We start from the raw sequence: 144179 nt of genomic DNA, 5'->3' as shown, positions 1-144179 counted from the left end.
GTAAAACATGATCATTTCCCAATTGATACAACCTTCCTGCAACCAATTGAAGATTCTTGGATTACTGAATAGCAATATGTTTCTGGTTGTATTGTCTTCTATCGAACTCTCCTCCATAGGTTAATAGGTTAACGACATTTTGAGACCACTTCGGTATCATTTCTATGTTGAACAATTACGCGTCTGGCATGTCGTCATCTACTCCTATAGGGTCTTCTCCATTCGTCAATCGCGAAAGATGATCAGCTCTAAGATGTGTTTTTCCTTTCTTTACTACTACCGTGAAGTCGAATTCCTTGCTCAGCTCTTGTATACCCTCTTGCAGTCTCGATGTTGGGTCTTTTATCCCAAATTTCTCCATGCATTTTCCTACAGTGGTCCACATATGTGGTCTTAGCCTCAAAAGCTCAGCTAGAGTGATAGTGCATGTCACTGGTGTTGACAAGATCTCTATCAATCCTTGCGAGTCCATGATTTTTTCTGATGAGATTCTTCATGAGGGAAGTGCTCTAATCTCGGATTTTGCTTCATACTCTCCTAAGTATGAAGGTAAGGTATTCAGTGAGTGAGGTTTGCTCTCCATTGTTCTAACAGAGCCCCCATCTCCCCAGTAAGATTGCAGATCCAAGTCCACTTGAGATCCTGCCTCAATTTCCACTATGGGAGGATTCCTGATGTCCTTTTCCCAATTTGTCTGATTAGCTTGGCAACTTAGCTCGTTTGCAAAGTTTGTCTCTCTCACTTGTTTCCAAAATTCACTGTAATCCTCATCTTTTCCGTAAGACCTCTGTATGACAGGATGAAAACTTTCTATCTCCTGATCGGTTGTGTTCAACACTATGCGGTCATCCTTGTGTGTATTTTCAGGCTTTTGTGCACTGGGAGTTTTTTCAGCTACCTGTGAAATGATAGTCTCTTGCTGAATTGGGTTTTTCGTTCCACAATTCATTGTTTCTTTTGGTGGTTCTAATAAGGCTTGTGCAGTCTCGATCATTCTTTGGCACATTTCAAGTCTCTGCTTTTCCAATTCCGCGTTTGGGTATGTCATCCACCTCTGTTCTTGTGTTTGGTTGTTCTTTAACCTAGCTTCGTAAGCTCTTATCAGTGCGTCCAATGGTTCGTGTACTTTGTCGACTAGCACTGATCCCCCTGAGCTTAAGCTCGTTGTTTCTTTGATACTCTTTTGTTTCGTTCTTTCCGGGCTCATCTCTCGTTTCCCATTTTGACTCTCAAGTTTTTCTAATCTATCTTTAGTTTGCTTTAGTTCCTCAGCTAGAATAGCGTCTTCACGTTCTTTTCTCAACTTCATGCGTGCTTTTCTAGCTTTCCATGTGTTTCTCTGACTCCGCGGTCCTTGACTAACCATTTCAGTCGCTAACTTTCCATTCTCAGGTTCTCTAGTGGTTTTCTTAGCTTGAGCTCTAGTAACAACTTGCGTTGGTATCAGAGTTTCATTTTCAGACCCACTGCTGGTAGGAATAGTTTCTAGCATATTCAATGTCGTCTTTTGCACTTTGTTTGGATTCTTTGAACAATCCTCAATGAAGTGAGTAACCCCACACTCAGTGCAATAGGCGTTAATTCTAATGATTTCCGTATGTGGACAAACATTCATCAGATGGTCACCTCCACACTTGTAACAGGGTTCTAGTGCTGGTCTTGGTCCCATTTGATTCGTCCTTTGTGGATAGGATGGTCTTTGTCCTGTTAATCCTCCATGAGCTATGAACATCAATGTTCTTGCGTCCAAATTGTATCTCTCTTCATTAGAAGCACTTATAATTGTTGGTATTCCAACATTCCCAATCATGCCCCATGGTTATGGTTGTTTGGGTTCTTCTGGTGGGTAATACACAGTTGGAGACATGTGTGCACCAGATTCTTCATAATAGGCTTGAACAGGCACTAAGGTTTGTTCTTCCTGATTCTCTAAGGTTGGTGCATATCTAATGCCCACTGGTCTTGCTCCTGGTAAAGGTGGTTGTTGTCCCAATACCGGTTGCGGTCTTTCTATCCCCATAGGTCCTGGTACATTTCCCGTTGGGTATCGAGGTACTGGATGTACTTGAGGTGGTGCTAATTGAGCAGGAGGTGCATACTGACGCTCCCTTACATACCCTTTGTTGTAATAGCACTCCTCTGTTGGATGGTTTGTCCATTTTTGTTCAATAGCACACCATTTCAGTGTTTTTGGCAATGGTTTTTGGTATGGTGCCATCCTTTTTAGAGCATCTTCTATCATTTGGATGGCACCATCCTTTTTTGGTATGGTGCCATCCTTTTTAGAGCATCTTCTATCATTTGCTCTACATTTGGCATGGTTGTTGTTTGAACATTCTTTTTAGTGGTAGTCTCGCTCGCTACGGAGGAGGAGCAACTGGATGCAAAATCTGTATCCGCTGACACCTCTCCATAAACCGTACAGTTATCCACTAAGTACAATGCCTCTCTCGTTACTTGCTCAAAACTTGTACAAGCTTTCAAGTGCAAGTCCTTCTTGAGAGTGTCGTTTCTCAGTCCCTCAATAAAGAGAACAGATAGTTTGTCATCTTGTGGTCGTTCACGTACTGGACATCTCTCAATGTATTGTTTGAAGCGAAGTGAAGCTTCCTTCACTTTTTCGTGTTCTCTCTGTTTAAAAGCATATATTTGTGAGACCGTATTGTGCTTAATCCCTCGTTTTGAGAATTCCTCAGCAAACTCTCTTAGCAAATGGTCAATGTCATGGAATCCCCCTATGTTCAGTGGTTGAAACCATGTCAATGCCGTACCTTCTAGAGTAAGACCAAATCCCTCGTATTGTGTATGGAAATCTGTTATCTGCTCAGCTCTTAAGACTTGCTTAAAGAGTGACACATGTGCATACGGATCTCCTGAACCACCATACTTCTTCGGCATACACTTCGCTACTTGAGATGGTCTCATACGTCTATGGCCTGCTACCAATCTCATTGCTCCTGTGTCCCGGCTAAAGCTTTCTCTAGCATCATGGACTTCATGGGTTACCCTTGTCGGTTCCCCTGCCCTGAATCTACTACTAGGAGGTAAATGTGATGGTTCCGCTTCGAACCTTGGACCTGGAGTGGTATATGTGGGGATTGGAACTGCACTACCTCGATTCATATCCATTGACTCTCTGGAATGTAATGATCCCATTGGTCTGGGCTTCGAGCACTGAGGTTGACTGAAAGAGTCAGCAACGTGAGTTCTTTGTCCTCCTGTTTTCATTGGGTTTTGCACTCCATTTGTTGGTGCTGGTCTTTGTGAGCTAGAAGTAACATAATACTGATGTAGTGGTCCCCCAAAGTATGTATATCCTTCTAATTCTTTCTTGCCCATTGTTGAGTATTGTCTCCCATACATGTCGTAAGCGGCAATTTTCACTTCCGATCCCTCTGTGTAGGTAAAGACATAAAGTCTTTTTTGGTCTGTCAACTCTCCGGTGTAGGGTTCTTCACATCTATAATAGAGATCTTGCTCCCCATTATTATATTTGTAGAGCCCCACATAGATGTTATCAGTGTTGATCCTTGTAGTTTCATTCTCTCTTCTTAACCTCGCATCAGGGAAGTTCATTATTGGTGCTTTCTCCTCAAGTTCTTCATCTACTTTGGCTTTGGTGCCCATCAATCCCCACTTGTCCACAATGTTAGGGTTTAGGACTACCAAGTACATGGTGCCCTCTTCATCTAGATATCTATCTCCGCTATAGCTCACAGGCACTAAGTCCTTGAACTCACTAGGTCTCTCCTCTATCTTTACACAATAGCGGTCCATTCCATCTTTGTAGATCTTGGCACCTTGCTCATTGTCGTACTGGTATTTTATGAACAATAGCTTCATTGTGGCGGAAGGTTTTGATGATCCTGCTGCCATATTTTCTCTGTTGTTCAGGTTCAAGTGTTCCAAGTGTTCGGTGAAAATCTCGTAAGATCTCTTCGAAGAAGTATCAGAAACACTTCCTTCAAAGATCGGCTCTAATGGTTGCACCCAACTTTGGTTTACACTTCCCTCGGTTGATATGACACTTGCTTGTTCCCCTTGTTTTGGTTGGTTATTCTGGAGATTCCTGCCCGATCTCAAATTCATCAATTCCTCTAAAGGACTTTAACTTCTCCGTCTCGGCAATTTGTTTTCCCAAGTTTTTGTGGTCAGAATTGATCCAAACTGATTGATACTTGGTCAATTGTTTAATCTTGTCAGTTGGACAACTTCTGTTTCATCAAGTGAGAATTTTGTTGCAGTTATGCTGAAAAAGACATTATACGCGTATGATGTCTTTTTTCACAGATTTGGACTATTTTGGTTATGCTCACTCTCAGTAGCCCCCTTATGCTCTTTCCACTCACAAAATTCAGTTTGAACTCTGTTTGAGCAAGTTATGGCTAATTTAGGCTTTTCTTGGCAATTTTCCGCTTTTGACTTGTTTTGGGTCAATTATGATCCAAATGGGATGAAACTTGAAATATAACCTCTAGACAGCTATTACAATGGATCTGTGTTGGCAAAGTATCAAAATATGTCCAAAATTAGGTAAAAGACATAATACGCGTATGATGTCTTTTTCCTCAATTTGGGTCAAGACTTGATATTTATGCTTTCTACAGTGTTTGTAACAATCTTGTCAGGTCAGATATCAAAATTAGGCAGTGGATGTGCTAAAAGACATTATACGCGTATGATGTCTTTTGTCCCAGATTTTGACTATTTTTGGTTTTAAGCCTTCTCCAATGTTTATAATTGAGTTTCAAGTGTTTTTGTCAGGTTTGAATGTAAAAACAAGATCTGAATCCAAAATTTCCTATTCTTTGCGTTTCTTGGACTCCGACTTGTCTTTTTGGGTTTCTTTGAGTGTTAATGCTCTTGTTTTAAGTTGAAATTAGGGTATAACCCCCCTTTGGAACACTTTGGTAAAGTCAAATTTTTTGTTTTGGTCTCTGTTTGTTCATTTAGACATCATACGCGTATGATGTCTAAAGTTGCAGATTTCGAGTTTTTTGGCACAGAATCCTTCCTAAAGCTTTCTCTAGTGCTCAGCAACTCCCAGATACACAGAAAATTTCTCTGACTTTTGTTTATTGCAAGTTTCACTACTAACTCGACGGTTTAGTGATCTAACATGCAATCAACCATATCAAGCAAATACTCCAATGATTACTATCTCTAGATCAGGATCAAATGAAGTCCTACCTAAGCTATTCCTAATCATAAAATGGGTTTGGTAATTGTGATTTTAAAGAGATCCACTGCCACTCACGGACTAGCAAATTCTTCTTCTATCAACAACTACTCAACACCAACAAAACAACAAACAAATCTAAGCTAAACTAAAAATACTGTCAACATGGAAGACCCAGGAATACCCCACTTCCTAGTATCTCTCGAGATCTTCGGAGTCCACCACTCCTAGATCTTTTCTAACTAAAGTATACAATGTAGTTTATACGACTCACCTCGTAGGATTAGTCTAAGGTCACCTACTTAGGGCTCTCGTCCCCGGCAGCGGCGCCAAATGTTAAGGCGGTTACGCCGCTAGCGAAAGCTAAATAGCGAGAACTCAACCAACAACAGAATTTGTCAAACGAGGACGGAGCTTGACCCGCAGGCGCATGGAAACAACTAGGTGGGTGTCAAATCACCTACTCGACCTTCTAATGACAATCACTACTAAGGAAATCAAATCTAAGTTCTAAAATACGCAAGTGACTGAAATCCGTACTACGAACGAATGCTATACGAAACAGGATCTAGAATCATTGAATCGATCTCAAACTCCGGGGGAAGTCTATACACTAGGTAAGAACAACACCCTAAAGACTTGAACTGCAAAATCAACCTATAATCACTCCGTGCGGTACACGCGTATGAAGACAGGCCGAAAAATACAGGTGACCGAAACTTGACCCTGATGGTACTAATGCGTAGCTCTACTCGTTGTGGTTCTATAGATATGCTGCACATTCCATTTCGACACACGAGTTGGAAGAAAACTCACACCGAAGCTCGTAGGAACTTACCACACATAGAAGCCGATAGCGCGTACTCTTGGTATCTGTGCGTAGCTCTCGCCGTTGCTAACACAATGGCGGTGTCGCTTCTCCAATGGCGGCTCCGTAGCTCGCGTAGCAAGTAGATAAGACTCTCTCTCTCTCTCTCTCTCAGACACAGTCACGGCTCTCCAAAAACTCTCTTTGATTAAATAAAACTCTATCCCCTTAGGTTACAAAAACTTTGGCTTATATACCTCAGCCTTGGAGGTGAGAACATCTCTAACTAATTACATCAGCAAGTGAAATTACTTCGGAATTACAAGCTGGAAACTCAATTGAGTCCCGTTACTTAATGAATGGCTCCAATCAAAATCAATGTCGGAAAGACATTTATTACAATCAATGGTTACAAAAATGATGAGTGTGAGCAAAAATGTGGGTGTGATCCTCTGCTGGCTCAACATGGGCTGATCTGTAGAGGAACTGTGGACTGATCTGTGAGCACTAGGAAGCTCCTAAGAGGTCTCCTACAAGCCTATGTATGGCTATCCACAAGCCTCCTCTATTTCTTTGCTCAGATCTATGACCTCTCCGCCATAGCCGACGAGTTCATCGCGAAGCCGTCCATCCACACCTGTCGCTCTGATACCAATTGAAGGGGATTGGGGAGCACCACAGACAGAGAGTGAGAGAGAGAAGGAGACACACGACACACAGATATGGGTGGGGAGACTCAAAGATTGAGCAGCCCCCTATACACTTATGCTATCTATAAGTTATACAAGTCAGTGGGCACCCAGACTCTGAGCGTCCGGGCAAGGCACATGTGCCTATACCCCAACATATACAATGCATGGGGGAAAAAACCTCCTAAAGAGGGAAAAAATTTCCCCGCGGTCCTAATGTGTTCACACACATCAGTACCACATGTATATGGTAACAATTCCCCCCTAGAGTGATGCGGTGAACGAGAGCTGGCACATGAGTAAAGGGAAGTGCCATACCCTGAGGACATGATTAGTCCACAAAGGGCGGAAAGCTTCTCACTTCTCACGAGACAATGCCTTTGTGAAAAGATCTGCAATGTTGTCCTGTGTTGGCACATAAGCCAAGATGATCTCTCCTGCTCTGAGCCTCTTCCTAACATAGTGGTAATGCACCTCAATGTGCTTTGTGCAAGCATGAAAAACTGGGTTCCTCGCAATTGCCAATGCGCTACTGTTAGTGTAGATAGTGTTGGCAGTGTCTTGTCCAACACCCAAATCAGCCATAAGGCGTCTAAGCCATACACACTCAACCGTAGCTGTGAAGACTACCCTATACTCAGCCTCACAAATCGAAGTGGCCATAATAGGTTGCTTCTTGCTCAACCATGATATACATGAATTGCCAAGCATGAAACAAAAGCCACTTGTGGACACTTGCGTGTCAAAACAACCAGCCCAATTTGAGTCCGAAAAAGCATGTAAGTTTGGTGGCAATGATCCCCCCTTGGGATAAAACAAGCCAAGATGTAAAGTGCCACTACGGTAGCAAAAAACCCTCTTGACAACCTGCCAATGCTTAGACCGTGGGCTATGCATGAATTTGCTGACCTGTGAGACTGCAAACTGAATATCCGGCCTCGTGTTGCATACATAAATGAGGTAGCCAACAACAGTTTGATAAAGAGTGACATCAGTAGGATCGCTAGCATCATGTAGACTCAACTTCAAACATGTTTCCATGGGAGTGGCAATAGGTTTGCAATCCTCAAGTCCAAACTTACATAGTAATGTCTCTATGTAACTTTTCTGAAACAAGGCAATACCACCATCACACTGCTTAAACTGTATGCCCAAATAATGATGCAACAACCCCAAATCTTTCATCTTGAAAGTAGCATTCAAATCAGCCTTAAATTCAGCAAGATGTCTCTCATTTAGTCCAGTGATCAGCAACTCATTTACATAAAGAACCACAATGAGAAGTACATCACCCTCATGCTTTACATACGATGTGTTTTCTGTTGGACTGTTACGAAAGCCTTGTTTGACCAAATGAGTGTCAGCTTTGTCATACCAAGCACGAGGAGATTGCTTCAACCCATACAAAGCCTTGTTACATTTTCACACTTTGTCCTCTTTTCCTTTCTTGACAAAACCGCGAGGCTGCGTTACATAAACTTCCTCAAATATGTCACCATTCAAGAAAGCAGTAACAATGTCTGATTGATGTACATCCCAACCAAAATGAGCTGCCAATGCACATAGAAAACGCACAGTAGTCATACGACAAGTGGGAGCAAAAGTCTCTTCATAATCTATGCCTTTTTGCTGTGCATAACCCTTTGCAACAAGTTGAGCCTTATGGCTGATCGATCTCACCATCCGGCTTGTGTTTCAACTTGTAAACCCACTTCGTACCAATGGCCTTTTTGCCAGGAGGCGAATCACATAAAGTCCATGTATCATTTTCTATAAGTGCATCATATTGTGATTGCATGGCAGCCATCCAATTTTCTGAATTCTGTGCTTCATCAAAAGACAGAGGTTCCTCAACGTCATGTAAGCTAGACACAGCCAAAGCATAACAATCTGATGCATAAGATGCATGGTGAGAGCTTGAACGAGTACAACTAGACAAAGGTGCATCCAATTTACTGTCACGCAAAGTGTGCACCAACCATTTTGGTATACCTCTAGCCTGCGCATTTTCAGCCTTTTCCTCATCAAGTACATCATGTACATCTGCATTAGTAATAGGCTGATCTGTAACATTTTCAAAATCCCCCATAGGATGTACATTTGCCTCATTGGAACTTACATTCGTATTTCCACCACCGAAAAGAGGCAACAAGGTGTCATAAATGTCCTGTGAGCTTACATTACTGTCTCTAGTACATGACAGCAAGGGCTGAACAGAATCTTCCACAAACACTACATCCCGTGAAACCAGAATACATTTTGTTTGCGAATGATACAACCTGTAACCTTTGCTTTCAGCACTATAACCAACAAAAATACATTTGACAGCCTTATCACCCAATTTTTTGCGCTGTGTTTGTGGCACCAAAGCATATGCCAAACATGCAAAAACACGCATGTACTTAATAGAAGGCTTTCTATCATGCCATGCTCCATATGGAGTAATAGACTAAAAAGCTTTTGTAGGACACTTGTTAAGTACATAAGTGGCACACATGATGGCCTCAAGCTAAAAAGAATGCAGCAAAGCTTGACTTTTGACCATACATCGTTCCATTTTCGTAAGTGACCTGTTTTTCCTCTTAGCAACACCATTTTGCTGAGGTGTATCAAGCACTGTACATTGGTGTTTTATCCCATGACTAGCCAGAAATACATTAAATTCATGAGACATATACTCCCCCCCTCGATCGGAATGGAGGGTGCCCATAGTATATTTCAAGACATTTTCAGCCATACCTAGGAATTGTTTGAAGCACATAAAAACTTCGGACTTCGCTTTAAGCGAAAATACCCATGCTTTCCTGGAGTAATCATCAATTAAAATCACGAAGTAAAGGTAATTGCCCAAGGACGGGAGTTTGCATGGGCCCACAAACATCACTATGCACAAGATGCAACCTGCATGTGTCCCTAACTGAACCATCCTTTGGAAACTATGAATGCTGCATCTTACCCAAAATACAGCCTTCACAAACATATTTGATAGGTGCTTCAAGAGGCGGCAAAGAAGCACCCATATTAGATTTCTGAAATGCAGCAAACTGGCAAATTCAAATGTCCAAAACATGCATGCCATAGTTTTGCATCTGAAACAGCCCTTGAATCTGCAACTGATTTGCAAAATTTTGTCCACACTTGTCATACAAAGTGAGATTATAAAGCCCATGACACAAAAGGCCAGATGCAACAATTTCATCACCAAAAATGAGATCATGAACTGTACATCTATCATCCACAAACTTGACTACAAGTCCAAGTTTAGTAAGTGGAAATACAGACAAGAGATTTTTCTTGATCCCAGGTACATAAAGTGCATCAACAAGTGTGAAAGAATTGCCATTTGCAACACTAAGCGCAACCTTTCCAACTCCATGAACCGGATAAGAGGCATTGTTGGCACAAGTGACTGAATTCCCATGAGGGACAGACTCTAGAGAGGTGAACAATTCACGATGTGAGGTAATGTGCTTTGTAGCACCACCGTCAAAATACCACAGATGTGAATCTGCAGCAACTGACATGCATGTAGTATGGACAACAGCATTGTAAGTACACTCTGCACTAAAAGCCCATTTTGCATCAACATCAGCATCATAGTCTTCTTTTACAGAAGACTCAACAATGGCTGCATTTGTAGTAAAACCAACATTTGCAGTGCAACCACCCTCTTTCTTCTTAGCCTCTTTGGCCTTCAACTTAGGACATTGCTTGATCAAGTGATCATTAGCTTTATAATAATGGAAACGCATCTTCTTTTTGCCCTTATCACCAAAATTTCCAAATGAATTGCTGCCAGCAGAAGCATTAGGAATAGAAGTTTTGCCACTCGCAGCAGAACCATAAGAAGTGGCTGCATTACTGTTACATGCCTTTCTTTGAGAAGCAATAAAAGCCTGTTTAACTGCATGCTGCCTAGTCCTGTTTTTTCTGGAAAGTGACTCTTGCAACAACAATGTGCATAATGCATCAAACTTGACAGCTTCAGGATTTCCTTGGGTCATAAGTCTCCAAGTACTAGCAAAAGTCTAGTAAGAATCTGGTAAGGCATCAAGAACAATCTGCACAAGGGAACTGTCTAAAATGACTTCACCTGCAGAAATAAGTTGCTCATTGATATCCTTGACACTAGCAAGGAAAGTGTCCATATCATCTTCCTCATGCATAATCTTTGATTCCAGCTCTTTACGCAGCAAAGCAATTTTAGCCTCATTGCGGCTTTCATAAAGACCTGCTAGAATATCCCAAGCCTATTTTGTAGATTTTGATAAACGAATGTGAGGAGTAATGGTGCGCTTCATAGACAATGCAATCAACACATGAGCCTGGACATCCTTTACATCCCAACAAGCTTGTTCTGCCAAAGGCAAAACAACTCTAATAGCAGCAATCCTTGCAGCAAGACCGGCAACATCCTCAACATCGCCTACATCCTCAGAACCAGGACGTACATCAATGCCCTGCACAATATTCTAGACGCCCTTTGACACAAGAAAATGTTGCATCATATAAGCCCACATAGGGTAATTGTCCCCATCCAACCTGTCCTCAGCAGCAAATATCTTGAACACATCTATGTTGTTGTCAGCCATGGTAAATGTTGCACATGATGTGAAAACTGCCCGAAAAGAGGAGAAACAAAGCGGGAACAACACGTACTATATAGCACAAACTGTAGAAGACTGTAAGGCACCTATTATGCAGAAAACGACACTGACAAAAATTTTGTACAAAATGACGAAATTGCTTGTGCAAACTGTCTGTAGTGGAAACAGAGGTCGAAATAAGCCCGAATTAGAAATCTGAGCAGACTGAGCTCTATGAGCGCCCCCAAAATATTTGTTGACCTGTGAACGCTCGCTACACCTCACTGAAATCAAACAAAGTGAGCAAGCGTGTGCTGGAGCAGCTGGCGACTAAGCCCAGGAGGACGCAACCTCTTCTGATACCAATTGTTGGAATTAGGGTAGCAGAGAAATGCACACAACTTGGAGAAGAAAAAAGAAGCTCAAGGCACACAACAAAGAGTGTATAACTTAGCGTGCAATGGAAAAGATAGATAGCCCTAGAGTGACAGGCGTATATACAATGCACGGGGGAAAAAACCTCCTAAGGAGGGAAACAATGCCCCGGCGGTTCTAGTGTGTTCACACTACCACATGTATATGTGGTAGTGATGTGTTCACACACATCACTACCACATGTATATGGTAACAAGCCTTACCCCTTTATGAGCTCAGAAAGAAAGGAACTAAATACATCTAGATTGAAGAATATGAGAAAAGCTTTCAATGCTTGAAAGATGCAATTAATAGGAAGCCAGTTCTTCTCCAGCCCAACTGGGATATAAATGTTAACGCTTCAGGAATGGCGATGACGGCTATACTACCTCAATCTGATGGGAAGATAGACTACCCAGTCTACTTTGCCAACCGTAGATTCATTTCAGCCGAACAAAGATATTCAACAACAGAAAGAGAGGCATCGGGAATGGTGTTGAGTGCAGCTAAGTTCATACATTTCTTACTGGGAAAATTACTTCACTTTTATGTTGATCATCAGGCTTTATTGTTTTTGATTAATAAAGTGATCATACAAGGAAGATTGATCATGTGGATGGAATTCAAATTCAAAATTTTCCACAAACCAGGAAAGTCACATTGTGGAGCCTACTTTCTTACAAGAAGCAATGAAGGTTACTCTGAAACATTCTCGAGAGATGAGCCAATAGACACTGAACTATTTCAAAGCACTACTGAGGAAGAACCAAACCCAAAATGGCAAGAAGTATATGATTTCCTTCAGTTAGGCAAATTCCCAGAAGACTGGCCTCAGAACAAGAAAAAGGCACTGATCATCTGAAGTATGAAGTTCACCATTATTGTAGGAGCACTTTACAAATTGGGAATTGATGGAGTACTTGAACATTGTGTACCTTTAAAAGGACAAATGCAAATCATCAACAATGAAGCACATAATGGTGAACAAAAGTTGGCTTTTATTAGCCAAAGGTTTTGGGTCAAAAATGTACAATCTAGAAGCATTCAACCCCACTTTGTCTGGCTCATAATCACATAATTGTTTACATTTTAATTTTAGAAGCAATAAATTACAAAGATTTAAGGCTAGAAACATCCATATTTCTCAAAAAAGATAATAGAATCGATGTTAGCAATGTGACTAACATGTAAATTAGATGATGAAGTAAATTGTTGGCAAAACCAAGAGCAATAAGGTCTAATACTGACTCATTCTTTTCCACCAAATTGGTATGCTGAGCTTGAGTGTTGCAAATGTGTTTAGGCTTGAGAGATCTTGTAATGGTTAATTATGGTGCCGTCTTTATTTTTTTACTAATAGTGTGATTAGATTGGAATTTTGGGAACATGTGTAATTGTTGGGCGAGCAACTTTGTGTCGAGCCTTTTTTGGAATCCGATAAGCATATTCTAGAAAGATTCCCCCCCCTCTCTCTCTCAACCCTTGATATTTGAGGATCCAATCGTTTTTTCTCTCTCCTCATCCTCTATGTGTGTGTGTGTGTGTGTGAAATTTTCCCTTAGCATTGCACACCCAAATCATTGCATATAAATTTTTTTCAAACATCATGATCTACGTTGAGAAATAACTTTAGCAACCAACCAGACAATATACATACAACCAAATCATTTTCAAACAAGCCAATTTAAAGGGTTTGCAATCCAAAATAATTTAACTCAACTTTGCACTTCAATAGATGAACAACATGGAAAGACTACTGAAACAACTCATATAAACTCAGATTGAAAGGCTTCAAAATAAGTACATGTGAAATAATCAATACATCATAGGTGAGGTGGCAATAAAAGAATGATTTGTGTGGATATGCTCTCGAAGGAAACAAGGGTTATGCCAACAATGGCCGTTCGGAAGCTGCATCTACGAATGAGGAAGCTCCAACAAATGGGATAGGGACAACCCCAAAAGCAATAGGAGGTGCACTGACTGGAGGAGGAATTGCTCTATATGGGTGAGAATACGAACCAAATGTGGGGAGGACTGTGGAGAATATGGGGGGAACCGCATCAAGTCCAAGGGGACTCTTAGGGGCTGCACCAAATGTAGAGAACCCTGTAGGGTCTATTCCAAATCTGGGGGGAGGGCAGTTTCAGTTGCAATATATGTGGTGACACTTGCGTCCAATCTTGGGAGACACTTAGGTTCTGCACCGAATGTAGTGGGGGTTGCTCCATATGCGGCCACACTAGGACCGGGGCTAAGAAAGAGCTAGGTGGAGCTAATGTCGCACCACTGTGACTACTATGAGATGTACGCAAAGGTGGCTCCAATGGACAAAATATACTCTCCCTCATGTTGTGACTACTTAGACCCTTGTGTGTTAGAAACCCTTCCAAACATCAATGTCATGCCTAGCTCTACGGGGAGGCGTTGAGCTGGTGCAAGCCATGCACTAAAAACTATCGAGGCCATCTCATAGCTGATGCAATGTCTGTGTAGTGCTAAACACTATGAGACCAATGTCCCCACTCTGGCAAAATAATGCAACACAGCATCTCCCATGTTGGTAAAGGTACCTAGTAGCCACCTACAAACCCACACAAGTCTTAAGCATTTTTGTATAGAGTCAAAAATGAAATAGGTTTTAAGTACCTGGCAAACGGTGAACTTCTCTCAACGCCTCTACAAAATGGCCTCTCACTACGATTAAGCATCCACGGTGAGGGATCTGCACATGGTAGCTTCTCACAGGATGTCATCATCTACAGAGAAGCCATGTACATTTGCTACAATCTTTCCATCTACCCAATCATACCTAGGAATCCAACTCCCAACACCTATGGGGAGCACAAATATGGCCAACAATAAAGTACCAACCTACAAAGAACAATAATAGCTAACAACTAAACATTTTGTAACGTAGAACCGATAGATGCACCTCAACACAATTATTTAGGTGAACGTACCCCTGTACATAGTCCTTGACAGTTGTGAAGCCAGACTCTAGGATCCGTGTGTGTAGTATCCTCAGCAAGCAATAACCAGATCCGTCCGCTATTGAAGTAACAATGGACAGATGCTCCGCACAACATGCTGCCACAATCATGCCATTTGTCAAAAGGAACTCAATCGCAATATAAAATATTGCTTCCACAAGCTCGCTATCCCACCGGTTCCATAGAGGAACTCCACCTATGCTACCCTTATGTGGCCTAGTGTGTGTGGGAAAGGCCATTATATATACCAAATGCACGCCACACAAGCTACTCCCTAGGACAAATTGTTATGTCTTTGATAGAGAGCCCAAGAATCTACGTATGAATAGAGGGACTTGCACACACTCTTGCTTATCACTAGAGCTATGAGCATGACCATGACCATGACCATGACTTAATACGCATAATCACATGACTTACCTATCGTTGCATAGCACATCAAAAATAGCTTTTGCCAACTTCTTGAGACTAGCATGCACTGCAAGGTAGTGTGGTGCTACGTGCATTTTTGTAAGGTCAACATAAGATCAATTTCATTTTGCATGCAAGATAAAGAGAAGACTATGACAACAAGAGTTTTAGCATATCTGGAGCATTTTTCACAACCACTCTAGCCATATCCGAGGCTCTTGCGGATGTCTATCTTGTGATGGTGAAGATGGAGGTGACTCTTGGTGGGCCTCCCGTGGTTGAGGGGTGAAGGAGCGCGATGGTGATGTCCATTCCATCGGAGCACTATGGCTGATCTTTGCAATATTCTCCTCCTCTCCATGATCACTCTCCACATCAATCACTACTCTCTTCTTGCTCTTCCCTCGCCCATCTATCAAGGGTGCTTTCTTGTCTGTTGTGGAGAGTTTCTTGGTGTCCTTCTTTGAAGCCCATGACAACTTGCTTGTGTTGGAAGAGAGCGCATCCTCTGGCTCAATGGCCTTCTTCCATGAACCTCTTTGCTCCGCTTTTGAAAAAGGAAACAAATTTAGCATACCCATTACCCATGGCATGACGAAGCCCAAAAATATATAGTACAATACTTGCATAAAGCTCTTCCTCCTTGGATGGGTACTCCTTGTTAGGGTGATCCAACCACCAAGGACACTTTTCCCAAGCTACCATTGGTCACATATCATTATTCACACATCTGGATATAACCCTATCTCCTCTCTCTCAGACCTGCACCATGTATCACTAGGGTGCTCGGGAGTGGGATAGACTAGAGCGTCTCTCCACCATGTGCAATACGATAAACAATGTGAGATGCTAATTCACCTATGAGAAAGATGTTGCATGGCATAAAAGTCCAACTTGTAAAACATGTGTAAAGAGATGAGCACTAAAGTACAACCTATAAAACACACGTAGTGCTGTGCAAGCAAAGTGGGGCTGCTCTTTGGACTCGTGTGTGGACTTGATCTGTGCATTCCACTTCATGAAAGCTTCGTGGCGAAAGTGCTTTCTTCGCGGTAAGTCTTCAATGTATGTGCGAGTGTGCAACCATGCGTTTTTAAAGATTTTAAGGGTTTCTAATCAACAAGCAAAGAAAACTGAGCGAAACTATTTTTTGAGCAAATATGAACAACACCATTGGCAAAATTGATGCGAGTGCAAACTATATTGAAGAAAATAATCATGTCGTGCTAAATTCAATCAAGCTACTTGGGTACTTAACAAGGCTTGAAACAATTCCATCTTTTTTAGTGTAGCCTTGCACAAACTCATGGGAAACGGAGTCTAAACTAAGAAAGTGAAAGAACACGAAGTAGATCGATGTGTTTGCAAGGCACATATGTGGCATGTTTGTTGTCCTGCCTCTAGAAATCCTCATAGGTGTAAGGAGGGAATTTGGCAAGGGTGATAGCCCTAGGTTGCGACATCATCCCAACACGTACATTAAGGAATTTGGTCACGATCATGACCCAGAACTTAGAAGTTTGCAGCAGTGAGAGGAATGTGGGCACTGTGTGGAGTGAGTTGGGTATGTTAATTGATACTTGAGGATGCTAACCACTTACGCATATGTTGCCCAACGTATTTGCAATCAGCCCCTTGTCGCCTTTGCAATCTTTCTGATCAAATACATTCATTCAAATATTGTACCTGCAAAGTTTGACACATCAACAAGGGTCTTGCAATTCTATTTGAGCAGTTGTTCTCAGCGCCATTTTCTTCTTGGTGTGTTGAATTCTTGCAAATTTTTTGACATTCACACTGCTCCAATTAAGAGGATTGCAACCCCTTGTGGAACCTAACAAAACCAATCCACACTGACGTGGACTGGTTCTGACAAATTTGGCACTCTATCCAAAGCAGGTTTAAGCAACTCATCAACACACTATACAAAGCACGTTATTTGTTTTTTAAAATAAAATCGGCTCTAGCAAGTTATATGAAGCTAGATAATCACCACATATGGCTTTGGTCCAAACTAACAAGCAATGTTGCAAAAAAAACTTTGTTTCTATTTTATAAAATTGGCTTCGTGGTTAAACTAGGTTATGTTTTGCACAAGAGGAGTTTCACATTAGTTTTCAACCCATGTTGAGAACTAAAATAAACCCCCACCAAATCCAATTGAGGCTTTGTGCGCAATTGACCCCGCAATTTGACCAACTAACGCAAGTGAGGAGACTGCCACGTGCCCACCACCGATGCCCCGCCAACTTGAAGATGCAAGTCAAAATTAGCATGCAGGTGAGAATATATTGCATCGAGCGTAGGTAGCACTAGAAATGGCCAGAACGTGCTCTTCTTCGAGCTGACTCCCTATGCAGTAGTCAATGTTGTTGATGTCCACAATTGTCGGGTATTTGTTCTAGAATATTTTATTGGTGTAGTTCAGCAAACTTTGCCCATTTGGGAAAAGTTATACCAATTATGCATGGTTAACCCTTGTCTGCACATGCAAACCCCTTCCCAGGTTGTAAAATGGGGGTCAATCCCCTCCCGTGCAAAATGCCTCTTACATGGAAAAAAACCCTGGGCATGTTGGAGAAGCCGGATAGCTGGTTGAAACAGGTCCACAATGCAACGGACCCATTTCGGTAGTTGCTCAGCTTTTCCAACATGCTTGGGGGCTTTTTCTTCCATAAAAATGTTATTCAGTTTACTGCATTCATCAAATATTAATACATTCATATAAATGTGCTCATGTTATTGGCCGATTGAAAGTGTATTTGTCATACACGTAAAACTTAAAATATTGAAACAATGGGGGCATTTAATTATGTAGTCCAACAACTTGTCGTGATTCCCAAAAATAGAGAAGGGTTTTCTTGACTCACGATCCTCTTTGTAGTGTGATCAAGTAAGTTTAGGGTCCATTACCAAATATTTTGACAATTTTGATAATTATGATGATGGGAATGAGATTATAGACATTGGGTTGGGTTCACTGGCTTAAGAACCACAAATAGCTAGGAGAGAATCTACTTTGGAGTTTGTGCCTTTTCACATAGCACCCGAGGTGGCTCCATGCATGGATGAGGGGATGATAGCCACTTACATGTGGAAAGAGGTGGGACATCCTAAAGACCAAGGGTCTTCAACTACTTTGAGTGTCCGACTGTGGAGAAGAGAGTTGGGCCACTCTTGAGAAATGGAATTTGATTGCACTTCATAATGTTACAATAGAAAACAAAATCCTATGGGTGTCTTTAATGGAGGCCAACAAGATCACACATGCTTCCTATGGATTGGTGCAAGGTGATCACAAGTTCCATGGGTGGGTGTCTCAAAGACCGTTTGATTTCGCATGCATCCATACATTCCACCAAGCAAAGCAAACAGATGCCTTGTGGATGGTATTTCTAGAAGGGAATCAATTGCTCTGCTATGAATTGTCAGATCAACCTCCTGACAAAGTTCTTTATGGTATCTATTCTAGGGTAATGTTTTTGCCCTCATACTATATGTAGACATTTGAATAATATTTCTACACGGGTTTCTTCACTTTTAGATCACGAATCTTTGGCCACGTGGTAAAAAATCTTCGTGCCAGATTGTGTGCTACATTGCCATGGAGCTCAACACTCTCATTGACTTGCAATTTTTAAAAGCAAACAAGAAACTATGCATAAAGTACTACGAAGCTCTTGAAGCCTCGAAGAAGTAGCGACATGTCAAAAACAGGAAACACTATCCAATCCCATAAAGCTATGTCGCGGACAACCCAATCGAGGAGGAAAAAATTTAGCAAAACAACAAGAGAAGTAGTAATCTAACCTTGTCCTTGTCAAGATCAAAAACTTTAAATGTGCCCTTCTCAACCCAACCTCTTCCTCGTAGAGGGCTCCTAGCACCTAGCTTTAGGAACCCCTTGACTCTTGGCACTATTCATTATGTTGGCCTAGGGACCATGTCCCTAAGCGATTAGTACCCTTGTCCTAACATTACACCTCCCTTGAAGAAGATTTTCGTCCTCAAAAATAAAAGTGAGAACCTTATTTTGAAGAGCACTAATATTTTCCCAAATGGAGCCTTCTTTGGGTCTATCTTTCCACTTAACTAAGACTTGCTTATGAAACTTATTTCTTATTTGTAAATTGTGATAATCCAAAATCTTCTCTAATTCATGAGGTTTAAGTGGGAGGCTCAATTATGTCAGCCAAGACATTTGAATAAAAGACATTACCTTCTTGTCCAACTGGTTTCATAAATAGCTTGCTTTTGACTATCACTCAGACAACACATTATCTTCTTGTCCTAAATGGTTTTGTAAACGGCTAACATACAACATAAGATGGTGCTCATTGATGCTTCTTTAATCGATCATGCACAACTTGATTTTTACTACCGCTCAGACAAAGTGGGGATATCTAAATGATGGCTGATTTTCAAGAAAAGCCAAAGACAAGGGGCACTGAGCTTCAAAAGTACTTCACTTAAAGTTTTCCTCAAAGAGAAGGGGCACTGAGCTTCCCAAGTACTTCATTAAAGTTTGCACACTAGGCTCATGTTTGTTCTTCCTTGAGTTTTTGTCCTTGATGAAAAAGGGAGAATCAAAGATATGCAAAAAGAGCTTAAGCATGAGGCTAAGTTGAAAGAAGAGGAACGATACTGATAGCCGACATGAAACTTTAAGTCTTAAAGGACATGATGATGGAGATCGTAATAGACATCATCACAATGATGGAGATCAGGCTAGACATGATCAACATGAAAAAGTTTTGAAAGATGAAGAGAAGATGATATAGAGGATGAATATCAAAAGGATAATAGCAAGATGGATGCAATGATCGATGGACTCAAAAGAACATAATGATTGCACGAGTAGACACATTGGATGTGTTGATGACGACAACGACTATAGACACAAAGTCTTGACCAGGAGGGATGATAAGGCATCAACCGCAAAAACTTGAGATGTTTAATGTTTACCAAGGAAGGCTTTCATGTGACATGGACCTTATATCTCCTTTGTGTGTGTGTGTTTCTTTATCACCCAAAACCGTGCTCTCTCATCTTCTCTCTCTCACTCCGTGTTTCTATCCTGGTTGCCACGATGTTTGGTGCGTTTGCTGGCCCGCACTGGATTGTGCATTGGTGGATGGGAAGAACACACACACACACACACACACACACACACACACACAGAGAGAGAGAGAGAGAGAGAGAGAGAGAGAGAGAGAGAGAGAGAGAGAGAGAGAGAGAGAGAGAGATTATGCCTCCACAAGGGAAAGATAGGAGGCTCACTTATCCTTATGAAGTCTCAATCTTGTTATCCTGGTTGCCTTGATGCATAGTGCATTTGCAAGCTAGCACCGAATATTGCATTGGTAGATGGGAAGAAGAGAGTAAGAGATCGGAAATATTAAATGAGAGAGAGAGGTTAGGGAGGAGGTGCCAAGGTGCATGAAGGAGGAACATAGGAAGAGACATGGAATGAAAGATGAAGAGAGCAAGAAAAGAAGCCTCCATAAGGGTGAGTGAGAGAGAGAGAGAGAGAGAGAGAGAGAGAGAGAGAGAGAGAGAGAGAGACTTATTTGGAATCTGCTCACTCAATTCCAAAAAAGACTCGTCAAAAAGTGCTCGCCTAAAAATATTCTCCTATGGGAACTGAGGAGAAGGCACCAAAAATATCTCATTTATATTTGTGCAGCATTTTAAATATTTTTGTGAATTAGCCAATATGGTTTCATTGTATATATCTAATGAGAAGGGTCATGCAATAATTGATAGCCACCACTCATTCACTAAAGTGTAAAGAAGAGTTTCAAGTACTTGGCACCTAAGATAGGTTTCATAATAAAATTCAATAAACTCCACACGAGGTGCCGTGAAGTTTGGGGGACTATAATTTTTTATGCCATTCTTCTGCAAGATTCTTCTCTCTCAACTCTTACGTTAAGCTATGTGTGCTGAAATTATGTTTACATCTTCTCCTCTTACATGCTTTCACTATCAAGTCTATTCTCTGTGTGTGTGTGTGGGTGTGTGTATGTTGTCCTTGTGTAATTGCATGTACTTGGGTTTTGGGAGAGAGAGAGTGAGAGGTTGATGGTTATGTATGTGAAGAAAAATTGAATAGTTTAAGCATCCATTCTCCTAGTCTCCCAACAAATCCATAAAATGTTAGGTATTCATAAAATGACTAACACTTTCCATGGTTGTAAATCTGTCCACTAGAGGAGTCTTCTACGCCCACTCAAACCTAATTAGATTGCTAACCTTAAGTGGATTGACTCAAGAATACCAAACACTTATTGCTATCCTTGAGTAGAGATAGGGGGGGGGGGGTCATAAAGAAGAAATTATGACACAAAAACGATGATACTATCCCCAACATGAGTCGTGAAATCTTTAAATTTAATTCAAATGAAAAAAATTATTAATGCATTTAATCCCAATAAAATCTAACATATACGAAAGTATATCTACTTGTGCAAGGGAGCCTTTGACTATTTAATTAACAACCAGCTCACTTGCCCAACTTGCTCCCCTAGGGACAAAATCTCATTGTGTTGGGAGCAAGCCAATACACCACCCATCCCAACTTGGTAATAGAGGTCACTTTGCCTCCCTTAATGAGACCAAGCCTTGAAAGGTTTCCACATACCCATCAATGGTAGGAATCAACATTGATTGACGAGTTTAGGCATTAACCTCTTTGAACATCACCTCGGGTACAATTGGCATCAACTAATGGCATTAATCATGTGATGTTGGGAATGGAGAGAGAGAGAGAGAGAGAGAGAGAGAGAGAGAGATAACTTGACAAAAGACAAGGAGCAACATAATGCTATTGACTTTTGGAGCCATGAAAATGTACATAGATGGTGGCTTATATAGCCCCAATGATGTGCATATGACATCATTGCCTTGGTCTCATGTGTGACCCATGAAGTGAATTGAAGGCTAAATGCAAGGGAGGGTGCTCTTACCACATGTTTGAGGCATGTCTAAATTGTGACAAACATGATATATATAGTTCAAAGGAAAACCCGTAGGAATATTTTTGTTGAGATTTATTTGTGTAGTACAGTACAATGCAAAAAACTATTTTTTGAGCTTTTAATTATTCAAAATTATTAATTAGAGAAAGTAGTTTCCAATTTAAATTGCTGCATTGTGCTTGGCTATTTGGTGATTTTTCTCAATCCCTTTGAGATACTTGAGAAGGCTAGACTCCCCTATGGGTGAAAGAGGTTGTTGGAGATCTTCGATGTTGAGGCCATATAGTTCCATGTTCTCTGCAAGAAGAGGGCCTAGGTAGGTAGCGATAGACTAATTGCATTGCCATGACTTGAGATGCCAAGGTACATTGATCATCGTTCCGTGTTCGTCTTTTCTCCTCCAAAGCTTCATCCCTTTGCAAGTTGGCTCATGTCGAGGTTGTAATTTTCAACCATGGTGATCTCAATAACTCCTTTGTTTGTGCGTTGAATGGGCCATTGACCTTACTGAAGAGTCAGTGTCATAGATTGGATTGAAGTGTTTGACTCCTGGACTTCTTGTCTTGCTCAAATTTTTGAGCATGCAACCTTATGCAACAAAAAACAAGAGTAGCAAGCACAATCCACTATGGGACTGCAAGAAAGAGAGAAATTTGTCCTAGCAAAGATACTTCTTTTTTAGAAAAAATTCCTTGAACCAACGGAAAAAGGAGACTCTTGCTCACTTCATACTCTCATTTGAAGTTTTTGCAAAAAAGTAACTTTCATGTTGGCTTTAAGCTTATAGGCATATATGTTTTTAGCACAAAGATCAAGTACATAGAGAGACTCAATCTCTTCAGATGGTTCCATCTCACTTTGGATCATGGAAGTCTTTGACAGTCTATTAGTTTATCACATATCTTGATTAAAAAAATTCACTTAATGGCACAAAGTGTTACCATATACATGTGGTAGTGATGTGTGTGAACACACTAGGACCGTCGGGGCATTTTTTCCCTTTTTAGGAGGTTTTTTCCCCGAGCATTGTATATACACCCATCACTCTAGGGCTATCTATCTTTCCATCGCACACTAAGTAACACACTCTCTATTGTGTGCCTTGAGCTTCCTTCGCCTTCTACAAGCTGTGTGCGTTTCTCTACAACCCTAATTCCAACAATTGATATCAGAGCAGGTTACGTCCTCCCGGGCTTAGTCGCCAGCTACTCCAGCACATGCTGCTCACTTTCTCTGACTCGGGCTCATTTCGGCCTCCGGTTCCACTACAAGCAAGTCTGCATAGGCAATTTCGTCATTTTGTGCAGAATTTCTATCAGCGCCGTTTTTTGCATAACAGGTGCTTTACAGTCTTCTACGGTTTGTGCTATATAACACATGTTGTTCCCACTCCATTTCTCCTATTTTCGGGCAGTTTTCACATTAGGTGCAGCATTTACCATGGCTGACAACAACATAGATGTCTTCAAGATGTTTGCTGCTGAGGACAGGTTGGATGGGGACAATTACCCTATGTGAGCTTACATGATGCAACATGTTCTTGTGTCAAAGGGCGTCTGGAATATTGTGCAGGGCATTGATGTATGTCCTGGTTCTGAGGATGCAGGCGATGTTGAGGATGTTGTAGGTCTTCCTGCAAGGATTGCTGCTATTAGAGTTGTTTTGCCCACGGTAGAACAAGCTTGTTGGGATGTAAAGGATGCGCAGGCTCATGCATTGATTGTGTTGTCTGTGAAGCGCACCATTATTCCTCACATCCGTTCAACAAAACCTGCAAAACAGGCTTGGGATATTCTAGCAGTTCTTTATGCGAGCCGCAATGAGGCTAAAATTGCTTTGCTATGTAAAGAGATGGAGTCGAAGATTATGCATGAGGAAGATGATATGGACACTTTTCTTGCTAGTGTCAAGGATATCAATGAGCAACTTATTTCTGCAGGTGGTCATTTCAAACAGTTCCCTTGTGCAGACTGTTCTTGATGCCTTACCAGATTCTTACCAGACTTTTGCTAGTACTTGGAGACTTATGACCCAAGGAAATCCAGAAGTTGTCAAGTTTGATGCATTATGCACATTGATGTTGCAAGAGTCACTTTCCAGAAAAAACAGGACTAGATAGCCTGCAATTGAATAGGCTTTTATTGCTTCTCAAAGAAAGGGTGGTAACAACAATGCAGCCACTTCTTATGGTTCTGCTACGAGTGGCAAAACTTATGTTCCTAATGCTTTTGCTAGCAGCAATTCTTCTGGAAATTCTGGTGATAAGGGCAAAAATAAAATGCATTGCCATTATTGTAAAGCTAATGATCATTTGATCAAGTCATGTCCTAAGTTGAAGGCCAAAGAGGCTAAGAAGAAAGAGGGTGGTTCCACTGCAAATGCTAGTTCCACTACAAATGCAGCCATTGTTGAGTCTTCTATGAAAGGAGACTGTGTTGTTGATGTTGATGCAAAATGGGCTTTTAGCGCAGAGTGCAATTACAATCCTACTGTCCATGATGCATGCTTGTCAACTGCTGTAGATTCACATGTGTGGTATTTCGATAGTGGTGGTACAAAGCACATTACCTCACATCGTGAATTGTTCACCTCTCTCGAGTCTGTCCCTCATGGGAATTCAGTCACTTGTGCCAACAATGCTCTTATCCAGTTTAGGGAGTTGGAAAGATTGTGCTTACTACTGCAAATGGCAGTTCCTTCACACTTGTTGATGCACTTTATGTACCTGGGATCAAGAAGAATCTTTTGTCTGTATCTGCACTTGCTAGACTTGGACTTGTAGTCAAATTTGTGGATGACAGATATATAGTTCATGATCTCAGTTTTGGTGATGAAATCGTTGCATCTGGGATTTTGTGCCCCGGGCTGTATAAGCTCACTTTGTATGACAAGTGTGGACAAAATTTAACAAATGCAGTTGCAGATTCAAGGGCTATTTCAGATGCAAAACTTTGGCATGCACGTTTTGGTCATCTGAATTTTGCCAGTTTGCCGCGTTTGCAAAAATCTGATATGGTTGCTTCTTTGCCGCCTCTTGAAGCACCTGTCAAACATGTTTGTGAAGGATGTATTTTGGGTAAGATGCAACATTCTAAGTTTCCAAAGGATGGTCTAGTTCGGGCCACATGCAGGTTGCAGCTTGTGCATAGTGATGTTTGTGGGCCCATGCAAATCTGTCCTTGGGCAATTACCTTTAGTTCGTGACTTTAATTGATGATTACTCCAGGCATGCATGGGTATTTCCGCTTAAAGCGAAGTTCGAAGTTTTTATGTGCTTCAAAAAATTTCTGGCTATGGCTGAAAATGTCTCGAAATGTACTATGGGCACCCTCCATTCCGATCGAGGAGCGGAGTATATGTCTCATGAATTCAATGCATTTCTGGCTAGTTGTGGGATAAAACACCAACGTACAGTGCCTTATACACCTCAGCAAAATGGTATTGCTGAGAGGAAAAACAGGTCACTTACAGAAATGGCACGATGTATGGTCAAAAGTCAATCTTTGCCGCATTCTTTTTGGCTTGAGGCCATCATGTGTGCCACTTATGTACTAAACAGGTGTCCTACGAAATCTTTGCAGTCTATTACTCCATATGAAGCATGGCATGATAGAAAGCCTTCTATTGAGCACATGCGTGTTTTTGGCTGTTTGGCATATGCTTTGGTGCCACAAACACAGCGCAAAAAATTGGATGATAAGGCTGTCAAATGTATTTTTGTTGGTTATAGTGCTGAAAGCAAAGGTTACAGGTTGTACCATCCGCAAACAAAATGTATTCTGGTTTCACGGGATGTAGTGTTTGTGGAAGATTCTGTTCAGCCCTTGCTGCCATGTACTAGAGACAGTAATGTAAGCTCACAGGACATTTATGACACCTTGTTGCCTCTTTTCGATGGTGGAAATATGAATGTAAGTTCCAATGAGGCAAATGTACAACCTATGGGGGTTTCTGAAAATGTTACAGATGCAGATGTACATGATGTACTTAATGAGGAAAGGGCTGAAAATGAGTAGGCTAGAGGTATGCCAAAATGGCTGGTGCACACTTTGTGTGACAGTATATTGGATGCACCTTTGTCTAGTCGTACTCGTTCAGACTCTCACCATGCATCAAATTGTTATGCTTTGGCTGTGTCTAGCTTACATGACGTTGAGGAACCTTTGTCTTTTGATGAAGCACATAATTCAGAAAATTGGATGGCTGCCATGCAATCACAATATGATGCACTTATAGAAAATGACACATGGACTTTATGTGATTTGCCTCCTGGCAAAAAGGCCATTGGTATGAAGTGGGTTTACAAGTTGAAACGCAAGCCGGATGGTGAGATCAATCGCCATAAGGCTCGACTTGTTGCAAAGGGTTATGCACAACAAAAAGGCATAGATTATGAAGAGACTTTTGCTCCCACTTGTCATATGACTACAATGCGTTTTCTATGTGCATTGGCAACTCATTTTGGTTGGGATGTACATCAATCAGACATTGTTACTGCTTTCTTGAATGGTGAAATATTTGAGGAAGTTTATGTAACGCAGCCTCGTGGTTTTGTCAAGAAAGGACAAGAGGAGAAAGTGTGCAAAGGCTTTGTATGGGTTGAAGCAATCTCCTTGTGCTTGGTATGAGAAAGCTGACACTCATTTGGTTAAACAAGGCTTTCGTAACAGTCCAACAGAAAGCACATTGTATGTAAAGCGTGAGGGTGATACTTCTCATTGTGGTTCTTTATGTAGATGATTTGTTGATCACTCGACCAAATGAGAGACATCTTGCTAAATTTAAGGCTGATTGGGATGCTACTTTCAAGATGAAAGATTTGGGGTTGTTGCATCATTATTTGGGCATAGAGTTTAAGCAATGTGATGGTGGTAAAAAAAGTTACATAGAGACATTACTATGTAAGTTTGGACTTGAGGATTGCAAACCTATTTCCACTCCCATGGAAACAGGTTTGAAGTTGAGTCTACATGATGCTGGCGATCCTGCTGATGTCACTCTTTATCAAACTGCTTTTGGCTGCCTCATTTATGTATGCAACACGAGGCCGGATATTCAGTTTGCAGTCTCACAAGTCAGCAGATTCATGCATAGCCCACGGTCTAAGCATTGGCAGGCTGTCAAGAGGATTTTTTGCTACCTTAGTGGCACTTTACATCTTGGCTTCTTTTATCCCAAGGGGGGATCATTGCCGCCAGACTTACATGCTTTTTCGGACTTAGATTGGGTTGGTTGTTTTGACAGGCGAGTGTCCACAAGTGGCTTTTGTTTCATGCTTGGCAGTTCATGTATATCATGGTTGAGCAAGAAGCAACCTACTGTGGCCACTTCGAGTTGTGAGGCTGAGTACAGGGTAGTTTTCACAGCTACGGTTGAGTGTGTATGGCTCAGACGCCTTATGGATGATTTGGGTGTTGGACAGAACATTGCCAACACTATATACGTTGGCAGTTAGAGCGCATTGGCAGTTGCAAGGAACCTAGTTTTTCATGCTCGCACAAAGCACATTGAGGTGCATTACCACTATTCAGGGAGAGGCTTTCATCAGGAGAGATCAGCTTGTCTTATGTGCCAACACAGGACAACCTTGCAGATCTTTTCACAAAGGCATTGTCTCGCGAGAAGCTTGAAGCTTTCCGCAAAGCTTTGGGCTTACTCTTCTTTGTGGACTGATCATGTCCTCAGGGAATGGCACTTCCCTTTACTCATGTGCCAGGTCTCGTTCACCGCATCACTCCAGGGTGGATTTGTTACTATATACATGTGGTAGCGATGTGTGTGAAATACAAAAGGACCGCTGGGGCATTTTTTCCCTCTTTAGGAGGTTTTTTCCTCCGAGCATTGTATAGACGCCCATCACTCTAGGGCTATCTATCTTTCCATCGCACACTAAGTAACACACTCTCTATTGTGTGCCTTGAGCTTCCTTCATCTTCTCCAAGCTGTGTGCGTTTCTCTGCAACTCGAATTCCAACACAAAGTTAGTACATGGGTTTAAAGGTACCTTGTAATTTTCCCATCACTTTTTTCTTGCTAATTACAAGGGGTGACTCTGAGAGAGAGACATGAACTAGCCTGCACCTTGGGTGATGACACTTGTTCACAACTATGTGATAGACAATTTCATGGGACTTTGCAATATGCATATTTTGCAACACAAGCATATAGTGCTCAAAATAAATCATGATCATGAGACACTCGTGGTGAAAATGATGTAGAAAAATGAGCTCAAATACTTGAGGGATTGAGATGTACATAGTATGCTTTGAAAGAAGTGTAAATGTGCCACATGTGAACCTACCCTTACTAATAATAATAATCCAATTTCCAAAGTATATTATGTCCTCATAGATTAGTCTAGATGCTAGACGCATCTCATAAACTTCTAGGATTTTTCTACTCGTTTCTTCTACAATTTTTTTTTAGATAATTCTAGCCAAATCTATAGCTATGTCTATATAGAGGCACATATACACACATTGTATTTTAGTTAGCTATGACACAAAGGTTCTTAGCACCCACTTTGTAGCCATGCTTATGTTAATGTCATTGCACTTATTACCCTACATTGCCTACTCTCTATATCGACACATTATGTCTACCATGTTTCTCTTATTTTGGGCTTACTATGTGTGATAAGTCTCATCTTTCTTCTCTTATGCTTTCTGCTTTATTTTGTACGGGATGTCCATGACCCATACTAAAGAGATATAAACTTGAAAATTGATAGGAGTGGAAGAAGAAGAATTGATTACTTGTGGGAGAGAAGATGTGAGAGCTTCCTCGTAGTGCCTTCTTTGATTTTATAGCACTCTTCCACTTAAGCTCATCATCATGTAACATAGCCTCATCATAACAACAGGGCTCACCACGATTCATCAAAATAATGTAATATAAGCTTGGCACAAACATCTTATGTGGCCTAAAAACCTTCATTGACCTTCTCAATGCAACAGGATTTGCATGAGGAATCAGTTATCCCATTGGAATTTCAATGCCACTCCATGTACTACCATTAATTTTTGAATGATTATACTTGGAGCATCACTATGTATACATTCTTCACCCTGTGTTGCATGGACATGCTCTTGTATTTATTCCTGAATAGGCGGACTAACATCTTGAAACATAACCTTCTTCATCTCAACCTCTTCAGGAGGTTATGAATGTTTTTCTCATTGAATATCACATCACTACTATTAGATAATCTTATGAGAAACTGAATCTCATAAGTGATAACCCACCATCACTTTCTCCATAGCCAATGAAAAGATTGCAAGAGAAGAGTTGGTTGTTGTGTTGGGCATTGGTGGGGATATGTACAAAGTGATCTTCCATTATTGTACAACATGATGTCTCAAACAACATTTTCTTCAATAATTTTGGACATTTTGGTTGAAATGATGATATATAGTTTTCTTGAGAACATAACAAGAAGTTGAAGAATACTCTCCCGTATGTCATTCTACATTAGTCAATAGCTTGTAAGAGTTCTCAATTTTGGACTCTTGTTATGAGAAAAGGGATCTTCTTTTGTCAGGGGAGAGAGAGAGAGAGAGAGAGAGAGAGAGAGAGAGAGAGAGAGAGAGAGAGAGAGAGAGATTAGAAGATGAGCGTATCAAATAAAACTCTCTATTAAAATGAAGAGATACAAGGTATGTTTAAAGTCGTAAAGGCTACATGAAACAATTGATTTTAACTATACATCTGCCACAACCTTTGTATGTCAAGCGCATCAATGATTTATTACTGACCATTGTGCTCTATGTTGATGACATGCTTGCTCATTGGACACAATGAAGGACATATTGTTAATGTTAATGCTAATTTGATTGCCTCTTTTAAAATGTCAGGCTTGAAGATTTTGTATCATTATTTGGGCATATAGTTCAAGTAGGTTGATGGAGATATTGACAAAGACATTGAGACATTGATGTGTAGGTTCAGCCTCGAAGATTGTAACCCTTTTGGTGCTCCTATGGAGATATGTTTAAAACTTGGCTTTTTTTATATTGGAGACAATTTTGATTTCACTCTATATCAGTAGGTTGTTGGCTACTTGATTTTTGTATGCCTTATGAGGGTGGATGTTCAACATGGCCATGAGAAGATCCAAAATTGTGCCATTACTAGCCTTGATATTTCCATCAAGCTATATTCTAAAACCCTAGGGAAAAATTAAGTAATGGATTACATTTATGAACAATGGAATTTATAAATGATTACAAGAGCTGGAGTCTCTATGATTCAAGTTGAAGCTTCATTACTAGTAGTTCATCTTAGGTTACTATCGGGTGGTTACAATGCTTTGTTCTTGGACACATAGACATAAGGTTACAAATAAAAGCTACATTTCATTTACGAATAGACTTATGTGTTTGGGAGTAAGAGTGTGGCTATGGAGTCCTTGAGCATTCTAATGCCTGTGTGACCAACACTTTTTCACTGCAACACTTTTTTCTTTTCTAGTCTAAGTTTCCCCACTTCATCAATGGTCATGTATGCGTGTTTTAGCTTCCCCACATCACTAATGGTCATCTATGTGTATTTTTTTTTGACATGGAAGTGCTTAAGCTTGACATTTTCTTGCTATGCAAGATTTATCCTCAAGCATGTGTATGTGTGGAATAGTTGTGTATGAGGTTTTAACATAGGCTACTTTTTTCTTTGCATGCATGTGCTGGGGAAGAATATGTATCAAATGTCATAATACACATTTTTTGTGCGTGTGTGCGCACGTCTCATGTGTGTGCATGCGCGCTCATGTGTGCACATGTGTGTCCATAGGAGTGTTGTCAATCAACAATTTACTTCTTGTTTTGTTCAGTCCTCTCTCTCACCATTCATGCTTTGAATTTTCTCACCTTGTGTGAGATATGGGCACAATCCCACCGATATGCTCTTTGGATTCAAAATTTTTGTGTGGGTGTGTGTATGTAAATACATCCACTTGCAATGATGGCTAACACACCTTCTTGATCACAAATATTAGGCTAAAGTATGCTATGACCCACACAACCATACTTAGAAAAAAGAATAATCATTTGACAAAAAAAAAAACAGGCTTTCTTTCAAAAAAATCCTTTGCAACATGTTCCCACAAAAATTCAAAGAATGGGTAAAGGCACACAATGACATTGCTTCTCGTAATGATGCCAAATTGGTTGTCATGCTCGACAATCTAATAAACGTGGTTACATCCTGCAAAGTGGGGAAGAAAAAACATGGATTCAATACTAGATACAACACCACATGTCCTACAGAGAGAGGTTCACATTTTTTTTTGGAAATTGAGTGAAAAGCAATGAGACACATAATCACTTTTCGTAAAACAAGATTAAGTTGTGCATTACAAAATTAATAGTTGGTGAGTAAAGTATACATGACTGTCGTCAAAATCAAAAGCATGCATGATGCCTCAAAAATTGTCTCAAAGGAATAAGTGATACAACATTGATATACAGCAAAAGGTTAAAGGAATAAGCACATCGTCTTCTTTATTTTCATGACCTATGATTGGTATTGGATAAAATTTTGAATAGACAAAGCCAACTTCACGTATTCTATAAGATTGATGGGTGAGCAAAACTAACGAGTACCTCAATAATTATCATGAAAGAAACTTATAATATGTTGAAGTATGATCAATTAGTACCTTGTTAATTGACTTTTGTGATAAAGTAGTAATATATTGAATTGTGTTTCCACAACCTGAAGCACGCAACCACAAGCTCTTAATCATGGTCCTATTATTAAGCCTAATAGATTTATGCTTTTGACCTTTTCTGGCAACATATAACTTTAAACAAAGCTAAACGAATACCTCTACCATTAGCCCGAGTTACAAAAAGTAAGAAAGCACAATTAAAACTTAGAATTGGAACCTCCAATTCATATGCTAAAGACTATCAAAAGAATATTGATTTGAGTCAAACCAAGAAAACTCCATGTTTTTCTTTAACAAATAGTCAAAGCCAAAGCAATTTGTCAGAATGACCAAATTGTCCAAATAATTTAGAGAACAACACATTGTATTCTGCTCATTGATCTTATGCAATTTTAAATGCAGTCTATCTTTTTAGATCTTGAAACGTTCCTTTGAGAAATAGTGTGACTTAAATTTGCAACCTCATGTGTGCATAAGAACAAAATTTTCAAAGCCAAATGCGCTCTATGCTTATGACCACCCTGGTGCACATCAAAATAGAATCAAAACCCTTATAATGTTGATACTTGAAGAAGATACGATTCATTTTCAAAACTTACTATGGAAAAAGAAACACTTAGACCCTATGACATACCTATAACAAATTGTGCACAAATTTAATTAGAGATGCACCTTTATGAATAGAAGAAGAACTAGAAAATCTATCCAACATGAAGGATTAAGAATCTTTTTTTATTGACACCTTTGCCCAATGCTCAATAATCAGTGCACATATTGCAAGTGAGACTAAAAGAATGAGTACCTCAACGAAGGAGATCTTTACTTTGATTGCATATTTTTAGTTGCTCAAAGGTAATGTACAAGGAGGTGCATCATCCAGAATTAGATTGATCGGATTGTCTCTTGCTTTGAAAGTGAGTGCTAGAGGCATGCCTTCAACAAATTATTTTTTCTCATACTATCCATTTCATGTGAGGTCTCAATGCATGGAGCATCTATTTCACAACAATTTTTTTTCATATAATACCAATGAAAATGAGCAACTTAAATATTGGTTCCATCATTAAAGACAATCAAGTGGATTTCATGGAATGCATTTTTAATTCATGTTCAACAAGATAATTTTGTAATTTTGGTATGTAAGTACATTTTGAAATATAATGTTGTGTCACAACATCTATTTCATTAGTTTCTTTTTTTAGGGATAGGTACCAATCAAAGAGTGCATTGATGATGAAAGATCAATGTAAGTATTAATAATGTCATTAAAAACTCACATGGATGTCTTGAGAGTACCTTATATTCATATTTAATGATAATCATCTATAAGTTTAATTTGTAGGAAATACATCTTGAGAGAAAGCATGTGTTACCATTATCATGCAATCAACTAGACTTCTCATTTACAACGTCAATTGCAACTATGCTAATGAGGTCTAGTGTTTATTGCAAAAAATCAATTTTATCTTCAATTGCATTATTGTTTACTTACATCTCTCATCTTCAAAGACAAGCAATTGGGTTCTTTTAAGAGTCACATGCTCAACTTTGTTGCAATTGTAGCAAATACATCCTTTCATCTTTAAGTTGGTTACCATTCATAATGTTGTTATGGTTGTCAAAATTTTTGTATTACTAGTGACTAAGAATCACCATTGGTATATATCATATTAATCTTGAAATTGGCTCATCTCATCCCATTAGCACATTTTAATGTACCTTTCAATGGTAAGCACTACCTTTTGCATACATAGCTAGCTACAAAAGTGGTGTTCACACTAATGTTATGGTGCATCCATATGAAACAAATTTGCATAATTCATTTAATGAGTCGTGTATTCTCCTTCTTAGTTCTAGTGGTGCATCAATCTAGAAAATGCAGTTGCAAAACCACCAAGGAGCCAAATATGCATAAATTCAAGAGCTTACAAACTTAATGCACCTCACATCCATAACAGGCTAGCTTGAATTTTTAGATAGTGACATACAAGTTGAAGCAAACTTGATAATTACTTTAAAAACATATGATCTCAAGACTTTATTGACCCTCACAAAAAGCACCACTCTTATGCGATCGTAGCCCCATTTATATTTATCTCCCAATTCTCATGTTTTTTCCCTTAGATTTGTTTCTTGTGAAGATTTTGAGAGGTTTTCCACCTATCATGTAATACGAAGGGTGCAAGCCCAATATTTGTGCTTGTAAATGGTACAACTATCTTGTTGATTTTCAACATGCAGTGGCTTCAAAGACTTGAACTTATACATTTGAAATGACAACAGAGTAATTCTCTCTGGCTTCATTCTATCAGAGCCCAAAACAATCTGAAAGCAACGTGCAATTCACCTCAAATCATGTGAGCCAGGCCTTTGGAAAGATCTCCAATCAAATGGCACACAACAGAAATGACATACATATCAATTCTCTGACCATCAACCCAAAAAATCAACTTTGACACAACACCCTCTCAGAACACGGTGTGTGGCCTTGCTAGCTTGTCTATTACCACCCTCAGGACGACAAGAAACACAAATGCAATTAATCCTCATGTGAGCCAGGCCTTTGGAAAGATCTCCAATCAAATGGCACACAACAGAAATGACATACATATCAATTCTCTGACCATCAACCTAAAGAATCAACTTTGACGCAACACCGTCTCAGAACACGGCGTGTGGCCTCGCTACCCTCAGGACGACAAGAATACACAAATGCAATTAATCCATGATAATTGTTCTGCCAAGTACACATCTGATGAGGTGCCAAAAAATAAGACCTGTGCTTAAGTCAGTCCCAGAGGCAAAAAGAAGAACCACAAATTATTGCGGGCATCCAAATATGCCTGGAGTCAATCTTAGCAGGAAATACTTTTAAGGAGACTTCCAAACTAAGCTTAGCTTACATCAATGCTATACTATTCACATCCAAAACAAGCTTCACCTTTGTTATTTACAGCCATAAATGGTGTATTTACAGTCCAGACAGATTCTACGGTGAAATTTACCATACCCTCAGACTTGACAATATTCTGAAGGCATCACTTCCGTATTGCATATTGGACAATTCTGACAAAAAACAGCAAAAACGATTATAGTCAGCGCTTGTGAAGTGTGCAAGCATTAAACAAGAATTTGACAAAAAACCCTTATCAGTACAAGCTTGTCCACCTTTCGAATATGGAGCCAGCTTTCGATGCATTCTCTATGATACAAGTGCTTGCACGGCAAGGTCAAGAGAGAGACACCATCCTCAAAATTGTAGCAGCAAATGACACATCTGCTCCATCAACGGCATTTTTTTAAAGATTTCATAGCAATTGCAACTTGAATAAAAAGGATGGAAATGTTGCTGATTCTGAGGGCAAGTATATCAAGCAGATCCGAAGGCGACAATCTGGAAACTGTAAAAGCTGGATCCAAACAGTGGCTAGCCCCATGGCAAACTTGAAACTGAAAGCCAGGGTAAAACACCTCTCCTAAAGAGAGTAAAACGTGCCCTAGCAAGCTAAGTGGAGAGAGGATGACAACAGCCTCTGAAAGATAAGACACTTCCACCAAAAGCATACTCTGCTATTGTATCAGCTTAAGTATGCTCCTTGACAAAGAATATCAGTGCGTTCTTATATCTTTACAAAGTAGAAAAATATATATCTACAATGCAACTTACCCCTACTCTGACATCCATTACAAAGAGGAAAAATCTTGTAAGTTTAGAAGCATGGCATGAGCCATGACAACTGCTAGATGAACAAAAGAAATAGAAATATTGTATTAACGTCTGCAAAAGGTCATGTTGGCCAATGAGACAGACAGTATACATGTTGTCCATCTCCCTGTAGTATCATGCATGAACTTAAAAGAAAAACTGGTACATGACCGTGCTGAACAAAACTGGACGACGGGGCAAATACAACTCTGATCCACTCACCAAAACTGTGGATATATAGAGGCTCCCACAATGCATCCTAACCCTAGCATGCTACGGGTGTACAGAATGCTCTCTATTGCGTGGGTCTATTGTCGATTCACTGCCTTGCCATTGGCTTGCCGATTACAGGATTTGCCATTGGGAAAGTTTTGGCTCGCAACCCACTTTTCTCAGTTCTACTGCGGAGGATCCGATACGCATCATACGCCATGGACACAGCAAACAGAGACTATGAGCAAGAGTACGAGTATGTTGATGAAGAAGGTGAAGAGGAAGCCAACGAAGAAGCAGAAGAGGAAGCATGAGGAGGCAGCAGGGAAGGGTAGTCCTGTTGTGGAGCTCGACCTAGAGGTATACCCTGCCCTGGTTGCAGACCAGAGGTGACAGGCAGAGGTGTATCTCTACATGAATCGATTACTTGCTCTTTCCATGAGCCAACCTTATCGGCTGATGGGATTAGTTGTCAAGCAGTGGCATGGTAGAGTCACCCCTAAATCCAAGACACTGATGAAGGCCAAAGAAAAGCGCCGAAGACATCTACCAACAAGAAAAAAAGCCTGCTTTTTCCAACATGGCAAGGTGCTAGCGTTGATGCATTTGGTTCTCGTGGCGCCGAAAGGGGTACCTTGGGGAAACACCATAGAGATGCAGCCGACTTTGACAAGGACGACTTGGACGACACTGAAGAGGAAACTGAGGAAATCTTGTGGCTACAGAAGAGGAGAGCCATGCCTCGCAGATACAGAGGATATCCTGAGGACGAAGATGAAGATGAGGAAGACCACACATTTCCTCCGGCTTTTGGTACAGGTTTTGGGTGGGGCCTGAGCCACATTTTGCAGCCAACAAAGTATGATAACTTGGAGCCTACAAGGGCTAAAACGATTTCAAAGATGGTGGACAAAGAGTCAATTTGATGCTGATCCCAGAATACTTGGACAAGTTCAAGACTCTTCCTCAATTGTTAGAGCTTTAACTTGAGGCTTTGGATTGGTAGCAACCTCTCCAAAAGTGCAGATTGGTTCAGTTGTTGATTTTGGTGCAGTTGTTGCACAAGAGGGAAGCCATTCCACTCCCTTGTAAAAGAATAACACATATCGAGATTACAGTCAACTGATTATGTCTTTGACATTTTGGGGGGGGTACTAAGCTGACGGCACTTTGAACGGGGACTGCTAGATATATGTGCATATATTGTGGTTCGATAAAAAGTGGCTGGTTTGAACAAAAATGTTTACTCTTCCAAATTTGTACATTAGTTTTAGTATGTGAGGTAGAATGTTGGAAATATTTCATCTCTATTCACCGGTGAGGTGATGATGCTTAATCTAGTGCATGAAGACATCTGTTAGTTTTAGTATGTGAGGTAGAATGTCGGAAATATTTCATCTCTGTTCACCGGTGAGGTGGTGATGCTTAATCTAGTGCATAAAGACATCTGTGAGAGGCCATATATGACAAGATGTGATACCTAGATAGATTCAGTGTGATCATGGTTTGCATCCGAAGTCCGGTGAGGGCCAAGATGTGAATGTGATCGATAATTGTTGTCCAAAATCCGGTGTTGATTGGGATGTATGCTTGTGCATGCTTGATGATTGTATTGTCTTGTGTATGACACGTATGCATGAATTTAGTGTTTACTTCAATCTTGGTTTAATGCCTCTTTTGCAGGCATTGTTGGGCAAAGAAGAAACAAGAGCACCTCTATAGCAATGTCTCCCCAAGAGTGCTCAGCACATAAACTCAACACCAAGAACACACCAAAATAACCCACAACACCAGACACTAATGGTCCTCAAGGAATTTATTGGCAAACACCCACCCAAAAGACCATCATAGAAACTAAGAAGCATCTGTCCTGGCATAGAAATACGGCACCCGTTGACTAATGCACTTGAGAAAAAGAGCTTCCACCTTCACCAATTCCCTCTTTAAAACCACAATTCCAAAGTGTACATACCCCACATGTTGCTTGCGGGCTCCCATATCTTGTACACTGGAAAATAGGATACATCTTTCTGCAACGAAGTGATAAACATGACTAATTCACACAACTACATGAAAAATTGGTGTGAACAAAAGGCTTCCATGACATGACTACGCATATAGAAGGCTAGTCGAGGGCCCCACGACCCAATTGATAATAATCAGCCCCCCTACTTGCTTACAACTCAAATCTTACTCTTACATAGGAAGCACTATAAACTCCACAAATGGGCACATACAATGACCCACTAAAATCTTACTCTTACATAGGAAGCACTATAAACTGCACACATGGGCACATACAATGACCCACTCGCTGACACTACATAATCACCTTGCCTTATATGTACATACACCTTATAAACCAAGTTAAAAGTCCGTGTTACTCAATAGCATCTCCATATGTACAATAGGTATAAAAAGCGGGACCTTCAAAATGCTCACCATAGTGTAATCAAGAGCCATTACTCTTTTTTCATTGGGGTAGGGGGAGGGTGTCACAACTTGGTGACGTAGCATCACTGTGCTCGACTGGAAGAGGGAAAGCAGAGGAAGAGCTGATTGGAGTAGAGCCCTTATGTGTCACCAACGGGCACCACGTGCCAACAGAAAGAACGAAATTGGAACAGAATTTAGCACTTCAACAAAAAGAGAGAGAGAGAGAGAGAGAGAGAGAGAGAGAGAGAGAGAGAGAGAGAGGAGATTGAATTATTGTCCACGGAGGTCAGATATGACCTATGGGACCAAAAATAAAACACTACAAAGGGTTAGGGATTTTCAGATACATCTCAGTTAAGGATTGAGGGTTCATCAAGGTGTGGGAAAAAAGAGAATAGAATATGAAAACCTAAAGAGGGGTGGGTAAGGGGGAAGCCGGTTTGAGAGTCAGGAACTCCTGAATAATGGCTTTACCTCCTCGGTAAACTGCCCATTTTCTTGCCGCGTACGCATCTCGCATCTTTTCTAACTCTGCCTTCTTTTGTTTGAGTTGGACGGGTGTAAGGTCTTCTGCAAACCAAATTTTTGTGTCCTTGAGAAGCCTCGATTGCTCAAGGAGCTTGATTCGGTCCGCCTTGGTCTTGAGAGTAAGGATTGCATGATTGGTGCGATGCTCGTGGGTAAGAGAGGTAATTGCTGCTAGGTCCCATTGTATCATGTGGGTTGTTGCTTCATTGCGAGCAAGGGACTCGAGGAACTTGAGGTCCCCCTCCCCTTTCCAATGGCTTGGAAGCCCACCAATGCGAACATTGAGGGCAATATCCTCCTTTCTTTGTTGTTCGTGTAGCGTGGACGCCATACGAAGTTCAACTTTGTTAGAGATGACCTCTTGCACTTGATTCTTGACAGCTTTTGTGAGGGTGGTTTCTACTTCTGCTTTTGCTTTGTTGAGCTTGGCTTCCATCCGTTCTACCTCCTCCTTTCCATTCTTGTGGTCAGCCGAGCCTTGATGGCAACGATTCTTTGTTTCAGCTCGTCATTCTCCTTGCGGAGTCTTTCGACTTCATTTTGGAGGCGGGCAGTGCTGTCTATCTTCAGGGGTGTTGCCATGATCCCGACGAAGAAGAGTTTGTTGCCGGACGAAGCCCGAGTGGCCATACTTGTGTGGTGGGACTCGAGACTGTGTTAGAGCTCAAGGCTCACTTTGAGGCCATAATAAATTCGGGGCCATAGAGTCGAACTTCGGCTAGACGGTCGGGGGCTGGAGGGTAAGAGACAGAGAATCACATCAGGTCGGGGCTAGAGAGCATGAGGCAGAGTGTCGTGGGGTACGTAGGCGGGTTCAGGTCGCAAACAAGAGATGGCGGGCGAGCAGGTACCTTGCTGGACGTTGGGGCAAGGCTTATGTTTGGCGCCCCTCCCACAGGGCGGCCCCTCACCCAGGGGAGGCTGAGGGAAGCTTAGGTCAGAGGACGCTAGGGCAAAGAGAGAGAGAGAGAGAGAGAGAGAGAGAGAGAGAGAGAGAGAGAGAGAGAGAGAGAGAGAGAGAGAGAGAGTCTACATAGTAGACACGGAGTGGTGGAGTTCACTTTCAGACGCACTGGCCCCAAAACCCTGGCACCCATTTCGGTATTTCCTTTATATTGATCTGCACAAGGTACAATTGCCAGAGAGAGACTCTCTGCAACTCTGCAGATGCAAGAATGCCTAAAAACATTAGATACAAACAACTCGTACTGTTGCCAAAAGCAATTGTTAAGTTTAGCGCCCAAAAGCACCTTATGTCTCGCAACCAATCTCCATGTCAGCATCCCTAAAAACGCGTTGTAAATTCCAAGATTTCTATACGGCCTTCCATGTCATCATGTATGATAATGCCCCATCAACACTTTTGTGATATACCCCTTCCCTTTAAAGGAAGCGAATTCGTCGGCGATTATGTCTGCAGAATTCAATCCGATTCTCTAGTGGACAATGCCTTCATACATGCATGTCGATGACCATCATTACCAGACGGCACATATTCTAAGGCAGGTATTATACCATACATTAAATTTCTATCTAGTCACCTCATCCTCATCAAAACTCTTGAAATTCCGGTGTAGCAATATTAGCCATCACACCCTGATTGCACTTGTCTCTCCAGAGTGTCTCAATGCACTAAAACCACATCCTAGTTTATATTATCCAAATTGGAACTATTGTTGTACTAGATTCATATGCTTTACAAAATGCTATGTTGATACACATGCACATATGCATTCACGAAACATAAAGATACCCAGATTCAAATGCTCCCACACCACAATCTTTGTCGTTCAGAGGGTTCCATTTACAACCAAACGCTCCCGGAACCTAAGCTTGCGTTGTTTAGAGGTTCCAAGTACAATTAAAAGCCCCCCAAACCACGCCTACACCGTTCAGAGGCTTCCGTTTACAACTAAATGATCCCCAAACTGTAGTCCACACCGCTTAGAGGTTCATCAAACAACAGTGAACCCAATATTATGACTAGAATCAAACAAGTTCAATTGACACCAAAACAAGATCAGGACCTCCATCTCCCATGCTCCCAAATGCTTGTGAACCATCTTCCTCCATCCTACAACCTTTTGTCTACAAATGAGTATCCAAAAACATGATTTTGACACATGCTACAAAAACCCTAATTTTTTGCCGAAAACCCTACTTATTTAAAATTGTCAGAATCAAAATCGTTTGAGTCAATGCGCAGGGCTCGTTGAGAGGATCAACTTCAACTCTCTTGCAGATCCAAATTCTCAACCGTTGAAGAGATTTTTAGAGGCTTGTGCAATAGAGAAAAGCATCAAAAGCATGTTTTTAGAGCTTTTTGGGGCATAAATGAGCTCCCGTTTCTTCATCTCCTCTTTCTGTTATCATTTCTTCTTTGCCAACTCCATAGATTCCCTTTGTAGTTTCATATAGGACTAGTCTGCTTGTCGAAACATCAAACAATTGACACTCAGATACTACTGTAACTAACGTGCCAACTCAAAGAACAAAACTGGAACAAACTTTAGCACTTCAACACAACTTGAAATAGAAGAGAGAATCCACATAGTAGACACGGAGTAACGCAGTTACACTCTTAGACACACTGGACTTAAAACCCTAGCGTCCCTTTCGGTATTTCTTTTACATTGATTTGCACAAGGTACAACTGCTGGGGTGAGACTGTAAATCTGTAACTGCAAGAATGCTAGAGGCCTCCCCCAAGGCTCATATTTTAAGGCCCCAAGCCTACAAATATCACAAATAAAGGCTTGTGCTATTTCCAAAAGCACCTGCCAATCTGCTATGTGAGCATCCCTAAAAATGCGCAAATTTCAAGGATTTTCGTACGGCTTGCCATGTCATCATGTACGATAATATCATGTCAACATTTTTGTCACATCGTGCCTAGATCTGCAGACAACAATCCCAAAAACGTGGTGCAATTCACACGTCGTACAAATAGGTATAGACGTGGCAAATTTTACGGATTGATGATGGCACTTTTCTTATGCTAGTCTAGCTTTTGGGGCGCCAATTATAAAACACACTTGACTTTTAGTGCCTTTGAGAACTTCATAAAAATAACTTGTTAAGCTAGTTGCTTTATTGACTCGTGCCTTTGAATATGAGGCCAGGTGTACGAAGTGATGAGAAAGACCTGACCGGACCGCAAGAGAGGAGCAAATACTAGAGCCAAGAAGAACCGATCCAGTGCTGTGCTGGATTTGCCCGTGTCATGCGGTGTGATTTGCGACGAGAGGCCGCATGGTGTGTTGATGTGGTAATACAGACGTGGGTGATGTAGGAGAGGGACGTTGAAGAGCGTTTGATAAATTTTTGAAAGCATTAACTTTCAGTGCTTTTGGCATCAGTTTTGTTAGCAATTGACTAAGGTGCTTTTGAACAGAGATCATATCAACATATAGGCATTTGATACTGTAGGGGCGGCATTCAAGAGGCCGGCTAATGGCTGGAGTATACTTGAGTACTAACTTTTAGTGATCACAAAATTTGGTACCGATCGAAACAAACCTGACTGGTCTTGTTGTTTCTATGTGCTTTGTTTTGTTGACAGGAATAAACTTTAAAAAAAACAGGAATCAAAAGTTCCTGCATAAACTTTCTTTTCATATATTATAAACGAACACATTATTATTCAAGGAATTAGAAATCTGAAAATTGCAACATTTAATTTGCTAAATAACTATTCAAACAACTAGAATTTAGCATATCTAAACAGCCAATTGAAGCATTATGCAGTTAGAACCATAATTTGAACACAATTAAGCTTACCTGTTGCATTCACCCTCCCTAACTGTTTGGGCAAACATATGACATGGGAGAGCCGATATTACATCCTGGGGAAGTCCTCTATTTTGTGTCCCAATCCTCTCCCCCAAGGCCAACAGCTCCTATATACAATTAAAAACAATTAATGAGTTTGAATTGATGTAAATTCCTATTTATATACACAAACCTATTTAACGTCTCTAAGCGACCAAAGTGGCCCGTGAGAACAAAACAGTACATATAATAAAATGTCCCTCTCATGATTCATCTAAGGGGAATGGAAAAACAAGCCTAAAGCTAAAGGCCAGTAACCCCTATCTAAAAAGACATCAGCATAACTAGATGCATTGGCATCTTCCTCTTGTGGCCCTCAATAATAGCTAGGGTGTGGGCTGGTGGTACGGAACAAATGCCCTTAAGGTGAGGCACTAGGCCAGAATAGCTGCAAGCTCCTAGCCTCAGGGGTGAATCTATTAGGCTCTATGGATTTCAGCAGTACCTGATCATGGAAAACAGTCCCTAGGAGAGCCATGCAGTTGCCAATGCAATTATTAGTTCCCTCCTTGGGATCATGGCCGTGTATGATACGGATGCTAGAGCACGCTGCGTGTTTTGGCAACAGATTGTGGATGTATTTCCTATTGTAGATACTTGGATCATTGGGGGAGACTTCAACAATATAGAGTCTCATAATGACTTTCATGCTGTTACCTCTCTGCATCTTACTGACATCTCATCAATTGAGTATGATGCATGGGAAAAATTTCGTTTACTTACTATCTTTGCAGTAAATGCATGGCACATGCCTTGATTTACGAACTTCCGGGATTCCTTGCATTTTCCTTGGGGTTTCAGACGACCCAAGGGGGGTAGGCTGCTAGAGAGGCTAGAAAAACTCTACATTAAAGTTTGGGCAACAGTGCAGGGTGGAGATCTACTCTGCTTGGGACAGTGCTTACTGATCATGTGCCTATTTTATAGTGTATTACTCCACATGCTTGCTCTTTTGCAGCCAGTGCCTCTCAGGGTCTCATATTCCCGACAATATACTCTTCAATTCTTTATCGAGAGAGCACCTACGCTCTACTGGGAGTCCTCTTAGTGAGCCTACTGTCAGCCCAAGTGATCACATGGCTTCTTGCCTGGCACTACCCACTACAACCTATAGAGCAGCATCTGCCATCAGCTTCATGCCGAGATCTTTTGCAGCATCAAGAGCGAGGGTATCATACATCATTGGGCTTAGTCCACGCATGATAGAGAAGTTTCTAGATGATGCCTTCTTCATAGATATGAGAGAGAGAGAGAGAGAGAGAGAGAGAGAGAGAGAGAGAGATTTTATTATCGTCCTCAAAGGTCAAATATGACCTATGGGACCAAAGTTACATGTATAGTATGTGTGTGGCTAATGAGTGACTCTCGATGCTCCAAAATTGTGCTGATGAGAGTCGCAATGGAGAGCCCACATTGTGGTTGGAAGAGGAAAGTGTGTAGGTCTAAGTCATGGCTAAAAATGTGAGGGATGCAAGTTCGGATGTGACCAAAAGCTGAGCATTCTAGTAGTGTGTGGTACTCAGACTCTCGAACTTGCACTGAGCATAATGTGCACAATCGATTTGACTCTTATCCATTGCCCCAACACCCTGTCTCACATCGAAGGGAGTGGGAGCTAAGCCGAAAGGCCTGTGATAGTGTGTATCGTTGACAAGGGGACAGGCTCAAGCATGTAAGTGCGAATACGGTTTCCCCTTTCAACGAAGAACATGGTTTTGTAGTTGGGGGCAATATGGGTGGTGTAATGTATGAAGCGTGACCCTGGATTTCTCCCAAGCCATAATACGGCGTTGTAGAAAAGCTTTATTCACTTGCGAGTCAATTGAGGCATCATGTAGCAAGTGTAATGCATCCATCTCCCAAACCACTTCTTTATGTCTTGCATCCATCCCGTGCTCAAGATCTTGCTTTTATGCGTCTTTTGAACTTTTTTGCTTGCTTCCCATGCAATTGTAGGAAGTTGATGTGAGGGGTTTTGGCACATCTTTATCATGTACTCCACAACCCTTTCCATGCCCATAACCTCAATTGGAAGAGATCTCGACTTAAGAAGTAGGAGCATATATGGTGTTTGCGTCTTCACATGCAGAAAGTTTGTAAGAAAATGCTTTTGGACATTCTCAAACTCTTTCCAAGTAGACTTTGAGATGCTCCCACCCCACACTAACTCCATAAAGAAGAACCGGTGTCACCAATGTGTCACAAAGGTACTTCTTGAGAACCCAACACTTGATGTTCCCCGCATTACATGTGTTCTCAAATGCATAGTATGCTCTCTTTCCCACTTCCAAACGATGCATAACACATTCATGCCACTTGTGATTGGCCAAAATCTCAAGGCCAAGGTAGTTAAAGCTCTCAACAACTTAAAGTGTCTCATTGTTGTACACAATGCATGGCTTCTCCTTATGGTTGGTTTTCATAAGCATAACCTTTGTTTTGGATTCATTCACAATCAGCCCACTACACAAGCAAAAGTTCTCGAGGACAACCATAAGCTTTTGTGCATCCTCTATAGTGTGTGCTAGAAGCAATACATTATCCGCATACAACAAAAGCATGATTACCGCATTGCCAATGGTGACTTCTTCAATGCCTTCTTCTTGCATAAAGTCAAGTACCATTTGTTTCAATTGATCGATGCATAGACCAAAAAAAGTTGGTGACAATGGTGTTGGAATTAGGGTTGCAGAGAAATGCACACAGCTTGGAGAAGACGAAGGAAGCTCAAGGCACACAATAGAGAGTGTGTAACTTAGTGTGCAATGGAAAGATAGATAGCCCTAGAGTGATGGACGTATATACAATGCTCGGGGAAAAAACCTCCTAAAGAGGGAAAAAATGCCTCGGCGGTCCTAGTGTGTTCACACACATCACTACCACATGTATATGGTAACAAATCCCCCCTGGAGTGATGCGGTGAACGAGAGCTCGCACATGAGTAAAGGGAAGTGCCATGCCCTGAGGACATGATTAATCCACAAAGGGGAGTAAGCCCAAAGCTTTGCGGAAAGGTTCAAGCTTTTCACGAGACAATGCCTTTGTGAAAAGATCTGCAAGGTTGTCCTGTGTTGGCACATAAGCCAAGCTGATCTCTCCTGCTGAGAGCCTCTCCCTGACATAGTGGTAATGCACCTCAATGTGCTTTGTGCGAGCATGAAAAACTGGGTTCCTCGCAACTGCCAATGCGCTCTGACTGTCAGTGTAGATAGTGTTGGCAGTGTCTTGTCCAACACCCAAATCAGCCATAAGGCGTCTGAGCCATACACACTCAACCGTAGCTGTGAAGATTGCCCTGTACTCAGCCTCACAACTCGAAGTGGCCACAGTAGGTTGCTTCTTGCTCAACTATGATATACATGAACTGCCAAGCATGAAACAAAAACCACTTGTGGACAATCGTGTGTCAAAACAACCAGCCCAGTCCGAGTCCGAAAAAGCATGTAAGTCTGGTGGCAATGATCCCCCCTTGGGATAAAGCAAGCCAAGATGTAAAGTGCCACTAAGGTAGCGGAAAATCCTCTCGACAGCTTGCCAATGCTTAGACCCTGGGCTATGCATAAATCTGCTGACCTGTGAATATCCGGCCTTGTGTTGCATACATAAATGAGGCAGCCAACAGCAGTTTGGTAAAGAGTGACTTCAGCAGGATCGCTAGCATCATGTAGACTCAACTTCAAACCTGTTTCCATGGGAGTGGCAATAGGTTTGCAACCCTCAAGTCCAAACTTACATAGCAATGTCTCTATGTAACTTTTCTGACACAAGGCAATACCACCATCACATTGCTTAAACTATATACCCAAGTAATGATGCAACAACCCCAAATCTTTCATCTTGAAAGTAGCATTCAAATCAGCCTTATATTCAGCAATATGTCTCTCATTTGGTCCAGTGATCAACAAATCATCAACATAAAGAACCACAATGAGAAGTACATCACCCTCACGCTTTACATACAATGTGCTTTCTGTTGGACTGTTACGAAAGTCTCGTTTAACCAAATGAGTGTCAGCTTTCTCATACCAAGCATGAGGAGATTGCTTCAACCCATACAAAGCCTTCTTACATCTACACACTTTGTTCTCTTGTCCTTTTATGACAAAACCGCGAGGCTGTGTTACATAAACTTCTTCAAATATGTCACCATTCAAGAAAGCAGTAACAATGTCTGATTGATGTACATCCCAACCAAAATGAGCTGCCAATGCACATAGAAAACGCACAGTAGTCATACGACAAGTGAGAGCAAAAGTCTCTTCATAATCTATGCCTTTTTGCTGTGCATAACCCTTTGCAACAAGTCAAGCCTTATGGCGATCAATCTCACCATCCAGCTTGCGTTTCAACTTGTAAACCCACTTCATACCAATGGGCTTTTTGCCAGGAGGCAAATCACATAATGTCCATGTTTCATTTTCTATAAGTGCATCATATTCTGATTGCATGGCAGTCATCCAATTTTCTAAATTTTGTGCTTCATCAAAAGACAAAGGCTCCTGAACATCATGTAAACTAGACACAGCCAAAGCATAACAATCTGATGCATAAGATGCATGGCGAGAGCCTGAACGAGTACGACTAGACAAAGGTGCATCCAATTTACTCTCACGCAAAGTGTGCACCAACCATTTTGGCATACCTCTAGCCTGCTCATTTTCAGCTCTTTCCTCATCAAGTACATTATGTACATCTGCATCAATAATAGGCTGATCTAGAACATTTTCAGAAACCCCCATAGGCTGTACATTTGCCTCATTGGAACTTACATTCGTATTTCCACCACTGAAAAGAGGCAACAAAGTGTCATAAATGTCCAGTGAGCTTACATTACTGTCTCTAGTACATGACAGCAAGGGCTGAACAGAATCTTCCACAAACACTACATCCCGAGAACCCAGAATACGTTTTGTTTGCGGATGATACAACCTGTAACCTTTGCTTTCAGCAATATAACCAACAAAAATACATTTGACAACCTTATCATCCAATTGTCTGCGATGTGTTTGTGGCACCAAAGCATATGCCAAATAGCCAAAAACACGCATGTGCTCAATAGAAGGCTTTCTATCATGCCATGCTTCATATGGAGTAATAGACTGCAAAGCTTTTGTAGGACACCTGTTTAGTACATCAGTGGCATACATGATGGCCTCAAGCCAAAAAGAATGCGGCAAAGATTGACTTTTGACGATACATCGTGCCATTTCTGTAAGTGACCTGTTTTCCTCTCAACAACATCATTTTGCTGAGGTGTATAAGGCACTGTATATTGGTGTTTTATCTCACGACTAGCCAGAAATGCATTGAATTCATGAGACATATACTCCCCCCCTCGATCGGAACGGAGGGTGTCCATAGTACATTTTGAGACATTTTCAGCCATAGCCAGAAATTGTTTGAAGTATATAAAAACTTCGGACTTCGCTTTAAGCGGAAATACCCATGTATACCTGGAGTAATCATCAATGAAAGTCACGAAGTACAGGGAATTGCCCAAGGACGGAGTTTGCATGGGCCCACAAACATCACTATGCACAAGCTGCAACCTGCATGTGGCCCGAACTGAACCATCCTTTAGAAACTTAGAGCGCTACATCTTACCCAAAATACAGCCTTCACAAACATGTTTGACAGGTGCTTCAAGAGGCGGCAAAGAAGCAGCCATATTAGATTTCTGCAAACGCAGCAAACTCGCAAAATTCAGATGACCAAAACGTGCATGCCAAAGTTTTGCATTTGAAATAGCCCTTGAATCTGCAACAGCATTTGCAAAATTTTGTCCACACTTGTCATACAAAGTGAGCTTATACAGCCCACGGCACAAAAGGCCAGATGCAACAATTTCATCACCGAAACTGAGATCATGAACTGTACATCTGTCATCCACAAATTTGACTACAAGTCCAAGTCTAGCAAGTGTGAATACAGACAAGAGATTCTTCTTGATCCCAGGTACATAAAGTGCATCAACAAGTGTGAAGGAACTGCCATTTGCAGCAGTAAGCACAATCTTTCCAACTCCTTGAACCGTATAAGAGGCATTGTTGGCACAAGTGACTGAATTTCCATGAGGGACAGACTCGAGAGAGGTAAACAATTCACGATGTGAGGTAATGTGCTTTGTAGCACCACTGTCGAAATACCACATGTGAATCTGCAGCAACTGACAAGCATGCATCATGGACAGCAGGGTTGTAAGTGCACTCTGCGCTAAAAGCCCATTCTGCATCAACATCAGCATCACAGTCTCCTTTCACCGAAGACTCAAAAATGGCTGCATCACCCTCTTTCTTCTTAGCCTCTTTGGCCTTCAACTTGGGACACGACTTGATCAAGTGATCATTAGCTTTACAATAATGGCAACGCATCTTCTTTTTGCCCTTATCACCAGAATTGCCAGACGAAGTGCTGCCAGTAGAAGCATTAGGAACATAATTTTTGCCACTCGCAACAGAACCATAAGAAGTGGTTGCATTACTGTTACCGCCCTTTCTTTGAGAAGCAATAAAAGCTTGTTCAACTGCACGCTGCCTAGTCCTGTTTTTTCTAGAAAGTGACTCTTGCAACAGCAATGTGCATAATGCATCAAACTTGACAACTTCAGGATTTCCTTGGGTCATCAGTCTCCAAGTACTAGAAAAAGTCTAGTAGGAATCTCGTAAGGCATCAAGAACAGTCTGCACAAGGGAACTGTCTGAAATGACTTCACCTGCAGAAATAAGCTGCTCATTGATATCGTTGACACTAGCAAGGAAAGTGTCCATATCATCTTCCTCATGCATAATCTTAAACTCTAGCTCTTTATGCAACAAAGCAATTTTAGGCCCATTGCGACTTGCATAAAGACCAGCCAAAATATCCCAAAGCCTGTTTTGCAAATTTTGCTGAACGGATGTGAGGAACAATGGTGCGCTTCACAGACAACGCAATCAATGCATGAGCCTACGCATCCTTAACATCCCAAAACGAGCTTGTTCTGCCGTAGACAAAACAACTCTAACAGCAGCAATCCTTGCAGAAAGACCTGCAACATCCTCAACATCGCCTACATCCTCAGAACCAGGACGTACATCAATGCCCTACACAATGTTCTAGACGCCTTTTGACACAAGAACATGTTGCATCATATAGTCCACATAGGGTAGTTGTCTCCATCCAACCTGTCCAGAGCAACAAACATCTTGAACACATCTGTGTTGTTGTTGTTAGCCATGGTAAATGCTGCACTTGATGTGAAAACTATCCGAAAATAGGAGAAACGGAGCGGGAACAACACGTGCTATATAGCACAAACCGTAGAAGACTATAAGGCACCTGTTATGCAAAAAACGGCACTAATAGAAATTTTGCACAAAATGACGAAATAGCCTGTGCAGTACTGCCTGTAGTGGAAACGGAGGCCGAAATGAGCCTGAATCGAAAATCTGAGCAGACCAGGCTCTACGAGGTCTCCCGAAGTATTTGTTGACCTGCAAACGCTCGCCAAAGCTCACTGAAATCGGAGAAAGTGAGCACGCGTGTGCTGGAGCAGCTGGCGACTAAGCCCGGGAGGAGGCAACCTGCTCTGATACCAATTGTTGGAATTAGGATTGCAGAGAAATGCACACATCTTGGAGAAGACGAAGGAAGCTCAAGTTACACACTCTCTATTGTGTGCCTTGAGCTTCCTTCGTCTTCTCCAAGCTGTGTGCATTTCTCTGCAACCCTAATTTCAACAAATGGACATCCTTGTTTAACCCCAATAGTGCTTGCAAAAAATTCTGAAATTCCTCTTCCCATGCGTAATTAATACATCACCTTCTCATAGATTCGAGAAACCGCAAGCATAAACTCACTTGGCACTTAGAGTTCTTCCATCTTTCTCCACAAACTGTTACGTGGAATCATATCAAAGGCTTTCTTGAAGTCCACAAAACAACAATACAATCACTTGCCTTTCAACCGATTTTCCTTCATGAGAACACAAAGAGTGACAAGATGATCAATGGTGCTATGGAATCGACGAAAATCCGCTTGTCCTTTTGCACGCTTGTCATTCTCTTCAGCCCATCACTCAATTTCATCTCCATTATACACCCAAACAACTTTGCCATAAGAGACCCAATCATTATAGTCCGGTAGTTGTTTACATTCTTTACATCCCCTCCTTTATGCAAAGGCTCCAATTAGTACTCCAATCATAAGGCATACTATGTTGAAGTACAAGGTTGAACATATCACACATCCACTCGTCCATTTAATCATCTCTGACTTGATACCTTAAAGATCTCCCACTTTGCGAGTGGCCAACTTTTCAAGCCCACCGGATACATCCTCAATAGTAAAAAAAGAGGACATACATAGGAGTGAACCATAGAATGATATTTTTTTCAGCATTTGGTTGCTCATATAGTTGCCTACAATGTGTGTACATATCCACAAGACTCAAGTTACCAAAATTCTCAATCCGCTTGTCTCTCAAGTTTCTCCAAAATCTTCCACATGCACGTGCCTTTTCTTGGACTTTAAAAAATTGTTGCTTTACTTTCAATCTTCTTCTCTTCTTTTGAATCAATGCCTTGTATGTATACAAATGACTTTAATAGTTGTCTTTGTCCATAGTTGTACCAAGCTTTATCAAGGACTTTCGAGCATCTTGACATTCTTTATTAAACCACCTTTTGCGTGATCTATCTTTGTTGATACCATGGACATGCTTTATGGCCAAGCATTCTTCGGCACAAGAACAAAAAACTTTCTTGAAAGCTTCCCATTTAGTAGAAGCTTTCTCATCTATAACTTTTGCTCAATCATTTCAGTGTACATTGGTGCCCGTTTGAAATCCATACATAGTGATAACGTCTCTTCCCTTTGGCTAAGATTATCATGCTTAGTTGCTTCTCCACATGCAAGGTCAATACATAAGGTCCGATGATGTGATTCCGGGATCTATTGGCCAAACATAAAACTCTTTATGCGATACATGATGGCTTCGAAGAATAGCATATAGTCAATCACAAACTATCCCCATTATGTTTTCTACATGTAAATCCATTGGTTTCACTCCACAAAGATACACCATTGGCAATGAGCATACCCGTGCTACTACACATGTGTAAAAGTAACTTTTCATGGTGATCTTGCTCTCTCATCCATAGAAGTACAATCATACAAGTGAACTTCCTTTAACTCCCTCGAAATGTATGGCATATCAAATTGTTGAGTATCATGTTGCAATGTTTTTGTGCGAGCATTCATATCCCCAAAGACAATACCATCACCTTTGTCTTTGAAATAAGCAATGTCCTTTTCTAAATTAAAAAATGGATGATCTCTATCTATGCGAGCATAAAAGGGGAAATCATGATGAGGAATGTAGCAACAGACTACAAAAAAGGGTGCTCTTTTTGGTGTCATAATTTTCAGTCATACATAACGTTTGTACTTGTCATCTTTCACAATTGATACAAAATATTCCAATCCTTTCTTAACCATACATGCTACCTATCCTTGCCCTCTTCGTTGCTAAAGATTCTTTGACCACCTCAATGAATGTACATTGTAATCCTCCAAGCCGTTAATCCTGTGTATTATGCTCCCAAGTTTCAACAAGAAGTACAACATCGGCTTTGCTTGTTAGTTCATCAATGCCAGCCCCCACATTCCATAGGTATCCATTGCAATTCCAAAAGCATATTTTCAAGTGTAACTCGGCCTCATAGGTCACGCATTCCTATTTGCTTGACGGACTTGCCTTCTCCTTGGACACATTTTCTTCTTGAGAGATCTCCTTGTTTTTCTTATTCCTTTTCTCATATGCCTCGCGACGCATAATTTGTTGCTTAATAGTACGATCTTCACATACAAAACATTTTGTATCCCTCAAATAGATCCAACTATTATCAAGGATAATCTTTCGTTCGGTCTCATCCAGCATGGTGCATACAATTGGCCGTTCTCCAGAGCGAGGAGCTCCTTGCTTACCCACTCTATGTGCTCCATAGACCATAACTCCGAACATGCCAAAGCGGGTTTTGAAGAAATCTTCGATAACAATGGCAAGAGGAGGCGAGGCGTCTCTAACTTCTCTTCGGGAATTCCACGAATAACAATATTCTTGGAACGTTGCTCCTGTTCCTTCAACTCCTCCGCATCCACATTCTCAACATTCTTTGTTTGAGCCATAGCTTGCATGAGGGAGGAATTAGGAACCACATTGCTACCACATACATCAACCCAAGACTTGTTTGTGCATACATTTTTCATGTCGCATACATCCCAACTCATGAAGTCAAATTTCTGCTCTTTCAATACATGGTCATGCTCTACTTTGCTCATGCGCTCCTTCAAAGCATTCAAGTCCACAAGAGAGCGTTTACATTCCTTGACTTCCTCTTCAAGTTGCATCAAACGTGTTGTTTGCATCTCTAGTGTCCTCTTGAGATTCTCATTCTCAACCACAAGAACCCTTAGCGTGCCATTCTCGATTGCAAGTGCCTGTTAGTCTTCACCTTGTTTGAGAGAGAAAGAAAGAAAGCTTTATTTACGTCTACTAAAGGCCAAAGTTGGCCTATGAGACCAAATCATATACAAAAGTGGTGATCTGGGTGTCGGTAAAATGAGAGAAAAGAAAGAATAAACCGACTGTGTCTACTGTGAATGAGTATGAGAGTGGGTGGTAGCTCCGACTCCGCGGATAGTGGCTACCCTGTGTGTGCAGCATAGCAGTATAGGCACGTGTGTAGCTCTGTCACAGCAGAAAATGACTACACAGTATAATACAAGGCCACATGATGGCGGGCAATGTCTAGCTAAAAGCATACTATAGGGGGTGGGTGGAGAATGTCATACATAGGGGAGGGTGGTCGAAGAGCCTCCTGCAACCTGGTGGTCCAATGTGTAGATGCATACCTCATCTCCAGGTGGTGCTGATGTAGTGCCCGTATCCTCAATACCTTGTCGTGATGTGGTCGCCGTCTCAGATAGCCAGGGACTCGTGGTCTACGACGCGCTCTCTGGGTGTCGGCCTGCTGAAGCGTGAGCCCGCTCATGTGAGTCGGAGGTCTCTGGCTAGACACCTCTCGCTGGAAGAACTCTGTAATAGTCCGTTGTGTACTCGCACCTGCCTCTTGTCGTGGCTGTAGAATCTGCTCACGCAAGCTAAAAGTAGTGGTCAGGAAGCGGCCTAGCTGGATCTGGTCACTCCTCGCTATACATTGTTGGAGTGTATCCTCTATGCCAAACTGAACTCCGAGCTCCAAGTAAGCTCGGCATCTCACCATGAAGTGCTCCTCGCTCTCCACCTCTGTATGACAAATGGGACATATACGCTCATCTCGTGGTATGCCTCCGGCTCTGCCCCTCTCAATCTCCAACTGGTGCAAGGACACTCTAAGCTGCCCAATGGCCACCCGAAGGTGATGTGGCATATATCTCTGCATGTCTAGGGGGGTCTCAATGAACCCCTACTCTGATAGCTGTAGAAAATGCTCGCGGTAATCTAGCATTTTCGATGGTAGCTCATGTCTTGGGTCAACCCATGTCCTCTGAATGTAGGTGTGCCATATCTCCTGTCTAATGACCCTATTCCTCTCAGATTGTGTGAGGGAATAGGTGGGGGCCTGAGTGTCGTACAGTAGTGGCGCCAGTCTATCAATATCCAGTCCCTTAGAAGAAAACCAATCTAGTGTCTGAGCATACCATGAGGTCCGATCCCTTGCCAATGCCATGTCCTGTGATGCCGAGAAGGCTCAGTATGCAATACGATCTCTGTCCATGCTCTGAAGTCTGTGCAGCATGCATACAGTCTGAAAAAGTACCTCAACCAGCATAGGTGGTGCGGCAAGTTCGGCTCGAATGATGTCATGTGGTACTGAGGGCTTGCTGCGAATGAGTCTCTAGATCATGAGTATCTATGGTCACTCCACTAGAGTCCATATAGAAGCAGCTAGCCCTAGGCCCCATATCGCAGCCCATAAGTGCTGGTGTGACCAGTGTATCAAATAGCCACCCCTTTGTACGGGGCTCCTGAAAGTGTGCCTGATGGCACTGCCTCTCCATCAATGCCAGTGCTGAATACCCTCTAGTGAGTCTGTCTCTAGCTGCCTGTGCCATCGAGAATGCCCCTGATGCTGTTGTGAAGGTCACACCAAGGTAAACATATGACCCTGTAATCTCAATGCTCCCTTCTGCTGCTATAAATGCACTCTGCCTCATGACCTGTGCTGAAGTATGAAAGATAAGAACCTTGGTTTTACCAAGGTTCATTGAAAGCCCTCACTGTAAGCAAAAATCACCAAGCACTGAAAGATGTCGCTGTAGCCCCTCAGCAGACTCTGCTACTAGCACTATGTCATCCGCGTAGAGCAATACGTGTAATGTAGTCCCGCCTATCTCCACTCCATCTCCTCCTCTGTGCTGAATGAAGTCCACAATCTCATCAATATAGAGTCCAAATAGTGTAGGTGAAAGAGGGCACCCCTGTTTCACCCCAATGGTGCTAACAAGAGTGTCTGATATACCTCCTGGACATCTGACTCTGCCAGAAACATGCTCATACAATGCATATATCCCCCAAATCATCTCCTCACTTACACCCAGATCCATCAGTCGTCTGAATAACCTCTCTCTAGGTACTGTGTCAAAAGCTTTGCGGAAGTCCACAAAGCAGCAATACAATCTCCTCTTCTTCACTCGAGTCTGATCAATCAGACATCTAAGAGTGAAGATATGGTCTATGGTAGAGAAAGATCGCCGAAATCCTGCCTGGCCTGGAGCTCTAAGACCCTCCGTCTCGGCTAGAGTGCTCAATGCCTCCTCCAATACTGCTCCATATAACTTGGCCAGCATGGGCCCTATCATTATAGTGCGATATGTGCCCGGGTCCATAACATCCCCTGACTTGTGGATAGGCACAATGGTATGCTCTGTCCACGAGTCTGGGAATCCCTCTACTAGAGCCCTGTTGAAGAGGTGAGCAATAAGTGGTGCCAGGGTATCTCTCCCATAAATCAAATGCTCTGCCTGTAATCTAGACTGATCTCTGGCTTGTCCATGCTGGAGGTGTGAGATGGCTCTGCTCACCATATGTGATGTAAAGAATGATGCTGTAATCGGTCGTGGTCTCTGTGGTGTGGGTATAGGTGGCTGCCCTGGTATCTAGTAGAGGCGCTCTGCATAATCATGCCAAAGGTGGTGTCGGGCGCCCTCGCTCACGGATGCATCGCCAAGCCTCTCCACTATCTCTACTCATGAGCAAGTGATATAACTCCCAATACTGACGTTCTTCCCATTCTCGCTTTTTACGGCGGATAAGGGACTGCATGCGCCTCTGTGCCTGTCTCTGTGTGATCTTGCCACGAGCCTCTGCTGCGCGAAGACCTTTGCGAAGCTCCCGGCAATCATCATCATACCAGCCATTCTGTGGCATAGACCCCACTCGAGATGGGTGTGTGTGAGTGCTATGAGGAAAACTATGAAGAGCTGAATCATGGAGAATCTGTGTGAATTGTGTGGTAAGTGTGTCGAGTGGGGCATGAGGGTCAAGGGAGAGCAAGCATGAGTGGAGATGATCAATGTAGACATGTGAGAGCTCATGAGTAAAGTGGATCGTGGTGTGAGTGTGTGTAGAAGGTGGAGTGTCAAGTGAGACGGAGGATGAGAGTGCAAAGCTAAGAAAGGTGTGGTCAGCTCCCACTGGGCAGCGTCCAATACTGAATGACTGTAATAAGTGTGCAGCAGATAGAGGTCCCAAGACGTAATCCACAGTGCTCCCCCCTCCTCCATGTGGGAAGCAAGTCAGTCCGGTAGAATCTGGCCATCGATGCATCCCGTTATAAATAACGAGATGGTGTCTGCTGCCCAACTCTACAAGGTATCTACCATATCCTGTGGTATCCTGGCCTATGTCGTCTGAAGATCTGCCGATCCCCATCTCCTCCGGGTCAAGAGTCCTCATAATATCGGGTTGCTCCATGTCATATATCTCACACTATCTGGTCTGGGTGCGCCTATTGAAGTCCCCCATGAGGAAGACTTCTCCGAGTGTGGAGTAATGTAGGATATCCTCCGATAGAGACGCGTATGGGGAGTCACTATCTTTGACTTGTCCCGCACCCTCCTAACCCGCGTATCTAGATCCACGTGGAGGAAAATAGTAAATGGCTAGATAAATCCATCTCTGATGTGATATCGCCAGACGTACCCATAGATATCTGGCCTCCTCATCCCTGCTCATGATCTGAATGTGACTCTGTAGAGTATGTCTAAATAAAATAGCCACTCCCCCCGACCTTCTAGCTGTACTCTGGCGTGTAGTATGCCTGAAAGCTGACTCCCACTGGAATCCGGTAATACGAGGTAGCCCCCTCTCCGGGCTCTCACGAGTCTTTGTGATATATATGAAATCATGCCCCTCCATGACCTCCTCTAGCATGTCTGGCCACGTCCATAGAGAGCCATTGCAGTTCCATACTGCTCCTCTAATCAATATCTCTGGTGGTACTGATGTCTCATAGGCCACGTGGCCCTATTTAGTAGGGCGACCATCGATAAAGACCCTACCATCACGGTAGAAGGCCTTTCTGCCCTCCCTCCTGGCCTGTAGGATCTGGGGCATGCATGCTCTCCTATGCTCAATCTGCATCCTGGTCAAGTCCTCATCCATATATATGGTCTCACCGGGCCGCCCACGTAGTATGGCTCACTTTCGAAAGAAAGAAACTCTGTCCTCCTGAGACTGCATCTGTAAAATAAGAGCTCTAGATCTAGTTGCATCTTTCCCGGCCCTCCAGACCCGTGTGAATGGCATGGTCGTGTATCCCATGCTCTGACAAAACTCCTGCGCATTTGAATCGGGTGAAGCCCCTTCTGGGAGTCCAGTAATACGCACGTTTAGCCTGCGTGCATAACGTAGCTTCTTCTCTTCTAGTGTGTCCTGAACCCTTATCACATCTTCTTTCGCATTCTCTTCCCGCACTTCTTTCTTGATGTTTTTCTTTACTACCTCGATCCAATTCCCTTGCTTTGCATCTAATTCCTGTATCATGTCTTCCTTGAGCTCCGCTATGCACTCTTTTTTCAGTCCTTCTTTGAGTTCCTCTATTTGGGAGATTTCACCTTCTTCTCGTGCTACCCCTCTCATATGATGTATGTCCTCTTGCATGCGGTGAAATTCTCTAGTGAACTCCTGCTGAATTTCAGCGTGTGCTATCTTCCATGCATCCCTTTCTGCAGTGAGAACTTTAATCTGCTCCTCCGTTTGCTTCCTCTCCTCTTCCAATTGCTTAATTTTGTCCGACAACTTGCGCATCTCTGTGTTGAGTGCTTTGTCGGCCTCCTTGACCTGGGAGATGGCCCAAGCTATCATTTCCTCCACCTCCCTCTTATCAAGGGGTGCCATGATGGGAGGGTGGGGTGAAGGAGGGGCGCTTGTGCGGGTCACCAAGTGTTGAACCTCATACCAATGTGGGGGGGGGGGGGGGGGGGGGGGAGAAGGGGGGTTATGGGGCTGTACGGCAGAGAGCAATGTAGGCTGAGGGCAGGGTTGGCAGGCGTGGGTTCAGCAAAGTTGGTTAGGGTGTGCTACAGCAGAGGCCGGGATGGCCATGACTGTATGGCTACTGCAGGCTGAGGGAAGGGCTTGCGGGGGGGGGGGGTTTGTATTGGAGGGTGGCGTGGGTTCTGCAGGATGGCGCAGGAGAGAGGCTGGTGGGCAGCGAGAGGGTGGCGTGGGTTCTGCAGGTGGGCAGCGAGGGTGGCGCAGGAGAGAGAGAGAGAGAGAGAGAGAGAGAGAGAGAGAGAGAGAGAGAGAGAGAGAGAGAGAGAGAGAGAGAGAGAGAGAGAGATGAAAATGAAATGATATATTAACGTCTACAAAAGGCCAAAATGACCTATGAGACCAACAAGTTACAAATTGATGAATCTAATATAAAGTTTGTGTGCTGAAAGAAAGACTGACATCCTAAACAAAATGTTGTAGTGAAAGTGAATGTGGGGGAAAGACTAGAGACTCTCTAGTCAATACGAAGGTACAAAATAATGAGGGGTGCAAGAAACTTAAGCTACTAAGAAGGGGATAATCCTCCAGCTCAAAGTAAATCTAGCATCGGTCGATGTCGGATCTCCTCGATGTCCTCTATGGTCAAAAACCCGACTGGGCATCGTACGTAGCGTGCCAAAATAATCCGAATCCTCCTTTGTAATCTTCGTCTATGCTGGGGATGCCTTTCTCTGTAATCGTGGACGCCTCGATCTCCCTAGGTCCATTGCACGGTGAATCAGTGTGCTCTAGTGGAGGTGGGATCCGAACTCTACTATAGAACCTGTCTGTCTAGCTCTCTAGTGGTAATGGCTGGCTTGAAATAGTCCGTGACCTGCCGTTGAGTCTGTCTCTCTGATCGCCTCAACAAGCACTCTCTATGTCTCCTCAACTCAAGCAAGAACAGACCCAAGCATCTTTAATCCTGGTATCCCATAACTCTGGAAAGTGGTTTAAAACCCTCTCTGAATAAGCAATGGACTCGCCTACAAATCTCATAGTATATGAAGCAATGACAAATGTAATGCAGCTCTGTCTCTGGCTCCCTATGGCATACACGACATACCCTAGTCTCAATCGGAACTCCTCTATATATGCCAGTCTCAATCTCAAGTTTGTGTGAGGATGTGCGTATATGACCAATAGCACACAGCACCCCATATGATAAATGTGTATCCATATATCTGGGCCTGACTACAAAGCCATCTGCCGTGAGTTGAATAAAATGTTCCTCTGTGAAAAGCCATCTTTGTGCCCAACTCTTGAGTAGGCTCTATCCAAGTACTCTTGGTGTCCATTTGAATCAAGTCTTGATGGATAAGTCTAGTAATCTTTGTCCGTGTCACAGTGAGAGAGGGGGCCTCCAAAGAGTATTGGAAGGGAGGCACTCTGTCCATGCTAAAACCATGCATCTGGAACCAAGAAGTCATTTGTCCATACCAGCAGGCTGTGTCTCCCTGTAAGGCCAACTGCCGGAAAGACTCAAGAGCAAGCCGGACATATCTATTTCTGGGAAGGTCCCACAAGCTATGTATGAAAGAGAGTGATCTAGTAAGTACCTCAATCACCACCAGAGTGGCAACTAGCTTTGCTCTAATAATCTCTTGAGGTACTGAGGCCTTGGCTCTAATCATCCGGGAAATCATAGATACCAAGGGCCTCTTGAGTCTCCATCCCTTTCCATCCATTAGTGTTGCTAGCTCTGCCATGACAACCTCAGTGCTCTGCCATGACAACCAACCGAGGGGCCCCAAATTTGCACCCCACACATCATAGCTAAGGTCACCAAAGTATCAAAAAGCCAAAGTTTGGTTCGGGGTTCTTGAAATTGAACCTACGAACACATCCTCTCAAGTTTGCCCAAGGTTGCATAGGCTCTGGTCAATCTAGTCTCTGTTGCTTTTCTCAGCAAAAAAACTGGCCCACTGAAAACCACTCCCAGATAAGTATATGCATATGTATACCCCACAATCTCATGCCCATAAGTAAATTTGGAGCTGACCTCCCGACCCATTGCGTTGTGTTGTAAACACCATAACCTTGGTTTTACCAAGGTTGACAAACAATCCACTATCCTCCACAAACACATTTAAGGCATCCAAATGGCGCTGCAATCCCTCTAGGGAGTCGGACATCAGCATATAACAAAAGTGGGATCCATGTCCCTGCTAGCTATGCTCCTTTGTCCCCTAGTCTCGTAATGTAATTAGAGGCCCCATCTACATACATACCAAACAAAGTAGGAGACAACGGGCATCCCTGCTTCACTCCAATAGTGGAGTGAACCTGGGTAGAAATCCCCTTGGGAGTGCGTACCTACCCCAGAATTGATCAATATAAAGCCATAATCCCCCAAATGAGCTCTATGGGTACCCTCATGACCTGCAGTCACCGCATCAGTTTAGCTCTGGGTACTGTATCAAAAGCTTTGCGGAAGTCCACGAAGCAACAATATATCCGTTTCCCATGTGACCTGCCCTCCTCAATAATGGCTCGTAGAGTCAGGATGTGATCAAGAGTAGTGAAACCCCTCTTGAAACCTGCCTGTCCTGTTGCTCGTATACCCTGTCTCTCTACCCGTCTGTTAGCTGCTGCTCGAGAACGGATGCGTATAACTGTGCTAATGTGTGACCGATCATAATATGGTAGTTCCCAAGCTCCATAAGGTCTCCTGCCTTTGGGATAGGCAAGATAGTAGACAAACTCCAAGTCTCAGGCAGGGTTGAACATCATAGATAGAAGCTCTACAAGCATATCTCTGGTATGAATAAAATGCTCGGCCACTAATCTCTCATGATGATAAGCTCTCCCATGCTTCATCTTGTCAATGGCTTTCCTTACCATCTCCATTGTAAAGAAGACATGCATGTGGACATGGCTCTAGTGGATCCGGTAGAGGTGGCTGCCCCGACACTGTACATAGGGATGCTGCATATTGGCCCCACACCTCCGGAGAGAAGTAATAGCTAGAGCGGGAGAGGGTTCATGAAAAAGCCGCCAAAGCCTCGGCCGAATCCTGACTCAAAAATAACTGGTATAACTCCTATTCAAGGCTAGCTAGAAAGGCCCTCTTCTTTCGACGTACTAAGCACCAGAAGGCAATGCGCGACTGTCTATGAGTGATGACTCCAAGAGAAACCTCTCTTTGTAGTTAGGCTCTCAAATCTCTGCAAAGTCCTCAATATGGGAAAGAAAGCTCGGCGTGGCTATAATATAATCTACTGTGCTAGCTCCGTGACGATGTGGGAAGCAAGTAAACCCGACGGTTGCTGGGAATCTCTGTAAGCCATTAAGTATAGCTAACCCATGTGCGGCGCCCATATCTAGCAAGTATCTCCCATACTCCGTACATTTTGTATCCTGTGAGCGTCTGTTTAGCCCCATGTCTATGGTGTCCAGCTCTATCAACATCTCCTCCGAGGTATCATAGAAGACTCTGTGATGGTTGCCCGTCCGGACGTTGAAGTCCCCTAGGAGAATGATGTCCCCATCCCTAGAGAACTCCCATATGTCATCATCAAGCACAGAGAAAGGAGACTTCCATCTTTGCTTTCCACTCCTTCATCTCTTTTTCCATCTCTGTGAGCTGTTTGTGTGTCAGCATGAAAGTCGCCTTCAGCGTCCGCGGGGGTGTTTTGTTGTGTGGAGAAGCCATCATCTTTCGAGATGCTGGAGAGAGAGAGAGAGAGAGAGAGAGAGAGAGAGAGAGAGAGAGAGAGAGAGAGAGAGAGAGAGAGAGAGAGAGAGAGAGAGAGAGAGAGATACGCATCTTCCTATTTGAAAGGCAATGCCCAGACTTGGTGGTTGACCCTACTTTTGTGAAAGGAAGCACCCACCTCATGGATAAAGTCCAAACGAGTTTTCACCTCCGCATGGCTCACTGAGGATTACGAAGAGTATGTTATCATAGCATGGAACCATCTCCAGACGACTAAAGAAGATACCCTAAACGATTATTGCCAGAGGTTTTGGGATACTTTTCTACCAGCTGAATGACGCACTAGAAATATTTGTACTCGGATGTCTCTAGTGAGAAAAACCCTCTTACTTAAAATTCCAATAATTCATTTAGAATTATTTTTCCTGTCAGATAAAGCCAATTTAGCAACATTCCTTTCACTTATAAACAGTTGTCCTCAATTGTAGAGATCCAACCAAACTGCCCGGGGAGAAACCGAAAAAATTCCAGATCTAGCTCAATGGTGAGTTGAGCTAGTCTTTTCTCAAAAGAGAACTTAAAAATTAAATTAAACAAAAACTCAATAATTCAATACTTACCTTACCGGTTCATGTCCTTCCTCTGGTACCTCGAGGATATTCCTCACCAATCATCAAACTTACGAGCCACGTAAGAACGTGTTATTCGTGTCTTTCCAACAAATTGAAAGTTCCCTTATCCGAGAATCTGCTAACTCAATTCCATCTTTTTTTTTTCCGAGAGAATGATCCTTCTATTAGTTAATGAAACTACCCATAGGGCTACAACTTCCTCTACAAGAGAGGGCTACAACAATCATGATGGGGAGACTCTCCCAATGAAAAAACAAAATAAGTACAATGAGGCTAGATCAAGAGATGGGAGGAGGGAAAAGCCACACAAGTGGACGGTAGTGCCATCTGAGCACACCCTGGCCCATGGTGAAAAAAGGCCTAGGACGCCAAAGTCGAAGGAAAGCCTCTCTGCGCTCCTACATGCGGTTGGAACTGCCCTAGAATCTCTCGAACTGTCCTCTGAGAGTATGGACCAACTCTAGCCAAAGATCCCGAGCAGTCTCTATTGGTGGTACAGGGTGAGCCTCTAAGATGCGGAAGCAACGGGCCCGCCAGATGAACCAGAGTGTCAGGCCACTGATGAGCTCCCAACACTCCTCTCTCTCATTGCACCACTCCTATGGAGTAAGCTGTGTAGCAGGCTGGAGTGTAGGTCGACCCCCTCGCATCACTATCATCCTGTTGGAGGAAGATAGCTCAAACTGAAGTGCCGGGCCCGTGAGAGTGGACCAAGCAGCTGCCCCCCAAGTGTACAGCCGAGCAGTGGAAAGAGCTGGCATCAGCCGAAGGACACGAAGCCACACATGCTGTGCTAAAGGACAGTCCCAAAGACAGTGACGCTGACTCTCCACAAGATGGTCACAAGCTGCACATGCAGCCGAGAGACCACTATGTACAAGCCAACTCCCAACTGCTGTAGCTCTGTGTGCAACCAGCCACTCGAACAAAGTGACTCGTCTCGGCTGTCTGGAGTCCCACAACCTCTTCCAAAAAGCTGCCAAGAACTCGGTTGTGAGACCCTCCTCCTGCCAATGAGGTGTTGCAGCAGCAGGACGAGCCTCTCTCTGCGCTGCCAGTATGTGATGTCCCAGCCGAACAATGTACTGAAAGAAAGGAACACCTGGATGGTCTATAGAGTCCCTCCACAGCCACTCTCCAGGATCCCATTGTACTCGTGCCAGTGGACAACTCTCCCAAGCCCACAGTCTCCAATGGCCAGTCTCAACAGCTGCTGGGTCGGGATCTATGACACAAGTCCTCCCACATATGCCCACCACGCGAATCCTCTGAAAACAGCACTCTGCCACCTGCGGGGCCTCAACTGCAACTCGATGTAAGCGTCCCTCACCCTGTAGCTCGAAAAACAAGGAGGGTATAGTCTCCGAGCAAGCCAGAATTGAGATGAGAACCTCCAGTCGCATGAAAGCTCCCATCAATCTGGGCGCTGCTGACTCGAGAGGTGTGAGCCACTCAGTTGGTACTGCCTCTGAGATGTCCTGACACATGCTCTGCACCCCTCTCATGCACTGTAGCTAAATGCCCTGAAGCTCTTCTGACAAGCCTGAAAACTGTAACCAGTCACCTAGAGAGCGTGCTGGACCCTCTGTTATGGGACCCCAGGAAACATGAGGCCGACTACCAACCAAGTGGCCTCTCTGAGCGCTAACCATGGGGTTCCAAACAAGGGGCTGTCTCACGCGCTCCTCGATGCAAGTAGGCTGACGTTGCTCTAGGCCTCACTGCAGTTGCTCCCAGGAACGGAGCAGACTCAAAGCGAAGTGGTCCTCTAGTCTCCTGCTCAAGCCAACTCTACAAGTCTCTGTGAAAATCCATGGAGTAGAGGGTCGCCATGGACCTCCAGCCTGAGGCACCCTAGCACGAAGCCGCTGAAGCAAGAACTCCTTCCAAGGCTCCTCACATGGAAGAAGTCCTTTGAAGATAAACTTCCCAAGAAGGGCTCTGCTCTGCTGTGCTGTGTCTATGATCCCCAACCCTCCCCGAGAACAAGAAAGAACGATGACCTGCCATGCCACTTTGGCCCGAGCTATCTGAGTGTCACGCCCTGACCAAAGGAAGTTCCTGATCAGCCTCTCAACCTGGCTAATACAAGAACTCGAGAAGATCCAACAAGAAGTGATGTACCACATAGTAGCCAACAACACCTGGTTGGTCACTACAACTCTGCCTGCCAAAGAAAGTCGTGCGGAGCTCCAATGTAACAACTTCCTCCTGATAGACAGGAAGAGGGGAGCAATCTGCTGCTCGGGAGACAAGTCCACACCAACCTGACAGCCCAAGTACCGAACTGCAGTCCCTGGGGGAATCCACCCGAAACCCTCACTTGGCATCCAATCTGGTGAAGGAGCACTACCAATTGAGAAAGCCACAGTCTTTCTCCCGTTGATCAGTGTGCCAGATGCACAACAGAAAGTCTCAAGAGCCTGCTCACACCTGTGTAGGTTGGCCTCCTGGCCATTCAAGTACAAGGCTGAGTTGTTTGCAAACTCAGCGTCCAGTAGCTCATCTCCCCGAATAGGGAGCGCTAAGCCACGTAAATCAACCTACTGTGAAACCAAAAACCTGCTCATCGCCTCAGCATAGAACAAAAAGAGGAAAGGGGCAAGAGGGCAGCCCTGTTTGACCGACCGTGTGAGCATGAAGCGATCACCTCTACCTCCTGCTAAAAGCACCTAACTGTGTGCCTGTCTGTACAATGCTGACACCCCTCTGATCCAAGCATCTGAGAAGCCCATCCTGTGTAGAGTGCCCTCCAAAAAATTCCAGTCAACTCTATCGTAGGCCTCCTCAAAATCGAGAAGAAGAATCACCAAATCCTCACCACGGAGCTGCGCGAGGGCAGAAGCCTCCGAAAAAGTAAAGATGTTGTCAAGGATACTACGCTCCTTGACAAAACCTGTTTGGACTCTGAGTCCAATGTATAAGGCTCTCTAGAAGAAGCTCGAGCTGCTCAGATGCCGAGTGGGCTCATCGAAATCACCTTGGTCGTTATATCTGCAGACTCGAACTCGACCTGGTAGTACCCTCTCCCGAGGATCTGGACATCGGTGATCTTGCCCACATCGGAGAGAAGACGGGCCTGTAGTAAATCCCGAACCTTGCCCCGACTGGGCCGAGTGCCAATGATCTTACGGATAACCGAAGTGGCTTGCAAGCGCTCCACTTCAGCCATCAAGCTCGCTTGCTCTTCTGGCAAAAGAGCAAGTTGAAGGGTCGGCTCCGCGGTGTCGGGCGAGGGGGCTTCTGTGGAGTCCCTCTGAGGTGGAGCAGAGGCCGCCATTCTGTGTCTGCTATTGGAAGGATACGGTCGTTGGTGTCGAGGCGTATGCCAGCAAGCTGAAAAAACAGCCTACATGCAGGCAGAAGGCGAAAAAAGGGAACAGGGACCGGGGGGGAGTAGGAGGACTGAGGTCAAGGGGCGGGTAGGTGCAACGATGGCAAAAGGGGGTGCGAGGGCTGGCTATACTGCACGCAGGCAGGGCAGCGGGCAGCGCGCTGGTGTGCTGGACAGCGGCGGGCAGGATAGCGGGCAGGGAAGTGCGCAGCGCAAGGGAGGAGGGGGGAGGTGTGAGCGATTGCGAGAGGGGGGGAGGGGTTGCAGGTGCGTGCACAGGGGGGGCATGAGCAGCAGCAAGCGTCAAGGCAATTCCATCTTCTTTAGCTCGAGAAGAATAATCTTTCTAGAAATCAATCTAGATGTGTGTTCTTGCACGTAATCGTATACTATTAGTCCCGAGGGTATTAAACCTTGTATTCCTTCCGCAAAGGGAATGCCCAAATCATAGAGCATTCATCTCATGTGAGTATGGATTCCTTTGGTAAATAGAGTCTTCCATTTCACTAGAGGAAGTTCTTGTTCTTGGTCTTTTCTCAATGTAGGCTGATTGTTCCGATCCGAAGATCCCTTGTGCACGGCGGCACTCCTTTCCATCTTTTTCTCCTGCGGGTTTTTACCACTGGCAGTGTTTTCCTGACGCCTATTAGCGTCTCTTCCTTGCGGAAGCCATAAAAAATGTTTCACCTTGCAAGCATCAACGACAGCTTGCAAAATCTTAGGCATACAAAATTACAACCATAGGATTCTCTGAACGTATGTTCAAACTCGGTTCACAATAGAGCAAACCCGCTTTGATTCTCAGGGTTGCTTTCTCGTATGTGGTTAAGGTCTTTCTTTCCTTCTTGGAATGGTTGGTTGATCATTCACTCACTAGCATAAGAGTTTATGCTCATACTAGCAGTATGCCAAGGGTACTTGACCTGCTTATAAGGAAGCGTATACACAACCATAACCTGCTACTGTAGTGGTCAATCCACATAGCGTATTTGATGATCATCGACCATCAGAATACCTCTTCTCAATAGAGAAACTCCAAGCAACCGATGTTGGAATTAGGGTTGCAGAAAAACACACACAACTTGGAGCAGACAAAGGAAGCTCAAGGCACAAAACAAAGTGTATTACTTAGAGTGCAATGGAAAGATGAGTTAGCGCTAGAGTGATGGGCATATATACAATACACGGGGAAAAAACCTCCTAGTGAGAGAAAAAATGACCCGGCGGTCCTAAGTGTGTTTACACACATCACTACCACATGTATATGGTAACAAAAATTCCCTGGGAGTGATGCGGTGAACGAGAGCTGGCACAGAGAGTATAGGGAAGTGCCATGCCCTGAGGACATGATCAGTCTACAAAGGGGAATAAGCCCAAAGCTTTGCGAAAAGCTTCAAACATCTCACGAGATAATGCCTTTGTGAAAAGATCTGCACGGTTGTCCTGTGTTGGCATATAAGCCAAGCTGATCTCTCCTGCTGAGAGCCTCTACCTGACATAGTGGTAATGCACCTCGATGTGCTTTGTGCGAGCATGAAAAACTGGGTTCCTCGCAATTGCCAATGCGCTCTGACTGTCAATGTAGATAGTGTTGGCAGTGTCCTGTCCAACACCCAAATTAGCCATAAGACGTCTAAGCCATACACTCTTAACCATAGCTGTGAAGACTGCCCTGTTCTCAGCCTCACAATTGGAAGTGGCCATAGTAGGTTGCTTCTTGCTCAACCATGATATGCATGAGTTGCCAAGCATGAAACAAAAACCACTTGTGGACACTCGTGTGTCAAAACAACAAGCCGAATTTGAGCCCTTGGGATAAAACTAGCCAAGATGTTTAGTGCCACTCAAGTAGCAAAAAATCATCTTGACAGCCTGTCAATGCTTAGACCTTGGGCTATGCATGAATCTGCTGACCCGTAAGACTGCAAATTGAATATCCGACCTCGTGCTGCATACATAAATGAGGCAGCCAACATCAGTTTAGTAAAGAGTGACATCGGCAGGATCACCAGCATCATGAAGACTCAATTTCAAACCTGTTTCCATGGGAGTGGCAATAGGTTTGCAATCCTCAAGTCCAAACTTACATAGCAATGTCTCTATGTAACTTTTCTGACACAAGGCAATACCACCATCACACTGCTTAAACCGTATACCCAAGTAATGATGCAACAACCCCAATCTTTCATCTTGAAAGTAGCATTCAAATCAACCTTAAATTCAGCAATATGTCTCTCATTTGGTCCAGTGATCAGTAAATCATCCACATAGAGAACGACAAATGAGAAGTACATCACCCTCACGCTTTACATACATGTGCTTTCTGTTGGACTGTTACGAAAGCCTCGTTTGACCAAATGAGTGTCAGCCTTCTCATACCAAGCACGAGGAGATTGCTTCAACCCATACAAAGCTTTCTTACATTTGCACACTTTATATTCGTGTCCTTTAATCACAAAACCGCGAGGTTGCTGTTACATAAACTTCCTCAAATATGTCACCATTCAAGAAAGCAGTAACAATGTCTGACTGATGTACATCCCAACCAAAATGAGCTGCCAATGCACATAGAAAACGCACAATAGTCATACGACAAGTGGGAGCAAAAGTCTCTTCATAATCTGTCTTTTTGCTGTGCATAATCTTTTGCAACAAGTCGAGCCTTATAGCGATCAATCTCACCATCTGGCTTGCGTTTCAATTGTAAACCCACTTCTACCAATGGCCTTTTAGCCGGGAGGCAAATCACATAAAATCCATGTGTCATTTTCTATAAGTGCATCATATTCTAATTGCATGTAAGCTAGACAGAGCCAAAGCATAACAATCTGATGCATAAGATGCATGGCGAGAACCTGAACGAGTACGACTAGACAAAGGTGCATCCAATTACTGTCATGCAAAGTATGCACCACCATTTTGACATACCTCTAGCTTGCTCATTCTCAACCCTTTCCTCATCAAGTACATCATATACATCTGCAACAGAAACCCCCATAGGCTGTACATTTGCCTCATTGGAATTTACATTCGAACTTCCACCATTGAAAAGAGGCAACAAAGTGTCATAAATGTCTTGTGAGCTTACATTACTATCTCTGGTACATGACATCAAGGGCTAAACATAATCTTCTACAAACACAACATCCTGTGAGACCAAGATACGCTTTGTTTGCGGGTGATACAGCCTATAACCTTTGCTTTCAGCACTATAACCAACAAAAATACATTTAGCAGCCCTATCATCTAATTTTCTGCGCTGTGTTTGTTGCACCAAAGCATATGCCAAACAACCAAAAACACACATATGCTCAAATAGAAGGCTTTCTATCATGCCATGCTTCATATGGAGTCATAGACTGCAAAGCTTTCGTAGGACACCTGTTTAGTACATAAGTGGCACACACGATGGTCTCAAGTCAAAACGAATGCGGAAACGCTCGACTCTTGACCATACATCGTGCCATTTCCGTAAGTGACCAATTTTCCCTCTCAGCAACATCATTTTGCTGAGGCGTATAAGGCACTGTATATTTTATCCCATGACTAGCCAGAAATGCATTAAACTCATGTACATATACTCCCCCCCTCCATCGGAACGGAGGGTGCCCATAGTACATTTTGAGACATTTTCAGCCATAGCTAGAAATACTTCGAACTTTGCTTTAAGCAAATATATCCATGCATGCCTAGAGTAATCATCAATGAAAGCAACAAAGTAAAGGTAATTGCCCAAGGACGGAGTTTGCATCGGCCCACAAACATCACTATGCACAAGCTGCAACCTGCATGTGACCCTAACCGAACCATCCTTTGGAAACTTTGCACGCTGCATCTTACCCAAGATATAGCTTTCACAAACATGTTTGATAGGTGCTTCAAGAGGCGGCAAAGAAGCAACCATATTAAATTTCTGCAAACGCAGCAAACTGACAAAATTATAGATGCCCAAAACATGCATGCCAAAGTTTTACATCTGAATTAGCCTTAGAATCCACAACTGCATTTGCAAAATTCTGCCTGCACTTGTCATATAAGGTGAGCTTATACAGCCCACGACATAAAATGCCAGATGTAACAATTCATCACCGAAACTAAGATCATGTATTGTATATCTGTCATCCACAAATCCAAGTCTAGCAAGTGCAGATACAAACAAAAGATTCTTCTTGATCCTAGGTACATACAATGCATCAACAAGTGTAAAAGAACTTCCATTAGCAACAGTAAGCACAATCTTTTGACTCCCTTGACCGGATAAGAGGCATTGTTGGCACAAGTGATTGAATTTCCATACGGGACATCCTCGAGAGAGGTAAACAAGTCACGATGAGATGTAATGTGCTTTGTAGCACCACTATCAAAGTACCACACTTGAGCATCTGCAGCAACTAACAAACATGCATCATGGACAGAAGGATCTTAAGTGCAATCTGCAATAAAAGCCCATTCTGCATCAACATCAGCATCACAATTTCCTTTCACAGAAGACTCAATAATAGTTGCATTTGTAGTGAAACCTGCATTGGTAGTGGAACTAGCCTCTTTCTTCTTAGCCTCTTTTGCCTTCAACTTAGGACACTGCTTGATCAAATGATCATTAGCTTTACAATAATGGCAACACATCTTCTTTTTGCCCTTATCACTAGAATTCCCAGATGAATTATTGCCAGCAGAAGCATTAGGAACAGGTGATTTACCGCTCCCAGAAGGATCATGAGAAGTGGCTACATTGCTGTTACCACCTTTTCTTTGAGCAACAATAAAGGCCTGTTCAACTGCATGTTGTCTAGTCCTATTTTTTCTGGAAAGTGACTCTTGCAATAGCAATGTGCATAATGCATCAAACTTGACAACTTCAAGATTTCCTTGGGTCATAAGTCTCCAAGTACTAGCAAAAGTCTGGTAAGAATCTAGCAAGGCATCAAGAGCAGTCTACACAAGGAAACTGTCTGAAATGACTTCACCTGCAGAAATAAGTTGCTCATTGATATCCTTGACACCAGCAAGGAAAGTGTCCATATCATCTTCCTCATGCATAATCTTCGACTCCAGCTCTTTACGTAGCAATGCAATTTTTGCCTCATTGCAACTTGCATGAAGACCAGCTAGAATATCCAAGGCCTGTTTTGCAGATTTCGCTGAACGAATGTGAGGAGTACTAGTGCGCTTCACAGATAATGCAATCAATGCATGAGCCAATGCATCTTTTACATCCCAACGAGCTTGCTCAACCGTAGGTAAAAGAGCTCTGGTAGCAGCAACCCTGTCACCAAAACCTGCAACATCCTCAACATCGCCTACATCTGTAGAATTAGGACGTACATCAGTGCCCTGCACAATGTTCCAAACACCCTTTGACACAAGCTGTGTTACAACTTTTATGAACTCAGAAGATTTCCTTCCTTTCGTAAGATTCTCAAAGCGAGCACGCTCAACCAAATGATTCCTTGACTTGGTTCCAGAGCAAACCCGCTCATCAGATAAACTGGGATTTCAATCCTGGGATTCCTTGAGCACAGGCCATAGCCGGCTCTTGCTCCTTCCCTCATAAAGAGAGTGTTTATTCATTGCTGCAAAAGGCACTACCATGTCTTCCCTTATCGGGTAAGGGGTATTGGATACCAGATCAATTAGTGACTTACTAGATGGTTTAGCAAACCAGTTCATCATCGAAAGCAATGTTCCAACTTGACCCTTCTCTCATAAACACTCAAGAGTGATCGGTCCTGGTTAGACATATGCATATCTCGTGCATAAAAGCAATACGCAGCTTTCGAGTTCCTCAAAGATTTAACTTTGATCAAAGACCTGCCCTCTCACTTAAAGTTTGAGGTCTTTTGTTCAAAATCTCAGGAGTTAGTTTGAATTCTTGTACTCCAAAACTTTCTCCGGATAGCAACGTATCCTTCGAGGAGAGGTAACAAAAATTCGTTCAATGGTTCCCATCCCACTGTGGGGATTAGATTTCTATGTACACTGAAGTGCACACTTTCAACTTGTATTACTGACTCCTCCATCCGCTACAAAGTATCTTGCGGATGCGTTTACAACGTTCGGGTAAAAGTCCTTCATTGAATTTCTTCATCTTTTCTTCCTCAGAGAGGTTCAAGAATGGAGCCACCTTGGCAAGAGTGAACCGATACCTATTCACGTAATCTGTGACTCGCTCATGCTCTTTTTGGAAAAATCAATCCTAATCTTCTCTGATGCCTTCTTCAAAGCGTAGAGGACAAAAATTTGTCCAAAAATTCAGCCTTGTATTGAATCCAAGTCTTGTTGTAAGTTCTTTGCAGAGCTTTGGTATACCACCAAGTACTTGCAATCCCCTTGAGGTGTTTGGTCACATGCCTCACCTTCGACGCTTCTGAGAAATTTCCATTTGCAAAGGCAACGTCAAACTGTCGAGTGAAAGCGATAAATTTCGGAACATCTTCCCTTGCGTAAAAAAGTATCAAACTTGACTGGGGTGTTCTCAAGTCGAGAGACTTTCTTTATATCCTTCCCGAAATGACGGGAATTCTTAGCTATGGTTCTCGATTGATGTTCATGGATATTTTTTGGGTTCTAAAGGATCTTGAGCATTCCGCTCCTAGGATTCTCTAGGTTCTTGAGCATCATGCTCTTGTCGCCTTCTCAGAGAATCCCAAGTCTTGTCGACTTCTTGCAGAGAGAAAAATTTTCCCAACTCTGCGAGCTTTTCCTGCAAAACTTAGTGTTCCGCCTGCTTACTTCTCTCTTGGCTTGTCAGAGTCGTCCCGTATCTTCCCAGAGTCGTCCTCCTTCACAAAGAAAGAGAGGAGACCATGCTCTGATACCACTTGTCACAAATGGGAGCGCATAGCAATATAAAATATACTCGGATAAATAGAATTTATCACTTGATACCGACGTCGAGAATATAGAGAGAAATAGAGAGAGTGAGAAGATTGACACAATACTGGGGCCCACAAGATGGGCTAGTCCCTCCCCGTAATAGTATCTTTATTACTGAGGAGAAGTCTATACAAGCACTTGAACAAAACATATTACCATGCTCGTTCTAGAATCGAACTCGATGGTTCCTGGAAGCCTCAGCTTCCTATTTTTAGGGCAAAACCCTATTCCAAGGAACTTCCATTCCTTATTCCAAATCCTCGAGAATCAAGGTTCTCGCCTCTGGATTTCACCTTCCAGACTCAAGGCATGGTATCCCTGCAACTCTTTTCCGACCTTGTTTCGAGAGTCCTCTTCTTGCAAAACAACTCTGCTTTCCTAGACACGAAGTCCTTTCCTTGAAAATCTCAACTTCTGGATCACAACTCCAGAGACTACCTCTCTCTGATCCGTGGATCTACTCCCAAACTCAGGGTACGAAACCCTTGGGCTGATCTAGCTCTAATTCCTCATAGCGCTTCTCTCCTACAGAGGCTTAGGCCTTCCTCTGCTCCTACTCCCTCACGAAGAGGAAGTACACCTGCAATCAAATATTCAGAGACCATAACATGAAAAACGTTACCTCCAAAGTCTCGAAGCTTGAAATGCAGCTCGATTCTGGGAAGCAATTCCCCGGAAGAGATCTCTGCACGGAGAATCCTCTCTTTCAATCCTACACACAGAAGAGGTGTGCTCTCGGGTTCCTTCTTGTAAATCAGCCCCATCTACGACGTTTATGAGCTGAAAACAGACAAAAATAGCAGCTTGTCACGATGGAAACACTCTCCGTACGCACTTCTTCGCGATGGAACTTGCGTACTAGGTCTTGGGGACGCCTAGAACACTCGGGGCAGCCAAGGGCATCACCGGCGGCGGAATCTCCATGGCTAAGATCTGCAGCGGCTTCCCCTTCTTGTCTAGCACTGGCCTGTTTTTCTCCTGCGCTACAGCCCTTTGTCACCCTCTCTTGCGCTGGCTGTTTTTGGCCCAAGGGGGGGGCACCCAATATTCTAGTGCTTTATTTATGATGTGGCTGCCCACTTATTAAGTTGGCGGCCGGCCTCCTATAAAAAATGGTATGAACCTGTAAAAAAACTCAATAAAACCTTATAAGTTGAATACAATGCTTACACCGCATTTCCCAGGAGTCCTTGGATGCAACCACATGCACAAATGCAATGCAAACATAGGGAAAAGCATCTGTTTTCCCGAAAAGCAACCCGCTTTCTCAGAAAGCAACTGTATTTCCTCAAAGTTTCCTACGAACCCATCTTCATTCAAGTGCTGGCTCATCCTTGTGCACAATTCTAACATAGTACGGAATTTCCTCTCGACTAGGGAATATTCCCTTCCTGATGCCCCCGTCACCCACCCTGTGACGCATCAAGAATATCCATCGCCTAGTCCTTTCCAATTGAACTTGCGATACAGTCTCCTTCGCGATGCTCTATATCACCCATCCTATGACGCATCAAAGATGTCCGTTCCTGGATGGTCGAATTGTTGCTAAATTGGCTTTATCTGACAGGAAAATAATTCTACATGAATTATTGGATTTATAAGTGAGAGGGTTTTCTCCATTGGAACACCAAGAAAAATAATTCTAAATGAATTATTGGAATTTTAAGTGAGGGTTTTTCTCACTGGAGACATTGAGTACATAGTATTCCTAGTGCATCATTCAGAGTAATGACGGGAGCACTGTGAAAGGGAATATATGAGGCCACCAGGAACGGGTACTTCTGATGCGTCACATCGGATGGGTGACAGGAAGCATGGGGAAGAAGTATCCGACCATCCGGAAACGGACATCTCTGATGCATCATAGGATGGGTGACATAGAGCATCGTGAAGGAGATTGTACCGTAAGTTCGGGAGGAAAGGACTAGGTGATGGGTATTCCTAATGCGTCACAAGGTGGGTGACGGGTGCATCAGAAAGGAAATATCCATAGTCGAGAGGAAATTCCGAACTGTGTTAGAATTGTGCACAAAGAAAAGCAAGCACTTGAATGAAGATGGGTTCATAGGAAACTTTGAGGAAAAACAGATGCTTTCTGAGAAAGCGGGACTGCTTTTCGGGAAAGCAGATGCTTTCCCGCAGGAAGTCTATGTCTGCATTGCAACTGTGCATGTGATTGCATCCAGGGACGCCTGGGAAGTGCTGTGAAAGCATTGTTTTTAGCTTCTAAGGTTTTATGGAGTTTTTGGACAAATTTAGACCATTTTTAAAGGTGACCGGCCGCCCACTTAATAACTGGGCAGCCTATGATTAAATAAAGCAGTATAAACCAGCCAACGATTTTTCTCTCTTTTTCTAGCAAAACAGCCCAAAAAAAAACCCCCCGAAAAACGGCCGCGATCTCTACGCGAGTAGCCAATGCTCTTCTATCTTTGCAGTGACTAGGGAGCTATAAAAGCATCACACACCCTCTCCCAAAAAAAAGATCAGTTTTTGCAAAAAGAAGATGCTGCTGCAGATTTCATCCACAAAGAAGACGTTGCTGGTGATGCCCATGGCTGCCCCAAGTGTACCAGATGTCGCCAAGACCCAGTGCGCGAGTTCCCTCGCGAAGAAGTGCCTACGGAGCGTGTTTCCATCGCGACAAGTTGCTGTTTCTCTCTGTTTTCAGCCCATAAACGTCGTAGACGTAGACGGGGCTGATTTACGAGAAGGAACTCGAGAACACACCTCTTTTTGTGTGTAGGATTGGAAGAGAGGATTTTCTATATAGAAATCTCTTTTGGGGAATTGCTTTTTGAGAACCGAGTTGCGTTTCGGGCGTCGAGACTTCGAAGGTAACGATTTTCATGTTATGAACTCTGAGTATTTGTTTGCAGGTGTGCTTCCTCTTAGTGGGGGAGTAGGAGCAGAGGAAGGCATGAGCTTTTGCAAGAGAAAGCGCTCTGAGGAGCTAGAGCCAGATCAGCCCAAGGGTTTCGTACCCAAGTTTGGGAAGTAGATCCACGGATCGGAGAGAGGTAGTTTCTCAAGTTGTGATACGGAAGTTGGGATTCCCAAGTAAGGACTTCGTGTCTGGGAAAGCAGAGTTGTTCTGCGGGAAGAGGACTCTGGAAACAGAGTTGGAAAAGAGAGGTGCAGGGATGCCATGCCCTGAGTCTGGAAGGTGAGATCCAGAGGCAAGAACCTTGATTCTTGAGGATCTGGAATAAGGAACCGAAGTTCCTTGGAATAGGGTTTTGCCCTAGGAATCGGAAGCTGAGGCTTCCGGGAACCATCAAGTCTTATTCTAGAACGAACGTGGTAATATGTTCGGTTAAAGTGCTTGTATAGACTTCTCCTCAGTAATAAAGATACTATTACGGGGGAGGAGCAACCCACCTTTTGGTCCCGAGTATTGTGTCGATTTTCTCACTCTCTCTCTCTCTCTCTATCTATCTATCTGTTTCTCTCTATATCCTCTGGCTTCAGTAATAAGTGATAAATCCTATTTATCCGAATGTATTTTATATTGCTATGCGCTCCCGTTTGTGACAGTGGTATCAGAGCATGGTCTCCTCTCTTTCTCTGTAAAGGAGGACGACTCTGGGAAGATACGAGAAGAAGCCATGAGAAGCCAAGAGAGAAGTAGGCAGGCGGGACACTAAGTCCTGCAAGAAAAAGCTCGCAAAGTTGGGAAATTTTTTCTCTCTGCAAAAAGTCGACACAAGACGTGGGATTTTCTGAGAAGGCGACAAGAGCGTGATGCTCAAGAACCTAGAGAATCCGAGGAGCGGAATGGTCAAGATACTTTAGAACTCAGAAAATATCCAAGAACATCAATCCAAAACCATAGCCAAGAAAACCAGTCTTTTTGGGAAAGATATGAAGAAGGTCTTTAGACCTAGGAACTCTCCGGTCAAGTTTGATACTTTTGACGGAAGGAAAGATGTCCTGAAAGCTACCGCTTTCATTCGACATTTGAAGTTGCCTTTGCAAACGGCAATTTCTGAGAAGTGTCGAAGGTGAGGCATGTGACCAAATAGCTCAAGGGGGATTGCAAGTACTTGGTGGTATACCAAAGCTTTGCAAGAAACTTACAACAAGACTTGGATTCAATTCAAGGCTGAATCTTCCGACAAATTTTTTTCCTCTACGCTTTGAGGAAGGCATCCAAGAAGATTGGGATCGGTTTGCCTAATAGGAACACGAGCGAGTCAAAGCAAGTAGTGGTTTACTCTTGCCAAGGTAGCTCCACTCTTGATCCTCTATGAGGAAGGAAAGATGAAGAAATTCAACGAAGGACTTTTGCCCGAATTTGTAAACGCATCTACAAGATACTTTGCAGCAGATGGTGGAATCAACAATAAAAGCTGAAAGTGTACACCTTAGTGTACATAGAATCTAATCCCCGCAGTGGGAGGGGAACCATTGAGCACAGAAACAACGAATTTTTGTTACCTCTCCTCGAAGGATACGTTGCTATCCGAAGAAAGTTTGGAGTCAATCTAACTCCTGAGTTTTTGAAACGAAGACCCTCAAACTTTTAAGTGAGAGGGCAGGTCTTTGATCAAAGTTAAATCTTTGAGGAACTCATAAACTGCGTATTGCTTTTATGCACAAGATATGCATGTGTCTAACCAGGACAATCATTCTCGAGTATTTATGAGAGTAGGATCAATTTGAAACATTGTTATCTGAGATGACTTGGTTTGCTCAACTAGCCGGAAGGTCAACTATTGATATGGTATCTGGTAGTTCTCCAACAAATCACCTGGTATTGCGGGTAGGACGGCAGAAAGGAAGTGACCATTCCGAGATTTCAACCAAGAAAAGCTTTCACTAAGCTTGAGTACCTTATGAACCAACACCCCTACCCGGTAAGGGAAGACATGGTAGTGCTTTTCGCACAAGTGAATGAACACTCTCTTTACGAGGGAAGGAACAAGCGATTGCTACGGCCTGTGCTCAAGGAATCCAAGGATTGAAATCCTAGTTTATTTGATGATCGGGTTTTGCTCTAAGATCGAGCCAAGGGATCGTCAGGTTGAGCGTCTTCGCTCTAAGGATCTGACTAAGGGAAGGTAATTTCCCAGGTTCACTAAAACTCTCACACAGCTTAAAAATTATGTACACCTTTGGGTACATGGATAAGACACAAAGATGCAGACCTAGGCCAAGGTGGGTCATCATTAGTCGATTTTTTTTTTCTGTTGAACGGAATGAGATGAACCAACTTCCTTTTAAGGAACTGGACAGGAGTTTGTTTTACTCTCTTGAGCGCCTTTTTGCATGCAAGGATATTCTGACACGAGAATCTCTATTTGAGATGTGTACGGTAGAAGGAATTTAAGTTTCTCTACGGAGAGAGATTTTGTGATGGTCGTTGATCATTGAGTATGTTGTGTGCTTTTACCATTACAGTAGCAACTTTTGGTTGCGGTATATGTTTCTCCTTGAGCAGGTCAAGTAGCATTTACACGCTGCTCGAATAAATTCGAACTATTATGTTCGTAAGAATGTAATTCGCCAACCGTCAAAATGGTAAGAACTACATATGGGAGAACATCCCTGAGAATCAAAGAGGGTTCGCTCTATTGTGAACCGGGTTTGAACGTACATTCAAAAAATGCTATGGCTAGAATCCTATCTGCCTGAGATTTTGCAAGTCATCATTGATGATTGCAAGGAGAAAAAGATTGGAAAGTAGTGCCGTCGTGCACAAGGGCTCTTCGGATCAAAACAATTGGCCTACCCAAAGCAACGGGACTGAACAAGAACCTTCTTTAATGTGATCGCAGACTCTGTTTGTGAAAGAAAGACATCGAGATTAATGTTCTATGATTTGGGCATTCCCTATGCGGGAGGACAAAAGAGGTTTAATACCCTCAGCACAAGTAGCCTAGGATTATGCGCAAGGATAGATACCTAGATTGATTTCTAGGAGGAATATTCTTCTCGAGGTTGAGTAGGCGAAAGTGAGTTAACAGATTCTCGCATGAGGAAACTTCCGATCTGTTGGAAAGACGCGAATGACGAGTTCTTACATGGCTCGTAAGTTTGATGATTGATGAAGGATATCCTCGAGGTACTAGAGGAAAGACATAAACTGGTAAGGTACGTATTGAATTTTTGAATTTCTGTTTAATTTAATTTTAAAGTTCTCTTTTGAGAAAGGACCAACTCAACTCACCATTGAGCAAGATTTGGAATTTTTCCGACTTCTCCCCGGCAGTTCAGTTGGATCTCTACAGTTGAGGACAACTGTTTATAAGTGAGGGATGTTGCTAAATTGGCTTTATCTGATAGAAAAATAATTCTAAATGAATTATTGGATTTATAAGTGAGAGGGTTTTCTCGCTTGGAACACCAAGAAAAATAATTCTAAATGAACTATTGGAATTTTAAGTGAGAGGGTTTTTTCTCACTGGAGACATCCGAGTACAGAGTATTCCTAGTGCGTCATTCAGAGTAACGACGGGAGCACTGTGAAAGGGAATATCTGTAAGGCCAACGGGTACTTCTGATGTGTCACATCAGATGAGTGACAGGGAGCATGGGGAAGAAGTATCCGACCATCCGAGAACGGACATCTCTGATGCGTCATAGGATGGGTGACATATAGCATCGCGAAAGAGATTGTACCGTAACTTCGGTAGGAAAGGACTAGGTGATGGGTATTCCTGATGCGCCACAAGGTGGGTGACGGGTGCATCGGAAGGAAATATCCATAGTCGAGAGGAAAGTCCGAACTGTGTTAGAATTGTGCACAAGGAAAAGCAAGCACTTGAATGAAGATGGGTTCAGAGGAAACTTTGAGGAAGAACAGATGCTTTCTGAGAAAGCGGGACTGCTTTTCGGGAAAGCAGATGCTTTCCCGCAGGAAGTCTATGTCTGCATTGCAACTGTGCATGTGATTGCATCCAGGGACGCCTGGGAAGTGCTGTGAAAGCATTGTTTTTAAGTTATAAGGTTTTATTGAGTTTTTGGACAGATTTAGACCATTTTTAAAGGTGATCGGCCGCCCACTTAATAAGGTGAGAGCCTATGATTAAATAAAGCAGTATAAACAACCAACGATTTTTCTCTCTTTTTCTAGCAAAATAGCCAAAAAAAAAAAAAACCGAAAAGCGGTTGCGATCTCTATGCGAGCAGCCAATGCTCTTCTATCTTTGCCGTGGCCAGGGAGCTATGAAAGCATCACACACCCTCTCCCAAAAAAAAGATCAGTTTTTGCAAGAAGAAGATGCTGCTGCAGATTTCATCCACAAAGAAGACGTTGCTGATGATACCCATGGCTGCCCCAAGTGTACCAGATGTCGCCAAGACCTAGTGCGCGAGTTCCCTCGCGAAGAAGTGCCTACGGAGCATGTTTCCATCGCGACAAGTTGCTGTTTTTCTCTGTTTTCAGCCCATAAACCGAATTGCTTTTTGAGAACCGAGTTGCGTTTCGGGCGTCGAGACTTTGAAGGTAACGATTTTCATGTTATGAACTCTGAGTATTTGTTTGCAGGTGTACTTCCTCTTAGTGAGGGAGTAGGAGCAGAGGAAGGCATGAGCTTCTGTAGGAGAAAGTGCTCTAAGGAACTAGAGCCAGATCAGCCCAAGGGTTTCGTACCCAAGTTTGGAAAGTAGATCCACGGATCGGAGAGAGGTAGTTTCTCAAGTTGTGATCCGGAGGTTGGGATTCCCAAGTAAGGACTTCGTGTCTGGGAAAGCAGAGTTGTTCTGCGGGAAGAGGACTCTGGAAACAAAGTTGGAAAAGAGAGTTGCAGGGATGCCATGCCCTGAGTCTGGAAGGTGAGATCCAGAGGCGAGAACCTTGATTCTTGAGGATTTGGAATAAGGAATGGAAGTTCCTTGGAATAGGGTTTTGTCCTAGGAATCAGAAGCCGAGGGTTCCGGGAACCATCAAGTCTTATCCTAGAATGAACGTGGTAATACGTTCGGTTCAAGTGCTTGTATAGACTTCTCCTTAGTAATAAAGATACTATTACGGGGGGGGACCAACCCATCTGCTGGTCCCCAGTATTGTGTCGATCTTCTCTCTCTCTCTCTCTCTCTCTCTCTCTCTCTCTCTATATATATATATATATATATATATATTATATTTATTTTATATATATATATATATCCTCCGGCTTCAGTAATAAGTGATAAATCCTATTTATGCGAATGTATTTTATATTGCTATGCGCTCCCGTTTGTGACACGAATACTTCTTTCCGATCCTCCCTGTCACCCATCCGATGTGTCACATCAGAAGTACCCGTTCTTGGTGGCCTTACAGATATTCCCGTTCACAGTGCTCCCATCATTACTCTGAAGGACGCACTAGAAATATCTCTACTCAGATATCTCTAATGAGAAAAACCCTCTCACTTAAAATTCCAATAATTCATTTAGAATTATTTTTCCTGTCAGATAAAGCCACTTTAGCAACACCACTTCTTGTAGTTTGATCCTTATGAAAGAGGATTTGTTCAGGTTTAGGTTCAATGAGTTGCTTTGTGTCTTCAACTTCTAGGGAATCCTCTGTATTAGGCTCTTCTAGTATTGGTACCATGTAAGGCTTTAATAAGTTTACATGAAATGAATTATATATCTTCCAATGACTTGGAAGTTCTAGCTTGTAGCATACTTCATCAATTTTCTTGATGACCTTGAAAGGTCCAAAATACCTTTTCGACAACTTCGAAAAATATTTTGTTTGCCTTGAACTTTGCTTTAACCTATTCTTATCAAACTTTACTAAGACATAATGTCCTTTAAAAATCAAATGCCTTCGTTGTTGTAATGTGCAGCACAAGTGAATGATGTTGAATGCGCAGGCTGAGTGCCCAGTGCCTACTCAAGGTTCCTTTCATTGACGGGGAGAGAGAGCCCCCCTATACTTCATGAGAGTTGTGCAAAGACCAAAACAAAAGAGAGTGGAAACTACGAGTGAAAGTGTCGTGAGAGAGAGAGAGAGAGAGAGAGAGAGAGAGAGAGAGAGCATATGGGGTTCCAAACCACCCTCCAAGGGCCCTGCTCTCTATTGCTAGAGTGTTATTTGCTTTAGATTGCACAAATGCTGGTACAACCATACTAGATGCTAAGATGCTTGACGATGCTTGCGGAGGACGCTTGGTACTGCGAGGCTAAAGGCTGAAATGCAAAACGCTAAGGATGCTGCTCAGAAGCTGCGACTGGGACAAGGCTATGGCTGATCCGCTATCGCCAGGGACAGCGATGGGCTGAAAAGTGAAAAAGCTGGTGATGCTCATGGGCTGAAATCTGAAAATGCTGATGGTGTTGCTACTGAACTGCATCCACGACGAGGCTAGGACTAAGTGCTGAAAACATTAATTGCTTGGGCTGAAAACGCTGATGGCTGAGTCCAAAAACGCTGATGTTGTTGATGCAAAAAATGCCGGTAATGCTAGGAGAAAACGCTGGGGATGATGCTGATGCTGTGGGTACTGGTACTTGGCCTCTTCTCTTGCCTCTTCTGCCCTTCACTAGCGCCCATAGGGATGCCTAAATAGGTGCGCTTCAACTTGGTCGAGCAGTTTCAGATTCAGCCCCACGATTTATTAGAAGCCCAAAAGTCATTTAAAATCAAATGCACTTATAAGAGGTGGTTCCCATGCGGTAAAGCGAGGTTCACATGCAGCTAAGAGGAGGTTCACATGGGGGGTAATGCTTATGCTGGGGGACTAAACTGGTACTAATGGGTTGTGCAATCAGAGGGTATGCAACTACTCTAAGTGCCTGGACATCCATGTCCTGCGTACAAGCTCGTAAGGGTGCCAGAACACTTCCTAGGCTGTCCTAAACCCTAGAAGTAGGAGTTACACCTTGTCCACATGCACATAGGGTTAGATGTGCACATGATAGTCGCTTATCTGCTTGCTTCTTTTGTCGTTCTTGGGCAGCTTTGATAGTAGCTCGGACTTGATTTATAGCCATCTTCAAGTCTGAAACAAAGCCATCAACGACAAAAATCTTGTCTTTGGTACGGATAATAGGTGGAGGTATTGTCCTTCCCTACATTATTTCGTTTGGAGCCTTCCCTGTAGAGGAGTGTCTAGTGTGTTGTATGCAAACTCCAATAGAGGTAGATACTTCTCCCACTGTACTTCTGCTTGCTAACATAAGCTTTTAGCATATCAAGTAAGGTGAGAGTTATGACTTCAGTTTGCCCATCGGTTTGTGGATGAAATGATGAGGAGAACTTTAAGGTTGTTCCCAAAATTCTCAAATAAAGCACACCAGAAATTATTTGTAAACTTGGGGTCCCTATCAAAAATGATTTCTGAAGGCATACCATGCAACCTAAAGATATATTGTATAAAGAGTCGTGCAGCTTGTGAAGACTTCATTGTTTTGTGGCAAGAAATGAAATGTGCTTACTTACTGAACCTATCAATGATGACCTAAATCATATCGGTCCCTTGTGGTTTCCAAGAAATTTCTGTAATGAAATCCATCGTAATAGACTCCCAAGGACCATATGGGATAGGTAAAGGTTGTAGCAATCCAAGGGCCTTCTATCAATCAAACTTTGATTTTTGACATACCAAGCATTCGTCAATGTAGTTGCATGTGTCCCTTCGTATTGTTGGCCAATAGAAGAAACGCTCCAAGGCGATTAGAGTGGTTGTCTTCCCCTATGTCCTGCATAAGGAGGTTCATGAATTTCTTTCAATACCTTTTGATGTCAGGTGCAGCGGAAGAGAATAAGGATTTGCTGCTGTGGCACGCACTGCGGCTTGGATCTGCAACCATTGAGTCGCACTAATGCTGAAATGCAAAAACACTGGCTGATCTGGCTGAATTCTGAAAATGCTAGGCTGATCTGAGACTAGATGGGGAATCTGGAGAGGATATGCAACCGGGTGGGAGCGGGTTCTCACGAGGCTAAAGCTGAGAACTGAAAACATTGGGCTGTCTGATGAAAACTGAAAACTCGAGGCTGATCCGGGTCTTCTTCTTCTTGAGAAAAACGCTAGGGCTCCTGCTGAAGTGCTGCTTGACTGCTAGGTGCCTGCCTCCTTGTGTCCCTGCTTCTTCTGCTTCTACTGAGTGCCCAATGGGTTTCTTTTATAGATCTTTAGCAATTCGCCCTATCTACTTTTCCAACAAACTTACAAAAAGAATTCCAAAAGTCACTTTTAATAAAGTGACTTATAAGAGGTGGTTCACGCGGTAAAATGCGTGCATGATGAAATGATTGTTCTTGTGCAAGAGAGGGTATGCAAGTGTGACTGGCCTGGACATGCACGTCCTGCTAGAGGCTCACAAAGGAGCCACGCTCAATCCTAAGCTAGGACTCATGCTAGACTATGGCAGAAGCGTGTCCACGTGGCGCAAGTGAAGTGCGCATGTGACATTTGATGAAGACGAAGAGTTACACAAAGGCGATTATCCATTATGAGATATCCATCTTTGATGCAATAATTTGGATGAGATTCTCCTCCTTGCACCTTCGACCATATTGTTTGAAAATAAACATCCCTGTCATAGGTATTTTTCATACCTTGAAAGTCTTCATGATGAGCTGTGATGGTTGAAATTCAAGGGACTCTAGGCATTAGGATGTGAATGGGGTATACAAGGACCTCTTTAATTGGCAGTTTAAGGAAATGCTTAAAGCTTACGCCAAGTTTGACCAAGCCTAAGAGAGGAGGCAAAACAGCCTATGCTAGGATTTTGAAAATAGACTATTTTAACCCAAAAGAGAGCTGAGTAATTGAATATTAAAATGTCTTTTTTCCACTCCTCTCCTCTCTCTCTAACATATAAATCAGTCTCTCTCACTTAGATCTCATTAAAGGAAGCACTTTTCAATCCCCCCGCCAGAAAAGCAGATTTTTCACATTCTCATTGCATTCTCTCTCTAAAATATGAGCCAACTCTCTCTCTCTCTCTCTCTCTCTCTCTCTCTCTCTCTCTCTCTCTCTCTCTCTCTCCCCTTTTCTCTCTTGTTACTTCCCTATCCCAATCATTGAAGGGACATTCTATGCTGCCTACTTCTGACAAAAAGTGCAGATCCTCCAAGGTCACAGAACTGCTCTCTTTCCCACTCTCTTCCTTTATTGTCTTTCTCTCTCTCTCTCTCTCTCTCTCTCTCTCTCTCTCTCTCTCTCTCTCTCTCTCTCTCTCTCTCTCTCTCTCTCTCTCTCTCTCTCTCTCTCTCTCTCTCAGAGGAGAGCTCAAATACAGCGGGAGCTTGCATTGGGAGTGATCACCTATAGACAGTCTCGTATTGCTACACGACGACTAGTGCGACGGAAGAAGCGAGCTTTCTTGGTCCAAATGGAGCAAGATTTATATCAGCTCTTCCTTAGTAGAGATTCAGGAGAGGCTTGGCGTTTATTCCATGAGCAATCTCCCCCACCAGTGATTACTTCTACAGAGATATGAGGGCAGTATGCAGCATCTTTATACACTGTACCTGGACAGCCACCACTACCAGATCCACCACAGCCATGTCCGGCAACGAGCACCTTCTTTACCACTGAGATGGTAAAGGAGGCCATTGACAGGATGAAGACCAGACGGGCACAGGATCATGAGGGTTTGGTAGCAGAGCACATTATACATGCTGGGGATTTGTTGGCAGAGATGCTTGCACGGTTATTCAACCGTGTCATGTGTGAGGGCTTTCCTGAGTCTTGGAGATTATCTACTATTGTACCTATCTTCAAGACAGGAGACCCCACAATGCCAGGGAATTACCGTACTATCATGGTAGGACACACATTGGCACGGTTGTATGCATCCATCCTTGAGCATAGGCTGAGCAGTTGGGCAGAGATTATGGGCATACGGGCACTTGGGCAGGCTGGTTTTAGGAGGGTCTTTACACTAGATCATGTCTTTACACTCAGAGCTATCATTGAGGAGGGTCGAGCACATGGTAGACAGATATATTGCAGTTTTGTGGACTTCCGCAAAGCTTTTGACACAGTACCGAGGGCCAGATTGATGCGTCGACTTATGGAATTGGGGGTACCCACAGAGCTAATATGGGGGATTATGGCATTGTACAACTCAGTGATGGGTCATGTACGCACATCAGAGGGGATATCTGACATAGTTCACTCCACTATCAGAGTGAAACAAGGATGCCCATTGTCCTCTACTTTATTTGGTATGTATGTTGATGAGGTCTCTGATTATATTGACAGAGGAGGAGATAGAGGTGCTCAGCTTGCGGGGACATGGATCCCTCTTTTATTGTATGCTGACGATATCGTGTTGATATTAGACTCACCAGAGGGTATGCAGAGACATTTGGACGCATTGCATAGTTTTGTAGGGGATAGTGGATTGTCTGTCAACCTTGGTAAAACCAAGGTCATGGTATTTAATACCACGCCACAGTGGGTTAGGAGATCAGCACCTACATTCACATATGGGCAAGACAGTATGGAGTACACTGATGCATACACATATATTGGGGTGGTCTTTAGTGGACCGAGGTTCACATTGAAAGTGGCAGCAGACACTAGATTGACTCGTGCCTATGCAGCCCTAGGCGGTTTAGAGAGGATTTGTTCGCAGGTTTAGTTCCAAGAACCTCGAACAAAGCTCTGGCTTTTCGACACTTTGGTCACTTCAGTTATGCACTACGGGGTTCACGTTTGGGGACCTTCTGTTGACAGTGCTGGATGGAGTAATATGGAGAGACCCTTGATATCTATGATTTCTAGGTTGATTAGAGCCAAGGCCTCAGTTCCACATGACATCATACGTGCGGAGCTGGCTGCCCCACCTATGGAGGTTGAGGCACTCTCTAGATCAGTATCATTTGTACACAGCTTATGGGACACCACCAGGGACAGGTATGCTAGGCTTGCTCTTGAGTCATCTAGACAGCTGGCATTACAGGGAGATACATCATGTTGGTATGCACAGATGAGCTCATGGTTTCAGAGGCATGGTTTCAGCATGGACAAGCTGCCCCCTTTCTAGTATTCTCTTGATGCACCATCTTTGGCTCTTACACGGATGGAGACTACTAGACTCATTCGGCAGGATCTTATCTAGCTTGATAGCAAGAGGACATGGATAGAGCCATCACGGGAGTTGGGTACGAAGAGGGCTTTCTATAGAGAGCATCTTCTCCAACTCACGAAAGACGGATTTGTCACACGGCCCAGCTACATGGACACACATCTATCTCATGGGTTACGATGTGCCATAGGCCAGATTCGCACATGTTCACACCAGCTTGGGATTGAGACAGGCAGATTCAGAGGCATACCAGCAGACAGTAGGATATGTCAGTTATGCCATGCAGAGCCAGAGACAGAGTTTCACTACATGTCATTGCACAGTCTACTATGAGATACGGGGACGCTTTCATTGTTTATTCAGAGATGGTTTTGACTCGTTAGATAGAGTCATGAGATATCAGGATCGAAGATGTCTCGGATTATTTCTACTTGAGATACAGAGATATAGAGACGCTCTATTGAGAGGGCAAAGACAAAGACAGCCCCAGAGACGCATCTTAGATTTCTTCAGTCTGAGTACCACAGAGCCAGAGGGGACACCACCATCACAAAGCTCGGTTCCCACCCATACACACACCAACGGTACTCTCATTGACCGAGCTATAGAGTTGGGGAGATCGAGGCGACCGCGACTGAAGAGGGGAGCCACGCAGCACCGACGGAGATTGTGACAGAGGATCCATAGGATTCTAGCACAACACCTAGAGTGTCGATCAGGATAGGCCTCATGCTACTGCATATTATATCATGGTGACACTTATCCCCATTCTGTACCATTGTGGCATGATACCATAGGAGTCGGTAGCACTCCTAGATCAGTTCTTTGTTTGTAGTTTTCTTTGTTTGTACCCAGACTTGGTACTAGACTCATCATTGTAATCAGTTGGTTTCATAGGTCATTTTGGCCTTTTGTAGACGTTAATATATCATTTCATTTCATTTCTCTCTCTCTCTCTCTCTCTCTCATGCTTCTCCCACTCCAACTCCAGGTGAGAGCAATGGAAAGCTCCATTGCCTCTTTGTGCAACAACATTTCTCTCTCTAAAACACTCATGATCAACAATTTGAATTCAAAGGAATTAAGCTTTCTTTCCCTCTCTTCTTCCCTCCACAACATAAACCTTTTCTCATATCTCTGACTACTCTCCATTTCTTCCCTCCATAGCCAGCTTCCTCTACTTTTAGCAGTCACCATTACAGATATTACTAATAAGCAAAAATGATATCGATTAAATGCTGATTTGGAGCAGTAGTACGCTACTGTGCGACTTGCCACATCTAATCCCAATGCTGCAGATCAGCTACGAAACATTAGATGCAAGGCAATCAACTTATGGGTTGATGGCCATATTTAACATAGTGATCCAATGACCAATGCATCACCACCCTTTCAGAATGTCACTAAGCTATTGCGTTTTGTAGGAGATGGAAGAGACAGCATGTTTGGCTATTGCTAGAGATTGTGTTCAGCTTTTGTCAATGAAAGGGAAGCAAGAAAACTGCTCTTTGCTGCATATTCGGAGTTGCAAGAGAAGTACATGAAGGACATTCAACAAGCCAGAGTGGAAGCCAATGAAAAGGAGATGGCGAAGCTTAATCAAAAAGTAGAGCAGCAAAAAAATAAGCAAAAGCGCCGGCTGGACAATTATGTTCAACTACAGCACACTGCACGTAATATGCACCAACTAACCGATCATCTCACACACGTTCCCCTGGGCTACCACATTCATGAGCGCAAGAGACGAGCGATGTCTATACTATCTTCAAATGGTGGAGCTCGAAAGAAACGTATCCGTCAAACTAGGTAAGGATAAGAATGCAAGCTTCCGATTTCCTACATTTTTTACAGGTTATTGTAACTTTGTTTCAATATGCAAGAATTTGGCTTGAATGATGATGGAACTCGATTCCAATGCTTAAACGACAGGACATACTCTACTGCAGCATATCATCAACCCAAAGGAGTGGGTGGAGCTATTGGATGATCCATCCAATGTTTGCATTGCCAGAGTTTTGCGCCAAAAATATTTTAGTAAACTAAAGAGCATCATGTCGCCTCAGGAGATATGGAGGTGTGTGACAGTGCAAGAATAAGTTTCAAGGCCTACTAAGCTTTGTACAGAATTGTCACACTAGGACACAGAGCAAAAGGACTGCTTAGATTGTTGTCAACACCTTACAGTGTCAGCGTTGCAAAAAAATGCGCCCATAACGATGTTGCAAGCTTGTTAGGTGGATTTCAATATGTGGAGGATGTCATGCCATTAGAAGGCAACAAATCCTTCCGCTACAACGAGTTCAACAATGTGAATGTTGACTTATTGAAGCCCCAGAGTCAATGATCAAATGTTATGAGTTGACACAGAAACAATGTGATGGCAAAGTTATATTTTTATGAAGCTTGATGAGTGTCAGATTGTCAAAGGTCAACGGCTCGAAAGGGTAAGCGTTACACTGATGAACAGGGCCTTAGTGGGCGTCGATGTCGAGCTAGATGCTAATGAGAAGGGAAAAACATGTTTAGGTGTTCAGTCAAAGAAGAATATTTGGTCATTGGCAGCTTTTCATCTCCTGTATGAGACACATGAGTCCCTGAAATGGTATTTCAATCACACGCCAATCGTTGACGTCATTCGGCAACAACAAGAAAGACAAAGATTACAAGTTTCAAGTTTGGGTACGTTCCAAGTTGAGTGGCATTTGGCTGGAGACTTGAAAACTCTCAAGTGTATGTTAGGGTGCAAGCAAGGTGCAATGTCCCTCTTTCCGTGCATTTATTGCTGCCACAGTAAGGAACTGAGGGCAAGGGTGCAAAAGCCAGCAAGTCAAAGGGTGGTAAGGGAAAGGGGGCAAAGTTGCATTCAACTCTGCGAAAGGTGTGCCCACCACACAAATAGTGAGTAAAGTACTACAACAATGGTTTCAAAATATCCTCAGTTGTGACCAAAGTGAACCCCATAATCAAAACATGGACGATCCAAATTGGGATCCTATTCTACCAATTCCACTCATAAATGTGCATGTGTGCACTCTTCATACCCGTCTACGAATTTTTGACAAGTTGCTAATACTCCATATTAATTATGTTTGAATATGGAGCCTGCAAAAAGACGCGAAGAGTGTAAAAGAGAACTCGAGGCTATTCTATCGAGTATTGGTCTACATGGTGGTGTCGCTGAGCTATCAAAGGACAAGAAGTCATCTGGAAGTACACAAGATCGCCCTGATAAAATATGTGTGGGTGGTAGTAAAGCTAGGCATTTACTTTCAGACTATTTTGACTCCCAAAGGCCCACTGACTTTCACTTGTGGGAAAAGGTATAGGACATTACCACCTACACAGGTAATGAAGCAGTCCTTGAAATTGAGTGTGCTTGTGTGTGGCAGTCTGTTCATGATATTTTTCGTCTGCTTGAAAAGGCAAAGCTAACTTTTGATGAGATATCCACCTTGAAGTTTGTGATCAATAGTTTCACAGTGCAAATGGTTGATGCCCGAGGGGAAACACACATAACACATCACATAGTGGGTTGAACACTTCGTCTCTACAGTCAAATTGCATTTGTGTTTGAACTAAAGTTTGTTTTTTTTTTCAGCACATTCTTTTTGCACATGGTGCAATTTTTCTCAATACCTATGGATCATTGGACATTTGGAGTAGCCAAGGAATGGAGTGCTCACACTATCAGGCAAAAGCAGTGTATCTCAGAAATACACGTCATGGAGGGGGAAGGAAAAGGAGCAATGCCCTACATGAGATGTTCAATTGCTTCTACAGAGTTTTAGCGGGGAGAGAGAGGAAGAAAACTAGAGTGCAAAGAAGTTTGAATGCAGTATAGAGAAAGAGGTTAGCGTAAGGCGATCACGATCATATCATGCTTCGAGTGCAAAAGATCGATTCCGGAGATGGTTGGAGACAAGGAGGCGAAATGACAGACGCTGGGTAGAAAACTAATTAATCTTCGACACTAACCATTTCTATTGTAAACATGCATTGTAATGCCAAGTGATTTCTTCACGTCCAAATCAGTGGTTCCGTGCATGAAGTTTCGTTTATTTTGGAGTTTTAAAAAGTTTATTAGTTCTATTGAGTTTTTCAATTTTTTTAAAACTTTTAAGTACGATATAAGTCAAAACTCACAACTTGAAGTTCATTTCTCATTTGCACATGCTAGAAGATCCTCTCAAGCCCAAACAAACACGCACTCATATCTTGCACCACATCGACGATACACAAGAGCAGACCACTACGCACATCCATGTCAGCACGACCACTAACACCACAGAAAATCCGCAACCAGCACTTCATGCAAAATTCACGGCTTCAAATCCACAACCTCAACCATATGTGGAAAATCCAATCCCACAACCCACTCCAGATGACCAATAGCCTCCCCAACCTTCGAATCCAGATGATCAAAACACCATGCGGCAGATTTTAGGTAATCTCTCACCATCACATCATGCCAACCGCACCCCTTTGCCCATCAATCTCATCTCTAAACAGAGTCACACAAGAAACAAGACTAGTGAAGAAGAATACCGGGGTCCCCTTTTAAATGAGCAGGTCTCACCTGCTGTCGTAGCACCTGGCCCTCAAGCAACTACGACATCTACATCACGAAAATTTCCCCAGTGGTTCAAACAAAGGGTGATCAAACTAATACCAAGCGACCCCGTTTCTGAAGCACGAGAAGGCACGAGAAGGAAGAGAAATGAAGAGAGGGAAAAGAAAGAGACAGAGAGAAGACCAAGGGAGCAGACGGAGTGGCAGAGAGCCGAGGCCGAGAGAGCCCACCTGGAAAATTTACAAGCACGGGAAGGCATGTGATAAGGCTAGATCGAGGTAGAAGGTAAAATCTGAAAATCTGCCCACTATAGCCAAAATCGGCCCCAAAAGAGTAAAAACGTAGAAAAAACAGCAAACTGTTTCTTTTTGTCGCGAAAAATCAGCACCACCAACTCGCACAAATCACGGATCCGATTCGAGAGCACGCCGTGGCTCTGATACCATGTCAAAGTGCAGCCTAAACCAAAAAGATGAGAAATTAAATAGTCAAAGTAACTCAAAAGTCTCTGAGAGCTTGCTAAAAGTGAAACTTCCTACGGCAAATTCATAATGTTTTAGTGACCACTATAATTAAGCAATACGAGAGCTTAGGAAAAGAAAATGTACTTCATATGACATGTTGTCTACGTCCAAGAACTCCTCGTCTTCATCACTGTCATCTGCATCCTCATCATCTCCGCTGTAGTGATCCTCTGCACGTATCCTGATGCTCCTACTCTGCATGTACGAAAGAAGGCTCATTCAAAAATTTGTTACGAAGCAAAGGCTTGGCAGCTCATGCGTATTATATAGAACTCCACGTACCTCTAATCCGAAATGATTTTCTGCTTCCGAATTATCCTGCAATAAAATTGCAGCATTTGTAATGTCTAGTGTTTTAAAAATCGCTCAAACTATGCAGCCTGAGCATTCATGCAATGTAAATTTTTTGTAAGAACCACATCCAATCATATTCCAAAAACTTGCAAGGTGACAAAATATAGCAGTCCAATAAGAAAGCAACCAGATCCTTTGCCCCAGTTTTCTAAGATGTAAAACCAATGCAAATTTTCCAAAGAAACCATGTCACGGTGTGGTGGGTCCAACTCTTCTCCCAGGGAGTGGTGGGTCATCAGTAATCCACTCTAAAATATCAGCACAATCTCCCAAAATATGTCCTGGAAGGCTACAATACTGGTCCATATCAAGCACACAAACGCACACCACCTACATTGTAAACAAATAACTGCATATAATTTTGTGTTGTGCTCTTGAACAAGGCAACTAAACGTGTCCCAGCATCCTCCAATGTATCGCCCCATGCTGGATGAAAATGGAAAAGCCTGCTAGAGATGAAAGCCTAGTCCTCATGAAAGCTGCCAACAATGTCAACGATTTATACATCCAATATAAGAGATCACTTTCCTTTGGATATTTCTAGGTCCTAAGCATTACAAATTGCAGTCTCACAAGTCCACAACTTGTTATCAAAGCATAGCATTTAGAGCATTCCCTATGCACCCCTAATACAGCAAGCCAACTACCTAACGAATAAACATTATGATCACAGACTCTCTTATAGCTTAGAAGTCAATAGTCTCCTCCACAATCTCTATAGCCTGTTCAACTTTTATCATCTCTTGAATTCAACTGTACCATCCTCTTGCATCTCCCAAGAGTCTGATATCGAGTTGAGGGCTGCTTTGTGGCTGTGCCCAGCCTCTTGTGAGGTAAATCTCTTATTTCGAGCGGTGGCTGGCTGGTTGGCTCATGAATTTTCCTCCGCTATTTTTACCACCGGTCAGAGGAGCTTTTCCGTCTATCGAGGGCTTTCCAGTTAAACACCCATTTTTATGCATGTCATCCTGTATGGGGAATAAGGCAGTTTAGGGTAGCACATATAGATGTACTACCCCGTCTACCCTTGTATCATCTTGTGAGCAGCATGAGCCACCATTCCCATCACCCAATCTGCTCTCTCTATCTTCCCGTTTCCCACACACACTCTCTCTTATTGCCTCCAACGTCTGATGTCAGCACCTCTTGCTGCTAGATTTCTGTCAATGTCGCATCTTTTGGCTATTCCCACTTAAGTGAAGCAAGGTCTCATTGCCTCGTACACCTACATGGCACTCTCCTACCCAAAATCTAGTCTCTTGAGTCATAGAACACCTCTCATGAATGAAAGCCATGATTCCTTCCAATTTATACACACCCCTAGTTAACAGTCTTAGTCACAAGAAACAATCACTCCTTCACTATAATGTGCTCACTCATTACTTCATGTAATCTAGAATTCGAGAATTAGCTCATTCACCGATCATGTTAGTACACTTAATGCCCACCTCTCGGCATGTTTCTTGCCTTGATGTATGCTGCAATTTACAAGCTCCCAGCTATGAAGAGAAGCTACCAAATTTTTGGAGGGAATATACCTTGGAATGTTCCCTTCGATGCTATATAGGTGCATGTATTCTATCCTAACGGCCGCAGGGTCGGTAGCCAGTATGGCTGGTGACCGCCCATACTGTATACACTAAGATACCACCCATGCTAGCCATTGCCATGAGCCAAGGTGTCCTATGTTGTGGACATCTAGCCCCTACTACTTGTATGCCTTGTTAGCTTGAATTGTCTCCATCTAAGCTCTACCTTTGAAGCACATGGGTGCATAGCATTATCACATTGTGTCTTCTTGGTGGTAATTCTTTTTTATTCTCTCCATTCTCTAATTTGGATCCTCTCTCTATTTCCATTTACTACAAGACCCTACCTTTGCTTCTACTATCACACATTCTAGACATCAATACAAACTACACATCTGTAAATTGACTTGGAAGGCAACCCAAACACAAAACCATAGGCGTATACAAAATATTGACACGTCAAATCCATATAAAGTCCTCTAGAAAATAAATTTCCAGAAGTGTAATGAAACGGTCACAAGCGACTCTTGAGTTCTACATGTGTCAATGTGTCCATGACAAGGGAGTGGAGTCGCTCTCCTTCCAAGCAAAATGCAATGCTCTATAATAGCCCAAAGCTGATTGGCTCTAGGTCTTCTCAAATTTCAAAAGCACTCAATCTCCTTGTTCATGTGTCCAGTGCTTGTTTTCTAGCATCTCTTGAGCCTCTTTGAAAGATGTCATTACCTTTTCGTAGGCAACATCCAAATTCTATAAGTACTTGTTACACCCAAAAACTAATTCCATAATCGGCACACTAGGAGTTGAGTGATGTTGAAGCCTCGTTTTATGCCACCGCAATACCTGGATCAGTTGAAAGAGGATTGGCGAGGCCTCAAGCAAAATGGGACTCCCCTTATGTCTTTTTCTAACCGTATTTTGCAGATTGGTGTTCAATTGCGTAAGTCCGTGAGGATCACAAGGAAGCTTTCCTCTTTGGTTTGGACGAGTACATCAGATATGATGTCCAAGTTTTCAGCCCTAAGGACTACAATGATGCCATCACAATTGCTCTCGCACAGAAAATAAAGCACGACAATAAGGTAAGCAGAAGGCGAACAAGTCAAGCACCCCTAAGAACCAACAAAATCAGTAGAATGGTAAGAACCACAATATCTCTCGCTCTCAATCTTCCACTACACCTACAAACAAGATTCTTCACCTAGCAGTGATAATAAAGGAAAGGCTAAAACTCAGGAAACCCATAAGTTAACACTCGCTGAAAAATCTGCTCAAAAAATAGGAGGAGGTTGGTTAAGTCTTGAAGAAAGGATCGAGTATAGAAAGAAAGGAAGATGTTCTATGTGTCACACTAAAGGTCACATAAAAAGAGATTGTCCTAAGAAAAAACCCACAAAAGAATCCACACAACCCACATTAATGTCATAAATGAGCCAAGTAGTGCACCCCAAGTTTCTCATGATCGTCTAGATGAGTCTCTCAATAAGTATTATGGTCATGTGAATGGTGATAGCATAGTGGCCTTGTTTGATTCTGGCAGTATGTATGATGTGATTAGTGACTCTCTTGCAAAGAGTGCATGCTTAGTCGCTATTCCAGCGGATCCCATTGTGGGTTCTTGGTTTGCGCCCGACATGCACTCTTTTGTCACGCATGAATGTCCTAATGTGACAGTTTGTGTTTGTTTTCCTTTGTTGTTTCTCCTTTGTCTAGATATGATATAATTTTTGGCATTAAGTGGTTTCATGAGATTGATCCACAAGTTAGTTAAAAAGAGAATACGTTTACTATTTCTCGTGAAGGTGCATCGTCCGTAATCATTCGTGATCATAAAAGCACCCTGGGATAAAACACGCAATTCAATAGCATCTCTCAGTAAAAAGTCACATAGTTTAGAAATCAATCACACATTACATGAAAAGGAACCTCTCTCTGGCATTCATTCTCCTGAGCATAGGAAGCATTTTTTGCAAGATAGAGATTTAATTGTTTGTAAGGATCCTTAAGTGGCTCCATTCTATACTTTGTACACCTTGGAGTGACCATCAAGCTAAGCAATTTGGTAGTTTAATTGATTATGTTCCTAGTAAAGCTAACCCAATTGCAAATATAATCAGTCACATAGAACGGACCTTGGCTCTCGAGTTGAGGTCCATAGTACCCATTCAGGAGGTATCTCATGATAGTATGAAAAGTCAATATGTTCGTGACGGTCTCTTGTATTTTCATCACCGTCTTTGTGTGTTACCTTCTCATAAGAAATTCATGTTGCACGATGCACATAATTCACTCACAGATGAGCACAGAAGCATGAAGCGCAATCTAGGAAAGATAGAAAATTTGCATTCAAGAAATAAATAGTGTTTCATCATTGTTTGTCATGTCAACAAATTTTGCATACTCAATCCTTGGCAGAACACAATCACAGCATAAGCATTAACACGATTGTCCATCAAGTATTGGTAATCTCTTTGTGGTTTGTTGTAATGTGCAGCGGAAGTGAATAATGGTGTAGGGCTCAAGATGAATGATCAGTGAGTGCTCAAGGTTCCTTTTACAGACGAGAAGGGAGAGCCTTCCTTGACTTAACGAGAGAATGTGCAATGACCCAAACAAAGAGAGTGGAAAACTGTGAGTGCAAAGTGCATGAGAGTGCTAGAGAGAGAGAGAGGAGACAACCCCAAATGGGGTCCCAAACCCCCCTCCAAGGGGCCCCCTCTCTATTGCTAGAGAAGTATTTGCTTTAGATTGCACAAAGGTCCGGTACAATGCTTCTAGATGTTGTGGTACTTGACGAGATGATGTCGACGACGATGTCGATAACGACAACGGTGAAGACTTGAGGGCTGAAAATAAAAAACGCTACAGCTGAGGCTGGCTGAAAACTGAGTGCTGTCCTAGGGCTGAATTCTGCAATTGTGCCGACGACGACGACGGTGACGACGAGGCTATGCAAAAACGCTGGTGGCTGAAAACTGAAAGCGCTCCTGAAATCTGAAAACGCTGGCTGAATCTCCTGGTGTTTGTGGATTCCGGCAAGGATCTGGTGCTGAAAAATGGAGGTACGGCGAGGCTAAGGGCTGATCTAAACACTGATCTTCCGGGCTGAAAAATGCTGATCTTGCTGGCGTTTTTCCCAAGGCTGAAAACGCTGAACTCTGCTGGCAAAAACGCTAGGCTTCTGCTTCTGGAGAAAAACGTTGGAGAGCCTGAGGGTGCTTCCGGTCTGCTGGGTGCTTGCCCTCCTTGTGTCTCTGCTTCTTCTGCTCTCTACTGGGGCCCCATGGCTTGCTTATATAGCTCCCAAAACCTAGGTCTAGCAATAGCACATGAGCCCCCACGATTTGGAATATGCTAAGTCACTTATTAATAAGATAACTTATAAGAGGTGGTTCCCACCGCGGTCGGCAAACTGGGTTCATGAGGTGGAAAGTGCTCATGCTCGGTATTGGGTATTGATGCTAATGATCCTCGATTGTGCAATCAAAGGATATGCAGCTACTCTTAAGTGCCTGGACATGCACGGCCTGCGTACAGGCTCACAAGGGTGCATAACCCTTCCTAAGCTAACTAAACCCTAGAAGTTGGAATAGCTTGTCCACATGCACATAGAGTGAGATGTGCCCGTGACATCCCGCCCTTTTCAAGGTGAGGTACTGGTAACGAGCTGTAAGGCATCCGTAGAGTCCGCCAACAACTCCTGGGATCCTGCGAAGTACTCTTCGCCAGCCGACTCTGTTGTATGGGTCGTGCGATACTTGCTTCTTTGGGCCGCGCCGAAAGCGACACAGGATAATCTGCTTCGGCTCGAATGCTTCAACTTCGTCTATGATCTCGAGTTCATTTTCTTCAAGAATCTCCACTGAGGAAAATCCCTGAAACCACTTCAAACATAAAACCATAAACATATCCGTTCCTTGTCGAGTGACTGAAAAAAAACTATTCCTCCTAAATGATTGTGCATAAAATGCAGATGAACAAAGTGACAGAGTGCCAAACCGTTCACCAAATACATACCAAAAGTAAGATCAAAACTTGACTTGTCGTCCTAAAGCTATCAATTGTAGCAAACCCCAACGGAAATGCCGATGCTTGATGGACAATCGTGCTCGTGCTTTTTTTGTGACTGTGTCATGCCAAGGAATGAACATGCAAAACCAACGGACATGACCTACAATGGTGAAACAATGCGAATTCCTTGAATACAAACTCTTTAGCTTTTCTATAGTGACCTGCATACATCTGTGTTCATCCGTGAGTGAGTCATGTGCATCATGCAATACGGCATGCCTATGAAAAGGTAGCACATAAAGACCGTGCCGAAAATACAAGAGACCGTCACGAATGAGAGACTCGGACAATGCATACTGACTAACCATGCGAACAACAAATACTGCCTGAATGGGTTCGTTGGACCTCAATTCAAGAACCAAGATCGGTCCTGCGTGACTGATCGTATGTGCAATGAGGTTAGCTTCACTGGAAACACAATCATCCAAACCACCAAATTGCTCACAAGACTAGAACCATCTAGCTTGACGGTCACCCCAAGGTGTACTCGGTGCATACTGGAGCAGCGTGAAGGCTTGGTGATCCTGTGTCAGGTGCAATGAAAGTGTTTATGGATTTAGCTCGGATCTAGTATTCCGCACAAACACAGGGGACACTTTACTTCACTTGAGAGAACTTAACTGAACTGAAAGAAAGAGAGAGACACATGAGAGAGAAGAGAGAAACACGGGATGTCGGGTCCCAACCCAACCCTCAAGGGCCCCCTTGCACTATTGCCAGAGCAAGTACTTCTTTATTCTTGCACAATGCTGATACAATGATGCTAAATGTTGAGCTACTGATGCTGGGTACTACTAAGAACTGAGGGGTATTGCAAGTACTGAGGTGACAACGAGGACGAGGTATAGATAGGGTCTGCGTCGACGACCACGAGGTATCGATGCATTCTATGTCGACGATGAGGGTGTTGACAACGGGGTTCTGATGGTTCTATGTCGATGACGACGAGGTTCTGATGGATCTATGTCGACGATAAGGTACTAATGGGTCTATGTCGATGAAGATGATGCCGACGACCAGGTACTGATGGGTCTATGTCGACGATGATAACGGCGACTCGACGAGGTTCTTGATGGGTCTATGTCGACGACGAGGATGTCAATCACAAGGTTCTGTGGATCCTTATGCCGAGCCAAGGCACAAGGGGTACTAGGTGCTAGGGTATTGTGTCGACGACGACGACGGGTCTATGGCTGAATGCTGAAAATTGTTCTGTCGACTTGGCCGCGATGGAACGACCGACTGCGACGAGAAAAGGGCTGATCTGCTGGGGGTGTTGCGGCAGGAAGCCGGCAAAGGCAAAAACGCTGGCTGTCTTGGCTGAAAACGCTGATCATCAAGGCTGACAATGCTGATGGAGAAGAAGGCTAAAAACGCTAGGTGCTGGCCTGCGATCCCCAAGTCTGCAAGTTCCTCTGCTTCTGCTGCCTCTTCTGTCTTCCACTAGCGCCCAAGGGATTTCTTTTATAGGTCCTTTAGCCATTTGCCCTACCTACATTCCAACAAGGGTAAATGAAAAGTCACTTATTAATAAAATGGCTTAAGAGGAGGTTCACACGCGGTAAAATGCCTATATGTTGAAATGTTGTCCTGTGCAAGAGAGGGTATGCAACTATGACCTTCCTGGACATGCATGTCCTACTAGAGGCTCACAAAGGTGCCAGGCAGTCCTAAGCTAGTGACTCATGCTAGACTGTAGCAGAAGCATGTCCCCGTAGCGCAAGTGAAGTGCGCACGTGACATCCCGACGAACAATCACATTGCTATCATGCAAAAAATGTGTGTCATGCTTCAAAGAAGACATGACAGCAAGAGAGTTCTTTTCATGCAATGACTCATGCTTTTCTAGACTGTGGGACTGTGTATTGAGAGAAACTATGATACTGTGTGTTTTACTCTCTTTCGAATCATGAGAGAGAGATTATTGGCAAAGACGGAATGTTCTTGTTACAGCGAAGAACCACGGGAGGTGCTCCTTCAACTGTGAAAGAGAGAGTGTTTTCTTTCCAATCAATTTGCAGATTATAACCTTTAAACCACTTGATGCCAAAAATCAAATCACGGTCTTTGAGAGGAGAAACCACAAATCTACGACGAAAACCGACATTTTGAACTAACACCGTCACATTAGGACATTCATTCGTGAAACAAGAGTGCATGCCACGTGCAAATCCAGAGATCACAAAGGGATCTATTGGAAGAGCTTCCAAACGTGTGCTCTTCACGAGAGAGTCGCTAATCACATCATGCACTACCCGAATCAAACAAGATCACAATGCGTTTACTATTCACATGACCATAACACTGCATGAGAGACTCGTCTACCTGATCATGAGAAACTTCGGACACACTAGTGTTCTCACTGAGTGCATTAACAGATGATGTCACAAATTGATGATGTGGGAGGACTATAAAGTTGTTCCAATTTATGGACAACTGCCGAGGGGCCAAAAAGGGACACTAGGCCTTAAAGTAAAGCGAAGAGCATGCTGATGTGGCTATTGTACGGACGGCCGCAAATTACGCCAACTGCTGTACGGACGCCCGGAAAACATGTTGGCTACTGACGTGGCTTGACTATACAAAATTCCGCGATTTCTGCTGACTACTTTTGCTGGCAAATTTTAGCAAGTTGCTTTTGGGACTCTACTTTTAGCATCCCTTGTAACCTTTATATTGGACCCAGGGGGACTCACTCCTTAGACCATCTGGACGCAGAGTCTGAGAGCGAGAACCGGCACACGGTTGTATTTTGCTCAAAGATTAATATAAAAAGAAACACCGAAAGGGGAGCCAGTCTTTGGGGCCAGTATCTCTTGGCACGGAACTACATCGGGCCGTGTCGACTGTTAAATTTGTGAAGTGTTTTGAGGTGAATCTCTGCTGTGTCGCGATAGAATCTTGACTTGGGGTGTCCAAGTTTGTTACAGTGGTATCAAAGCACGGTCGATTTCTCTTCTACCGAGAAATCCAATCCGTTTTCTCACAACACTTATAAATTCCGAAAAGAACCAATCAACCTCTTCTGCAACCGCTGAGGTGGGAGGAGGCAACACAAAAAATTCAAACGACTTAACAGAAGACGAGTATGGGCCCCCTCGGCCTACACAATATGAACTTTTGGAGACGCAATGTCAACAACAGGTTGACGAGTGCACAGTGCAGATGCTTCTGTTTGCTAAAGATCCCCAGTTTGCTAAATTTTGGACTTAGCAGTCCATGGCTGAAGTGCATACTCATTGGCTGAAAGCCACCGAACCACCAATCAAACCAGCAATCAAGAAACCTCCTACTCCGAGGATGTTTACAGAAGAACTTCAAGAGGTGGTTCAGACCCAAATCAGTCAGCTTTTGGACACGAAGAATCAATCGAAAAAGCACATGAAGAAGCGCAAGAAAGGGACTTACTACCTCAGGTACTTAAGCCGTCAATCTTCTTTTGCGTCTGCAAGAAAGAAAAAGAAACGTGTGCGTTTTGAAGGACTACCCAGTTCTTCTTCTGACAGTTCTTCTAGCTCTTCTGACTCGAGTGAGGAGGACAGAAAGGGCAAGAAGCGAAGCAAAAAGCAAAGCTTCAAAAAGAACAAGAAAAAGGCAAAGAAACTCAGATTCCGACCGGTTTCTGATAGCTCTACGGAGGAGTCATCCTCTAACAATTCGGACTCCGACGACCACATGTTTTAAGCGAAGAAGAAGCACTTTTATAGAGTTCAAGGATTTCAACTCACTTGATGGGTTGACCCGCCGCATGCGGGAACTCTGGGACGACCTTGTCTCTGCCAGAGGCGACATCACCTCGGCACGCATGGCTGGCCTCTTACTATTCAAGCTTCCCCCACGCTTTGATCCCTACTTTAAGAGTTCGCTCACATCTGGACATACCTCTTTTCCCACTTGGGACGAGATTCTCCCTTCCCTTAGACAGACACTCGGCATTCTGAGCCAAAGGTGCTGTTGATGCAGAAGGAGCTTTGATAGCTCAAGGAGGTAACAAGAAAGGTAAAGGTAAGAAGAAGAAGAAGAAGAACAAGGACATCGAATGTTACCATTGCCACAAGAAAGGGCACAGAGAATCACAATGCAGAAAGAAGAAGCAAGACGAGGCCAACAGGGTGAAACAGACAGCCTCAACTACTGTTGTAGCCTCTCACGAGACAGCAGGGACCGTTCTTGTCGCGACGACGGACCATGTTCTAGCTACATTGCAGTCAGGTACTTGGTTTGTTGACATTGGAGCCACCACTCACATGACTCCCCAACAGTCATGGTTTAGCTCTCTCAGGGAGACTTACAGGCAGACCGTCACTATGGGTGACAACCATGAGATTCCAATGTCTGGCACATGCCAGATTACCCTCTTTCGTTCTACCTCACACCCGAAGTTCAGTTCAGTGGAGACGCTTTACGTTCCGGACATGGCCTTCAACCTCCTCTCTGTGTCGAGTTTGGACTCTCAAGGAGCTGACATACACTTTAAGAGTGACACAGTCACCATTTCTGATTCTACGACAAGTACTATCCTTGCACGCGGTGAGCGCGATGGTTCCCTATACCGCCTCACTGCTCTTCTGTCTAGGACCACGGAGTCTTCTTCTCTATGGCATGCACGATTTGGACATCTATGTTATCAGCAGCAGCGATACGCTCCTCATCAGGCGTATGTGAGGCTTGCCAGATGGGCAAGCAACACAAGGTTGCCTTTCCGAAGCAGGCATCTAACAGAGCTTTGACACCACTTGCACTGGTTCACATTGATCTATGTGGCCCGATGAGCACTCCTTTATTTTATGACTCACAGTTTTTGCTTGTGCTTGTGGATGATTTCAACAGGTACACTTGGGCTTGGTTCCTAAAGCTCAAGTCGGAGGCTTTCAATTTCGTTCGAAATTGGAAGACGATGGTTGAAAAGGAGAAGGACTCGCACGTCAAATGTATTCTCACTCAGAAAAAGGGGGTGAGTTCACCTCGAAGGACTTGCACAGTGGTGCAAGTCAAAGGGCATCCAGCGCCAACTAACTACTCCTTACACTCCTTCCCAGAATGGAGTTGTTGAGCGGAAGAATCGGACTATCATGGAGATGATGCTTGCGCATGCTTCCTTGCCCCGAGTTTACTAGGCAGAGGCGTGCAACACGACGGTTTACATCCAGAACCGTTCTCCTACCCATGCTTTGCAGGACATGACTCTTTATCACGCTTACAACAGGCACAAGCCCTCAGTCTCACACTTTCGAGTTTTTGGTGTCCGGCCTTTGTCCATGTGCCAAAGGAGAAGTGACAGAAGTTAGACTTCAAGGCGAAGAAGCTCATCTTCCAGGGCTATTCACGAGAGTCTGACTTATACCGGCTTTATGATCGTGATGCCAAGACCACCACAGTTAGCCGTGATGTGACTTTCATGGAGCTCTTCACCACACCTACAGAGGGGGCAGCATCCAAGCCTATACCTTCTCTACCTCCTCCTCGTCCACCTCCTACACCTGATCCTATCCCTATTCCTGTTCTTGTTTCCTCTACACCGCATCCAGTTACTTCACCCGATCATGCCATGTCAGATTCCGATTCTGATGTGGATGATGGTTCTCCTTGGGGGGAGGTGGTCCCACCTCGCAAGGAGAAGTTAGTTCCTGGTTGGCTCTACTCTATGGTTTCTGCCTCTAGCGTCACGAAGTTACAAGACTTGCCAACCCCTGGACAACCTCGACGTTCTGCACGCCTCAAGGACAGGCAAGTTTATGATGGCGCAGAGTTCGTGAACTTTGCACTCATGTCTCAGATTCAGGCTTCACCAGTTGAGCCTTCCTCGGTGGAGGAAGCACTCCAGCATGATTGTTGCAAGCGTGCCATGCAGACAGAGATGGATGCTATCAAGCGGAATAAGACCTGGACTTTGGTTCCCAGGCCCAATAAGCGGAAGGTGGTTTCTACGAAATGGATTTTCAAGACAAAGTACAAGGCCAATGGTTCCCTCGACAAACACAAGGTTAGACTTGTTGCTCGAGGTCACACACAACGACCATGCGTGGACTTTGACGAGACCTTTGCTCCCACCGCTCGCATGACTACCATACGCCCAGTGTTTGCTCTCGCAGCCAACTTTGGTTGGTCTATCTTCCAGATGTCAAAAGTGCGTTTCTGAATGAAGATTTGGATAAAGAAGTTTATATGGAGCAACCTCCTGGGTTTCGTTTACCAGGCAAGGAGGATTGGGTCTATAAATTGTGGAAAGCATTGTATGGACTGAAGCGGGCTGGATAAAAGTGATACCTCACACTTGACCAGTTTCTCGTGAAGCTGGGGTTACGGCGTACCTCATCAGATTCCAACTGTTATGTTGTCTCTGATGGCTCTTTGGTTGCGATAGTGATTGTCTATATGGACAATCTCATTTTCACAAGTTGATCATGAAAGCTATGGAGACGCGTTTTGAGATGACTGATCTTGGGCTTCTTCACTATTTTCTTGGATTCCAAATTTTTCAGACACCAGACGACATCTTCTTTTCTCAGCGGAAGTATGCGAATGCTATCTTGGAGAGATTCCAGATGACACGCTGCAGACCGATTGGCACTCCTCTTGAGCCTGGAGAGAACGTATCGCTTCACGATCCTTCCCCACGGATTGACTTGGAGCAATACAGGAATGTTGTTGGTTGCCTCGTATGGCTGACTTATTCCCGACTAGACATCTGTTACACAGTTTCTCTCCTCAGTCCCTTCCAACACCCGACCTCGTCAGCAACATTGCAATGTGCCCAACGTACTTTGCAGTACATCAGCGGCACCTTAGACCATGGTGTGTTCTATGGTCGCTCCAAGGGTTGCACCTTACTTGGTTGGTGCGATTCAAATTGGGCAAGAAATCCAGATACTCGGCGCTCTACTACAGGATTAGTTTTTACACTCGGCTCGAGACCCATTTCATGGAGCAGTAAGCGGCAACCCACTGTTGCGCTATCTTCTACAGAGGCGGAGTACAGAGCAGCTTGCTATGTTGCTTGTGAGGCCATATGGCTACGGAGGTTGCTGGGAGAGTTGTGTTTTCCCCAAACTATTACGACTTGTCTTTTGTGCGACAATCAGAGTTGCATTGCTATTGCCAAGAACCCTATCTTTCACTGTCACAAGACGGGCACCACATGCCAATAGAAAAGAACAGACTGAACAAACTTTTAGCGCTTCAATAACAACTGAACTGAGAGAGAGAGAGAGAGAGAGAGAGAGAGAGAGAGAGAGAGAGAGAGAGAGAGAGAGACGACACGCGACACGGAGTGGCGAAATTCCTCCCCAAGGAGTATTGGCCCCAACCTTGGCACCCCTTTCGGTATTTCTTTATATTGCATCAACACTATACAAACCGGTACTCCAGACTCTGCACCTTCTCCAGGAAGCATGCTAGAGAATGAGCCCTAGCCTCATATTTAAAGGCTCTTGGCTTAAAAAGCAGTTTCAGTGAAAAGCCTTCAAACTCAAAGCTTCTGGTCCAAAAGCAATGCCAAAAAGCTGCCAACGTAAATCACGGAATTCCGTACAACTGCCACGTCAGCAATCAACGCAAAACGCGGAGATCTGTACAGCCTGCCACGTCAGCATTGTCAACGTAAATTCTAGAAATCTGCCACGTCATCAGTTCCACGTTGTGTGTGTAAGGGTCCAGCTTTATTCTAATCCTTTATGTCACTTGGGCCCTATTGGACGGGGTCCCCATAAGTTGGTAGGACGACTTCTTCTGTTACTTGTTCTTCTTAGGGTTTAGGCCCCTCGGTCGGTATTTTCAAGTTGGCTCCATTCTTCAGGGCTTTGAGACGTCAGCAATTTGTGACATTCATGCTCGGACAAAGCACATTGAGGTGCAGTAGCACTATGTTCAGGAGCAGGTTTTGGCTGGAGATCTTTATTTGGAGTATGTTCCTATAGCGGATAATGCAGCAGACATCTTCACGAAGGCTGTACCTCAGCGGACTTTGGCTTCTCACCTTCCTCTGTGTTGTCTCAGTATCGGGTGCTCAGAGGGGGTGTTAGAGTTACACCACCGTTGCTTCGCCATTTTGTACGGCTAGTGATTGTCATGGGTTGGCCACCCATCGCACATCATGTAGATTACATGGGCGGACAGTTTTAGCACGTGTTCGGCCGGTCATTTTCTGAGCCTGCTGGCTGGGTGCACACATTTTTAGCCATTTTTGTTCTTTTATGTTTTTTGCAACAATTACACATTTTTGCCCTATCTCAACCTAAGATTCTATAAATAGAATGCTTAGGGTCTTGTAGTCATTCAGATTGTGTATCGAGAGCATCATTTCAGAGCACTTTTCTCTCTCTCTCTCTCTCTCTCTCTCTCTCTCTCTCTCTCTCTCTCTCTCTCTCTCTCTCTCTCTCTCTCTCTCTCTCTCTCTCCGGTGTTTTCGGCGCGCGTGGCTCACACTCTTTCCATTGCTCACTCTCACACTCTTTTCTACCGACCTCTTCATTTAAGAAGGTCACCTTTAAGGAACAGATTGAGCGATTTTGTTGCGAACTCCCTATAGAGATCCAAGATTAGTGCCTTGAACAAAAGTCGGACTCTATTCAAGAATTAATGGGTCATGCGAAACAAGGGTTCTCAATACATTCAGGAATTGAACTTACCCCACTGATGAAATCTTGACTCAAAGGACCAGACAGACTTCGAACAATGAAAATAGAAAGCAAAAGAGTCCCCGGGAAAAGAAAGTTACACGACCCTGACTGACTCTTAGAGAAAGGGCTAACTATCTCAAAGAGGGAGAGTGTTTTGGTTGCAGGGAAAAAAGGCACATCTCCGCAAAGTGCCCCAAAAAGGCACAACAAGGATAGACTGAAGACAGGCGACAGGCCAGAGAGTTCTAGGGCAGCAGAGAAACATGGCAGAAAAGGCAAGATGAAAGCAGGACTAGTACCGGATTGCATGGTAACCGACCCAAGCCAGATAGATGAAAGTACAAAACTTTGCCGAGCTTGGGGCAAAGTGCAAGATCCGGAAGCCCTTATCTTTTGCGATGGAGGAGCCAAGGCCAACTTCATTTCACCTGAATTGGCGGCGCGGCTCAAGATTATGCTCGACAAGATGGGGCCACCGGTAGAGGTACTTCTAGTAGCGCGCGGACGGGATGTAGCCATTACGTCTGTCATTGGCAAACTTCGTTTGATTGTCAAGGGTATTTAGGGCACGAGGACTTTTACATCATGCCTTTAGAAGGGTGTGACGTCCTCCTAGGAGTCCCTTGGTACCATAAGAACAACGCCGTGGTCGACTATTGGGCCAAGAAAGCGACTTTGACAAATGAAAAGCGCAGAAAAATTGTACTAGGTGTAAACTTGAAGGGCGAGTCTGTCCCTATTGTATCGGCTTCGGCCATTTCAAAATTAATGAAATCCAATCTTTTTGTTTACTCGATCTATTCGAAAGAGTTGAATGACGAACATCGAACGAACATGTCTGAACTAGACAAAGAACGCCAAGATTTTCTCCACACACATGCTGATTGTTTTTCTAAAGGCCTGCTAGGCGAGTTACCCCCTTCTCATCCTAAGGATAATACTATTGATCTGATTCCTGGAAGCACACTACCAACCGACCAAGAATGAAGAAATCATGAACCAAGTGAAGGACCTTCTTGAAAAGGGTCTTGAAGAATGTTCATGAAGTTAGAAGCTTCTTGGGCTTGTGTTCTTACTATAGGCGGTTCATTCGGAAGTTTGAAGAGGTAGCTTCCCCTATGCACATATTGATTTAGAAAGGAGCCCCTTTCTCGTGGGAACTGACAGAGGTGACTGCCTTTCAGACACTAAAAGAAAAACTGACTACTGGACCAGTGTTAGGCTTTGCCAGACTTGCAAAAGCTATTCGAAGTTTATTGTGATGCTTGTGGTCGTAGTCTGGGAGCGGTCTTAATGCAAGAAGGCCATGTGACTGCTTATGAAAGCACATTGTTTTCAAGGCCAGAATTGACAGCACAGATTTACGAGAAAGAGCTATTGGCAAAAATCCATGCTCTTATCAGTGGCGACATAACCTACTCGGAGCTGATTTCACAATCTTTATTGATCGTCAGAGTTTACGCTACTTCTTGTCACACAAGCAACTTTCGGAAAAGCAGATGCGGTGAGCTAACATCTTGTCACAGTTTCACTTCTAGATTGTCCATGTTCAGGGACAGAAAAACTTGGTGGCAGATGCATTGTCTCGGAAGCCCCTAGTCTTGGCTATTTCTGCGATTCATCATAGAAGCTTCAAGGATATCATTCAGTACGCCACTGATCTGGCACTCGGATACAAAATGGGGAGATAGTGTCAAGATATTCCACACGGGATGGCTATTTGATGAAGAAAACAATGTTGTGTGTTACACAGCCATTGAGGAAAAAGGTTTTGACTCAGTGCCATTGTCCACCTTTTACGGGTCACCGTGGCATTGACACCACCTTGAAAGGTGTGGAGCGTTATTTCTTTTGGCCGAGACTCAAGAAGGATGTGGACGACTTTGTTCGCAGTTGTTTAGTATGCTAGAAGGTCAAGTTTCACAGGCATAAGGCACAGGGATTACTACAACCTTTACCCATTCCCACCCGCCCCTAAGAAAGTGTTGTAATGGATTTCATCTTTGATCTTCCAAAGACAGAGTGGGCACGATGGCAGATTTAACAAGCAAGCCCACTTCATTCCAATAAAGAAAACAGTCAAGGCGGACCATTTAGCGAGACTGTTCATTGCACAAATGTTTCGATTACATGGCATGCATGAGACAATAGTCTCTGACAGAGATCCCCAATTCACGAGTTTTTTTTGGAGGGCTATTTGGGAGAACATTGGCACACGGTTGCAGTTCTCGTCATCATTTTACCCGCAAACTGATGGGCAATCTCAGATTGAAAATTCAGTTGTTCTGGATTTATTGAAGTCTTATATCTCTGATCAAAAGACTCTATGGGAAAAACATTTGCCTTTGGTGGAATTTGCCTACAACAACATATTCATTCTTCGACGGAGAAGGCGCCATTTGAGATAATTGAAGGTGCTCCAAAGGTCCCACCCTTCCTCAGCACTAAAGACAAGATTTTTGAAGCCGACCAGTACACGAGGGACTTGGAAACTGCTTTTGTCAAGGTCCGAGAGGCTTTAGAGAAATGTCAAGAACGACATAAGAAGACAACACATCGTCATAGAAGAGATTTGAAATTAAAGGAAGACGATTGGGTGCTCTTACGTTTTGAGAAGGCACACCTAAGGAAACAAAAGGGAAAGGAGCAGCTTTTTCCAAAGCTTAGCATGAGGTATTATGGCCCTTTCCAGATTAAAGAAAAGATAAATGATGTCTCCTTTCGACTCAAGCTGCCCGATACATGGAAGATTCACAATGCATTTCATGTGAGTCTCTTGAAACCTTTTTAAGGTGATGTGCCAATTGATGGGGAGCTTGATGAGCAACCCGAAGTGGAAGAAAGCAAGGAGATACTCGTTCCTAAACAGATTTTGGCACACAAGGAAAGAAAGATTAAAGATAAAGTGATTCGGCAATTCTTAGTTAAATTCAAGAACTATCTGGCATTGGATGCGAAGTGGATAGAGGAGGACCTAGCAGATACTCCTTAGATATTGGGCCTTTACCTTGACGCATTCGATTTAGCATAGTCTACTCCGATAGAACCCCGAACTCAGCAAGGGTGAATCTGTTGCAACGGGTTTGCACAAGAGGGGAGTCACTCCGCTCCTTTGTCAACAGATTACCTCGACTTTGAATAAGGGATTTCAGGGATACTAATGGGCTAACCAGTCTTCTGTTATATACTTTATGAAACAGAATTCCGGAAATTGAAGATGGTTGATTTGTGCTCTCTCACTTGACTTGTTTGAGTGCAGGAACTGAAAGACGAAATGACTCCAGCATTTCAGTCCCATAAAACTCTACAGACATGATAGCAATAAGGAATAGTTAATCGGGCATCAGTTAGGTCCGGAATGGATCTAGATGCTATTACTAAATACGTTGCTGGCAGTCATGGTTTGAGATATGGAATGAATTTTTCTGTGATTTGTCATGTCATGTCCTGTGATGTCAGGTGATGTCATGTGATGTGTTGTGATGTGACTGTCGTCTTTGTACAAGTGCTAGATGTGTCTGGTCTAGTGCATCCGTACTAACAGTCAGTGTCTACTAAGACAATTTATGGCCTCTGTCTGTTTTGCAGGCGTAATTGAGGGCGATTACAGTTCTTTCAAGAGGGGGGTATGTCACAAATTGATGACGTGGCAGGACTATGAAGTTGTTCCTATTTATGGACAACTGCCGAGGGGCCAAAAAGGGACACTAGGATTTAAAATAAAGCGAAGAGCATGCTGACATGGCTGTTGTACGGACTGTTGCAAATTACGTTGATTGCTCTACGGACATCCGGAAAACGCGCTGGCTGTACGGACTGCCGAAAAACGCACTGGCTAATGACATGGCCTGACTGTACGGAATTCTACGATTTCCGCAGACTGCTTTTACTGGCAGATTTTAGCAAGTTGCTTTTGGGAAGCTTGCTTTTGAGTTTAAAGCTTTTGGAGCTCTGCTTTTAGCATCCCTTGTAACCTTTATACTCGACCCAAGGGGCTCACTTCTATAACAAACTTGGACACTCCAAGTCAAGAATCTACCGCGACAGCACCAAATAACCACTTCAAAACAGTTCACAGTTCACAATCTTATTCCACACTTGCCCGGCGGAGTTCCGTGCCTAGAGATATTGGCCCCAAAGACTGGCGCCCCTTTCGGTATTTCTTTTTGTATTATTCTGAGTTCAAAGTACAAGAGTGCGGGCAGGCGCTCACACTCAGACTCTGCGTCCAAATCCTCTGCGTTGTGAGTGGCCTACCCACTTATTTAAAGAGTACAAGGGATGCCAAAAGCAGAGCCCCAAAAGCTTCAAAAGCTTTGGAAAATAAAGCAGAAGGGCTTTTTCCCCTCTCTCTCAACCCTTGACCTAAATAAAGCAAAAAGGGCTCTCTCTCTTCCTCATCAATTGCGTAGAAAGAAAAGCAATGCCAAAAGCATTTCTGCCGCGGCTTTTGCTTCTGCAATTTCCGCCGCGTTTTGCGGGCTACCACGTCTGCAGGCATACGGCCAGCCACGTCAGCCATTTCTGCAGTCATGCCAGAATTAGGGTTAGGGTTAGGGTAGAATTAGGGTTTCAGATTTTTAGGGTTAGGGATAGGGCAGAATTAGGGTTTCAGTTTTTTAGGGTTAGGGTTAGGGTTAGGGAAGAATTAGGGTTAGGGTTTCCGCAGAGCGGGCAGCCACGTTATCACTTTGTGACATACCCCCCTCTGAAAAGCATTGTAATCGCCCTCGATTACGCCTGCAAAACAGCCAGAGGCCATAAACCGTCTTAGCAGACACTGACTCTTAGCACCTACGTACTAGGAACACACATCTGGCACATGTACCAATCGACAGTCATATCACACAAAATCACAGGACATCACTAGACATCACAGGACATCACATGACATTCAACATTCATTCGGATCTTAGACCATGATTTATCGGCAATGTAGCTAGCAATCGCATCTAGATCCAGTCGGGACCTCATCGATGCCCGATTGACTAACCCCTATTGCAACCATGTCTATTCAAGATCAATTAGACCATAATGCTACAATCATTTCATCTATCAGTTCCTGCACTTAAAAACAAGTCAAGAACAGATCAGTTTCATCTTCCGAAATTCCATTTCACAAAGTCATACAGTAAAATACTGTCAGCTCTTAGTATCCCTGAAGCTCAAAGAGACATTAGTCACTCTAGTATACAAAAATCAAGGCATCTCAAAGGAGCGGAGTAACTCCCCTCTTGTGCATCCCACCGCACCAGATCTCCGGCCAAGCTGAATTCTAGGTTCCATTTGGAATAGAGTATGCTAAACCAAAAGCTTCGAGGTAAAGGTTCACAATCTGAGGAGTATCTGCTAGGTCCTCCTCCTCCATCCACTTTGCATCCAATGCAGGATAGTTCTTGAATTTAACCAAGAACAACCTTCTTACTTTACCCTTTTTCTTTGTGTCCTTATGTGCCAAAATCTGTTCAAGAACAAGGATCTCCTCGTTTTCCTCCACTTCGGGTTGCTCATCGGGCTTCCCATCATCACGCATATCACCTTTGAAAGGTTTCAAGAGACTCACATGAAATGCATTGTGAATCCTCCAAGTGTCAGGCAATTTCAGTAGGAAGGAGACATCATTGATTTTTTCGGAGATCTGAAAATGTCCGTAGTAGTGCATACTAAGCTTTGGAAAAAGCCTCTCCTTTCCCTTCTTCTTTCTTAGGCGTGCCTTCTCAAAATGTAAGAGCACCCAATCATCCTCCTTCAATTTCAAATCGCGATGATGGCGATCCGTTGCCTTTTTCCGTCGTTCTTGAGATTTCTGCAAAGCCTCGCGAACCTTGGCAAAAGCCGTGTCTAAGTCGCGCGTGTGTTCATCCGCTTCAAAAATCTTATCTTTCGTGCTTAGGAAGGGTGGAACCTTCGTAGAACCTTCAACAATCTCAAATGGCAAATTCCCCGTCGAAGAGTGTATCGTGTTATTGTAGGCAAATTCCACCAAAGGTAGATACTTTTCCCATTGAGTCTTCTGATCCGAGATATAAGACTTCAATAAATCTAAAACCACTGAATTGGCAATCTCAGATTGCCCGTCAGTTTGCGGGTGGAACGATGACGAGAACTGCAACCGCGTGCCAATGTTCTCCCAAATTGCCTTCCAAAACAAACTCGTAAATCTGGGTCCCTGTCGGATACAATCGTCTCAAGCATGCCATGTAATCTGAAAATCTTGGCCACAAACAGTCTCGCTAAGTGATCCGGCTTGACTGTTTTCTTCACTGGAATGAAATGAGCCTACTTGCTAAATCTGTCAATAACAGTCCAGATACCATCGTGACCACTCTGTGTTTTCGGGATATCAAAAATGAAATCCATTGCAATACTTTCCCAGGGGCAGGTGGATATGGGCAAAGGCTGTAACAATCCCTGTGCTTTATGCTTGTCAAACTTGACCTTCTAGCATACCAAGCAACTGCGCACAAACTCTTCCACATCCTTCTTGAGTCTCGGCCAAAAGAAGTATCTCTCTACCCCTTTCATGGTGGTAGCAATGCCGCGGTGACCCGTAAAAGGTGGACAGTGGCATTCGGTCATAACCTTTTCCCTCAACGGCTGTGTAACGCACAATATGGTTTTTCTCATCAAGTAGCCATCCCGAATGGAATATCCCGCTAATGTCTCCCCATCCCATATCCGTGTGAAAACGTGTGCAAAGATCGTATCCCTGGCATACTGGTCGACTATATCCTCGAAGCTCCTATGATGTATCGCGGAAATAGCCAGAATCAACGACTTCCGAGACAAAGCATCTGCCACCACATTCTTCTGTCCCTGGACATGGACAATCTGGAAGTGAAACTGTGACAAGATGTTCGCCCACTGCATCCGCTTTTCCGATAGCTGCTTCTATGACAAGAAGTAGCGCAAACTCCGATGGTCTGTAAAGACAGTAAAATCCGCTCCGAGTAGGTAATGCCGCCGTTGAGTAAGAGCATGGATGACCACCAAAAGCTCTTTCTCATAAATCTGTGCTGTCATTTCCGGCCTTGAGAACAATCGGCTCTCATAAGCAATGACATGGCCTTCTTGCATTAAGACCGCACCCAGACTACGACCACAAGCATCACAATATACTTCAAATGACTTCTGCAAGTCTGGCAAAGTCAAAACTCGTCCCGTAGTCAATTTCTCTTTCAATGTCTGAAAGGCAGTCACCTCTGTGGGTCCCCACGAAAAAGGGACTCCTTTCTGTGTCAAGATATGCAAAGGGGAAGCAACCTCTGCAAACTTTCGAATGAACCACCTGTAGTACGAACACAGTCCCAAGAAGCTTCTAACTTCATGGACATTCTTCAAATCGGGCCAATCACGGATAGTCTCTATCATGGACGGATCAATTTGCACTCCTGCTGCTGACACAATGTGTTCCAAAAAGTGTATGTTTGGTAGGAAAAATTCACTTTTCTTTGCATTAATCACTAACTTGTGATCTCGTAATGCCTGAAAGACCTGAAGCAGATGATCTCTATGTTTTGCCTCATTCGTGGAGAAACAATGATATCGTCAAAGAAAGTGCCAACAAATAGCTTGTACTCTCGAAAAATTTTGTCCATCATCCGGTTAAATGTCGCAAGAGCATTGGTTAAGCCAAAAGGCATCACCAAAAACTCAAATAACCCAAAAGTCGTCCGAAATGCTGTCTTGTAGACGTCTCCCGGCGTGATTCTGATCTGATGATATCCACTCTTCAAATCAATCTTGCTAAAGCACGAGGATCCTTGTAATCTGTCGAGTATATCATCGATCCTAGGAATCAGAAATCTGTTCTTGATGGTGATTTTGTTGAGAGCTCTATAATCGATGCACATTCTCAAAGATCCGTCTTTCTTCAAAACCAACACTGGAGAGCAATACGCTGAAGTACTAGGCTGGACAAGACCCTTTTCCAAGAGGTCTTTCACTTGGTTCATAATCTCTTCATTCTGTGCTCGGCTCACATGGTAAGGTGGCCGGTTTGGTGGTGTGCTTCCAGGAATCAGATCAATGGTATGATCTTCAGGATGAGCAGGTGGTAACTCACTTGGCAAGCCCTCTGAGAAGCAATCGGCGTGAGAGTGGAGAAAATCTTGGCGTTCTTTATCAAGTTTAGACATATTTATCCTATCCTCATCACTCAACTCTTTCATAAAGATCGAGTAAACAAACAGGCTGGATTTCATTAATTTAAAAATGGCCGAAGCCGATACAATAGGGACAAACTCGCCCTTCAGTTTAATGTCAAGTACAATAGTTCTACCCTTCTCTGTACTTAATGTCGCTTTCCTCGCCCTATAGTCGACCACGGCGTTGTTCTTGTGGTACCAGGGAATTCCCAAGAGAACATCACAACCTTCCAAAGGCATTATGTAAAAGTCCTCATGCACCAAATATCCCTAACAATGCAACCGAAGTTTTCTAGTGACAGGTGTAATGGCTACGTCCCTACCGGCTGCCGCTAGAACTGCCTCCGCAAGTGGTCCCATCCGATCGGGAGTGATCTCGAGCCGCGCCACCAATTCCGGTGAAATGAAGTTGGCCTTGGCTCCTCCATTAAAGAAGATTGGGGCCTCTTGGTCTTTTCCCAAGCTTGATAAAGTTCTGTACTCTCGTCCATCGTGCTGGGATCGATACCCACACAATCTGAATCCAGTCCTGTTTTCATCTTGCCTTTTCTTCCACGTTCCTCAGCTGCTCTCGAACTCTCAGGCCTTTCGTCGTCCTTGTCGTTCTGTTCTTTCTGTGCCTTTTTTAGGGCACTTCACGCAGATATGTCCAGGTTCCCCGCATCCAAAGAACTTCCCCTCCCTGATGAAGCGAGCTTTCTCTTGAGGAGTAAGCTTGGGTCGTGCATCTTTCTTTTCTGAGTTGCTCTTCCTCTTTCTACTTTCATTTGTCGAAGTCTGTTCGGGTCTTTGTGTCCTGATCTCATCGGTGGGGTAAGTCAGACTGCCAGAGTGGATGGCAAAACCCCGTTTCGCATGACTCATCAACTCCTGAATAGAAGCTGACTTATGTTCCAAGCAGTGATCTCGAGTCTTGGTAGGTAGACCCAGGGTAAACTGCTCAATTTGTTCCTTGAACGAGATCTTCTTAAATGAAGAGGCGGGTAGAAAAGAGCTCCAGAATCTCTCGCAATAAGTGTCCACTATATCTTTCTTGGTCATCCGAAGATGGTTCCAAGCAGTTCGTATATCACGTTCATACTCAAGTCAACCAAGAAGAACTAAAAAGCCTCTTGAATTTCAATCATTTAACTGGCACAGTCTTCCTTAATAGAAGCGTAGACCATCAAGTTCGAGCATTCCCCTTAAAGTAAGAGGCAACTCTCCAACTCTCCTGCGAAAGCGAATGTCAAACTGCTGTACAAAAGACAAAGCCTTCGAAGCATCTCTCTAGCCTTCAAACCCCTCCGTTCTAATTCTCTGACTCGATGGTCATTCCTTCCCGTAAGGGAAATCCCAGAGACGAGCTCTCAATCCTTTTTCCGTCTGTACTCGGAGTCCAGACTCCGCAGACAATTTCCGAATTCCGTTCTCGGAATTCCCAAGCGTAGGCCGAAGCCTTCTCGCTTCTCCTTCGCGATGAAGTACCTCCAAACACACACGCAAACACGGGACAACAATTTGTATGGCGAATCCACAATAGATACCCGTCGCTCTTGCGTGGGAAAAGCGACTTCCGTGCTTCGTAGTCTCGCGATCTCTCGCGTCTTCTGGCCGCAAAGTCTTATCTTGCTGACGTTGGTAACCTCCTTTTCAATGAGGGCATGTGGTGCTTTTATAGCTCCTTGACCACGGCACGAATAGCTGTTCGCGTAGAGATCGCGGCCTTTTTTTTTTCTGTTCTACCCGAAATAGGGAGAGAGAATTCGCTGGCTGGTTTTGTTGTTCTATTTTCTAAGTGGTTGCCCACTTATTAAGTGGACGGCCGACATATTTTAAAATTGGTATTAACCTACCCAAAAACTCAATAAAACCTTATAAGTTAAAAACAATGCCTTTCATAACACTTCCTAGGCGTCCCTGGATGCAACCACATGCACGAATGCAATGCAAACATAGATTCCTCGCGGGAAAGCATCTGCTCTTCCCAGAAAACTTGTTAAAATATTCCGCTTTCTAAGAAAAGCTTCTCAGAACCCATCTTTATTCTTGTGCTTGCGTCTTTACGCGTATTCCTCTTTTCCAGTTCGGATTTCCTCTCGACTATGGATATCCCCTTTCCGATGCACCCGTCACCCACCTTGTGACACATCAGGAATACCCATCACCTAGTCCTTTCCTACCGAACTTACGGTCCCTTCACGATGCTCTATGTCACCCATCCTATGACGCATCAGAGATGTCCGTTCCCGGATGGTCGGATACTTCTTCCCGATGCTCCCTGTCACCCATCCGATGTAACGCATCAGAAGTACCCGTTCTTGGTGACCTTACAGATATTCCCATTCACAGTGCTCCCGTCATTACTTTGAATGACGCACTAGGAATACTCTGTGCTCGGATGTCTCCAGTGAGAAAAACCCTCACTTAAAATTCCAATAATTCATTTAGAATTATTTTTTCCTGTTGTTCCAAGCGAGAAAACCCTCTCACTTATAAATCCAATAATTCATTTAGAATTATTTTTTCCTGTTGTTCCAAGCGAGAAAACCCTCTCACTTATAAATCCAATAATTCATTTAGAATTATTTTTTTGTCAGATAAAGCCAATTTAGCAACATCCCTCTCACTTATAAACAGTTGTCCTCAACTGTAGAGGTCCAGAACTGCCCGGGAGAAACCGAAAAGATTCCAAATCTTGCTCAATGGTGAGTTGAGCTAGTCGGTCCTTTCTCAAAAGAGAACTTAAAAATTAAATTAAATAGAAATTCAAAATTTCAATAATTCAATACTTACCTTATCGCTTCATGTCATTCCTCTAGTACCTCGAGGATATCCTTCACCAATCATCAAACTTACGAGCCATGTAAGAACTCGTCATTCGCGTCTTTCCAATAGATCGGAAGTTTCCTCATCCGAGAATCAATTAACTCAAGTCTACCTTCTCAATCCGAGAAGAATAATCCTCCTAGAAATCAATCTAGGTATCTGTCCTTGCGCATAATGCTGCGCTGTTTGTCCTTAGGGTATTAAACCTCTTGTGTCCTCCCACATAGGGAATGCCCAAATCATAGAGTATTAATCTCGATGTCTTCCTTCACAAACAAAGTCTGGGATCACCTTAAAGAAGGTTCTTGTTTCGGGCCGTCGCTCAACGTAGGCGGACGGTTCCAATCCGAAGATTCCTTGTGCACGGCGGCACTTCCTTCCAATCCTTTCCTCGTGCGAGTTATTACCACCAGCAGTGTTTTCCTGACGCCCATTAGCGTCTCTTCCTTGCAGAGGCCATCCTTACAAGCATCTAGGACTCCTTGCAAAATCTTAGGCAGATAAAATTCTAGCCATAGCATTTTCTAGACGTACGTTCAAACCTGGTTCACAATAGAGCGAACCCTCTTTGATTCTCAGAGATGTTCTCCCGTATGTAATTCTTACCATTTTGAAACGGTTGGCGAACTATATTCTTACGAACATAATAGTTACGAATTTATTCCAAAAGCGTGCAAATGCTACTTGACCTGCTCATGGAGAAACATATACCGCAACCAAAAGTTGCTACTGTAATGGTAAAAGCAGTAAAAGCACATAGCGTACTCAATGATCAACGACCATCAGAAAACCTCTTCTCCGTAGAGAAATTCAAATTCCTTCTACCGAACACATCTCAAATAGAGATTCTCGTGTCGGAATATCCTTGCGCGCAAAAAGGCACTCAAGAGAGTATACAAACTCTCGTCCAATCCCTTAACATAGGTCTACATCTTCGTGTGTCATCCATGTACCCAAAGGTGTACATAAGTTTCAGTGAGCCTAGGAAATTACCTTCCCTTCATAAGATCCTTAGAGCGAACACACTCAACCTGACGATCCCTTGGCTCAATCTTAGAGCAAAACCCGCTCATCAAATAAACTAGGATTTCAATCCTTGGATTCCTCGATCACAGGTCGTAGTCGTCGCTTCTTCCTTCTCTCGTAAAGAGAGTGTTCATTCACTTGTGCGAAAAGCACTACCATATCTTCCCTTACCAGGTAGGGGGTGTGGGCTTAAAGAGTATTCAAGCTTAATGAAAGCTTTTCTTTGCTTGAATGCTCAGAATGGTTCCTTCATAATTTCCTTTCTCAGAGAGGATTAAGAATGGAGCTACCTTGGCAAGAGTGAACCACTACTTGCTTTGACTTGCTCGTGTTCTTGTTGGGCAATCCGATCCCAATCTTCTTGGATGCCTTCCTCATAGCGTAGAGGGAAAAAAAAAAAAAAAATTGTCGAAATTCAGCCTTGAATTGAATCCAAGTCTTGTTGTAAGTTCCTTGCAGAGCTTTGGTATACCACCAAGTACTTGCAATCCCCTTGAGGTGTTTGGTCATGCCTCACCTTCGACGCTTTTTTTTTCAAAAATTGCCGTTTGCAAAGGCAACTTCAAACTTGTCGAATGAAAGCGGTAGCTTTCGGAGCATCTTCCGTTCTGTCAAAAGTATCAAACTTGACCGGAGTGTTCTGAGGTCTAAAGACCTTCTTCATATCCTTCCCGAAATGACGGGATTTCATGGCTATAGTTCTGGATTGACGTTCATGGATATTTTCTGGATTCTGAAGGATCTCGAGCATTCCGCTCCTTGGATTCTCTAAGTTCTTGAGCATCATGCTCTTGTCGCCTTCTCAGAGAATCCCAAGTCTTGTGTCGACTTCTTGCAGAGAGAAAAAAATTTCCAACTCTGCGAGCTTTTCCTGCAGGACTTAGGTTTCCGCCTGCTTACTTCTCTCTTGGCTGGTCATGGCTTCTTCCCGTATCTTTCCAGAGTCGTCCTCCTTTACAGAGAGAGAGAGGAGACCATGCTCTGATACCACTGTCACAAACGGGAGCGCATAACAAAACCTCTGATATCACTTAATATTGAAGCCAAAGGATATAGAGAGAAATAGATAGAGAGAGAGAGAGAGAGTGAGAAGATCGACACGTACAGGGGACCAGAAGATGGGCTGGTCTCCCCCCTTAGAGAGAATCCTTTATTAGGGAGAATCTTTTTACAACCACAAGAACCGGAGAAAACCCCTCCGTTCTAATTCTCTGACTCGATGGTCGTTCCTTCCCGTAAGGGAAATCCGAGAGACGAGCTCTCAATCCTTTCTCCGTCTGTACTCGGAGTCGAGACTCCGCAGACAATTTTCGAATTACGTTCTCGGAATTCCCAAGCGTAGGCCGAGCCTTCTCGCTTCTCCTTCGCGATGAAGTACCTGCAAACACACACGCAAACACGTGACAACAATTCGTATGGCGAATCTACAATAGATACCCGTCGCTCTTGCGCGGGAAAAGCGACTTCCGTGCTTCGTGGTCTCGCGATCTCTCGCGTCTTCAGGCGGCAAAGTCTTCTCTTGCTGACGTTGGTAACCTCCTTTTCAGTGAGGGCATGTGGTGCTTTTATAGCTCCTTGACCACGGCACGAATAGCTGCTCGCGTAGAGATTGCGGCTGTTTTTTTTTTCTTTCTTTTTTTTTTATTTATTATTTTTTTATTTTTTTCTGTTCTACCCGAAATAGGGAGAGAGAATTTGCTGGCCGGTTTTGTTGCTCTATTTTCTAAGTGGTTGCCCACTTATTAAGTGGGCGGCCGACATATTTTAAAATTGGTATGAACCTGTCCAAAAACTCAATAAAACCTTATAAGTTAAAAACAATGCCTTTCATAACACTTCCCAGGCGTCCCTGGATGCAACCACATGCACGAATGCAATGCAAACATAGATTCCTCGTGGGAAAGCATCTGCTCTTCCCAGAAAACTTGTTAAAATATTCCGCTTTTTAAGAAAAGCTTCTCAGAACCCATCTTTATTCTTGTGCTTGCGTCTTTACGTGTATTCCTCTTTTCCAGTTCGGATTTCCTCTCGACAATGGATATCCCCTTTCCGATGCACCCGTCACCCACCTTGTGACGCATCAGGAATACCCATCACCTAGTCCTTTCCTACCGAACTTACGGTACAATCCCCTTCACGATGCTCTATGTCACCCATCCTATGACGCATCAGAGACGTCCGTTCCCGGATGGTCGGATACTTCTTCCCGATGCTCCCTGTCACCCATCCGATGTGACGCATCAGAAGTACCCGTTCTTGGTGGCCTTACAGATATTCCCGTTCACAGTGCTCCCGTCATTACTTTGAATGACGCACTAGGAATACGTTGTACTCGGATGTCTCCAGTGAGAAAAACCCTCTCACTTAAAATTCCAATAATTCATTTAGAATTATTTTTTCCTGTTGTTCCAAGCGAGAAAACCCTCTCACTTACAAATCCAATAATTCATTTAGAATTATTTTTCTGTCAGATAAAGCCAATTTAGCAACACAGACTCTGCGTCTAGATACTCTGAGTTGTGAGTGGCCTACCCACTTATTTAAAGAGTACAAGGGATGCCAAAAGCAGAGCCCCAAAAGCTTTAAAAGCTCAGATTTTAAAAGCTTTGGAAAATAAAGCAGAAGGGCTTTTTCCCCCCTCTCTCAACCCTTGGCCTAAATAAAACAAAAAGGGTTCTCTCTCTCTTCCTCATCAATTGCGTAGAAAGAAAAGCAATGCCAAAAGCATTTCTGCCGCAGCTTTTGCTTCCGCAATTTCCGCTGTGTTTTGCGGACTGCCACGTCAGCAGACGTACGGCCAACCATGTCAGCCATTTCTGCAGCCATGGCAGAATTAGGGTTAGGGTTAGGGTAGAATTAGGGTTTCAGATTTTACGGTTAGGGTTAAGGCAGAATTAGGGTTTCAGATTTTTTAAGGTTAGGGTTACGACAGAATTAGGGTTAGGGTTTCTACAGAGCGGACAGCCACGTCATCACTTTGTGACATACCCCCCTCTTGAAAGCATTGTAAACACCCTCGATTACGCCTGCAAAACAAACAGGGGCCATAGACCGTCTTAGCAGACACTAACTGTTAGCACCTACGTACTAGGAACACACATCTAGCACATGTACCAATCGACAGTCATATCACACAACATCACAGGACATCACTAGACATCACATAACATTCAACATTCATTCAGATCCTAGATTATGATTTATCGGCAATGTAGCTAGCAATCGCATCTAGATCCAATCGGGACCTATTGCAACCATGTCTATTCGAGATCCATTAGACCAAAATGCTAGAGTCATTTCGTCTATCAGTTCCTGCACTTGAAAACAAGTCAAGAACAAATCAGTTTCATCTTCCGGAATTCCATTTCATAAAGTCATACAGCAGAATACAGTCAGCTCTCAGTATCCCTGAAACTCAAAGAGACATTAGTGACTCTAGTATACAAAAATCAAGGCATGTGTTGACAAAGGAGCGAAGTAACTCCCCTCTTCTGCATCCCATTGCACCAGATCTTCGGCCAAGCTGAATTCTGCGTTCAATTTGGAATAGACTATGCTAAACCAAAAGCTTCGAGGTAAAGTTTCGCAAGCTGAGGAGTATCTGCTAGGTCCTCCTCCATCCACTTCGCATCTAATGCAGGATAGTTCTTGAATTTAACCAAGAACCGCCTTCTTACTTTACCCTTATTCTTTGTGTCCTTATGTGCCAAAATCTGTTCAAGAACAAGGATCTCCTCGTTTTCCTCCACTTCGGGTTGCTCATCGGGCTCCCCATCATCAGGCACATCACCTTTGAAAGGTTTCAAGAGACTCACATGAAATGCATTGTGAATCCTCCAAGTGTCAGGCAGTTTCAATCAAAAGGAGACATCATTGATCTTTTCAGAGATCTGAAAATGTCCGTAGTATCGCATACTAAGCTTTGGAAAAAGCCTCTCCTTTCCCTTCTTCTTTCTCAGGCGTGCCTTCTCAAAACGTAAGAGCACCCAATCATCCTCCTTCAATTTCAAATCGCGACGATGGTGATCCACTGCCTTTTTCTGTCGTTCTTGAGATTTCTGCAAAGCCTCGCAAACCTTGGCAAAAACCATGTCTAAGTCGCGCGTGTATTGATCCGCTTCAAAAATCTTATCTTTCGTGCTTAGAAAAGGTGGAACCTTCGTAGCACCTTCAACAATCTCAAATGACAAATTCCCCGTCGAAGAGTGTATCGTGTTATTGTAGGCAAATTCCACCAAAGATAGATACTTTTCCCATTGAGTCTTCTGATCCTAGATATAAGACTTCAATAAATCTAAAACCACTGAATTGGCAATCTCAGATTGCCCGTCAGTCTGCGTGTCACGATTGTGACTAGTTACATTCTTCTTGATTCATTACAGATGCAGATGCGAAGTGTGACTAACCCAGGAGGACTCCTGTTCTCGAATGGTCACACCCCTTCGCCCAAAAGACATACCTCTTCGCCGACAGCCACACTCCTTCGACGACTGGTCACACCCCTTCACCTTACGGATGCGACTCTTCACCCAATGGTTGCAGCTCTTCGCCGAAAGGATGTGTCTTTTCGCCTAAAGTCATGTCTCTTCACAAAGAGACATGCCTCTTCACTGATGACTATTCAATTCCTATAAAAGGAACCCTTGTATCACACTTTCAATCAATCAAACAGAGTCTTCTAAGTCTTGTTCTGAGTTCAGTTTCAGTTTCTTAAGTCTTAATCATGAGTTTAAGTACTTAATTAAGGATTAGCGACTAGAATCCTTACAGTGGTATCAGAGCAAATTTTTCCCGGGACCCTAAGGTTGTGAGCCTCTCACCCTCACCGCTACTCTCCCCCTTCCCGGAGTTGTATGGAAGCAGAAGAAAGATGGCCAGGACCCATGTCAGCATGAGGTAATTTTTTTTCTCAAACACATACAACAAGCTAAGCAGAAGATGGCAGAAAGCGTGGGTGTTGCGGCATACTAGTTGCCCTTCTGGAGTAAGAATCTCCAACAGTAGGTGACGCTTCGCGTGGATCTCCCTTGCACATCCGCCACGAGCCCATGCATCCAGGCCGACCCTTCACCCGGCAACTTGCTCACGGCAGCCTACACAAGGCAGCGCTGGCTGTTTTTCGAAGAGGCAGCAGCTTACACTTTTAAAAGTCAGCAGCGCAACGTTTCAATAAAAAAAAAACAGCGCTGGATTTTTTTTAAGCAAGGCCATCCTTTTACATTAAAAGATTTTGGCCAGCCGCCCAACTTAATTTTAAGTGGGCACCCTTGGGCACCCCTTTGTGGAAAAATTTAAAAAAATACCAAGAGGCCAGCGGCAGCCAGCGCAATGGCAAAACAGCGCCCTCATGAGCAAAATTCAGCGCACCCTCTTCTGCTAACTTCCCACGACACCAATTCTGGCCATCAACAGACGTGCACGCGGGCTTGTTCAGAGTCATGGACGACGATGCCTTCAATGTTCCCGTCAATTTTCTCTCGTACATAGACGAGGTACCCGAAGAAATATTGCCAGAAAATCCTCCTCCGGCTCCCGAAGTGATAATTATACCAGATACCCCCGAAGCAGCACCCGTACCCGAACCGGAACCCGCATTCGAACCGGAAGTCATTCTCATTTCGGATTCCCCGTCTCCAGTTCCAGTTCCAGAGGAAAGACAGGTTCCCGACTTCATTCCGGCACCTGAGCCTGCTCCTGTACCTGCATTACAGCCAGCAGTGTTGCCCTAAAATTACCTCGTTTATGTCACTCATCGGCATGCCTCGCGCTCACAGGGCTGGGTGGTGTGGCATATCATCGTTACATGCGAGCCTCTTCATTTGCCACACTACGAGCACATACTAAGCCGGTACCCCCACTTGGCTTATTCTCTGACGGAGTGTCGCGTGGATTCAGTAAACGACATCATTTCCCAGCAGCCTTTAGTTCGGGTTCACAGCGAGTTACAGCTTCCGGACTACACGCCTTTGACGCCAGACGACACACCTCCTATCGACGAGGTGGAAGATATCGAGGATTCGGATCTTGGACCAGATTTCTTAGAGGAGTGGGACGCAGCATCAGTAGCAGCTTCACCTTTTTACGGCAACCACACCTCTCCAGCTTCTCCGAGATATTCCCTCTGATCCATCAAAATGTCAGAGACAATCCGATAGCCATCCTCAGAGAACAGATGTCCGTCCTCCAAGAGGCCCTCTCCACCGGTCTTGCATCGATGACCGCACGTTTGGATGTCCTGCAGGCCTTTTCTTCTTCGAGGACGCAGCCAGCTACCCATTCAGTTTCTTCGATAGCAGAGTCAGTTCCTGAGCAAGTCGACGCTCCGGAACCAGAGGTAGACAATCCTGAATTGAAATATCTTTTTAAGATAATAAACACAGCACAAAAAAAGAAGATAAATGCAAAGTTGCCCGAGCCATACAACGGTCACCGCGATAAGCGCGTGCTGGACCATTGGCTTTTCAAAATGGAGGTTTACTTTTCAAATACGGATCTCATTGAAAGCAAGAAAGTTGCTTTGGCTAGCTCTCTACTGAAGGATACTGCATTCCTTTGGTGGCGTCGCCGCATCAAAGATGGAAAAATCACCGCTACTTGGGACAAATTCTGGCGCGTTCTTTGCAAGGCTTTTGAACCTGCAAATGCCGATTTCCACACCCGGTCTTCTCTCCGCCGCCTGAGCCAAACTGGCTCCTTGGCCGCGTACATCTCAGAGTTTCAGAAATTAACTCTTGAGATAGAGACACTCAGTCCTTCCGACAAACTCCACAGTTTTGTTGACGGACTTGAGCCTTCCCTGCGAGATGATGTCCATAAATTTAACCCTGCCACACTGGATGCTGCAATCGCTTATGTTGAGCGTCTTGGTGACAACCGACGCCCACTCAGAAGTTTCCTTCCTGGTGATCGAGTTTCCAATTCTGCAAGCTCTTCACAACGTAATTACCAGGGACAAGGTGGTCAGAATCAGCGTTCTTTCTCAGGAGCTCACTCTTCGAGACAATACTCTGCTGGACAAACTTCTTTCCGACCCCAATCTTCTGGACAAGCAGCCATTTCCAGAGCCTCCTCTTCGGCAAATAATCAGAATTGACGAAACAATCGTCCCAATCATAGAAGGAATGGTGGTCGTGATTTTCGGCTGAATACGTCCTCTGGACAGCAATCCTCTTCATCAGCTCCTTCAACCTCCAACTCCAACCGTACAGGATTATGTACAATTTGTCATGGAGATCACAGATGGTATGAATGACCCAAGAAGCCAAATCCTTCAAATCCTCGCCAGAATTCTCACATGGAGACCACAATTGCAGAACCTATCCACAGCCAACCTCCTGTCCCAGACAAAGGCAAACAGGCAGCACGGTGTGTTCGAGTTTCCAAGGTTGTAAGTGCCTTAATGATGAATGCTCGGAACCACGTTACTGCTCCAGTGGATCTTTCGAATCAGGTTCTCAGCCTCCTTGGCTTTGTTGGCAAGCAGCCAATCAACGTTCTTGTGGACAGTGGGTGTTCTACTAATTTCGTCAACACGTCTTTGATTACTAAATTGCGCCTTCAAACTCAACCTAGTGAGGCAGCTTACCAAGTAGAACTTGCTGATGGTTCCTTCCTCAAGTGCAACAAAAGGATTGAAAAGCTGGATTTTCAGATACAGGATTACCAAGATCAGCTTGGTTTTTCAGTTATGCCCTTGTCACATTACGACTTGATCCTTGGCCAATCTTGGTTATTTCAGTATGATCCAATAATCAGTTTCAGAGATCACTCAATTCGGCTCTTTCACAAGCAACAGGAAATAGAGCTTCGTGGTCTTTTCAGTGTCAAACCCATTATATTGGTTTCTGCTTTACAAGTCAAACGGCTGATTCGAAAACGTGATTGTGTTACTGCCTTAATCATGTTAAGAGATGCTAAACCCGATGCAGAAGAAGTAAAAGTTAAATCCTCCTCAAAAATTGCCTATTTGCAACAACCCTTCTTTCAGCCACATTTGGACTTGTTTCCCGACGAGCTACCAACAACTTTGCCTCCTCGGCGTCCCGTGGATCATCCCATTGATTTGAAACCCGGCCAACCTCCACCAATTCGAGCCCCTTATCGAGTTTCATACTCAGAGTCTCAAGAGATACAGCGACAGCTAGAAGATTTGTTGGATAAAGGTCATATTCGCCCAAGCAAAAGTCCCTTTGGAGCTCCTGTTCTGTTGGTCAAAAAGAAGGATGGGTCTATGCGTCTTTGCATCGACTATCGTGCTTTGAATAAGTTGACGATCAAAAACAAGTTTCCCCTGCCTCGCATTGACGAGTTATTTGATCAGTTATTGGGAGCAAAAATCTACTCCAAAATTGATCTAAAATCAGGGTATCACCAAATTCGCATTCGCATTGGTGATGAGTACAAAACAACTTTTCGCACAAAGTATGGTCACTATGAATTTCTGGTATTACCATTCGGGTTAACCAATGCCCCGGCCTCTTTCATGACGATGAACGAAATATTCGGACCATACTTGGACAAGTTCGTAATCGTATATTTGGATGACATTTTAGCCTTCAGTCGAACGATGGCTGATCACAAGGAATATTTGAAGCTTGTCTTCCAAGTTTTGCGAACCAATGTGCTATATATCAATAAGAAGAAAAGTGATTTCTTCCAGAATCAAGTGGAATACCTTGGTCACATTATTTCTGCCAGTGGTGTTGCAGTCGATCCCAAGAAAATATAGGTCATAGTGGATTGGCCTTTACCGCTCACCATCTCAGATGTGCGCTCCTTTTTGGAACTTGCAAACTTTTATCATACCAAGGTCCACAAATTCTCCGACATTGCAGCTCCTTTGATTGAGCTTACCAAGCAGGATAAACTTCAATGGACTGAAGAAGCAGAACAGTCGTTCAAAGCCCTTAAACATGCCTTGACGACAACTCCAGTTTTAACTATTGCAAATCCTACTCAACCATACAAATGAGATACCCAGTTTATGACAAGGAATTTTTAGCCATTGTTCATGCTTACCGCACTTGAAAACATTATCTTCTTGGCGCAGATTCCGTGGTGCAGACAGATCATCAATCATTGACATACATTTTTACTCAACCAGTGATGAATCCTCGTCAAGGACGATGGATTGAGTTCTTGGTAAATTTTCATATGATTATTCAATACGTGCCAGGCCTTGCAAATGCAGTTGCAGATGCCTTAAGCCGTCTTCCTCGAGCCATCAACTTTGCCATTTCCGGTGTGCAGATGGAAATACCTGCTTGTTTCAAGCATGAGTATTTGACAGATCGAGATTTTGGGGATGCATTTCAAGCCCTTAAATCCTCTACTCCGACTCCTGCAGAGATGAATATGTTCGCAGCTTACACCATTGTCAATGACTTGCTGTATTACATTGATCGCATTTGTGTTCCACACAATACACCATTGCGAAAAATTTTGATCCAAGAACATCATGAAGTCCCTTTTGCTGCTTATCCAGGCATCAACAAGACATACAGATTGTTATCTGCAACATATTTTTGGCCACAAATGCAGCAAGATGTTATCAAGTTTGTCAAAGCTTGTCATTCCTGTCAAACAATGAAGGCCTCTCAACAACTTCCTCAAAGGTTACTTCATCCTTTGCCCGTACCTCAAGAAAGATGGGAAAGTGTCAGCATGGATTTTATCACTACAAAGAAGCAAGCGTTGCTGACCTTTCTAAAGTTCAAGTACCGCATGACCCACACATCAGAGCGGGCCGGCGAAGAGTCCCTTCCAGGATTCTGGATGCTATTGGCGATCTCCCTTGACGCCATACAATTCGGTACCAGTACCTCACTTTAAAAAGGAGGGGATGTCACGTGACACATCCAACCCTATGTCTCCCATGACAAGCTACAGCATGATCAGGGTTCAGTAAGTCAAGTCAGTCTAGAATAGGAAGTGATCTGGCACTTTTGTGAGTCTGTTCGCAGACCGTGCATGTCCAGACACTTAGATTGCATATCCTCTGGTTGCACACAGCACGATCATAAGCATTCCTATCAGAATCCATCAGAATCCTTCAGGGGAATTTTCCAGTGCATTTAACCTATTTTCCCTATTTTTGACATTTTTCACTTATTATTTTTAAGTGACTTTTGTTGGAAAGTAGGTAGGGCAAATTGAGTAAGTTTGTATATAAGCAAACCTAGACTAGCACTAAATGGCAGAAGAGGCAACAAGAGCCAAGCTCAGCAGGCAACTTCTCAACAAGATCCCTTGGCGGTTTCCCCCTCCAAGCAAGAAGAATCATCAGACCCTTACCCTAGCATTTTCTCATCAAGGAGATCCTCGCCAGAAGCAAGCTCAGTCCTAGCATTTTCCATTTGCATCATCCCCACAGATCCCATCAGTTAGCGTTTTTGCAACAGATAGCAACCGCAAGCAGATCTTCACCACAACAGCCCATGACTAGCGTTTTTGACATCAGCATGCCTAGCGTTTTTGAGAATCCATGACCTAGCGTTTTCAGCAGTAGAAACCTCAGCCTGCAGCGTTTTTCAGCCATGAAGTACCTGCAAGTTCAGCCCCTAAGAAGGTAGCAGATTCAGCCCGGAAAGACCATCAGTTTTCAGCCTAAAGAAACCTTAGTTTTCAGCCCTAAACCTGCAGATTTTCAGTGACAAAGACCATCAAAAAACAGCCCCAAAATCAGCGTTTTACGACTAGCCACAGATTTCAGCCCATAGCGTTTTTGGACAGCAGTAGAAAGATTGCAGATTTCAGCCCTAGTGTCGGCCTCGTCAACCCCGTCATCATCGCCGACAGCCCAGACTTGCATCAGTCACATGCATTCAGTTTGTACCAGTTTGTGCAATCATAAGTAGACCACTCTTGCCGACGAGAGTGGGGCCTTCGGAGGAGGGTTTTACAACGTCTCTAGTGTCGTATCTCTCCTCTCTCTGTCTCTAAGTCTCATACACTTGCACACACAGTGTCCATTCACTTTGTTTGTGATCATTGAACTCTCATTAAGAACGGAAAGCTCTCCCTTCCATAAGAACAAAAGGAACCTTGAGCACAATTCGGAGCACTCATCTTGAGCAAAGCGCAAACATTCATTCCGCTGCACTTAACACTATAGGGTTTAGGACAGGCTAGAAAGTGTTTTGGGACCCTTATGAGCATGCACGCAGGACATGCATGTCCTGTTAAAGTTTAGGCATCTCAAGTGAATTGCCCAATGTGATCCCATTATTTAGTTTAGCTTTTAGGTATTTATTTTACTTATTTGTAGGGCAATTTACTAGGCTTGGTATATAAGCAACCCCTTGCCTCCATTGTATACACATTCAGTTATTCATTGCCAAGGTTGATTGGTTCAGGAGACTCTCTCTCTCTCTCTCTCTCTCTCTCTCTCTCTCTCTCTCTCTCTCTCTCTCTCTCGTGCTCACTCCCCTTGGGTCTTTACGCTTCCGCATCGTCAACTTTGACATGGTATCAGAGCATGTGGCTTGAAGCCCTTGGTGGAGGAGCAACCCCGTGAAGAGAGGAACCCACTGGTCGTCGGCCTCCAATCTTCTCTTCTGTAGCGTTTTAAAACATAGCCCAGAAGGCAGCTCTCTACACCTCCCCCCTTGCAGTGGCACGCTATGCGTTTTCAAAACGCTGACATTGCTGCCTGTTTCCACCTCCCCTCCCAACAGTGTTTTGAATCACCGGCCAACCTGCGACAACCACACCCGCTCCTCCTGTCCCCAATGTATTGAAACGCTGCCGTAAGCAAGGCCCAGCCCCCCCTCCTGATTTGCGTTTTGAAACGCCGACTGGAGGCCCATCCTCCTCTCCCTTCACTCATTGTCCACCCCCCCTCCCCCCCCCCCCCCCCCCCCCCCTTTTCCTTGGTGAGACAACGTTTCAAAACGCTATCCCCTAAGAGTCCCTCGGCGCTTTTGTGCAGCAAGGACAGTTCAAACAACTGTCGCTCCTGGAGGACTGGAGCGAGGAGATTTGAGCCCAAAGAGGGGTCAAACCGAGCCTTCGGAGGAGCTTGGTGGAGAGATTTATCACACGGCTTGGAGGAGTGCAGAGTGCTAGGCTTTGAGAGGCCGGTTGGTGGGAGTTTCAAGCAATTTCGAGTTCCAGAGAGGGATAGCAAAGGGTGTGGAGCGGCTTGGCAGAGGCGAGGAAATTGAAGATCTTGCGGCTTGGTTTGTGCGGCCACACTTTGGAGTGCGAGAAGATTCCCAGAGTTCCAGATCTAGCAACTTCACCATGGCCCCACCTTGCTCAAGCTCCAGCGACAAATTGAATGGGAATAAATACGCTCATTGGAATTTGATTATGCGACTCTAGTTCTCACGGAAAGGTTTATGGGATGTTGTCGATGGCTCGGAGCCTCGTCCCACACGGGATTCCCACAATAGGTACACCCGTCTTCGAGATGACAAATATCTCAAATCGTGTGTCGACTGGGATGCGGCTAATGCGAAGGCAATGTCGGCCATTGCGGAATCTCTTACAAAGGACCTTTCTCCAGCTATTCAGACCTTGAAGACTGCCAACGAAATGTGGTTCAAGCTCGTAGGTATGTTTGATCAGAATTCTATGATGTGAGCAGTCACCCTTCTTGGACAGTTGTTTGCCATCCACTTTCCCTGAGAAAGTTCCATGCAATCATTTCTTATGAAGACTAAAGTTATTCATGATCAACTATCAGCTATGAAGAGTGCACTGACGAGTACCCAGTTAGCTGCTTTGGTTCTCACGAACTTGCCTCAAGAGTATGAAACAGTGGCTAGGACACTACAGCTACAAGTCACAAAGGAAAAGCTGAAATTTGATTATCTCAACTCTTTTCTCATTGAGGAGGAAGCCGTGTTGGTAACTCAAGGCAAAATTCAAATTTCGGAGATAGTGGAACCACATGGTGAAGCACTTGCTGCTTCGGATTTCAAAAAGAGGACAAAGTACCGTTGTCACAAATGTGGAAAGCGAGGTCATTTGGCCAAGGATTGCAAATCCAAAGGCAAAGACAAAGATTCTACAAAGGACAAAGGTAAAAGCAAGCAACATGAGGAAAGCAGTGATAGTGACTCAGGGAAGGACAGCAAGGAGGCTGCTGGTGTGGTGGTGACTACACTGGCACGGACTCCCGCCTTCTAGTCACAGGAAGATCGGTGTCACCACTAGCTTCAGCCAGAGAGAGGCTTGTGAGTAGCAAAGAGGGGCAAGCAATGCTCCCTATAATTAATTCGGACCCTTGTGTTGGAGTTCAAGTTATTGCTGTTTGGACCCGTAGGTCGGAGCTCAATGCACATGCATTTGGCAAGGAACCAATCAGACGTCTAAAACACTATGGATGGGCTAGCCAATTCATTGTTGTTGGTCAGATTATGGACAGTATGTGTTCCAACAGTTCATTTATCTTGGAGCTTTATATTTTGGACGTGATGTTCACAGTTCACGAATGGAGATTATTGGACGTAGTATGGTCTACAATTCAAAGTTTCTACAAAGGCAACCGATGCTCAAGATGACATTACTTTCAGGTAAAAAGTTAAGGAGAGCAACACTGAGGTGTATCCAGTAGTTCAAGGCCTTCTATTGGGGTATCCATGGTAGCTTCTTCATCGACTTGGTCTCACTATTGATGTCCACTATGAGCTGCACAGAGGGTATTAAAGTTTAGGCATCTCAAGTGAACTGCTCAATGTGATCCCATTATTTAGTTTGGCTTTTAGGTATTTATTTTACTTATTTGTCGAAGTCTTGGGTAGGGCAATTTACTAGGCTTGCTATATGAGCAACCCCTTGCCTCCATTGTATACACATTCATTTATTCATTGCCAAGGTTGATTGGTTCAGGAGACTCTCTCTCTCTCTCTCTCTCTCTCTCTCTCTCTCTCTCTCTCTCTCTCCTTCCTTGATATCTACGCTTCCGCATCCTTGACTTTGACATGTCCAAGCACTTAAATTAGTTGCATACCCTCTGATTGTACATGAGCACAACTAGTGTCAGGCATTGGGGAGTGTTCCCATATAGTTGCATTAGTACCCAACGTAGGTATTTTTCCTGCATGCTTATAAGTGAGTTTACTAACTTATTTATAAGTGACATTTAGCCAACATTACAGAAATCGTTGGTTTTTATTGGCATTGCCTGACCAGCTTTAATTCCATATGTGTGTGTGTGCACGCCTGCGTGCGTACGTGTGTGTATATGTATATATATATATATATATACACACATATACATAAGTATATACCTATATATATATATATATATATATATATATATATATATATATAGGATAAGTCCAATTCCCGCAGTACAAGCAGCAACACCACTAGCACATCGCAATTCCAAGCCAGATCAACCCTAGTATTTTCAATTTTTAGTTCTATCACTCACTTTTTTTATTTTTTTGTAAATCTTGGATTGTTCACAGGAACCTTCACTCACAGTATCATTCTCTCTTCTCTCTTTATATATATATGACCCTAGGAGTCACTTTTAGGATAAGTCCAATACCCACAGCAACAGCACCAGCACATCGCAATTCCAAGCCAGATTAGCCCTAGAGTTTTCAATTTTTAGTTCTATCACTCACAGAACCTCCACTCACAGTATCATTCTCTCTTCTCTCTCTAATCTTTGCACATCTCTCATGAAGTAAAAGGAACCTTGAGTATGCTCTGAGCACTCATCCTGAGCATTCACCAACAATCACTTCCGCTGCACATTACACTCTGAGTCACAGTAGCATGTCCATGCGGCACATCAAGCCCATGTGAGGTGACATCCGCTCCTTAAGGTGATGCTACCAAAAAATTGACAAAAATTTGTAATTGGCAATGAAGGGTATTACCATTGCACATACAACTAAGAGACGTTCAGACTACATTTGTAAAATTACAAGAAAACGTGGGATAAAAATCTTAAAAGTATATATAAAAGATTTGTTGAAAGCTATAATTGACGAGGGTGTTTTCATCGCACGTCCAACTAAGAGAGAGGTAGAAGATGCATTTGTAAATCTCACTAACCACTAGCATCAAGGTCAAAAGATAACAAGGAAAGCTAGGATGGTATACCATAAAAACATCAATTTGGATTGTACATAGTAAATTTGGATTGTACATAGTAAAGAATGCTGCGAGTCAAAATACAAGAAATTCAAATTTTGGACACTTAAGAAGGCATGTGTGCGGTCTAGCAATAGCAACACATGTTTCTGAAATAAATACTGCGCATGAAACGTATCTTGTAATTTCAGCCTGGGGTTTCTTTTTATTTTTGGTGTGTGGAAATATAACATTGCCGTTTAACACTTTCTCTCTCTCTCTCTCTCTCTCTCTCTCTCTCTCTCTCTCTCTCTACCCAAGACCTGTCTGATCGATCGCTTTGATCTCTCTCTCTCTCTCTCTCTCTCTCTCTCTCTCTCTCTACCCAAGACCTGTCTGATCGATCGCTTTGATCTCTCTCTCTCTCTCTCTCTCTCTCTCTCTCTCTCACCTCAGGAGGAGGGGCATTTAGGTCGATATTTACGAGAGGCTGTTGAGTAGGCACGGGCTTTGCTGCAAAAGACGATCGAGCCAATTCCTCCTCCATTAAACCTGCCTGATTCTGTGTGCGTCTCGTGAGTACGTGCTACTGTTGTTATTTCACCATTACCTCTCACGGTGATTGAAAGTCCCTACCAATTGGCCCCCGTTTATTGAATCCTATAAGGGCCTAGTATGTACGAACGAGTTCATACTTGGCATAGTATTTAGTATTGAAGCAACAGTCTTGCATACAAATAGTGCAGAGTGCTCTCTAATGGTGGGGTGCTCTGGATGCACTATGCATGCACTGGATGCACTATGCATGCAGACTCACAAGCTAGCTCAAAACCAACAGACAATATGAAACATGAAAATAGAACTGAACAATGAACAAAAATTGAAACAATAGACAAGAGAACCACAAGCCCTCCAAGGCTACACCTTGTACATAACCAAATGACCATACAAAACTAGCCTGCTGGCTATGGTCAACTCTGCCCAGTCCATGACTACACAACAAGGTACAATGGGAATGTAGAAGCTGAGGTGCAATGGAGAGTGTAGTGGTGCAAAGATACATGACACAACTAAAAACCACAATGTAGCTAGATAACACGACTACAAGGCTCACATGTTCGATTGCAAATAACCAAGGTGAAGTGCTCCAAAGGCTAAAGCCCAAGAGTGCAAGGCGAGTGCTCTAAATGTTGACACACACAGTGGTAAGACTATGGCAAGCCTCACAAACTCTCACTAGAATCTCAAGATTGTTGCTCTCCCAAGGCTGTCCACATGATGCTGTATATATCCACAAGCCAGAGCCATCGCACGGCCAGCACATATATGCCAGTACTGGAAACATCTAGCCAAGGCAACCCTTGGCAACTGCAAATATCTGCTAGTGGTGGCCTACTTAAGTCACTGGTAAGTCCGACCACTAGTCGCCTGGGTGGCCACTGGACAGCCCTACCCCCGCCGGCAAGTCCACAATCGTCGTGGCTACTAAAGATGTATTGTTTGGTAGCTCATGAATGCTCTAAAAAGGGTATTCATAGTCTGGCTAAACTTTGGATGATGAATGCTACCTCCGTAGCCAAGGTGGTCTGAGCCCCACCATGTCGGTCGGTGTGTCCACACTAGGCGCCCTCCATGTGGGCGGTCTAGGAGTGCCCGAGCACCCGGACCAAGGATGTCCAATTCAAAGATAGTGTCCTATGGAGCACGTCCTCCAAGTTGAGCCACGTGTAGCCATGTAGCCCTGCTACAAAAACCATTAGGGATCTTCATGAAATGGGGTTTGGATTTTGTGGGACCGTTCAAGAAGGTCACTCCAGAAAGAATAAGTATATATAGTCATGTCTACATGTTATGTGAGTAAATGTGTGGAAGCTAAGATTTTACCCAATAACACAACCAAGTTTGTAGCCTAGTTTTATATGAACACATTGCATATCGATATGGTTTTCTGATTGAGATAGTTTTAGATCAAGGGACCCATTTAACTAATGACACTATTCAGATTCTGGCTTCTCAATAAGCATCGAAAGTCTACAACATACTATCACATATGCACTGGACAGGTTGAAAGTAGCAGCAAGACTATTAAGACCATTATAACTAAGATAGTTTAGAAGGAGCCTCACACCTAGGATGACAAGCTTTAGATATCACTTTGGGCATACATAATAACCTGTAAGATTACAAATGGTATGACACCATTTAGAATGGTGTATGGAATTGAAGTAGTGGCGCCCATAGAGTTTGTCGTCCCCAGTCTTAGGTTGGCTATAGAACATGATATGAATTACAACTCAACGATAACGAAGAGATTGGATGAGCCACTTAAGCTGGATGAAATCAGACAAAGAGCAATGCTAGAATAGGAAATAGTACAACAACAAAGAAAATACTAGCATGATAGCAAGTTGAAAATAAGAGAGTTCCAAAAGAATGATCTGGTTTTGCTACATCAGTTGAAGTTAGGACCGAAGAAGCCCAATCTGAAGATAACATGGTCAAGACCATATAAAATAGACTGGGTTTTCTCTAACGGCACAGTCGAACCATAGGATTTATCTGGACTGATGCTTCTCAGGTTCTATAATGGGGAAAATTTAAGCTATATTGTTTCAAGCAAGCAAAACCTCTAGCACCAGATCCTTGGGGCGTTGACACATTAGTCCTTCACTGGATCTATTTTTTATCATACTAGAAGGGGTTAAGGGGTTAGAGTAGCCGATGACATCAGTCCAAAGAATGATATGAGGATTTCCAAATTCCAATCTCAAATACCAAATAACCAGAAGAAAGGTGAAGTCCAAAACCATCACTATTAGTGCATTAAAACATGTATCTTTTTGGGTGTCATGCTGGTAATGATTATAAGGCAAGACCAATGCATGAATTTCATGTCAATAACGATTGTTATACTCGTGAGGCGCGCAAAGAGTGGAGCATTCAAGGTTTTAATTAGAATAAGTATGAGGAGGATGTGCGACCTCACGAGCATTCCTTCACCTCTTGCACCTATAGAGGCTTTTACAGCATAACCTCCTACTAAAATGTCTTTGCTCTAGTTGCTACACCTGTGGAGATGCCTGCATATTCTTGGTTTCCTTCACCTTCCTTATCAAGTCTCCTTCTGTACCCAACCACTTTCATAGGGTTCAGAGATGGGCAAGCACGGCACAATATCTACAAAATTTATGTAGGTGATCCTTGACAAGAGAATCAAGCCATAGCTGACCTTAAGCGAGCGCTAGTACATGGACAAGTTCAACCCATAGTGTCTTATCAGCCTTTTGGCAAATATGTCTTTCAAGATAGGGAAAGGGAACTGTTCTAGAATTGAGGGATGATGGTTTTGTTGGAAGCAATCAAATTACCTATTGATTCCAACATTATTAAAAAAGTGGTGGATACTTTTGATGCTGAGACAAGAAAAATTATAGTGAATGGTTAGAATCTCTAGATTATGATTGCTACAATTTGACACATTTTCAGACTGCACTTGACCAAAAGGCAAAACCATATAGCACTGTGAAAGGCCGAGAGTAATGCAGTGTGCTAGTCTCCACCCAACCATGCTATCTTATAACCTCCCCCTAGCATACACACTATCCGACCGTGTCGGTGGCCTTGCCCATAGGACCCAAAGTTTTTGCTTTTTGCTGTGCTTTGGGGGGCATGTGTCTTTCTTGCCTGCGGATCGTGAGAAAGAAGATGCGCATGCACATGCAACCCGCTTTTCCCCTTTCGCAAAATATATATGATACCAGTGAAAGGACTAGAGTAATGTCGTGTGCTAGTCTCCACCCAACCATGCTATCTTATAGGCTCCCCCTAGCATACACATTGTCTGACCGTGCCAATGGCCTTGCCCGTAGGACACAGATCCTTACACACTGATACATTCAGTGGATTCTTGAATGAAAGACCCCAAACCAAGAAGAAGAGAAAGACAAATTGGCAAGGCATTTTGGTGTTTGCCTTGGATAACATGGCAACATATTGATTTGCTACAGAGGCCATTAGCCTAAAAAATAATCCAACTTATGTTTCATAAAAATTGTTTAGCATGCTTCTAACAAGGCCAGTTAATACTAAAATGCATGATAGCCTCAGTTCAATTCTCTTTCGCAGTGTGGTGACCCAGATGACAAAGGTTAAAACACGGAACTTATTTAAAGCGTGGTATGTATGGCAATATATGTAATGGGCCACCCCCATTCCAGAACATGTAAATGTGAAAAATGTATTATTGAAGTTGAGTGGGGTTGAAAACCCTAACAATAATTTGGTAACCTAACATGACATAAAAGTGTCCTTTCAAGGTTTTTTAAAAAAACAAATGCTCTTATCATATGTATGTCTTTGTAGACTTCCTTACTTTAGCTCAAAGCTAACACAACTTTATATGGGAAAAATAAGAAACACTCCCAACTCTTGATCCATCAATGGGAAATAGCTTCCAATACATAGGCTTTCCATTTAATAGAAGAATAAAAACAGCTTTAGAACTATCTATGCTAGCTATGTAGCAATTTAGAGTTCACTAAGTTGTGTTTTAGGGTGATCTAATGCCACTTTCATGAAAATTGGCAAAAAACAACACATGTTTTTTCAATTTGAGTTAGGTTTAAAAATGTTCTTCAACCCCAACTCTAAAGGTGGAACCGGTACCCCCAAAAAATTCCAAGGTTTTTCATGTCATAAGCTAGCTTTGTGGATATAGAGCACTTTAGAACCTCCTTGGCATCTCACGCAATAATTCTAGGAAGTTGTTGAGTTAAGAGGACACAAAAGTGTCCACTGACATAAAAGTGTCTTGCTACCAGTCGTGCTAAGGATGAGATGGGGACTCTAGAAACCCAGGTAGAGTAGATAGTCTTGATTACACAAGGAATAGAAAGAGATCTGAAAAAGGATGTAGAGGTACATCTAACTGGCAACTAAAAAGAGAAAAACTCACTAAAGCGTTTTGGGACCAGCTCAATGCTAGGATGAAGAAATCAATGACATCTCCCGTTGACAAGAAATTGAAACCAATATTTGGGGAGGCAACAGGCACTTCAGCTGCAACGACTATTGTCTTGCCTAGTACAATGCTAGACAAAGCAATAAAACTTCTAAAAAACCCAAAAGAAACAAGCACCTTTGAAAAGGCTACAATTGATGCTGCTACTATCATGGAAAGACCGGTTGACAAGTTGAAAGCTCCCTAGAAAAACAGATTGGTCTCTGGAGTCTGGTGATTGACTCATCAAAAAATTTGGCAGTGCCTTAGAATGTCCTAATATTTACACACGAAAACTGAAAGAACAGAAGCCAACACCATTACTGATGGGTATGTTGCCACCATTCAGACAATGTGGAACACAATTGTCAATGCTCTTGGCTAGATGATGGAAGTGTAAATCTCCATCAAACAAGATGATGTCACTAAGCTAGAATAGAAATTGGAAAGAGACATTATCAAGTCAAAGAGTCAAAGAAAGGAGACCCTCTAGCTTAAGGAATATCTGATTGAAGAGGAATGTTGGAGGGAGCGGAGCACCAACACCATCAAAGGGCTCCAATAGCAAGTGGACCAAGACCAAGATACATAAGCGAGACCATCAAATGAAAAGGACGACAATGGTGGCTATGACCCCTATATGGCTCTTGGATCTACTCAAGGGGGCACCTAGCCCAATCAAAATCCTAACCAAAAATTTGACAAACCAACATATCAGACTAAGGGAGAACATGACCAAGAACCTCCAAAGCAACAAATTAACACCTAGCAATAGCAACAAAAAATGTTTAGCAATAAAGACAAAGGGAAAGTTATATTGACAGAGCCACCCTCATGCTACATCTTTGAATTTTCTAACCAGTGTTTGAGTCCGAGCAAGAGCCAGTGCCAGGAAAAAGTGCTCTATGTCTAAATCTTTCTACAAGATGATGCGGTATATTTGGATCTAGAGGGGTACCAAATGTTATATGTTGGAGGTAAAAGAATTTAAATAGTGGAAGATCATTAGTTATCATGAACAAAAAAATTGCAGTCTACCAGCCCATCCCAATGCTATTCAGGTGCTGAATAGAATACCCGAGTTTGTTCTCACACATGATATTTTCTAGTGAATCCCCAAACCAAGCATCTTACTACAATGAATATCTAGAGCTTGGGCATTCAATTGGAAGTGCTACTGGGAAACATGCAAGTATAAAAATGTATGTAGGATATTCGCACTAAGATCAAGGCCCTATTGATGAAGATCTAGGTAGCCAGAAGAATGTTGGACCATAAGATCACAAATCTATTGGAAAATAACTCATCTAGTAGTCGGGGTCGCCCAAGAACTCAGATGACCCTTTGAGAGCAGGAGAATGATCTAAAGAGTCGTTTTCACTTGGTCAAAGTTTTGAGAAAAATGATGCAACAAAAAATTAGATAGTCTTCAACTACATTGAGGCAGCACTAGATTCACCGGTATTGATGTATGTGATCCCCATGAAGGATGAGAAGCTACCATATTTTACCCAACCCTCTATCCCAATTATAATAAATTGGTTGATCACACGAGATATGTCAAATGGTCCATCAGATTTGGGAATGGTATGAATAGAGAAAGGTGCTTTGGGTGGCCTAGAAATCTATGCTTAATGAGACATAACAAAAATGCACAGTGTCTGAACTGAAGGATGATCTAGTGAAATTCAAAGGCATGATGAATCAATGGTGGATCCAAATTAGTTTTCTAATTAAATATACAAATGAATTGTTATAATTATCAGTAGAGGTCTCCAAGGTACCTTAGAAGGACTTGGCCAATAAAGCCAACTCAAGAGATGGATGGAGCACTCTTCAAAGCCCACATAAAAGCCAATCAGCCACATCTAGTAGGGTGGATCCACACAACTTCCATACATCATAAATTGACATGGGCGAGGCTCATTAAAGGCAAGAAGACCCTATACAACCCTGATACAAAAAACCTAGAATGTTGTAACTTCATACGAAGTGGAGATGCTGATAGAGCAAAGAGAGCAACTAGAGCAAGAAGCCATTTACAGACTTATTAAAAAAGAGAACACTCCGTCCAATGCTCTAGGTCAAGCTCAATCAAGAGCACTTCAAATTCCATCCTAGTATATACCAAAGGGCGCCCTGAAGAAGGCTTTAGATAAACGTTAATGAAAACAATGACATAATAGCCAAATCTAGAATTTTGGAAATATGAAAAGTTTCATGAAAGGATGTAGATAGTAGGAATTGGATCTATGGAAATGTCAGTACACAATAGGATTACCAGTAGCTAGAGTAATTATCGATTGGTAACTGCAAAATCACACAGTTGATCAGAACCCATTATTAGCACCTATAAATAGGACCCGCTACTTTCATTTTGGGTATTCCACTCTAGCTAATGTTTGTCAGTTGCTCTAGTTGCCAATCTAGCTTTGTTGTATGCATAAGCCTTTTGGGAACTCTTGTACTCCTTTGTAATCCAGCATTCTGTGCTAGTTCAATTGTACTTTTGATTTCACAATCTGAATATATATGTTCCAATTGTCTTGTTATCCAACATATGACTGTACTCATTCAGTTTAGTTATGTGTGGTTTTCTTTATGGTCATCCAAAGTCTGTTCTATCTTATTTGGTCTGATCTAACATGAAATTTGACTCTAAATTTCTAACTGGGAATAACTATCAAGTGACGAGTTCATTCCAAAAAGCACAAAAATAATATATAGGACATTGGAGGTTCTAAGCCCAAAGAAACCCCTCCCAATGATAGAGCAATAGCCATACCAAAAGCGTACCTATCAATGTAAGGTCGAATTGCGCACGCACGCACACACACACACACACACACATAGAGAGAGAGAGAGAGAGAGAGAGAGAGAGAGAGAGAGAGAGAGAGAGAGAGAGAGAGAGAGAGAGAGAGAGAGAGAGAGAGAGAGAGAGCCTTTCATAGGTTCTATGCCTTTGGGTAACCTTATATTTTGCCTTTGGACGGTTGTATTAGGTTTACTTTCCTATAAGTAGGTATCTCTTGGGCACCTATAGGGGGTCAAAGTAATAGAGAATGAGCAATGTGCTTCTTTTTAGACAGAGGGATAGATAGATAGATAGATAGATAGATAGAGAGAGAGAGAGAGATTGAGATTTTATTATCATCCTCGGAGGTCAAAGATGACTTATGTGACCAAAGTTACATGTAATGTAGTATGTGTGCAGTTGATGAGTGATTCTCGATGCTCCAAAATTGTGGTGATGAGAGTCACAAGGAGAGCCCACACTATGGTTGGGAGAGGAAAGTGTGTAGGTTTAATGCATGGCTGAAAATGTGAGGGAAGCAAGTTTGGATGTGACCAAAGGCTGAGCACTCTAGTTATGTGTGGTACTCAGACTCTGGAACTTGCAATGAGCATAATGTGCACAATAAATTTGACTCTTCTCTATTGCCCTGGAGCCCTGTCTCACATCGAAGGGAGTGGGACCTAAGACGAATGGCTACGATAGTGCGCATTGCTGACAAGGAGATAGGCTCAAGCATGTAAGGATGAGTATGGTTTCCTCTTTCAACGAAGAACACGGTTTTGTAGTTGGGGGCAATATGGGTGGTGTAATGTATGAAGTATGACTCATCGGATTCCTCCCAAGTCGTAATACATTGGCATTGTAGAAAAGCTTCATTCACTTGGGAGTCTATTGAGGCATCATGTAGCAATGTCTTGCATCCATCTGGTGCTCAAGATCTTGCTTTTATATGTCTTTTGAACTTTTTTGCTTGCTTCCCATGCAATCCTAGGAAGTCGATGTGAGGGGTTTTGACACATCTTTTTCATGTACTCCACAACCCTTCCCATGCTCATAACCTCAATTGGAAGAGATCCCGACTCAAGAAGTTGGAGCATATATGGTGTTTGTGTCTTAACTTGGAGAAAATTTGTAAGAAAATGCTTTTGGATATTCTCAAACTCTTTCCAAGTAGACTTTGAGATGCTCCCGCCCACACTTCAACTCCATAAAGAAGAACGGGTGTCACCAATGTGTCAAAAAAAGGTACTTCTTTAGAACCCAACACTTGATGTTTCCCGCATTACACATGTTCTTAAATGCATAGTATACTCTCTTTTTGGCTTCCAAACGATGCATAGCACATTCATGCCACTTGTGATTGGCCGACACCACAAGGTACTTAAAGCTCTCAACAATTTCAAGTGTCTCATTGTACGCCCATCACTCTAGGGCTACTAATCTTTCCATTTCACACTAAGTAATATACTCTCCGTTGTGTGCCTTGAGCTTCCTTCGTCTTCTCCAAGTTGTGTGTGTTTTCTTGCAACCCTAATTCTAACAATTGGTATTAGAGCAGGTTGCGTCCTCCCACGCTTGGTCGCCAACAGCTCCAGCACAAGCCTGCTCACTTTCTCTGATTTCTATGAGCTTTGGCGAGCGTCTGCTCAGATTTCTGACTTGGGCTCATTTTGACCTTTGTTTCCCTCTTGAATAACAGGTCTTGAATTCAACTTTCCTCAGCGGATAGATCTTTCAGGTCTTTTGGGATAGTTTTCTACGACGTTAAAAAAATCTTCTTCTTCTTCTTCGAGAGTGCGTGTGTGTGTGTTTGCGCGCTAATAAAAAAAGGAAAATGGTATAACCTTTCTATCACCCAAGTGTGGTAGATTGGTTATGCCATTTCCCTCTTGAATAACAGGTCTTGAGTTCAACTCTCCTCGTCGGATAGATCTTTCAAGTCTCTTGGGACAGTTTCCTATGACTTTAAAACAATCTTCTTCTTCTCTCTCCCCGATGTTCAACAAGAATTTCATGAGCACACTACAGAGAAAGGAAACAAACATGAAGCACCCCTAACTGCCTATCTTCTCCCCAATGTAATGTGCTCTCGTGTAGACACAAGAGAGGCTCAGTTGCGCCCCTAATGCAATGTAATGTGCTCTTGTGTAGCTTGAGACACAAACTGAGCGTCCCCTCTCTCTCTCTCTCTCTCTCTCTCTCTCTCTCTCTCAGCAGCTCTTTATGCCGATCTTGGCATACACAAGGGTTCACATCATGGCCTGTCCGGCCACGTCACCATACAATATTTTAGCACACTTTAAATTAAAATACAATATTTGGGAACATTCTCGCCAGGTCTCTGCTGTGCAGCAGCGCTCTCCTGCACCACACCTCTATCTGATGCCTACTGTCATACAAAGTACTAAGCTTGCAGGACGTCGCATGCACACAGGTGGGCGGCCTAGTGGCGTCAAACATGGAAGATCGCGAGGGCACTTAAGCCATGGGTAGGGCGGGGCGAGATGGAGAAGGTGACGAAAGTGGGAAGGAGATTTTGAAGGAGAGGGGTGCCGACTGCAGTCGGATTACCTCTACCCTCATGCTGGGCATTGCAGCTTCTCATGCCCGATTATCCGCTGAACTCTAGATCCCGGCCGCATAAATTGCACTCGCCTTGGCCAGCTATGGGCGAGAGAGATGGGGTGGACGAGGAGCTTGGAGGGGGTGTAAAAGTAGCGTCGTTGCACCTGAGAGAGAGAGAGAACGCAGAAGCCACCTCGTGGCAGTAGATTTAAATTAAAAAAAAAAATCGCTGCAATGAAAAGCTCTAAATAAAAAAAAACTCGAGCTGCTTTGTCTGTGGCCTTGTTTTGTAGTGAAAGCCTACTTGTGCCTTCCCCGAGTAGCGATGTTAAGCAGCTTTATGTGCAACAAGACCCAGTGGCCAGCTGAACCGTATGTCCAGCTTCAACTAACTTACTCAGCTCGTTTTTGCAGGCGCAACTAGTTATGGCCAGCATTATGCCACTTCAAGTATAGCTCATGCAAATTCAACAATCCTCTGCCCTCGGCCATCCTTCAATGTTCATAAAAATGATATGCAGCAGGTCCCCATGCCTAATTCTGATCAAGATTCACACCAATTTTTTTCCACGCAGTTTGCCCGTGCAACAGCAACAAGCCGGGCGTGAGGGTACTTCGGATGCTTGCCGACGTGATGAGCACTCTCAAAGATCATATATTTCGTGTGGTCTACCCATGGCAAAGGTCTGTT

General features: G+C 43.4%; 2 protein-coding genes and 2 pseudogenes across 2 annotated transcripts; all 4 read right to left on the bottom strand.

The window, feature by feature from the left end:
- Positions 1–34425: 34425 nt before the first annotated feature.
- Positions 34426–133767, bottom strand: LOC147450379 (E3 ubiquitin ligase BIG BROTHER-related-like). Its single transcript, XM_086519629.1, has 6 exons — positions 133579–133767; positions 91821–91856; positions 91623–91733; positions 42391–42509; positions 34896–35004; positions 34426–34793 (listed from the first exon to the last, which is right to left on the bottom strand). The coding sequence occupies exons 1-6, from the start codon at positions 133672–133674 to the stop codon at positions 34740–34742; spliced, it is 525 nt and encodes a 174-aa protein (XP_086375755.1). The 5' UTR covers positions 133675–133767; the 3' UTR covers positions 34426–34739.
- On the bottom strand, positions 53235–54329 carry LOC147450382 (uncharacterized). Its single transcript, XM_086520961.1, has one exon. The coding sequence runs from the start codon at positions 53862–53864 to the stop codon at positions 53235–53237; it is 630 nt and encodes a 209-aa protein (XP_086377087.1). The 5' UTR covers positions 53865–54329.
- On the bottom strand, positions 55604–56857 carry LOC147450381 (uncharacterized; annotated as a pseudogene).
- Positions 56951–57823, bottom strand: LOC147450380 (uncharacterized; annotated as a pseudogene).
- Positions 133768–144179: the final 10412 nt, after the last annotated feature.

Source organism: Adiantum capillus-veneris, chromosome 9 (assembly GCF_014529385.1).
Source record: "Adiantum capillus-veneris isolate H3 chromosome 9, ASM1452938v2, whole genome shotgun sequence".
Taxonomy (NCBI): domain Eukaryota; kingdom Viridiplantae; phylum Streptophyta; class Polypodiopsida; order Polypodiales; family Pteridaceae; genus Adiantum; species Adiantum capillus-veneris.
The sequence above is the reverse complement of the archived record's forward strand: the minus strand, read 5'-3'. Positions and strand labels throughout refer to the sequence as shown.

What these genes read in the sequence shown, in the direction of transcription:
- LOC147450382 (XM_086520961.1), bottom strand. Translation starts at nt 53,864, where the DNA reads ATGCAGAGATATATGCCACATCACCTTCGGGTGGCCATTGGGCAGCTT.
- LOC147450379 (XM_086519629.1), bottom strand. Translation starts at nt 133,674, where the DNA reads ATGGAGGAGGAATTGGCTCGATCGTCTTTTGCAGCAAAGCCCGTGCCT. An exon ending in TAAATGCCCCTCCTCCTGAG is followed by an intron (nt 91,857 to 133,578) that starts GTGAGAGAGAGA and finishes ATTTTATTGCAG; the next exon opens with GATAATTCGGAAGCAGAAAA. An exon ending in GCTGGCTCCATATTCGAAAG is followed by an intron (nt 34,794 to 34,895) that starts GTGGACAAGCTT and finishes GTTTTTTGTCAG; the next exon opens with AATTGTCCAATATGCAATAC.